General features: G+C 40.5%; 5 protein-coding genes across 7 annotated transcripts in view; all 5 read left to right on the top strand.

The window, feature by feature from the left end:
• Positions 1-49,050: 49,050 nt before the first annotated feature.
• AHSG (alpha 2-HS glycoprotein) lies at positions 49,051-55,748 on the top strand. Its single transcript, XM_083868864.1, has 7 exons — positions 49,051-49,337; positions 50,645-50,755; positions 51,921-52,005; positions 52,846-53,009; positions 53,293-53,406; positions 54,182-54,262; positions 55,104-55,748. The coding sequence occupies exons 1-7, from the start codon at positions 49,134-49,136 to the stop codon at positions 55,377-55,379; spliced, it is 1,035 nt and encodes a 344-aa protein (XP_083724990.1). The 5' UTR covers positions 49,051-49,133; the 3' UTR covers positions 55,380-55,748.
• Positions 55,749-59,394: 3,646 nt separating this feature from the next.
• Positions 59,395-69,165, top strand: FETUB (fetuin B). The gene is made up of 7 exons (XM_083868789.1): positions 59,395-59,693; positions 63,987-64,097; positions 65,465-65,552; positions 66,080-66,246; positions 67,074-67,187; positions 68,075-68,158; positions 68,632-69,165. The coding sequence occupies exons 1-7, from the start codon at positions 59,448-59,450 to the stop codon at positions 69,043-69,045; spliced, it is 1,224 nt and encodes a 407-aa protein (XP_083724915.1). The 5' UTR covers positions 59,395-59,447; the 3' UTR covers positions 69,046-69,165.
• Positions 69,166-76,708: 7,543 nt separating this feature from the next.
• HRG (histidine rich glycoprotein) lies at positions 76,709-87,165 on the top strand. The gene is made up of 7 exons (XM_083868421.1): positions 76,709-76,991; positions 79,918-80,025; positions 80,993-81,080; positions 81,568-81,734; positions 83,398-83,514; positions 85,010-85,096; positions 85,718-87,165. Exons 1-7 carry the CDS (start codon positions 76,806-76,808, stop codon positions 86,699-86,701), a joined length of 1,737 nt encoding a protein of 578 aa, XP_083724547.1. The 5' UTR covers positions 76,709-76,805; the 3' UTR covers positions 86,702-87,165.
• A 2,478-nt stretch (positions 87,166-89,643) lies between these two features.
• Positions 89,644-105,621, top strand: KNG1 (kininogen 1). 3 transcript variants are annotated; one of them, XM_083868924.1, is made up of 11 exons: positions 89,646-89,946; positions 92,857-92,967; positions 93,890-93,974; positions 96,227-96,399; positions 98,071-98,178; positions 100,132-100,213; positions 100,734-100,900; positions 102,340-102,447; positions 103,385-103,474; positions 104,488-104,647; positions 104,993-105,621. In XM_083868924.1, the coding sequence occupies exons 1-11, from the start codon at positions 89,752-89,754 to the stop codon at positions 105,178-105,180; spliced, it is 1,467 nt and encodes a 488-aa protein (XP_083725050.1). In that variant the 5' UTR covers positions 89,646-89,751; the 3' UTR covers positions 105,181-105,621. The 3 variants fall into 3 exon arrangements, with proteins under 3 accessions (XP_083725049.1, XP_083725050.1, XP_083725051.1); XM_083868925.1 differs by having other exon boundaries at positions 89,647-89,946; positions 104,488-104,641; XM_083868923.1 differs by having other exon boundaries at positions 89,644-89,946; positions 104,488-105,621.
• Positions 105,622-121,409: 15,788 nt separating this feature from the next.
• The window catches only part of EIF4A2 (eukaryotic translation initiation factor 4A2), a 6,984-nt gene continuing 5,064 nt past the window's right edge, over positions 121,410-123,329 (top strand). The window contains exons 1-4 of the mRNA XM_083868334.1: positions 121,410-121,537; positions 122,393-122,438; positions 122,533-122,665; positions 122,924-123,063. Of these exons, the coding sequence (XP_083724460.1) occupies positions 121,509-121,537; positions 122,393-122,438; positions 122,533-122,665; positions 122,924-123,063 (348 nt within the window). The 5' untranslated portion in view covers positions 121,410-121,508. The remainder of the gene's footprint in view (positions 121,538-122,392; positions 122,439-122,532; positions 122,666-122,923; positions 123,064-123,329) is intronic.

The raw sequence follows: 123,329 nt of genomic DNA, 5'->3' as shown, positions 1-123,329 counted from the left end.
TTGAAAATTATTTTTTCCAAAGGAGAAAAAAAAAGTTAATTGTTTCATTGTATTTTCTATAAAAAGCCATAACCAAACATTTCATTTTAGATTGGGGTCAATCCCAATTAAAAAATTTCCAGTTCCCACACACATCTTCACGAAGCAGTGGAACTCTGTTGGCTGACACATTCTTTTGCTAAACTAAACTGACACACAAGAGCTTGATAATGCCAGGCAAAATATTTTGAACTTTCCAGCCCCATAAAAGAAAAAAAGTCAGCATATCAAGGTTCTTCTCAACCCCCTAATCCTCTAACCCAAACCCAAGTTTGCACAGTACAAATACATATGGTAATACTGCAATTTTTTAAAGATATGTTAGAACTACAATTCACATCACAAATGGCTACCACCTGGCACAACCCTACCAAAGCTGAAAAGGTTCTCTGGAAAACAGAGCATAATTTGGAACAGAATTCAGCCTGAAGAGCTCCATGTCCCAAAGAGCCCAACAAAACTTTCCCCTTGGCTCTGCTCATTCCTGTTCAGGAAGAGCCCAGTGGAAGGGAGGCAGTCAGTGTGACTGCCAGTTTTGCAGAGTCTGTGAAACTCTTTGGAGACATGACCCCTGTTCTGGCTCTTGGATTTCCAACAGAAGACTCTATTAAAAATTATCCTCTCCAGGGCCCCAACATCTTCACCCTTAACCTTTCTGAGTCATTAAAGAGTACTCAGCCCATAATACAACAAACTTCCATCTGGTACATACAAAGCAAAGTTCCATTCGCTACAGCACAGCAACCTCACAAGCTACTGAAACATAAAGTAATAGTCCAGACTTTGTTCTGCAAGGCTGAAGTCCCTGGAACTGAAAAGAACTTCAGCACTTGCTTGAGCTTAAGCACAAACTGAAATGCATGGCTGAATAGGAATGGCCTGAGGAATTATGCAAATGATTAGCTGAATCCGGGTCCAAATATGAATTACTTTAAAAGATAGAGAAGCAAGAAGTGCAATTTAATCATTTTTATCTCCTTACCAAGAATGCACAAGTTCTTACAGCTAATATTACAGCATCTTCTGCTGCTGCCAGAAGCCAAATGACCTATTCTTTAACAGTCAAGCTCTCCTCATTTTCAAACTGAAGATTAGTCCATTTATGCTGAACAGTGGCACAGAATGACAATTTCATAATGCACAGATTGAGAGCTATTCCACTCACATGTTACATTACCTTGCCCTTTATCCACTGCACTACCACTTGCAATTGACTATCATGATAATAAGGTGAAGCTGCTTCTAATCTCCAATTTTGTATGTTCTGGGATGCTGGCAATTCATTATACACTGCCACAGAGTGACCAACTGGATCTGACCTTGAATCTGAACACAGAATCTGAACTCCAGAAAAAATGGAGACATAACTTATTCATATGAACAGACTGCAGTAGTTACAACGTGAGCTGGGCACTTCCTTAAAATGCTGAATAAAATGAACCTCCAGCAATGGCACTGCCAAGGGCAGCCAGCACTTCCCAGCAGACTCTCGGCACTGTCCACAAGTGATCCATCCCATAAACATGAAGGCTGATTGTGAAAATTTTTCTACACATGACTAGTCCTTACTTCTGCAAATATTCTTCCAGACACGAGCATTTTCAGGGTCAGATCTCACAGCTGTACTGCTAACAGGCAGTGCAGTAAGTGTCCAACATAGTTTCCAGTTTGCTCTCCTTGCAGGAATATCAGTGAATCCATAATATAAGCTCTGATTATGTCACCATAGAAAATCAATGTGTTACGGTACGATATCATAACCCTTCCACACACTAAAGAAAGTCTTTATTTCACTGTGATCTAAGAAGAAATGCATTGGAGGAAGTGGAAAGCAATTAATAAATTCTGCACAGAAAGAGGATTGTGGTAATTACAGCACAATTGCCACAGAAGATATGCAAAAGAGCTCACTGAGAAAACATCCCAGTTTAGACTGCACAACTCCAGGGACTGCTTGCTAACAAAATACAGAGTATTTTACTTCTAGGTCACTGATTTCAATCTGGCCTCAAAGGAAAAAATGACTGGAAGTTAATGCCAGCTGACAGTGGTGTGAAAGCTGCAGGGTGGATCTCAGCCCACTTCCTAGGAGATTGGAGGACACAACCCAAGTATTTGTGATTTGTGTAAGTAATACAGCTAAAAATTCAGGCTGTCATTCAATGATACTGCAAATCCAGCTGTAGGACTCTTAGGACAAGGAGCTGATACGACACACGCAATTCTGCTGATTCCAGCTTGTCTGAAACCTTTTGACAAGTTAACAGTGCACAAACAGGTGCTGGGGCAGATCAGATATCATTATGCTTTTTACAGCTGTAAGAAAAATCCAGGTTGTGTGTGCCAACCAGTCCAACAGAAATGTAGGTAAATGCCCACAGCTCACTGAGATCCAGACTGCCTGGTATCAAGGGTCACCAATCCATGGCCTCCAAGCTTCATCCTTCAGTGACAGCAGGTGCAGGCTGTGTAGGAGCAGGCACATCACTGTACTGTTTTAATGCTGCTGGACACTCTCTGAACGAGAGGCAAGTGAAGGTGCTGTCTACACCTCCGTCTGTCCTGTGAAAGGGTGGAGGGTGCCAGATGGTTTGCAAGTCACCCAGGGCACATAAAGCCACACAGGCATTAAATAGCATAAATAGCGAGGCATTAAATGACACCATCCCTGCTGGCACCACATCCCTGCTCATCAGTGCTCCATTCATTTAAACACTTTAAAGAGAGCAGGGAAATAGGAGATTAGAGAGATGTGCTGCTGCCTTTGATAAGCCTGAAAATAGAAGCAATGTTTGTGTTAATCCTGTAGCAGTAATATAGAAAAGGCACGATTAACTGCAGTTGCAGGAACAGTCTAGTGCAATCTATGTGAATTTCTCCACGGAAAGATGGGTCACAGGGCACACCTGCAAAATGTATCCAGGCATTTGTATTTGCATTGTGTCCATGGCCTCTGTTCCAACAGATGGTTGGCCAAAGGATTTCTTCTCCTTTTATTTTATTTTGGTATTTTTCCTGAACACACAGGAGCAGAGCAAGCCCTCCTGCCAAGAGTGCAGTGAATGCAGAGCATTCAGCAATGAAAGGGTGACCTTGATTAGTGTCTAATGTGTAAAAACCAGTTACTTTTCAGCACATAATAAAGTAGAAGAGTTCTGCTATGATCTGCCAGAGTTCTGCAAGCTGCTCTGAGGAATACTGTTGGAGATGCTTTGTATACAGTCTCTGCTTCAGGCACCAGCTAATCCTTGGTCCATCCACCCAGGTGGTTTCTCCTGCTTCACTGCAAGATTGCTCCTAGAGAAGAGTATGTACTGCTTATTACATAACAGGCTATTCCTTAATCAGCAGCAGAAATGCTAGGGCAGCTCTACCTGACTTGTACTTACAGATAAAAAATGCAGACAGCTTTTAGATTCCTTATTTTGTCTTACTTCCTTTTAAAATTATTATATTCTGTAAGCAGTATCTATCCCTCATAGCTGTTAGTAATGGAGAGGAGTGAGCAGCCCTGTAGGTCTAAGAAAAAAAGAAATTCTGGATCCACTGATATTGAATGAAAATATCCTTGCTGAGTGTTCCCCTTAGAACTCTACACCTTTGGGAAAGAAGCCAAAAGAAGTTGGATTAGCTGGTGTGAAGGCTTGCAAGATCAACTGTAGCTTGGAAAGGCAATACCATCATAAAGGTGCTACTGAAAATAGAGAGGGATTTACACGGTGTTTGAATGGATCCACCAAGTCTTGGGATGAGGAAACATGAACAGTGTTGGCATTATGTGATTGCAATAAAATCAGGCTGATGATGGAGAGGGGGAAAAAGTGATACCTCTTCTCTACTAAATAACAAGAAAAGAATGCTGGCTAGAAGGCTGCAGTCCCTGTGCACACAGCTACATTTCACTGGAACTGCAGAGAAAACCCCCTTTTGGGACAGACTCTGCGTTAGCAGAGGCCACAGAGGAACAGGATTCAGGAACTGGAGGTAGCAGTACAGAAACAGAATAAACCAAGGAGTTTCCACATTCTTTAAAAGCCTAGGGCACTCACAGGACAAAACCTTCTGTGGAGGCATGGGACAGGGGTAAAATCTGTGCCTTGAAAAGGAAAAAATTCACAGCTTATAAAAAGGAGGGTGGGAATCACAGATCTGGAAACCAAATGCATACAGAGGCTGCACTCTGCATGCAGGGGGAGGGGTGTTGCAAATGGGAGGAAATATTTTTGTGCTTTTCAGAGATTTCTAAACCCATAAACCTACAGCCTTCACTTCCATAAGGTATGCTGCTCTCTCTCTTCCATTTCAGAGCTTATCTGGAGAGGAAAGTGTTAAGCTGTTAGCATTAAAAAAGAAGGAAAAAAGTTAAGGTGTTTTTAATTTTAAAAAGAAGAAACTTATTTATAGTTGCATAATCAGGTAAAAGTTGCCTGTGGTGTAATGTGCATGTGCTAAGTTTCCTTAGGGATCCACTTACATCTGCATAATCATCTATTTTAAATATATGATACCATAGGGTATATGATACTGTATGGACAAGTAAAGAGACAAGGAGATGACAGTGGGACAGAAAATACAGCAACCATATTTCCATCAGCAAAAATGACTGTTGCATGCAGTCATGAGCATGGGATAGAGGAGCAAAAGTCATGTGAAATGAGTTACTTCAGTTCTTGAAGTCCCTAAAATAAATTCCTTCAATCCCTTGTGAGGCAGATTTTCTCTCTTCTGTTCCACATCTCAAACCCAGTATGATTTCCTGCTCCAGACTGTGGCAATACACTTGAAGCCAAGGCATTCATCTTCTCCAGACTATGATCCCAAGTCTCTGCCATTTCAGAAGCCCCCACCTCACAACAATCCCCCAATCCCAACTCAAAATCCCACCATTTCTCCAACCTCCCTGTTATCACTTATACATATATAAACATTGACATTATCTGTACAAAAAAGATCAGGAACTTCTGGTATCTGAAAAATCCCAGATCACTCCTTCCAACCCTGAAATGTTCCTTTTTCCTAACCTCATTTGCAATGGAGGTGATACAAAGAATGAGACTCGTTCACATCAACCACAGCAGAAGGATCTCCAAGTTGGAGAGAGATCAGGGGAATATGGCCTGTGCACAGCCAGATCTCTGAACAGCACATGCTGTTTATCACACCAAGCCAGAGTCATGACTGCATCTCTTCCTGGCAGATGAATCCTTTCTCTTCTCTTGTTTTTCCCCACCAGTGGCTGTTGTGCTCTCCCAGCACGTCTCCAGAGACCAGCAAAGACAGTGGTAGGTACAGTGGCAGCACACATGCATTAGTCATTTCCCAGTAATCTTTATTAGCTGCTCTGGCCCCCATAAGCTTATGCAGATTTTGTAATGATGGATTCTTAGATCTCTTTTTGAAGGTAAATCCCAGCAAATTACAGCACTGATGAAGGCACCAGGACCAGTGATGAAGTTGTCCCAACTGAGATCCTTAGGGACACCAGGAGGTGAAGGGTCTACCTGAAAAACAGAGCAAGGCACAGGGAGGAGTTTCCAAAGATTAAAAAATTTCTACTGGAAAGACAGACAGTGACACGAGCAGGTTAAAACAGCTGCCAGAACTTGTCTTTCAAATGTTTAGTTCTAACTATCAGCACAGCACATCCTACCACTAAAAGTCAATTCAACAATATCTGGATTAGTAACTTCAGATGTTCTGTTACAGATTGAGAGAGACTTGGGTGGAAAGGAGTTTCCAAACCTGGAACTGCAAGGGCTCAAACTTAGTTACACATTGAGCTTTAACTCCTGAGCACACTTGAACTTTGTTCTAACTATAAGACAAAGAATGCACAGGACAGTACTAAGCAGATTAAAAAAATGCTGTTGACATTCACAATTTCATAAATAATGGTTTCACCTACCAAAGTGAAAAGATGATCATGCAAGTGGGTAAAATATATTAAACCAGGAAAACAGTGCTAGCATTCCTCATAAAGAAAATACTCTGCAATTACCAAGAGACAGGATATGGATAAGCAGTTTTCAAGAGGAAAGCCCCTCTATCTCATTAAACAGCTGCTTCACTCCTGCATTTTTTCCCTGTTCAACTCTTCACCTTTAATCTGCAATCCTCAGCTATGCTGCACACACCAAGAATGCAAAGCTGACAAGCAGAGGAGGGCCTCCCTTATCAGCTTAGGATAAAAGCAAGAGATCGAAAGGATGGATTGTCTGTGATTTTTCATTGCAGACTGGTAGATATTTTATGCTGGTTTCAGACAGGCTAAAGATTTGGAGATCTGAAGATTCATTTATCTTGAAAGTTTTGGAGGAATATTGGTAGAAAATAGCAGGTGAACTTGCACAGGGGAAAGAAAGAAGTGGCATGGTGTGCACACCACCGAGCAGTGTGACCATCAGGGCTGTGTGGCAGGAGCTGGGGACAGCAGGGCACTGCCCTTCCTCCCCCTCACACAGGACTGAGCACTCCCAGCGCCGGCTGATGGTAACAGGAAGATGCAAACCTATGAGTCAGTCCTCTCTCCCCACAGGGATGCAAAAAAAGGGTACATGCAGGTATAAAGTCTGCAGTAATACACCAGCAAAGGAAGTTTCTTCCTAATCCCAGTGACTGCTCTATGGCCTTGAGAAGGAGAATTTCGATTTTTCCTGAGGACAGCAGGTAACCCCAGAACACTGCTGAGCCACTGCGGCAGGCAAGAGGAGCACAGAGGCTCCCAGGCACTCTTCCTTGCTGTCTGAATAAAGCTCCTGAGTACAGAACAGACAGATTGGTCAGGGCCTTCCTTATCCTCCCCTCCCTGCTGTGATCACAGGGAGCTCCCACTCCAGGCCTCTGATGTGTTGGCAGCCTCTATAATTTAGAGTAGCTGTGATTTATGGCTTGGACAGAGCCTGTACTTAGGGAGTACAAAGGTAGGGCTGGCCTGACCAGTATAACTGTGTCGTTGCCGGCCCTTTGTATTGATCCAATGAGTGATGGAAGTGGAGAATTCAATGGCATCTGCTGTCTGTAAGGAGCAGCGAAGGGACAGGGAGCTGAGGTGGAGGCAGGGATTTAATTACCCCTCACACCCAGCACCAGCAGCCAAAAGTGTGATGGTGACACTTTGTATTGATGGGGGGGGAATCACTCAGCGACCTCCTTCTGCACCTCCGCTCACTGAGGAAGGAAACAGGAACAAGAATGAGAAATTTTTTTGAATGCTTCATCCTGCATTAATCACATACCATATCCTTCTCCTCATCTATTCTCAGGGGGAATGTCACAGGCACTGGAACAAGAGAAATGAGAGGAAGTTTACAGTTGCCTAAATCTAAGAGAGAGAGGTGTTTGTGGCACACAGCATGTTGTAGCTCCCACTATAAATTCATGGGCAGATTTCCAACGAGTAATAGGGAGCCAAATCCAAACTATTCAGTGAAAGGCTTGAGCAACCTTTAATCAGACTCCTAATTGGTCTTTTCCTCTGTTTCAACATTTGTTGTTTGAGGAAACCAACAAAAGTTCCCAAATGAGCTTTTTAAAGTGCCATTCAGGATATAATCAGGTCTCTTTGAAAAGGGACAGCTCTAAATTCAGTCATAAATATTTAATACTGTTGTCTGCCAAATTTAGCAAATGGTTTTAGTGGGGACCTGTATTTATCAAATTACCACCTTCAAGACAAATGCTTAGGAGGAATGCTCAGTCTTTCTAGACCTTATTCTGCTAATGAGGGCATGCCCCATCTTTTCCAAAACACCACTTCTAAGACAATGCTCCAATTTTTACATTACGGCCACGTCTGCCTTGTACTGGCTGAGTAGCTGTCATTTGGATTCCTCCTATCAACTCTGAATTCCCTTTCATCTGGGGTCTGTGTTATGTGATGGCAGCCCAGAGCAGTGACCTATGACTATGCTTGACTTCTTATCTCATGACATGTGGACTAACTTACAAATGCAGGTAATTAGTTAAAGACGTTTCATGACAAATTAGACTAATGGAATTGTAATGGTTAAATTAAGTCTTGGGGTCAGTTTTAAGGTCCCTTGTTAGGGGTGATAGTTAAAATGCAAGCTGTCAGACTCTGGGAAGTATCTTGTTTCTTTTACTAAACTGCTTCTTTTGCATGTGAAAAGCCAAGGACATAACTGCTTCGATAGGATCTGATCCAAGGGAAACAATCTGGTTGGCAGTTTTTGGATAAGTCCCCCAGTCCTGCCCCCAGACTGTGTCCTACAGGCAAGACACACGGTGGAGAAGAGCAGTAAGTGTGCAGAAGGATCAAAGCACACAACTTTGCACTGCTCTGAGCACTAATCTCTCACTGTCCCCTTGCACCTTTCAACTGAAAATTTCATCTGACATCTTTCTTCAGGGAGGAAGTTAATTTTGCAAAATCAAACAGTCCAACATAAATTAAACAGATAAATCATGTCCTGTTATCCACATCCTTCCTCCAGAAGGAGTCTGCGAGGCTCTCCCTGTAGGCCCTTCTAACAGCAGAGTGACTTGATAACTCACACACTGCTAAGGACAAATAGGAAAGAAGAGGAAACAAAATGGAAAACATTATTCTGCAATTTTGTCATTCCCTGGTGTGCCCATGTCTTGAGTACTGCCTGCAAGTCTGTTTGTGCAATCTCAAAAAGGTACATTAGAGTGAGGAGAAGCAACAAAAACATCAGAGGTACCAAATGGCTTCTGTAGTTGAAGAGACTTCATACACAAGGACTCGTTTGCTTGACAAACAATAGCTGAACTTGGATGTGATTGAGTTATTTAGCATGGAGTGGGATGGAGAAAACACATGGAGTAATTGCTCTTATAATAAAAAGGAAACACTTTATACAGAGTTGGTAGTTGAATGTGGATGTTCACTGATGTAGAGTGCAAAGGAATAAGTGCATTCAAAAAATAAGATAAATTCATGGGAATCTAACAGCCACTACATACTGCAATTCAGATACAGCCTGGAGCTCAGGAACTGCCTCCACATTGAGCACCAGAAGCTGGAAAAACATCAGAAAAAGGAGTCCTCTCCAGTACCGTTTTATGCTCTTTTCTTACACTTCCATCTCTGCAGTCTGACACAGGACACCAGGCTGGGCAGGGCCTTGTTCTGACTCAACAGGGCCACCATTACCTGGTCTTGGGTCTCTCCTCGCTGCAGACAATGTATTAGTCACAGATAAGGTTAAGCCACTTCCCTTCAAAGGCAGCCCTGACCTCTGATGGCCGTGGCAAGGAACAGCTCGATGCAGAGCCGTCTCCTGCCCCAGGACGCGGCGGTGATGAGGGCAGCAGTATCTCATGTATGTAAGTACATGCACATGCACATGGGACTCGGAACGAGAGGAGCTCCCTAATTACACCGTCTCCATTTTTAACTGCAAGCACATGCTTTGATCTTTCCATTTCCAACATAAACACAGAGCAGAGTACAGATTTAGACAGACATCCCCCGCTGAAACACTGCACTGCTCCCTGCCCAGGCAGAGAACGAGACAGAGAGTGACACAAGGCGGCTGTTTGCTACATCCCTGCATCCACACTCTTTGGATGTGATGGCAAAAAGCACAGTGCAAGGACTCCTAAGGAAGAGAGTAACATAGGTGTCTGTATTCAGATATCATTCCAGAGCCACTCCAGGCAGCTCTGGCAGGCACAGTACCCTTCACTGCTGTTTACATCTTGAAACTAGGATCAGTCTATTGAATTCACCTTAAAAAAAAAAAAAAAAAAATAAAATAAAAACAAAAACAAACAAAAACACAACAAAAACAAACAAACAAAAAAAACCAAAAACAACAACAAAAAACCCACAAACAAACAAAAAAAAAAACAAGCCAGAAGAACAGAGCCCACTCTGATTTGGTGCTTCTGCTTCATGTTCTGCCATTTAGGCAAATGTCCTCTCCAGTCCCACAATGATAGTTGACTATAGGAGGTGGAGACCTCACAATCCAGTCACAGTGTGATCTCCTCCTGCCTTGGGGCACTCACTGCCCACATGTGCCCCTGCCCCTGGCTGCACCTCAGGGGAGCTCTATAACAGACCTTTCTCATGGGTGAGTCTCCCTCCTGGGGAATCTACATCCTCAGAAAAACACTTCCCTTCAGGACAGCAGAGCATGCACCTTCCCCCGTATTCCATGTGTTCTCCTGGTGGAATGGCAAGGTCCCAAGGGCAGTGCATTACCAGCCCGAAGTATGGATGAAATGGATCAACTCCAGTTCACCTTGGGAGCCATGAGGCTGGAGCTCCTGCTGGGGCAGCTTGCACAGCTCATCCCTGGAGCTCCCAAAGTCCCAGCCAAAATAGTGCTGTCATTGCTTCCCTTCCTACCCTTTTCTCCCAGCATACACACACACACACACACACACACACACATAGAATAACAAGCCAGACTTTTGTGCTTAAAATGAACACTTAAATTGTTGATGCTCATCAAAGGAAAAAGAATTATTCTTTAGTACACTTACTACACTTTTTCTCAGGACAAAAACTGCAGGGATGCAGAATTTAGGTATTCAGTATGCATGTAAGATAGCAGTAAGATAACAGGAGGAAATCAAGGCCAACATCTACTCTGTGTCTTGACTTTCTGCATTTCTTATTTCCCTAATTCCTGGCACGTGTCGTTCATACTTTTTTCATATATGCATGGGGACCAAGTGACACTCAAATGCAACAATTCTCCTCCCCCCAAAAAAACAGGATTCAAAAGCCCATTAATAGAACGATGCAGAATTCATTGCATTGTGCATCCTTATAAATATGTATGCATGCTCTTTTTATATCAGTTCATATACATGAAATTGTAATAAGTAGTAAACACAAAAATATAAAATGAGAACCTCGTGTTGTTACTACACTACAGTTCTTCTTCTTTATGTGAGAGCTTTTAGCATTAATAGCGAGAGGAGAGTACACACAAGTCGCTCTGAGTTTTGAGAGAACTCATTAAGTTCTACTGGTTTCTATTACAGAAATGGGACTATTTGGACCTTGAACATAAGACAGAAAGATGTGAATAATGATTTATTTGGAATATAAGAGAGAGAAAATACTTCCCATTAGTGGAATAGCAGCAGCTGTTAACTCTGTAGAGCATACATGTATTAGTTTGAAAAGTCTGTAGGTAGGGAAGATATTTCAGCCTCAAGTATCCTCATAAGACACTGACATACTTAAACTGCAGTTTGCAATATGTTTGTAGAGCTAATGCTTGACAATTTTTTGGTTTAGTATTATTATACAGAAGTGATACCAGGATGGTGTTTTCAAATAAATTGTTATGTAAGATGCGTAACCAATGGATATAATAGAAAAATTAATTTGAAAAATTGATAACATGTCCAATCTAATCTCTGTATTTAGTTTTGCTTTGAGAGCGCCAGAAAGCAGGGCTATTCAAGAGTTTGCCTTTGGTAGAATACTTACTTAATCCTAATAATAAAGGATAATAAACACTTATCTTCTTTGCTTCCACTGTTCCACAAAGATACAGATATTTCCTAAAATAACTTTGATATTTCCATGTAGGATGAAGCTAATTAGATTCACAGAGTCACAGAAATGCTGGTTGGAGGAGACCTCTGGAGAGCTGCAGTCCAGCCTCCCACTCAAAGCAGGAGTGCTGCCAACACCAGATCAGGTCAACCACGGCTTGGCCCCACAGCCTCTTAAAAATATATAAAGACGGAAATTTCACAACCACTTTTGGTGACCTCTTACAGTGCTACACCACCCTCTTGATGAAGAAATCAAGCATGAGAAAGTCTGCTGAGAGTTGTAGTATTTTGTAAAAGACTAATGAAGGTCAACTAAATTTGTTCTTAAGAAAGAGACTGTCTCTAAAAGTCTTGTCTCACTGTTAATTCTCACAGAAAGAGTAAAACCCAGTTAAAGAATTATATTTACTGGCCTATGTCTGTTTTAATCTCTCACCTTTTGATGGTATGGAAATGTTCTCAGTTTTAGCTGATGGAGGGAGAACTGAGGTGAACAGACACTGTGTATTCAATTACACAGCGCATCCAAAACAAGGCCGGGAGCTGAATCCAGATTTCCTACGCGCTGCATAACTGAGTTAACCACAAAATCACTTTAGTGTTACTTAGCTTTCTTTTTCCACCAGCTACTGCAAAGGTAAGTTGCAAAAAGTTGAAATAATTGTCTAAGGGCAGGAAGAATGATGACAACGTTTGTCAGGATCTGAAATTTAGAACTGCTTTTTTTTACTACATAAGAAAAAGTCATTCTTCCTTATCCCTAAAAGTATGGAGCTCACTTGGATCTCAGTCTGCCATTCTTTCACTTCATCTCCACTGAGATGAATCCTGCAGCTCCTCCTGGAGAACGTAAATCGAAGTCATTGACTGGCACACACATCGACTTTAGATTTCTATCAGATTTCAAAGATGCCACTGGAACCTTTGAGAAGGGTTCAGTCTTTAAAGAAACACTTAAAAATGACAAGTGGTGATCGGAATGCAGCAGTAAGGGTGGCAAAAGCAGGGTTCAGTGTCTGTATCTACTCTCTTAAAATGGATCAGTTGGAATGTCATTGAGCGTCTTCCCTGAAGAGCAAAGGAACAGCCAGGTCTCTGAGCTCACTTCCTATCATTTTATTCCCTATCATTGTTGTGCCACAGAGTCAGTTTATCTAACAGTAGGAACTGACTTTGTGGAACAAGGATTTACTCCTGAGAATGGGGCCACTCAAGCCCCCGCAGAGGTGCTATTTTGTACCTGCAAACCTTCTCTGCACTCATCTGCTGATAGCAGAGATGCAGGCTCCCATTACTATCTCTAAACACACAGTCCCCTGTTAGCCGAGATCATGCAGTGCCCCTTTTTACTGCAGCAATGTAAACATTTACCAAGAGAAGACAAGGAAATATGATCTGACACAAGAAGATTAAGCTGTATGGGTTTTTCAGAGGAAGCCAAGTCCTTTAGCTGTCAGGTAGAAGCCACAGAGTGATGCCTATTGTTTCTTAAAGAGTAATTACTTCTGATTGCTTCCGAGTACACTAATTTGTCTTGATAGAGAATGACAGTATAACCCAGAGCAGAGGATAACTGCATTACTTTACCTGTGTACAGATTTTCTGGGGCTGGTTTGAGCAGCACTAGAGCATTGCACTCACACTTTGCAGGGCTGTACCCAGGCAGGAGCAAAGCCTGCTGCCTCTGCCCATGAAGTGCCCTCACTTGGTGCTGAGATGGGATCTCAGAAAATCATGTCTGGTCAGGGATGGGGCTGGCTCATCTCAGCATTATGGAAAGGCAAGGCAGAGGGGACTGGGAACAGCTGGTTTCTAGAAAGGGTCAACTAAACCTGACTGCAATTGCTGATTTTCTGGTCTGCTCTTATTCTCTCATATTCTCATATACATTATATATGCTACCTATACTGCTACCTAAAACCATTAATGCACCTATGAAAAGCCTTTTGCTAATTTCATCCAGATAAATTGTTTTCAGTAGTATTCCTTCCAAAAGGAAGGAATAGAGAGAATAGAGGGAAAACTTGCTACTTCACAAAATTGTTGGAAATCTCAGAATATACTGTGTGTAAAAGTCCTGTTACTCAGGGATGACTTTGCTATGTCACAATTTTATGTGGTTTTTGCAGGGCAGGAGAAACCCCTGCACTAGTTAAAGAATCCTGGTTTGTCAATGCTTTGCTCCTGTGGTGCAGTCAAATCAGGAAAACAGAAAATTTGCAAACTGAAAGCTGAACAAAATGTTCAGGTTAGGTCACTCAGAGTGTTTTGTTGTAATTTTTAAATATTTTGTTTCTATTTTAATTTTTTTCATTTAAATCTTCTGATCTCAATTACCTTAAAACTTCAAAGTAGAAAGTGACTTCAATTGAAATAAAAATATTAATATTTCAGGCAAAAAATGTCAAAAAATACTGTCATACACATTCTGAAAATGCAGTTCCATGCTTTGGCTGAGTTAGAAAGATCCTGGTTCATGAATCATTTCAATTTTGAAAAATTAGGATTTCTGAGAGGGGAAAAATAGTGACAGGAAAAACAAAAATTATAAATGGATCCCTGATTGGTCCTAAATAAAAGTTTACCAAGGCTGTTATTCAGTGATACTGCCTATTTGCAGAAAAGAACAGTTTTATCATTACTGACTGTAGTTTATCATAACTGACTTTAGTCAATCAGAAGCTTCCCAGGACCTGAAAGTCAAACCCACAGAGCTGCAATGAGGGGTCACAAAACTGACCATCAGGCTCCCAAACTTCAGCTGTCATCCAGAAATTCAAAAGCCAGAGAAGAGGCATTGCACTGTTTTTTCCACACTCCTGGCATCCCTCAGATTCTCCTTATGCCACTTTACAAGCCATAGCAGCTCCCTGCTGCTCTTCACATTTTCTGACACTTCTAATAATTCTGGTCTTAAAATTTCTTCTTTGCAGGGAGAACACTGAAGGCATTTCAACACTTATTGCAGATTCATTGCAACCTGAAAAAAAGACAATACTCACCTCACATTACCTCTGTGGTGGTAAAATTGTTATTTTTAAGATCTTAAAGGGCTGGCTAAGAAGTTTATCCTAACTAGAAGAATGCTCCCTTTGGCTTAACAGCCTGTGATTGTTCCCAGCTCCCCACTTCTGAGGTAAGATAATACTGAGTGTGCCACTCCTATGGGCTCCACCAAGAGCCTTCTCTCCTAAGGTCTCATTATCTACTTGGATTAATTCTTAGTATTGTGGCAGTTTAGAAGCTTTCTAAGGAATCCCTCCTCCTAGGGTTGGCTCCTTGCCTTGGTTTGCCTAAATCGTTGTTTTCTTCACCTGTTTTGTTTATTTTTCTGAACTGGTATATAGGCTGGATCTCTGCCACCACTTGGAGGAAGAGGGAGATGCTGTCCAAGTGTTCTTGCACTAATCATAGTTAAAAAGGCTTCTGTCTGATCTATTCCAAACTGTACTTGTGTCACAATGTTCTTGGAGTCCCCAGTGTCTCCAGCCTCTTTCCTGGGGGCACATCCCACTGTGCCACAGACATTGCAAAGGGAGACAAAAGCTCATTGGAAATGCAAGGCCCCAGTAGCACATAAATCTCTGGGGTCATCATGGGAAACACCAGAGCTCCTGAGAGCTGCACAGGGGCTGGATGCCAGTGTGTGTGCAGGCAGAGCAGGACCTGCCACTGGTGATAAGTTCAGGCTGGTAAATAATGAGGACTTAAATAACAAGAGCTGCAGAGGATTTACAGAGCCCATGGACAGAATGAGTGGCCAGAGACCAAGCAGGGATCATAGCCACTTGTCCTCAGACCTGTGGAGCCCCTGCTGCCTGCAGCAGCCAGGAACTCACCCTCTACAGCCAGAGCTGACTTGGGCACCGGCTGGAACAGGGCTGGATCTGATAGCTCAGCACACACCTGATCCTCCATCATCCAGCACCGTGTCACACTTGTGCCCCCAGTCAGGACAGGCCCCAGTGCAGTGAAATGTCAGCTGCCTGCTCTCCCAAAGTGCACAGAAGCAGAGAAAAGATCCCCATGACCCGTGCAGACAGATTTTTGGAAAGTTCTCTCCATGTGTATGGACGCTTGCGGTGTGATCAAGCCAAATTCTAATTACAGTCAATACAGGCACCTGTCCAGTGTCCAGCATCCATGGGATAGCACTCCAAAAGCAAATAGTAGTTCAGAGTGACTTCAGTTATTTACTCTGCAAATTTTGCTGGAGTAGCAAAGAAATTTGGCTCATGAAAGCATAAAGGGAATCTGATGTATAATTTTTAGTTAGAATTTATTGATTTAATTCTGTCTACAACCAGAACATGAGATCTAATTTTCCACTGGACATTAATTTAGAGAGTTTTCTGAATTTAAAAACAATAAAAATTAAGACCAAAATGTGACCAGCTCTTAAAATAACCTATAGAAAATTAAATCACATTAAAGCATTAAAAATGAATGTGTATTTATGTCAGAAATGGCTTTTCCAGATTTGAATTATGCATTGTGAAATAAAAAGAACATAATAAATGCCTCTCCTCATTTATGTGGGCTTCATGATAAAAAGAACTGATAAATAGGTCAAGATAAAAAAAACAAATGGATGCTGCAGTTTGGAAGTCTTGTTTTGTGTTATAGAAGTAATAAAGTAATAAATCAGCATTAACATAAACACATTTACTCCTCCTCTCCAAAGCAGTTAATTGTTTCACGTTATCAATAAATATGTAACATTATTGATGATGCTTTCTTTTCTTAAATCAACCCTGAAGTAATTCTATTGGTTTCCACTGACTTACCAAAGACCAGTTTAGACCCACTATGACCATTTAAATATATAACTCTGGAAAGCACCTTTCCATAAGATCTGTGACATTAGTTGCCATTATTCAGTGTTTCCAAATACAGTTCTTCCATAAAAGTTATTTACCGGCTTCTTACACTGCAGTTTATCACAACCTTCATTATTCCCTCTAGGAGTTGCACTAAATCACCCAGCTGACAGCTCAAGTGATCCAGTTCCCTGACTGCTGGTGCTTCTAAAATAATCAAGGTCCAAACCACCTTCTATAAAGCTTCCATTTAATCAGTGCTGACATGCACCTTAGATTGCACTTCAGGAGGTGCCAGGAGTGCCTCCAGGGCTTTGTGGCTTTATCACCAGGCAGACAGAATGTTCTGCTTGCAGGTCAGGCCAGGAGCCCAGCCCTTCACGTGAAAGTCACTGCCTGGGAGGGAGACTTGCTTTACTACCAAATCTCCCTGCACCTTTACAGTTTTGACCCAAGCCAGGGAGGTGGAGAGTGGTGTTATTTGGTTTTACTCCAAGGAAGCAACTGGAGCAGAAAGCTCCTTGCAGGACGATCCAGGTGACAGTCAGGACCAGGTACAGCCTCTGAGTCCTCTCCTGCACATCTTGGGTCCAGTCAAACAACTGTCTTGATGAGAAGCTGGATGTTTTTCTTCTTCTGACAAAAGCAGTGTCAGCAGAAACAAGTTTTCTTCCAGGCATAGTTCATGCAGTATGGGAAACTAGTTTGAAGCAGATTGGCAAAAGATTACTACTATTCTGCCAATATAAGCCATGTCTGCACTAGGGAGCTTCTGCCCCCAGTGCACAACCAGTCAAGCAGCCCTGTGGATAGACTGACAGATATACAAGGAAACTTCCTTTCTTTCAGTGGCGTTAGCATGGATTTGTCCTGGTAAAACTGTGAAATAGATACTGGCCCTCTGTTCATTCTTTGGCACTTGAACGGTTTTCTGAGGAGCCACCAGAGTCAGTGCTATAACAGTGAGCCATAAAAACAGACAGAAAATATAAACACATCTGTCCCCATCTCCCATAAAAATTAACAACATTGCACTGAAGAAATACTTTGTAAAAGTTCCAGGCAAAAAATATATTCTTTGAATGATTTTTAATAAAAAAAGATGAAAATTTCCCACCAAAGACTAAACTTCAAGCAAAACGATCTTGTCAAGAATCCAATTTTCCACTGAAAAGCATGATAGGCTCTCCCTTAATAACAATAATAACAATCACCACTGCCAGTGTGCTACAGATGGAGCAATGAAGCAAGAAAATAGCATGTTCTTTAACAGAACAAGAAGAATAGGCAGCATTGCCCTGGACACCGTGCTAATAGCAGTTTTTGATCTTGGTACAGCAGCGTTTCCTGCTCGAGCTACAGCTGACATGGAGCACTGCAGGCTGCTTTTCAACACCTTCACACTTGCTGCTCTCACTTGGAAAACTGTCGAGAGGGAAACCACCACATACTGCAGCAGGATGAATTTTAATTCCACTTTTACAAATTTGCATCAGAAAACATTGAAGACTGATGGAAGGAAGCTTATCTGGAGGAATAAGATAAGATCAAGCAGGAAAGTCACTTCTTCCACCCCTTGTGCAGAGGGCTGCTCTTTGCAGCAGAGAAATGCGTCAAAAACAAATACATAAATCAAGATATATCTGTCTTTGGGATATAGAAAGATACTTCCAGAAAAATACACAAGATTTGAAGTAGAAGATGCGACAGAAGAAGGAAATGCTTTTTCAGCAGGCCCATCCTGGTTTAGATGAGGCACCAGCCAAAAGGCAGAGCTGGGAACAGATTTCAGGTCTCAAAAGTTGTAAGATGAACTGCAAAGAAAAACTGATCAACTTACAACTGACCAACTTACAACTGATCAACTTACATTATCTGACTAATGCCCATGGTGGTAAATAAAGATATTTTGTCAGTGGTCTTATTTTATTTTATTTTATTTTATTTTAATTTTTTAAATATATATTCCTCTATTTTTGTGCTGCTAAAACAATAGTGCTTTAAAATTCTGTGCAAAGTAGGTACATTCCGTGCAAGAATATATCCTTGCATGCATAAACTGAAAAGTTCTGAGTATCCTTGTGTCTGAGTCTGGGAAAATCTATGCTCCACTGTGAACAGAGACCTCACACCAGGGCTGAGAACAGACTCTTCAGAGCATACACTTACACCCACAGTGGCTGAAAAGTAAAGCCTCTCTCAGAGCTGCCTAGGAGAGGTTTGAGGAAGGGGAGCTCTGCCAGAGCTTTGCTGCTGTGACAGAAGACTTTGCATATTTTCAGTGCATGAACATTTAAGTAGGCCTGACATACAATGAAACCTTACAGATTATGCCCTGGAAAGACTGCACAAGGATTCAGCAGGTCCCATAGATCTTTGAGTGAAGGCACCAAAGCTGCTGTGGTGGCTTAACTCATCACATGGACATGAAAGACAGAGCATGAGGTGGCTGATGACTTTTTCTCTCTGATTTGAAGACTCAAGCGCAGGAAGTGCTTGGTACAACTGTCAGTTCATTTCCAGGCTTTGTGCATTTTCTATGATGTAACTGATTACTTTGTTGCTTCCTACAAAATTTAGATTTACACTGCCTTTAACCCATTTCACCTGTTGACAACATCAATAAATTGATGACTGTCTCCTTAGATATCCTGAAGTTCAATCCAGCTCTATCTGAAAAGAACAGGTGCTTGTCCAGTGACACCAAGAGGAGCTGGGATGTGCTGAGAGGGGAGGAAAGAGGTAGATCACTTGCTGGATCTACTTTTAAAAATGCCTTCCAATCAAGGGAGAGTCAAAACTGTTATCTCAGCTTTACAGATGGAAACAGTATAATTTAGGAAGAGTCCTGCACTGTGGTGTCTAAAAGTAGGTCTCTGCTGCAAATAGGCTTCTATAGAAAATCTACATACAGTTAAAGACCTAAGTGCTCAGAGGCAGATACTCAGAAGTGGCAAGAAGCCATAATTCCTTCTGAAACCACTGTAGTTTTATGGGTGGAACTGAGGAAGCACTCTCTCCACAAGAGAAGTTGCTGACAATAAATCAGCAGCAAGTGTTGCAATTACTGCCCCACACAGTGTGATGCCTTGCTTGATGCTGCCTCCACAGAAAAGAAATTCTATTGATGGTACTTCTCACAGTGGCACTGGAAAAAAAAAACCAACAACAAACAAAACCAACTTCACAGCAGTTTTGGCACAAGGAAAGATCCAGACAACTGCCAGTCTGCACTTCAATACACAATCCTGACCAGGAGGAAAATGACTCATGCAAAGTCTGGAGCAAGACATGGTATAATGCTTTCATATGGCCCCAGACACAATTATAATTCCTCCCATCAGCTCTTCCTGCTGACATCAGCTTTCTCATTGGTTTGGCCTAATAATTAGAAAAGTTCTTAGAACTTAACCAGAACATCATTGTTCCCATGGAAAACACCCCACTGCTCCTGTGATGGGAAATAGCTTTTTTCCTCTTTCCTTTTGAAAATTTTACTGCTGATCTGGCTAGGCCAGGCTCCAAGTCTAAGCTAGGTTTCAGAGTGCTTTTACAACACTGGCTTCGCATCGGCATCTCCCACTGCTTCTGAAATCAGCCAGAGAAAATGAGCCTTTGTAGGGAGCAAGCAGAAATGTCTCAGAAAAACAGATGAGCAGCCTGGACTATACCCTGAAAGCAGAGCAGGAGAGGAAAAGCTTCTCACAGTGCCCTCCCTGCCCCAGGTCCTTTCCCCTGGCTCCAGGCTGCTGGGGAAGGAGGAACCCTGGTGCCATCACAAACCCATCCAAAGGCAGCAGTGGCCACGGAGAGAGGAAGAAAGAGCAGTTAATGAATGTCACTGGAGAGAGTGTGAGCTGCTCCGGGGCTCAGTGTGTGGTAAGCAGAGAAGTGATCAGAGGTAGCAGCAGCTAACAGATGTCTGGCAACACTGCTCCAAGGGAGCTCTGGTGTGGTGGAGACAAGGGAGGGAGGGAGGAAAGGAGAGATAGCCTCCAAGGACCAGGGTGGATGGTCCCTGTTTGCAGGAGGCTGAAAGAAGATATTCCTGGAATTCCAGCCCACCCTTGGGGGAATAAATTGGGTCAAGCTCCTCTGGTAAATCCAATCTTCCAACTTTCCTGCACTATTTCCATATTTCCTCTTAAAGATTTCAGTCATGGCAGGCGCTGTCACACTGTGACTGCTCAGGCAGACACAAGAGGAAGAGATGTCCTTGGAATACAGAGAAGGTAAGGGCTGGCCTTTAACTGTGTCTGGTGATGTGGACAAAGCTCCACTCAAAGCTGCCCTGGTCACACTGTCTTAGCCTCAGGTGATGATGGGATTTGGTTCTGTGCCTTCACAGGCAGGATTTTAGTGAGCTTCCAGCAAGTAAGTTATGACAGTGTCTGTCAGTTCACTGTCCCATTTACTTTTTCCATGATGTTATAAGGATTTGGAGACTGGAGCTCCCAGCTTTAAGATGGTAATAACCCTTTTGCAGCTTAAAGTAAAAAAAAACAGTAAACCCAGTAGAGGATACAGTCAAGCAGTAAACCAGCTTAAACTCAGTAAACCAGCTTAAACTCAGTATGTTTCATTTGCTTTTCTCACCATCCATCATATCATCTTGGGAGAGCTGAAAGCATCTTATAATAATTTGAAAAGTGAGAATTTTCTGGAAGGATACTTGCTAGAAAATAGCTTTTTGACTCCCGGGCAATAGCAGTTTTACAAAATCATTCATTTTGCACACTGACCCTTTGCCATCACCAAGGAACAGCTGTTAATATTCATTTTAACGGCTCAATTTTATATTCTTTCAGCCACGTAAGCAACACTCTCTACCCCAGCTATTCCACTAGAAGAGATGCTCAGACCATATTATGGATTATATATATATATATGTATATATGTCCACATACATACCCTACTGCTCTACAAAGCTGGAGTGGTGTAAGGAGGAACAACAACCAAACTGAGGAGTAACCCAGCCATGCACCCTTAGCAGGGACTTTCAGGTGTAGTGACATGTTCTGTTTTCTTCAGAGGGGAAATGACCCCTGACCTGACTTTATTATCACCTCTGCACTGGGGTGTGCTGCCAGGAGAGGTGATCACCTGAGGGATCGTACTGTCGCTGGACCAAACCAGGGACGGGAATTCTTCAAGCCGGTATTGCTGAGAAATATTTTATACTGCAGACCAATAGCCTTAGATTCATATGGCATTACAGCACACAGCTTTGTGTGCCTGTCTCTGGGAGGAGAAAAGGTGTTCCTAACTTGTGTTACTGTTGGAAGGGGACTCTTCTCTCCTGCTGTTCTCACTGATGTGTTGGGTGTGCTGCTGTGCACTTCACTGAGTGTTAGTCTCCCTGAGAAGCTGATGTGAGTTTTAATTGAATTCATACACAAATGCACTCACACTAACCTTACCCAACAATACGAAGTTGAACTGGATGTGAGGGGCACCCAGAGAGCAGATTTTAGCCCTCCCTGTGGACAGCTGAGTAATTTCATGCATTGTTCCTGGGAATTGTGTGCTTGTTCTGATGAGGGCTGAGAGGGAGGATTCCTTGCTGGGCCACTTAACATAGCAACATTCCTGATAATAAATTATCAGAATAAACAATGTTCTTCAAAGTGGAGCAGAGTTTCCCATTGTGAACACAAATTTGGCTTTTAATTTACTGAAGACATCAGAGAGAGAAAAAAAAGTTAATTCTTATGAAAGGCAGAAGTAGCAGCAGTCACCTGTAACTCAGCACCAAGGGGATTGAATCACTCTACAATTAACTCTCACAGTGCTCTTGCTGTGAGGATGATTATGCCTTGATGCAGAAACTGAAGCATAAACGGTTGATGTGCTTAAGATTCTGTACTGGGTCAGCACTCAAACAGTAACAGAGCCCAGGAGTCCCAGCACACCACCACCACCAGCTGAGGGGTTACTGGGGGTTGTTGGGCAGATTCACTGACCAAAAATTCATGAGTGGTTACTGTCTCAAGCTACCTGCCCCTGCCCTGCCACCCCATCAGCAGGCAAGCAGGACACAGCAGCCTCTTAAGGGATGATCTTTTAAGCATTCCCAATCCTATCAATCAAAACAAGACAGGTTTACTTAAAATGGTTTAAGTAATAGCTCTTTGCTAACTGAGAGGATTTTGTCAGAAGCAACTTAAGGACTCTCTTCTGAACATTTCTGCAAACAGTCTGAGGATGTGATAACATCTGGCAGGAAGACACCACAGACAGCTGAGAGAGGAGGAAAGACTGAGAGACAATAACCCTTATTTTTTTTAGCAGAATTGGGTTCAGAGATCGATATCTGATCCTGGCTTATCACAATATCACCTGAATCACTTGGTAAGAAAGGTCCCACGGAGGAAAAGAAAGCTTCTTTGAGTACCCACCCAAGAACATCTCCTGTGGCCCACACACCAGGTCAAAATTTTGGCACACTAAACAGAGAAAACACAGTTAATTAATTACGATTTAGTTTTGGTTTGGGGTTTTTTTGAGTTTGGTTTTGTTTGTCATGGTAGAAAAATGCCAAGATATGCTGTCTCTCTGAGCTCCATTTTAAGCTAAACTCTGACAAGCCTCTCATAAACCAGAAGAATTGTCACCCAACCTTAAATTTATGCATCAGTTTAATCCACTCTGTTTTTCCCACATAGACATAGCTTTAGTTATCCTATAAATATCACATACTTTGCAGCAAATTATGGTGTCTTTCACTACAAAAGAGCACTGGTAAGTAGATGCAGACCCATTTCTGGTTTTGATCCTCACCGTGCCATGGAAAAAGTACTGATCAGTTAGTATTAATTAAAAAAGCCAAACAGCAAAGTACCCCACTAAAATAATATTCCATGTAAACATTTCAGAAATCTTTGCTGTGTTTTCCTAATGTTAGTGTCAGTCAGGAATAACTCAATGACTAACTGTGCAAAGGTGCACAGAACCAGGTCTTTTATCAGTATTGCAAAAGGATGTTGTCCTGCTGAGGGGATCAGTGAGGCTTTATCCAAGGTCAGGAGTTGAGTGAGTGTAACTGACCCTGTCATGCTGCTGGGTAAGCTGGTTAACCAAGGTGAGGAATGAATCTGTGAGGTCTCCAGAGGTTGGTCACACTGGCACGAAGCACAGAGCTCATGAAACTCAGCTACTGAAGTGCTCCAAGTCTGGTTTGCCCCTTAGGTGGCTGTGGAGATTAACACATTGTTTTTTCTCAGTTGACAGTGCCCATTTTCAGGATTACTTCTGAAGGACTGGAAGGTGAAAGTGTCACAGAGGCACTGAAAAGATTTGGAGAGCTGCAGCAATTAGAGCTGCCTTTGCTCATGTCTGGGAGAGCAAAAGGCTGGAATGTCTCTGGCAGCACAGCCCAGGGTAGCTCTGAGGTGCTGCTGTTCCCAGTCACTCCAAGGAGGCTCTGTCTGTAGAGCCACTGAGCTGCACTTTCTGCACTGAAGGAAGCCAGTGTTTTGCCTCATGGAGAACACAGCTGGGGAAGCACAAAAGGCAGCACCTTCAGGCTCCTCTTGGGAGCTCAGTCACACTGAGACCTTTGAGTGCCATGTTTATACCATGAAAAGATTGATTTAGAGATGAGTTGTCCATATATCAGAGTTCATACAATGACATCTAAAATCTCTAGTCTGCAGAAAAATCTCCTGTCTTAGGGGACAGCTCCTAACTCTACTGAAAACATTTCAATCACTGAATTCATCACTTGGCTGTGCTAGCCCAGTCCAGGGCCCAGTCCCTCAGGTTGTTACTCAATCAATGCAGCTATTGATTTCATCAGGAGCGCTGTCTGCATCAGATCAAATGCTAAGGAGTTCACAAGTTGCCAGGCTGATAAAGAGTTTCTCCATGACAGAGTGGCTCTCTTTGTTGGAAAATATGGCTCACAGATATTAACTGTTAGTGAGCTAAAAGCAGCAGAGAGCCACATGGTGCATATGGTGTAAAACAAGTGATTTATTAGACCAACATGCTGCAGCAACAGACTGGAAGAGAAAACTCCAAGTGACATCAGGAGGTGATAAGTGGGCAGCAACAAGTGTAGTTTTGCTACCGTCTACAGCCCTGCAGTTAGTCCACTTGTACCAGTTCAGAGCCTAATCTTACATTCTGTTCTGGCCTGAACCCTGCAAATCTTGGCACCCAAGAGTACTCTCACTGAGCACTGAGACATCACAGCCTGCAAACAGCTAATAAAGCAGAAAATGTTTTCAGCAGCAGACCTTGAACTAGAAAGCATCCATTCCACCATCCTTTCAGTATGATGCATGCATTTAAAATAACCACTCTTACACTTATACGAGGAGAATTGAAAAGTCTGACTCAAATTGAGGCTATGTACTCCTCAGGCAAAAAATGTGTCAATGGGGAACTGATTCCTCATCTCAGATTTTGTACCCTCTCAATCTGTTTTGTGTTGCACTCTTAGTTTTTAACAAAATCCTAAAGAATAAGAGAGACATTAGTAGCTTTAACCAATTTCAATTCCAGCATCTGAAAAACACTGAGAGGCTATTATTTTGTTTCAGGGATTTCTCTTTCCCATCTTATATTTTGAATTCTTTGGGGTAGGGACCAGTCCTCTGAAGATTTCAGAAAGCACATACTGATCTTCAGACAGGTTTGCAATGAGTAGCATTGACTCTGGGATATTTCTGAAACTAGATTAATCTTCCTCTGAAATAGTCCTTCCAAATTATTCATAAGACTAAGGTATATTTAATGCTTGCAATATTTAACTGATTTGAAATGCATAGTTATGGCTTTTTTTTTCCTTTTAAATGCATTTTATGCCTAAAAAAATGTTTCTGTAGTATTTATAATAATGAAGGACCCCTCATTTTCACTATATAGAAGTCTTGTCCTTGCACTGATTTATACAGGTTTGAGATTGACCATGAAATGAAATGAAATTCTGGCTCCACACAAGCCAATGGCAAAATTTTCATGAAGCTCAGACTTAAGCCATGCCACACAGGGCATGTCTCTCTGAAATGTGAATGGTGTGTTAGATGGTATTGCATGAAGTAGAACAAGGGTAGATTTAGAATAAATATGTATCGTTATTTAATACTAATACTAGTACTAATAATATTTGGTAATGTAATTGCATTCTGCCCCCAGGAGTTCAGAGCTCCTCCTGCTCACATTCCTAAATTAAATGGCACAGTACAATTACATAGTCTCCCTCCTTTTCAGGTGAGGAAACTGAAGCTTACAGAGAGGTTAAGCAACTTGCCCAAGGCTACAAAAGAAGTCTGGAATATGATCTTCAGACATTTAAATATATTGCCAGTGGCTTAAGGGGTCTAATTTCTAAGAATTATAATTTTGGAGAGGCCCAAAAACGCCAACAGAGATCAGATTGAGGGAATGTTCAAGAACGTCTCTCTAAAGCACGAGGCAGAGCAGCACAGTGATTATAAATCTGTCAAACTGTGCAGAGGTCCGGAGCCAGTGGATACCTTCTGAAAACTCTGGTCTAAGGCATCTAGAAAAGTGAATGATCTGATGAAGAAAGAACAGCCTTTTGTAATTCTAAAAATACCAAGCCTGTACATCATGTGCACTGAGAGAAAAGTTCCCGTGTGAGACATCCTGAAGAGACAGAGCTTCACACACTTTGTGCGATTGCCTCTTTCACGCCTAAAAGTGTTTAACAAAAATGAGTTTCACTTTAGTCACAACTCTACCTACATCCAAAGCCCTAATGTAAAAGTGCTTACATACATTCTTTTATTCTTAACTGAACGAGGCCTGATTTCAGCTCATGAGATAAAGTCTCCACTGAAATCAGCTCATTTCTTGCATTCTACAACAGAGAAAATAATGAGGACAAAGAGAGGCTCTTTTACACATTTTACAGAATGAATTTTCATGACTTTTTTTTGCTTTCTTAAGTGACTTCAATATATTAAAAAATCCAATCTATTCTTTCTTTGATGTTCCACTTCCTTCACTAGAACAGTTTGACTGAAAGATGCTCCTCAAGATTGAAATGAACAGCTCCACCAGACTCCCAAATCCTCTGGGACTCAGAGTGTAAATCTCTGAGTGCTCAGTTGTGCTGCTTGCTGAGTTTACACCCTCTGTCAAGGCTCTCAGCCCGAGCCAGCAGTGCTGTGTTCCACCCATAAATGGCTTTAGAGCCAAAGCTCTCATCTTGAACAGCACCTGGCAAGGAGCTGTGAGATAGTGCAGTGTACAGAGCCTCAGCACAATATCCCTGTGCGGGCAGCTCAGAAAACCAAGTGAACACCTCATTCTGCTTATGCTGACATTTCCACAAGCAGCATTACATACTTTCTTGAGATGGCAGCTCCCAATGAGCATAACAACATCCATATCCAAAAAGCATGGGTTAAATGTGTCCAAGAGCACTGCAAGCTGTGAGTCTTCATCAGAACAGCAGAAATTACCTTGTACTTTTCCTCATTTTGCAGCAATTTTCTGCATTAACAGAATTTTTTTTTTCTTTCTATTGATTTCCTTAGACTGTCCTTAAGGTTCCTTTAGACTTCTAAATTACTCAGGAAATTTGGTGTTGCTAACATTACTCTGTAAGTTAGGAATCTGAGGGAGTTTATTCTTTGTGCTGGCAAGCCTTCAAACTATCTTGATTTTATCAGCTATAATTCATGTTTTGTTCACGGGACAAGCTTTTTCTTTTGTATTATTTTGAGTCATCTCTGGAAAAAATCACCTCGCACTAAGACGTAATAAAATATGAGAAGAGATTATGACTTATTAAATTAAGCCAAAGCATACACTGTATTTTGGTACAGCACCATCCCTGGAGGGAAAGCGAATACATTTTCAAATGAGTTCTGCTTCCAATTAGGCAGGAAAACAAGTACCTAAATTTTCAAAGGAAACCAACACACAAGGTGTACAGTGAACACAGGATACCAAAAACCCCAGCCCATAAGCAGCACAACAGAAACTGCTGGGTGCTGACAGTCTCAGCCAAGACTGGGGGCTGCATGATGTTATTTGTAATTTTTTCCTCCAGTCCTTCCCCTATAAACTCTGCTTGCTCTGCATATATTTTGCTACATGGGTGAATCTGGAAGAAACGGTAAAGCATTTTTCATAGGCATCTTTATTCACACCTATAAACAGCTTAAGAAGAAAATGACCTTCTGCCTGTTGGATGTGTGCCTTCTATCACTATGGGTCACTTATTTCAATTATTTAAGTTTGCAACATTAAATGCGCTACCATTGGAACAAACAGGGACTTTAGTCATTGAATTTAACAGTAGCAGGATCAGGCAGGTATTTACTTTCTGGCTCATGGAAAATGAAATAAAATAAAAACCCCTCTCTGTTAAGCTCTCAGTGCCCCAGTATTGATAACCTTTAAAAATTATGTCAAATACACACGAGATGGGAGATGACTCAGCAGCTCCTAGATTTTCAGAGCAGATGGAACATCGATGTCCCCATAAGAGAGATTTCTGTACGCCTGCTTCTTGCTGAAGACACTGGTTCCAGTCATGGAAGCAAAGATTTTTACTGCAAAGCTGGCTTTGCTAATAATAAGTGTGAAATAAGGATATTTCTCAAGGGGATTTTCTAAATTTAAAATGCATTCTGCTTCTTAACACCTCCTATCCTACGGAGTGCTTTAGCCTACCACAGTCTAAATGCAATAATTAAGTGTAAGTGTAATTGTTACAACTGTCTGTGGCAGGACAAAAATAATTGTCAGGGAACTGTCACATCTCCAGACTGTCCTGCTTCCATAAGTCATGGCTGTGGGACCAAATTATTCGTCCCAATTCCCCTCTAGTTCCACTCAAGTGTATTTAACTTGACTAGTGGTACCAGGACAAATGTTAGTTACACTCCATCTGACTTTCAGTTCAAAAAAAAGCAGGAATATGCCATATTTCTCATTACACAACCACAACAAAATCTCAACCAGCCCCACTGATATTTAACTTCCTTGATCCTTTTAGTCGTCATACTGATTGAGAGGAGGCACAGAGTGATGTCCTGAATGTGAAGTTGGATATTTGATTTCTTTCTGGATTTTGCATCCTCTGTCCACTTATATCCAAAGCAATGGCCACTTCTCCCCTAAGAATAAAATCCAACATTCAGATTCTTTGACACTACTTATGCTCATCTGTTTTGGTTCTGTAACTTTATTTTCTGAATTTTTATGTGGAGACAGTGACTATAGCATATAGCCAGGAATGATTTTCAAGGAGTAAATTGTACGGCTGGGAATTAATCACAGGACATTTGAGAAGGGCCACTAAGCTCTTCTTCTCTGCCATGAAAACAGTCTGCAGGGCTGTTCCCCCACCACACTGGTGGAACCAAGGACCAGAGACAAGGTCAGAATTTCTCTCCTCACCTGGCCAATGTCAGGCCAGTAGCTATTCCCTGTTTCTGCCATGTCACAGGAGCTGGAAGAAGGATGTAGCATTTCCCCTGTTTGGCAGAAACACCAGTGTGAAAGAGAGGAAGCTGGCTGGCTCATCTCGGTGCTCTCACCTTCTTTCCTTCTTCCTTCTTTCCCCATGGGCACCTGGGGAAGCAGGGCTACAGGCAATACTGGCATTTGTGCCCTTCACCTTGTTTCATGAATCTTGAAATGACCCTGCCTAATAAATCTTCGTGGTAAATCCAATCATCCGGCTTTATTTCATTAGTTTTGCTGCACTGAGAATGGCAGGCTAGTTTTTCCTGTAACCCTTCTGAATTTCACACATTCCTTTTACTCTCAGAATTTATTTTCCCTGTGGAGTCTGAAGTAATCTGAGAGAGCAACAAACCACTGCACCATTATAAGCCCCAGTTTCTCTATCAGTGTAGTCCAAATATGCTTCTTACTGTGCTTGCTTCTGTAATAGAGGTTTGTACAAGCTGCCAGGCAGAGACTGATGGGAGACAAGATAGGTTTTTTCTGCCCAGAAAACAAGAAACATTATTAGGCTGTGCACAGTTAAGAGGAAAACTTGCTACGATTTAACTACACTTGGGCAGTTTCCCCATTTAAGGTGAGCAGCAAAGACAAGAAATGCCCTTGCTGCAGCACTTCACCATCACTGCTGAGGCAACCCTGGGTGAGACAAGATAGCACATTAGTGTGGACAAAGAAATATTGGTCAAGGTTGATTTGGTACAAGTTCTTCCCCCATAAATGAACAGAAATTTCTAATGTTCACATAGATTAAATGGACATTGCTTTAAGTCACATTTGGAAACTCCCTACCTACCAAATTGCCTGTCACTAGGGCATTAAAAGCAAAGTTCAAACACATTTTCTGTAAGTCCAGTGAAATATTATTTCAGAGCTTTGGTGCTTTACTCAACAAAAACAATTTTCTCATTTTTAAAGGCCATGCCAAGTATTCTAACAACTGTAGCTACAGATCATGTAACTGAAAACCTTCCTAATGTGAGCTTGAGAATTTTTACTAGCTCTAAAAACAGCTGGTCATGAACATACTAGTCAGAAAAGAATACAAAACAAAGCTAGTAAAACGAGTGTTGATTGCTGGCTCTCTCACGGGTATTTTTAACCATTTCTTAAATATGTTTTGCCTGTCTAGAAGTGAGAATATTCACATTATTTATTTCACATCTATCTGGTAAAAAAAATCCTCTAAATTCCTAATGAAGTGCATTTGTTTTTGACCAATACTTCTAAAGTGAAATCTGGTGTATGTACTCACACAAAAAGTTTATTAATTTTGACTGTTCTAGGATGAAGCAAAACTCCTTGAAGACGAATCCTAACCTCAAAAATGTTTTTGAACAGGTTTCAGGGATCTGTCTTCTGTAGCTCTGTGTAAGCATGGACGTGCTGTGAGTGTAAAGGTGAGGCTGTGTATGAGAGAAGAAAGACCCTGACTCTGCTCATACACTAAACTGGATAAGCATCCTTGCACTGATTTCAGCACTTTTGGTCCCACTATATCAACCTATTTGCTCTTTGATTTTAATTGCTAAAATTCTTAGTAAGATGGATGTAAGTATTGATTAGGAACTAATACTTAACAAGGGCAATACAAAAATATGATGAAAATGTCAGTCAGGCATTGGCAAATGGACTTTTACTACATCTTTGCCAATTACTGTGCGTGTAAGTTGTGCACCTATTCACTGTGCCAAGCTGTATCAGACTACAGTGGTAAACAGGTAAGCAAAACGTGCTTTCTGTTGCTATCACTGCCACAATAGAGAGAAGTGGATTTTTAATTTCCCAGACACTTCAATGAATAGTAGGTTACTCTAAAACTTATAAAACAGGATAAAAGAATGAATCTGATATAAAGCCATTCCTGAAAGGCAGGGACAGTCTTAATCAAACCATCCCTGGTCAAAACTAAACCTGCTCTTTATGATCTTCATCTCTCTCTATTTATGCTGTACATGAACTGCACAAGCTGGCAGCAATACTGCCTTCAAACCAAAACACAGCTCACCTTATCACTAAAGAAGAAGAGGACTCCAGTGGTTCATAATGGTTCACAAGTATTTGATTGACCTTTCCGTGGTTGCTGAAAGGAATTGCCATATTGCAAACCTGATTGTCTCCCTGTAATCAGTCCTCATGGCAATTTCAAGGGGTATGTCTAAGAAGAGTCCCTGAATGCTTGAAATCCAATAAGGATATTGATTAGCACTAGTGACCTCTGCCAAGAAAGGTCAAAGGGAAAATTCTCTTTCAACTTCTCATCAGCTTTTAGCAAATGAGTGCCAGATCCCATGCTTCCAGCTTAGCAGCACCATGGAAACCGGTCCAGGTGAACTGCTTCCCATTACAAAAATCTGTGTTAATCACATGCATAAGGATGATAGAAACGCTCCCTGGGCTCCCCAGTGCAATGAAACAATGTGACTTAATGACATTTGCAGGATCTTATATAGAAAGGGAGGAAAGAATAGGATTTCCTTCAGAGATAATTAAGATAAGGAACAGAGACATCAGTAGGGTTAAAAAAAAAAGGTTAAAATAAGGAGTAAAAATCTAAGTTGCTGATCTCAAGTTTTGCACCTTGGCCTTTCATATCTTTGCAATAATTTTCAGAGTGTTTCCCCAGTACAGGCCAGAGAGAATTTTTTATGAACTCCTGAAAGGAGATTTAAAATTCACAAAGTCTCGTAACAACCGCTATGCTTCCTGCCACTCTCCTCTATGGTGGTTTTTCAGCTGAGAACTCAGCAGAGCTCAGCAGACTGACACAGGGCCGTGACTGGGGTGCAGAACACGCTCTGGAGCGGAGGCGATGCCGTTCCCATCCTTTGGCTGCGGGGATTTTTAGCGGATTCGGGCCGAGCCCCCCCGGCCCCTCCCGGCCCGCGGGAACGGGCTGGACGGAGATGCAGCAGCGCCACCTGCTGTCGGCAGACGGGAACTGCACCCACAGCCACCGCCGCCTCCCTGCGGCTTCGGCTTCTGCTTATTCATCCTTCGAGATCCTTTATTTGTCTTGTAAGGCAAGATGAATAAAAACAGAGGCCACTTAGGCAGGGGTTGTGACATCAACACTCAGGAACTCACAGGTGGATACACATTGCTGAAGCCAAAACACAGTCTGGTGTTAGAGAGCAGGGGAGAGGGAATAAATACATCCCCGTGGCTTGGGAACAATTTTCTCACCTCCCCAGCAAGCGCTCACACAATAAATATATTTCCAGCTCATGAAACGGGGAAAGATTTATCTTTTATCACTAATTTAAGCTCACCGAAAAATCCAACTGGCTCTTTTACATAAGGAAATCGAATGGCTAAGTCAGAACATATTCTGGTAAAAATCAGCATAGCTCCAGGGACCTCCACTCGGGTGGATCAGAGCCAATTAACTCTGCCTTGTGTACAGAGGTCTGATAAGTAAGCCTGTGCTGGGGATTAAGTCACCCAAAAGAGCACAGACAAGGCCAACTTTTATCTGCTGCTGTTTGTGAGCAAAGGTGAAAAGACAGTTGGTCAAGTGAACCAAACTGGGCTGGAAGCCAACTGGTAAAACCTCAGCGACTCGGGCAGAGTCACTCCAGGTTCAGGTCTGCATAATGGGGACTGCAACCCAGCTTCCCCTTCCAACCCCAAGCCATTTGCCTTAAACATGTGTCCTAACTGGCACTCCTAAGTAACACTGCCTTGCCAGAGAGGCTGCATCCACATTCACATGAGTTTACATCCATTTGCTTTATTCACCGTGATGGCAGATCTCAAACAAGCCTTTGCACTACATCTCAAGATTCAGCTATCTTATCAGCATCCTCCAACTCTCCTTTTTAAAGGCTACATAGACAAATGTCTAATAGTTCTGCAGTCAGTGCACACCGACCTCCCACACAGGGGAGATGGAATTATCTCCACATTACCATTCCTCACCTCTGCAATTTCTCCTTTATTTTTGAGATGTACCAGATTAGGCTGTCTCTGCTCTAAGGAGGGCCATTGCTGGGTCTGCAGGGACTGGCGCATGCCTGGGGCTTCCAGATCATTGCACAATGCAGTAAGTGGAAGAAAAATAGCAACTGGAAGCTTGGGTGAACCTCTCTGTTTCAGACAGACAGACTGTTTAATCTGTCCAGGGTTTAGTGACTGATAAGGACTGATAGACTGTACTGTTAAAAACAAACAAAAAAGGCCTTATATGCTCTTAGCTCCCCTTAGTCTTGAATTTCCAAGAATAAAAGAGCTACTCTTCCCTAGTCTGCTCCTGTGTAAGGGACTCTGCTCACCTTAGAAACGTTTTCCTACACATATCTCCACAGAAGGTTGTTCCTGAGCAGGGTGTCAGACAGGGGTATGGCACTGCAGATGTTCTACCAGTTCCCTGGGCAAAGGCATTCACACCTCCATGTCCTGCTGCTCCTCACCATCAGACACTGAAATTCTTTTCCAGATGCTACATGCTAACAGTCCAATCATCCTGAAATCAGGCTAAATGCCCACATTTTCCGGTTCTCTCTTTCATACTGTTGATGAGTTTACAGCACAATGTTCTCAGCTGCATGGCTCTCCTTTTCTCTTCTTTCCTTTGCTATGTTTCATTCCACTTCTATTATTCCACTTCTCGAGGTCACCTGGCCTTTTGTGTAGCTTGTCCTGATCCTCCTTTACTAATGATGTCCTCTAAATGCTACCAGCAATTTGCATAACAGTGTTCCTACCTGTGTGCTGAGGACACGAACCAATATATTAAAGCAGGGGAAGTTTTAAGACTAACCTAAGATATCTGGGAAATGTCACTATCAGTTTTCCTCCAAGCTCATACGTTTCCTATTCATAGTACATATTTTTGGGTCTCCTCTTTCATGAGCAGAATTGTAACATGTAACATTTTTAGTAATTTCTCATATAGAAGCTATCAGATACTGAAGCCTAGGAGATCAACCACATTTATCCTGACTATGAGAATTGATTATTTTAAAAATAGTAGTGTGACATGATCCAATATTAGTAAAAGCTTGCTACATTTTATTCCACTTCCCTCTCTCTGTCCCTCCTATACTTCCTCTCATATTATTCTTCCCTCCAAAGTCTATTCATAAGTCTTACATGCTACAGTTACAAGTTGAGCAACCCTGTTGTTACTGCTTGGAAATACAGGACATTTTTTATTTGCTGTTCTCCAATCACAAGCCTGAGCTTCTGCTTGCTCATTTCTCATGCCCAGTCTGAAAGGGTTCTAGTACAAAAAGTGCCTTGTCCCCCGTGCCCACTTCCCTCCATAAAAGTGTACAAATTTTGCTGCGCAAATACAGATTTTGCTGTGACATTTTCTCTCTTCCATCTCTGCCAATGGCTTTTTAGGGAAGTGGTAAGCAGGCAGCTTGTTGCTAATTCCTGTTATGTTTGGAACAAGGCTACAGATTGCCATAAAATGAAAAGATGCAAAAGGTTTATGTACTATTGTCATCAGGCTTAAATGGACTGGGATTGTCTCTTGGATATGCCACAAACTCCTCATGCATGTCTGCAAAGATGTAGCTCTTTCCAACGCTCTATTTAACTCATACCCTGCCTTGAGTCTGCTCAGCTGCTTAAGCATCCTCACACAGGGCAGCAGTCTCCAGTATTGAACACAAATAGTGGGGGCTTGTTTTAGGGAGATCCTGATTCCCAGACAGGAAATCAAGCTCTGTTTCTTCCCCAACACAGGACTTGCAGGCAAGACCCCTGCCACAGGCCGAGGTCACAACCTTTTGGCATTTCTTACTCCTTCTCCCCTTTCTCTTGTCTTGCCAGCCAGGCAGTATTTTTTTTTTCTTTTAAAGAATCCCACAGTACCTATCACCAGGTGCTTCCTTCCACTAGAGAGGATTTGAAGGCTTTCTCCACTCATTCTCATTTATTTATAATATTTTCATATAATTCTCCCTCAGACTTCTCCAGTGAGATCAGGCTCACTTTAAAGTATATATATGCATTATTTATTTCTGACTGCAGTTAACCCTTTCAAGGCCAGTGCAGAATTTTTGAATAAGGTCCAAAAAATATAATAAAGAGTGAGTTAAAAGAGACTGACCGTGAACTTCTCCTTATTGCATCACAGTGTGATGGTCTGGGTGTTTACTAGAGAAAGTGGTTTGGTGTTGACTTAAATGTTGTTCATTAACTTATTTTCCATCTCCCATGTTTCAAACTATGCTGAAACACAGTATTTGTTCCTTTGGAGAACATGTTATGTAAACTTCTGATGAAAAGTAAATATTTTCTTTGAAGGAAATGTTTATACCTGATCCAATCTGAAACATGGAAGCTACTATAAAGGAGATCTCTCCATTCTGACATCATTCAGTTTAGGTAAACAAATATGACAGCCAGTATCACACGAGGAATAGCTGCCAGGCAGTCGCTGGTTTTAAATCTACTGGGAAACAGATGAATATTTAGGGCTGTATCATTCCCTCTTCAGTGGCCTATGTACCAATATGGTTGTATTTTTTTCCTATAAGCTGTGCTTAGAAATGTTAGTATTTGAACAAATTCAGCATTCTTGTGCCTAAAACATGAATCCATAGCATAAGCCTTATACAAAGGCCAGGAAAAACAGAATTTTTATCCTTGACCACCAGGAGTATTGACTATTCTTGTATGTCCTTCAAGCTAAGGCAGTGCTTGTCACCTGTTGATCTCCAGATGCTTCACCAAACAGGTATTCATCTTCCCCAGTGTGGTGTCACCTCTGTTTCCATGCACAGAAACTGAAGTTGAAACAGCCGGTGCCTCCAACCATCACTGTAACACCGGTGATAGTCTTGCTTTCTGTCGGCAGTTTGTCCAAATGATCTCCAGAGATCCCTTCCAAGACTCTTATGATTCGGTGACTTGACCGGTTAGATTATCCAGGTTCCCCTCTGGCAGCTGTTGTTTCCCATGTGGCGGCACAGCGACTCGCGCAGGATCTGAGTTAACCCAATTCCCAGAGTTAATCTGCCAAAGCACCAACCTCACCACAATGAATGATTCATTTTCTGATGGCAGAACTCCCTGCATCACCGCACTGCATGGTTGGGTGAAGGAAGGAGCAATGCCAGAGGAGGGTGAGAGCCAGTGGCCAGGAGCAGGCGATGGGACCTCCCCTTTCCGGGGCAGTTAGCGGCTACATCAGCAACCCGTAACGTCAACCTGTGCCTTGGGGACAGACATGGGAATTGAGCCTGCTCCATTCTTCACGCCTGCCCTGTTCCCCGGACCTGTCACAGTGCCACAGGTGTGGTTGAGTACCTCTGATGGACATCTGCCAGATTGCCCCAAGTTTGCTGTGGTTGAGAATCATTAGGCATGGATCCTGGCATTTGGACTGCAGGCACGGACCCGTGGCTGAAAACAGTTGGCAGAGGCAGTCCCTGAGCCTCGTGATTAAAACTTGTTAGTAGCACCATCTCATTAATTTTCTCCATCTTGCTGAAGGCAAAAACCCCTGCACCCAGAATATGCCTCTCTGGGACATTCCACTTGTGGACATTTTCCACAGTTTTCTGAACACCAAAAATTTTAGACATTAAGAGAGTTTGGCAGCAGGTAAAATCTTTAAGCTCATGCACAGCTCCTCCTCTAGTTTCTAGCTACTCTGAAGCATTTTTTGTTTGTAGGCTTGGCTTCTTCTGCCCTAATAGCTTATCTTCAAAAACATGCTCTTATTTCAGATTCAGTTTCTTTGACCTTTGTTACACAGCAAACTTGAACTTCTGCTCTCAGAAAGCCTGTTCATCTCTTCCTGTCTTCTTCCATAAGTTTCCCATAGTACTCTGCAAGTCTGCTTAACACCATCTTGTTATCTCTTGTGCTCTTGGTATATTTTCCATTCTGTAGTCCCTTCAAAGTTGGCTAAACTGGTTTCCCAGCTCAAGCTTTCCATTTGAATATTAATCACTCAAAAGGCTGAGTACAAACTTCAGTGTTAAGTATCGCACATTGAACCTAGTCTGAAGGGACAGGCCAGTAATGGTTTTTTAAATATATACAAAACTTTACATGCTGGCCCTTCTAACCTGATTAGTTTCAGTGGAATTTAGTGGGCTTTCCTATCTTTCCCTCCCACAAATCCTTTCACAGTCTTTAGTTGCTGAGAGGTTTCAATTTGTGGCATCCAAGGTCGTAAATATCCAAAGATCTCCACCTCCCTGCTATACCCAAGACACCAACCAGTCTGGCTCATTGCTCTGTGTTTCTCCCATGGGCACTGTTGCACTTTCTCCAGTGTCTCTGGTAAATATAAACTGGATGGGGACAGAGTGGGAACTGGAGATGGAAATAGCTATTTCAGAAATTATTCCTACCCCAAATAAGATGTTTTGTGTTCAGCTCCAGCTGCAAAAGGGCCTTTGGACAGAATAGAGGAATTTACTCCTGAATATAGTGCTAATCTGTTGGAACCATGTGTTTCTTTTCACATGGAATATTTCTTATGGAATTATTACTTTTCTTGGATTTATTAGGGGACATCTTTCAGTTGATTTCAGAACGCAGAAGAAGCAAAGGGTATATATTCCTTACAGAGCAAACTGTCTTTACTGACAAACACATATTTATCCTAGCAGTGGAACCCAATTGTGACCAAGATTTATAATCCCTATTAGTTTATTACTTAGAGATGCAAGGAAAAAGGGTTTTCCTCCTTCATTACTGCCATAATACAGCAGAGAAATTGTTCATTTCTTACTGACTTACATTTTCTTTTCAACGAAACGGAATAGAAATTATTTAATCATTCATCCTCTATTTACCTTTCATATCAAAGCAAAGCTATCATTGGCAGCTTCATGATGCATGGAAAACAAATCCCAACAGGGACCATTCCAGGATTTTAGGGGAAATTATTTGTATCATTATTATTCTACTGGGCTGCCTGCAATTTTCATCTCAAACCCAATACATTTTCCCCCCAGTATCTGCAATGACTTCCAAAATTATGCAGATGATTATTTTATTAGCATGTACCCAGATGGTAGACTGCCAAGCACAGTTACTGTCATTGCATGTAGCTCTCTATAATGCAAGAATTACTAAGAAAACAGTGCATTTGGCCACTGGTTATATAAATTAAGACCAAAGCAACAGTTACAAACTCAATTCAAACAAAATCAATAAAAGGTATGTGAATCATCAGACTAGTAACATTAGACATAATGTTAACTCTAATCTTTTCATGTCAGTCTAGCCCAACACTGAGTTGTGGGAAATGTCTGACAGGCTTCTGCCCCATAATGTAATTTCTCATTGACTTTATTTAAAGTCAGTTCTATTTAAAGCAGTGCATCACGACTTTTGCAATTTACTCTATGGATATACCTCAGACCTCACCTGAAAGGCAAGGACCTAAGAGCAGAGCAGACTACAGTAAACAGGGAAAAAACACACATCCACTTTAAAACATCTTTTTTGTACCATGGCAGTCAGATCTCTCTGTGACGTTTGCCACATTAGACTGATAGTGATGTTTATTCCAATACTGTTTTTTGTATAAATGCAGTGTTTGTCTCTTCCTACCTCCAAGGGATACAGTTTGTAGAATAATTTTGGATATGAAAAGCACTGTGGGGATAAAGTACCCTGTGTGCTGTAAGATCGCCTAGTGCATACAAAGCCCCAGACCTGTGTGGCTGCAGAGAACTGTGCACTGGTGCTGGATTGACTGCCTGCTATCAACAGTGGCTGATGAGCTGCCACCTGCAGCAGGAGCCAACAGAGCCTCGGGTATGTCAGCACCCATCCTCACCCTGAGGGCTTCTCAATTGCTGAATACTCCCCTTCTCCTCTCCTTGCTTTGATTGCTTCCTCTGATATCCATCTCATCTTTGTGGTTCCTCTCAGCAGCTGTGGACTCCTCTTTTCTGGCACTGAATAACAGTGACCAACTAGCCTCAGGTGTGTTTGCCCTTATTTAGCCACCAGACTAAGAAGTATTTTATCCTGTCTGGGCACAATGACCAAATATGGACTGGAGACTCCTTCCCTCACTGAATCCTGGACCTACCTCTCTTCTCTGAGAGCACATTGTGCAATGCACTTCTCTTCCTCCACAGACAGATCACTGTGGGGAAATGTGATGGCAGCAGAAGTCACCTGGCTTCCTCTGTTAGACTGTGATATGTAGGTAGAGAACTGTGGCAGCGTGTGCTGCTTGGAAAACTTCTCTCCATCTTCTTCAGGAAGAGGCAGAAGGCTACCAGCTTAACCACACAGGTTAAGGCATGCCCCAAAAGTGTGAAAGCATAATCCACAAGAGCAGGAGTTAGCATATCAAGGAGACAGCAATCTGAATACACCTTACACTATTTCAGAAATCTGTTCTCTATCTGTTCAGGCACGGGTGGGAAGATTGTACTGCTGGATCTGGAAGAGCTAGAAGGCAAGTGTTATATTAAAATCTGTGCGCCACAGGAGGCTTGTGAACACAGGTCTTTTGTTGAAATATACTATATATACAATATCTGCAGATTGGGTTTAGCTTTACACCTTGATTCTTCTGGCACAGCTGTTCACATTAGGAAAGTCAAACATGATGACAGATCTGATAGCTGGCACTGTCTGATGCAAACATGGGAAGCAGGAAGCAAGAGAAATCAAAGAAGAAAAATGTGTCTCTCCTTTAATGCACAACAGCAAACACTCCAGCCATATTCTTGCTGAAAGGAATTTGATGTCTCGGTCAGTGCTTTGCCTAATGAGCTACCAACATCAATCTGTCATCATCTGTATTATTTGAAATGGCCTCTGCTGACACAAGGTATATTCATGTACTGGCCCTCCTGGGCACTTGAGAGTTCAAGTCCTGGGCAGTTTATACCACACTGAATGATAATGAAGGGTAACAGAATAATCATTGGCTTCTTTCTCTCAAGGGGAGGCAAGAATGTTGTTGCAGGGATCTCCCCCAGCCAAGAATGGCTTTTGATTACAGAGCTGGGAATATGAGTTATTTGTTTCTCTGCGCACAAATAGTCTCCAGCAATTCTTTGCAACAGTGCTTTAGCTCTCCAAAGCACATGTAGTGCATCTGTCCATCTGTCCTGGCATTTCCATGAGCCTGCCCCAAGTATCTGACTCTCAAAAACTTGAAGGGCTGTATCAAAAGCCAAGAAAGTGATGAACACTGACAATAGGTGGGTATTTCAAGCAAAGAAATCCCCTTTTAGTGCCTGTCTTTACCTGTTCCTATAATATACACAAAACATTACACAATCATCTTCAACATCTTCAGCTGAACTCAGAAAATGACTGTTTCTGGAAATATCTTCTGAGTGAGATTTTAGATTGTAAGGTTTCTAACCAACACCCAGCAGTTGTTCCAAAACCCAAATCTTTAACTTGTGTCAATAGACGGAAGCTTCACACAAATGAAGCAAATCAATTGTCACAAAACTTAATACAAATGACAACGACTATATTTTATTGGTCCAAAGCTTGCAAAAGGTTTTGTTTCCTTTCAGAGAATACCTGGGAGTTGCAACACCATTGTCCTACTCACACCTTATGTTCCCATGTTCATGCACACTTAAAACTGCAGTTGAGGTACAGATGAGTTACATAACAAAACAAATAACAATGTTTGACACCAGTATTACCAACCTTTCTCTTAGAATCGCAAAGGTTTCAAAATGTATGAACTAGACCTCACTTCCTCTTCTATAAAAAGTAAATATTATATGTTCCCTTTTGTCAGTGAAAGGCTTTCATCCAGCTACCCCAAGGACAGTCTCATTTGTGAGACTTGTGTATGAACTACAGGATGGTTTCTTTGCTCCTCACATATCCCAAAATGAAGGCAAGAGTTAGGAAGGGGCCAGATAAGATTGTTTTCAAAGAAACATCTCATACCAAACCGCTTTTGGTAAGGAAGAAGATAAGACTCCCTAGAGTGGCATTGCCATGTGGGCTCTTAAAGGCAGATTAAGAAAATGCCTGTCAAAACGGAAATGTGGTAGATAAATTCACCATTTCAGGTGGTCTTCAAACATTTTGCCTTGTAAAGTCCTAAACTTTTTCAGTGTAAGTGCAACCACCCATATAACAAAAATGGGTTTAAAAGTCACGTAACGCTTTACTGCAGATAATGTGAGAAGGGGCAGCTCTTCAGGCCCTGTGAGAGCTCAGAGAGGTGATGGCCTCAAGGATAAGCTCAGAAGTGGGATTCTTTCTGAAGAGAGTGTAAGAGACATTTCTGTCAGTGACAAGGCTGAATGGCTCAAAGAGATGGTGATGGCAGAAGGGACAAGGTGAGATCCAGGTGAAAGTTGAGTGAGAAGGTCTGGTCTTGACCAGGGCCTTGCAGATGTGAGGAGAAAATTGAGCTTGATCTTCTTGTGAATGGGGAGCCACTTGGAGAAGTAACAAACTACAGCCTTGCTTAGGGAGTAGGACCAGTGGTAGAGGAAGTCATCATATGGAGATCATTGTAATATGAACATACTGAGCTACAGTGACAGATAAAACAGAGATTTCAGATACATTTGACAGGAAGAAAATTATGCTGTAGACCCAGAGTAGTTGTGTTAGACAAGAGGACTCAAAAAGATCCAAGATCCTCTTCAAGTGACAGAAAAATGGAAATAACCATTGGAAAAATTAGAAATTTACTGAGACTAATAATGCTCAACAGAACAGCAGAGGTGACGTGCCAGGGGCAAAAGCTGAGATGCCCAGTACAGAACCTTGTAGCCTCACCAAAGCAGTTCTGTGAGTTCTCTTTGCCTGTTTTATTCATAAATCCATGAGTACAATAGCTGTGTTCTACACTAGCCAGTTACAGGTACAATTTCTATCTGACAACACTTAACATCCCTGTTTGGTTAAGAATTTCTGGGCTGGATGTAAACAAAGCTACAACTCTCTTTCCCCTGGCATAACAAAACTTAACAAATTCTCAAATGTACCGGCAAAAGGTGATGACATGCACCTCTTTATAGAAATGTGTCACTGGATGTTGTTTTTAATCAGCCCACGATGCTCACATTCACATCTCCCTTTCTCTGAGACACTGAGGAGGAGGTCACCTGGGCACTGATGTGTCTGTTCACAGAGCCTCGTGTTTATTGCTCTTGACAGCCTGGGGTTCCTGTCTGCTGTGAATCCCAGGCTGTGTAAATTAAGCAAGGAAAGCTGTAAGTGTAGTTACTTTGTTGTCATAAAAGTCATCCGTATTTTATGTCTAACACGCAAAATTTCAACTCCTTAAGCAGGAATGTCTATATAAATTCTTTCAAACTGCACTAACTTGGAAAGACCCACTTCCCCTGTTGCCAATGTGTTATTAATATATCGCCTCCACGCTATTAAATTAAAATGTCCCCCTCATGTTTCCGATCTTACTTCCAGATTTTTGGCCATGTGGCTGGAAGGCAGCAGAGAGTTGAATTAAATGGGTGATTTAGGGACATGTAGCAGTAAAAAAAAACCCCATAGGACTTAATCATCTGCCTCACTAAAAATAAATAACTTTAATTTTTTTAAGACTCTCTTGCTTGTCAGAATTATGCAAATCTCACTGGGATATTGATTGAGTTTGTCATGCCCCTGAAGGAGTGCTCCAAGGTGAGAAAGGATATCAGCTTGCCATCCTCCCACCTGCCATTCCCTAGCCCTGCCTGGAATAGTGTGGACGCTCCTGTCACTCATGCCAATGAGCCTCCACATGGAAACACATGCACTGTTTTCAAAACAGTAGCCAGCATAAGTAGGGAACAATTTCATGTTCTCAGACTGCCACAGCATAAGAATGAATGTGCAGTTTTTTCTACAAAACTCAGTGGAAAAAAAGCACTTACCTACAGTGCCAACAGTGAACTTTGTTTCTCACATCAAAAATATGTCATTGCAGCTGAGCATGTGGGAATCCAGAGAGCACAGCAGGCTTCCCTAACACTTGCTACTAAATTTCAGGATTTAACTCAGCAAGGGAAGATAACATGTGGAGTTATCATGTGGAGTTCTCCATCACAGAGACTAACAGCGTCATAGAACATGACAGCACCCAGACAAATTGTGCACTTACATCTTTAAAGATTCCTGTAAGTAAAAGGAATTAATGTGGCATGTTTCAATTTGCATTTTTAAACTGGAGCCATGTGTCTGTGGATACCCTGGTAATGCCAGGACAGTCACCAGCTCTCCCAGGGAGTGCAGTTGAAATTCCCTTGCTGTTCATGGAGATGAGGAGAGGTCAGTGTGACTGCAGGGTGTTTGTTTACTCAGTGTGAAATACCTTGCTTCTGCTTCTGATCCACTGTTTGCTCCTGTGGTTCAGCCCTGCACTCTTCCCAGGTATCCTGCTCTGTTTGTTCTAGGTTCTGGTATGAAGCAATGATCAGGGGAACACCCATACAAGCTGGAAGAACAAACCATGGCCAAAACCCCCCAAATCCTTCCGCAGCTGCTAATCTCTGATTTCACAGTTGCCACCTATCCATCTCCAACACAACTTTCCCACACCCATCAAATTGCACAGGAATGATACTGAGAGAACCATGACATCCCTGCAGGGCTGAAGCAAAAATATCCCACTGTTTAGAGTTGCATGGCAACATAAATAACTTTGACCTCGATAAAAGGGTAAAAAAGTATAACAAATTTAGGAAGGGTGGGTCTCCCATACCAGGCTAAGTCAATCAGGGGCTTGAAAACCCTCAACTCATAAAACTGCTCTTGTTACTGATTGCAACATCAAAACATAGAGTGGGGAAAATGCGGAAACAGGGAGGAAAATTTAAATAAATCAAAAACTTCACCAAGACAAAACATCTTATATAATCTTCCCACTGGGAAGAGAAGGAGAATAGATTTTCATGTAACAAATGCTAGTTTTGTCAGTTGATGTACTTCTGGAAGGCACTCAAGTATTTCAGTATAGACAATAGAAGAGCAAAATAGAACAAGAGAGAACGGAACAGAAATAGACTCAGTTGGCTTTGTCTGGGAGAGCTGGTCAAAAATTAGAATTTCCATTTCAGTAAAAATTTCAAAATTCTTGACAACTTTTTATGCTCTTTCAAAGGAAAAGAAAAATAAAAGCAATATAGTTTTTTAAAAGAAACTCTAATGAGTGAAAAATGTCTCTGAAATAATAAATACTAAATCTGGAAGACCAAATTTCAACCCTCTCAATCTTTCTACATTTCTGATAAGTCCAGGAAATAGTCTTGTCTAGAGTTTTACTGACTGGCATCTGGTTTTCCTGAGTCTTGGATTCATCTGATGTTTTGAATACATTTTTTACCCAGCGATACCAAACATTTTTACAAAATTCAGTGAGTTATTTCAGATCACAGAATTAAAAGGGAAAATAGTTATTTTCATCCTACAGGTAAAAGAAAATAAAGATTAACAGATTGAGATCAGCAAAGCTGACTGAAAAGGAATCTCTAGCTGGACATCCAGGACTAGAGGCTCCCAAATTAGATGCCATGTCTGCACACTTTATATCTCACAGTAAGAAATTTCTCAACTGCAAATAGCACAGCAAACTAGGGCACATGGTCAGCCTTCCTTCTCTTAAAGACTCTCATATTTAATAAAAATAAATTAATTTACATATAATATTCTACTATTACAATCTGGTAAAACTGTTCAGACTTTGCAGGTTTTCTTCAGCCTGAAATTCCTGTTACAGGGACAATGGGAGATTTGGACTGAAGTGATTCTGAGCCAATTTACATCTGCTGAAGATTTGCCCATGTAGTGGAAAGGGGCCAATAAGACTATGCAAATCAATTAGTCTAATTTGTCTTGAGGTTTTTCTCAGACCTCTATGGGTTTTCACACACTTTACTTTTAAATGGTGATTATACTGTCATTTAAGGGAGCAATATGCTGCCTTGACAAGACTGGTGACTTTAACTTTCTGACATTTTCCCTGCAGACATTTTCTTGCCTTCGCGTGCAGGTTTCTGAGTAGGTGATGGCTATATAGAAGACAGCCCTGATGTTCCAATATCTTGTGAACTCGATGATCCAAAAGTAATGTACTTAATCAAGTGTAAAGCAAAAGGTGATTAAGTTTTGCAGTACTGTACAATGCCTGACTGCTCAGAAATGCATCTTTTGATGTGGTGCAGAGAATTGGACCAGTTCTGTCTGCTTTACCAAAAAATGACATTTTAGTAATCTGAAAAGAGAGCCTCAGAAATCCCCACAAGTGTTTAACTTTGATGTGAAGCTTTAAAAAGATGATATTTATCTGTTTGCTTGGTTAATTTCCTTGAATTTTAAGCTCAGGAAGGTGTCAATTTGACATCAATGGAAGCAGTTCTTTGCTTTTTTTCCAAAAGAGGTTGAGCAGGGGCAGCAACTTTCCAATCATCACTAGTTGTTCCAAGCATCCAACCAAAAAAAAAGAGAGAAAGCAAAAAAAGAAAACCATCAACTCACCTTTCCATTGTGGTTTATATGAATTATTAAGAACTGAGATTCAGTGGAGACTCAGTTTTTGAGCATAGAATCAATACTATATTTTATATAACAAGGGCAGTAAACCCAGCTTGTTCTGCTTCCATTGCAGTGAAGCCTTGTCAAGTCTCTCAGGCAACCTAATTCACCAGGGCCAAAGTCTCACACCACTGATGTGAAAGGTGGATTGAAAACTGGCTCAACAGCTGGGCCTGGAGGTGCTGATCATGGCACAAAGTTGAGATGGAGGCCAGTAAGCAGTGGTGCACCACAGGGCGAAATACTGGAGTCCAGTCCTGTTTAATGTCTTCACCAGTGATCTGGATGTTGAGCAAAACTGGGAGAAGTGACTGATATGCCACAGGGTCGTGCTGTCCTTGAGAGGGACCATGACAGGCTGCAGAAATGAGCTGACAGGAACCTCATGAAGTTCAGTGAGAAGTCTGAAATCCTGCCCCTGGGGGAGCACATGTAGGAAAATATGCTGGGCCCCACCTAGCTGGAAAGCAGCTTGGGAGAAAAGGACCTGGATGGGTCCTGGCAGGCACTGAGCCAAGCCAGTTCCTTTGTTGCACAGAGGATAAACTGTACCCTGAGCTGCACTGGAAAAAGCACTGCCAGGAGCTTTAGGGAGGTGATCCTTCCCCTGCTTCAGCACTGGTGAGGCCACAGCTGGTTTCTGTGCCCAGTTCTGGGCTCCTCAATATGGGAGAGACAGTGTGGCAAAAGGCCACAGAGGTAACTGAAGTACTGGAGCATCTCCCAGCTGAGAGATCTGGGGCTACCTAGCACAGAGAAGAGAAGGCTTGGAAGGGCTTAATGGATATAAATACCAGAAGAGAGGGTCCAAAGGGGTGGAGCAAGACTCCTTTCATTGGTATCCTGGGACAGGACTGGGGCAATGAGCACAACTGAAATAGAAGGTTGTATCTGAACATCAGGAAGCACACCTTACTGTGAGGGTGACAAGCCTGGGCAGAGGTTGCCCAGAGAGGTGATGGAGTCTCCTTTCTTGGAGATAATCAAAAGCCACTTGGACATGTTCTGTTTCGAGGTCACCCTCCCTCCTGGTGCAGTGGGGTTGGACAAGGTGACCTCTAGATGTCCTTTCCAAAGTCAACTATTCTGTGATACTGTGATTCTGTGAAAGACTTGTTCACTTCAGTGGGGTTGAGATGTCACCTTCTGTGTAGGAGCCCATGGGATTCAGCTCCCTTTCTTGTGCTGCAAGAACTATTTGCAGCCACTACTGCAAATACAGGACAATGTGTTACTATGTCTCAGGCATGAAAGAAAGAGAATAGATCTGCCCTGAGTTCAGTGAGAAGTTATTTCTGCAGTTATTGCCTCTTGTGTGAGGGTGCTGTACAAAGGCCAGTCATGATGGGCCACAGGCCTGCAGGGAACTGACACCAGCAATCACATGTTCAGAGGGAATAATTAGGCAGATGCGTGTCAGTCTGTACCCAAAAGGTGAAAGGCTCCTTTGTCATATTACCTGTACCCAAACTACCTGATTGTATTTTTAAACTCCTTTCCCAAACATAAAAATCAAACACAGATTTCCTCACACATATCACAAGTCACCCAAAACCTGCTAACTGCAAACATTCAACATGGCACTGAGCATTAATAATCATGTGGACACATTTCTGATCCTCTGCGTGCCCACAAAGAAAGTTCACAGAGTCACCAAGAGGGGAAGGGCTTGAGTAAGCCTATAGAGAAACCAAGGAGAGGTACACCAGGCTTCAAAGTATTTCCTTTTTGTCCTGCTTGGTAAATGGAATACGGAATGAGAGTGACAATGAAGAGGGAAGAAAGAAGATAATAAATCCTGTTTGCTATTTGAGGTTTTAAGTTGTTCTTTGAAACTGGAACCTGAAGTTGACTGAACTGGGTTATATATTATATTTAGGAATATGTAGTGTTTGACTGCAGAAATGTTATACATCCTACAGTATTTGCAATTACGAAGTAGAAAAGACGTAACCTAAGAAACTGAGTAATGACCACATGAAATTTATAAATAATATTTTAAGTCCTTCACTGGGATAATTATATGTAGCTCAGGTGAAAAACAATTTCAATCTGCACCTGGTGGAAGTTCATCTCAATGTTTCATACTAAAAAAAGGAAAAAGGGAATTAAAAGATTTACAGGTGAGAAACTGAACTGTGCATTAACACTAAAGAGTAAAATAATATCTTTCTAAATAAATTTACTGTGATTCAAAAGATGCCCACAAGGAACACTTAAAATGTGTTTTTGGGACACCAAACCTTCATTGTTTAATTGTTCCAGGCCAAAGTCAGGAAAACAAATGATCATCCAAACAACAGAACAAATGCCAAATAACACCTGCTTCAAGTCGAGGAGAAGAAACAAATCATGCTCAGATCAATTTTTTAATGCAAGAGAGAGAAAAAGCCTTTCTTTTCCCCACAAATCTCTTCAATTTGCAAATCCTAGCATCCAAAACACACCTCATGCCACACAACTGAAGCAAATCATCTAATCTTTTTAGTCTCTTCCCATTCTCCTTCTTTATCATGTAATCTGTCCAGTTGAACCATTTTATTTCTATAGTGTTTTCTGTATTCACAGATTGTAGGAGAGAGAGGCATGACTCAAGACCACTTCTTTTACCAAAACTTTTAGCTTCTCTCATAATATTGTGTAAGCAGAGGAGGAATACTTACTACCTAAAGTTAAAAATCTCCAACTTCTAACTATGTCAAACCCTTCTATTGATCTCAGATCTGCAGATAGTTTCCTCAACTCTAAAACTGACAACAGAGATTCAGACGCGTTAAAGCCAAAAGAGACTTTACTGTTCTGCAGCCTGATCATTTCCCTAACATAGATGGTAGAAACCTGCTCTGAATCCCCTGCAGGAAAACAATTTCTGTTGGTTGAGCCAGACTGGCTAGCTAGAATCTGTTTAGCCAAAGTCATCTCACCTTAAATTAAAGATTGTAGATTCTGGACACATCATAGATGCTTTATTCTGCTACAGAGAATATTTTTTTTTTTTATCCTGTTACTCTTTTGTAAATATGTACACTGTGAATGTAAATATAAGATTGGATCCAGCATTCCTAAGCATTTAAGGAGCTAATTTTCCTCTATATTCTCTTTAAAACACTTTGTGCTCTTTACAATCTTCTGCCAAATCCTCAAATCTGTACAACATATTCCAGAAACATTCCTACAAAATGCCTGCTTTGCAAAATAAAACTCCAAGAATTATTGGACATATTCAGATTACTCAGAGAAAGAATGAGCTGATGCAAAGGATTTAGGAACTATGCCTCATTTCCTATTCCAAATAAATTCAGTAGCAAAAGTTGCTATTCAATTACATTTGGTGTTGAATATGATCCTTAGAACTACTTAAAATTCCATTTTCTAAATTATCATACTACTGATCTCACAATTTAGATTGGTGTCTGGTGAGATTAGGGCCCCAAAAGAATGTGTCCTGTTTACAAGAAAGCTTAATTAGCACTAGCATCTCTACACATTTAACAGAAGGGATCACACTCCTCTTACTTGGACAGTATTTGGTTGGTAGAAGTGTCTAAAAATTGTGTTACATTTCTGCTGACGCTTTCTTCTGAAGCTGCTTTAGCAGACTTCGCAATATCCTACCTGATAAAATTTACTTTGGCCAAAATTAATCAGTCAGCTTGATGTCCTAACATTTACTTTGCTCTTTTGTTGTTTGCAATGCTTCTTGGAACTGGGACAAGTATCAGGCGTGTGCTCATGTAAATCTGAGGTATGTACTATATAAATGAGGCCCCAGTTCTCGCTACCTAGCTACCATCTGAGCTGTATTCTTAGATCTTTATTTCTGAAAGGGATCAGTTTTCCTCAGGTGCCATGAAGGCACTAGTAGCTTTAATACTGCTTGTTCAGCTTCCAATTCACAAAGCTATACCAGCAGCTCCCCCTGCTCCCTTGGGCTGTGATGACCCAGAATCTGAAGCAGCAGCTGAAGTTGCTGTGAATTATATTAATGGCCACAGTCATCATGGATACAAGTTTGCCTTAAACAGAATTGACAATATCCGCGTGGTACCCCAGGTAAGTGAGGAGCTTGCTGCAGAACACTGTGTTCACCTGGGGGTGCTTGGAAATCACCAGTGCAAGGGCTGTATCCTCACATGGGGAAATCAGCATGGCTCTGTTGATTTAAATGAGGCAAGGACACCTGGTAGTGGTGGAGAATCCAGGTCACTGGAATGTATCTCTCAAAGAGCAGAACAGAGGGGGAGACAGAAATGTTCAGATTTTTTTTACAATGCTGGAAATGGTTCGGTTTAGAAATGCAGCACGTTTGCTAGAGCAGATCATTCCAGGTGCTGATTGCAAGCCCAGTAGCTAATCTGGAGAAAACTGAGGGTAATCTTTGAGATGCAGGTAATTACTTATTGGCTAAATACATACCTATCAAAACTCCATGCTATTAGTGATTTTGTAGTAGGCATTAATTTTACGTAATGTCCCATTGAGCTGCCAAGGGTTCTAAATGAAAATAACAGTGGCTTATTTTCCCTAAGATCTATTGCCATCATTGTAGGCGTCTAGAAAGGCCATAGAAATGGTCATGAATGCAATGTATGCGCCAGTTCAGAACCTTTGATTCTCTTAAAACATGGAAAATAGTCCCAAACAATGACACGAGTGAAACTTCATTGCTCTTTTCTACTTGTTATGAAAGAGAAGATACCAAAAGGTAAGTTTAGAAAAGACTACAACAGACATAAATGAGATTACAAATGTGTCTGGAGTTACCCACACAAAAACACTGGTGACACTGCTTTGCTCATATTAATGCTTTTACACTAAAACAATTTGTTTAAATGGAATAACTCATGACTCGAAAATCAGAATCAATCTTGGACCTAGGGCGCCCAAGGAAATGTGTCTTATGTTACAGATGCAAAAGAACTGGTGCAATTCAGTGTAATTCCAATGGACTAAACAAGACAGGTCAATGCTCCCTGGTGTTTGTTGGGTGTCTGGTTATAGAAACATGAAGTTTTTTCATCAAAAAGAAAGCTGTTGATTTTTTAAAACTACCTAACAACATAAAATTAAGTTAACTTAGGAGAACTGACTCACTGCATACAAGCCTGACTTTCCAAACTTTATGAGCCTGTTCCTTATTAGCTGGAATAAAATCAGTGATTATCTTGACTTACTCCAGATTTGAAGTCCTGTTTTTTTATGAAGTTAAAAGTAAGGACCTTTTCAGTTACTCCGGTGTATACCTGGAGCTACCCATATAGTCAGCAACAGAGACCCCAGTGCAGCCCCAGGGAAGAAATCTGGTGATGTTTTGTGAAGAAATTACATCAATTTCAATGGTTTATTTTTTTTTCTTTCAGGGGCCAAATAATGACATCATCTTTCTTGAGCTTGACTTACTGGAGACCACATGCCCTATTCTCAGCCCTACACCTCTTGAAAATTGCACAGTGAGGAGCTTTGCAGAACATGTGAGTACCTGAACGTTACCAGCTGGGTCCAAAGGTGCATGTTCGATATGTTAATGCCAGAGGCCAGGCTATCACCAGATTCCCAAGCAAATGTCATGCCCCTGTAACAGCCTGTAACCACTCAATCACTTGTTACCTCCTTGCTGACTTCACTGCCTTCATGTCATGAAAGACTTCACTCCTGGATTTCTTTCATGTCCTGCTATCTGAAGAGGACAGATCTCTGCCAACATAACATCCCACATATAGTACAGTCCATGAATGCCATGAGGCTTTCTTTAGGGGCTCCAGGTTCAGTCCCTTTGCTCAGCCCAGATGTCACTGCCTCATTGTAAACCACAGACAAGGCAGGTTGTGCATGTGTACAAAAACACCCTTCCCGTGGCTATGTGTGGGTTGTTACCTGGTGCAATTCAACCAAACCATCTCTTCCTAGTTACAACTGCAGATGAGCTATTCCCTTCAGAAAGAGCTCTACCTTTGAAGTAGTGCTCAGCTGGAATTTACTGGCCTCAGATATTTTGTTCTTATGCGAGTATGATTCAGTTGTGAGACGCTTTCCCTGACCAAAGCAGTGGAAATGTTGTCTGAGCCTGCTGTTTCTAGAATGGGGCCTAATTCACAGAGCTCACTAAATATGAATCATGATCTACCCCTGTATTCATCAGGGCTCAGATTCTATTTTCCATCGGGGGGGAGGTAACTCTAACTGTTCCCTCTTCCCAGTGACTCCAGCTTTGCCTTTGACATCTCCTCCCTGCTGGATCAGGTTGCTCACACAAGACAGCACACTCTGCTGTTACCATGGCCACTGACCAGCTGAGATTAGTGAGAATGTTATCAAACAGCTCTGTGGAAGGTCTTAATTCATAAGTATTCATATTCTTTTCTTTATATGAGAGACGAATCTGTACTAAATGTCCACAATCTTGCTACCCTGGTACTTTTGATACTTTTGAGATCCAGATTTGGATCTAAATTCTGTAGCTCTGATCCGCCTTTACAAAATCACAGCCATCAGGACATGCCTAGCAGTGCCTTTGCCATCAGAACGATGTTGCCAGGAATGGTCAGCCAGGATCTGTTCTTTTGAATTTAGTGGCCCTTTATCAGAAAATCCAATTTATCTGAACAATGTAACCCTTTGAATTTTGTCTCTCTCTAGGCAGTTGAGGGTGACTGTGATGTTAAACTGCAGAAGGTGGATGGGACATTATCTGTACTTGCCAGCAAATGCCACTCACATGCAGGTAAAGGCTTTGTTCTGTAGGTTTGAATCTAGAGGCTGGAGTATTTTTATAGCAGTGGTAACAGTTCAGTAGCTTTTCTGATTCTAAACTGCTGGGTATAAATATGGCATAAAGGACAACAGTTAACGGGTTTTCTAAATCCACCCCCCTTTTCTGGTTTCATTCCCTTACAAACCCACTGTTTCTCTTTGCTCCTCTTTACTGTAACAATTAAGATATTGTAAGAGTAACTGGGGAGCAAGTCCCAGATTTGAGTCTTTTCAGTCAGCAGTTTAACCTTAAGAATTTGATTCCTTGCTGGTCTGAGTTTACTTGTGCTTGTTGGTCATCAGAGTCCCATTGGCAGATGCAGCTCCTTTACTAAATCCAGCATTTTCAATTCTGCCATGGGAAAGCAGAATGTCTATTCTGCGTGCTCAGTGTGAGATCTCTTTGCTCTGTACAAGATGTCTTCAGTACCACTGTCAAAACTGATTACTGAAATAACACACACAAACACAATTCAATAAGTTAAAATATCTTCATTTTTCTACCATTCCTTGTGTGAGCTGAAGCACATTTGCACTAGTGTCATAGAGAGGTTTCCAGAAAGAAAATTTACTAAAAACTGAGTAAGAGCATATAAAATGTGCTACTGAAGTCCACTGCACTTTTTCTTGCAGGAAGATTTGAATGGCCAAGTCGTGTGACACACTGCCATCTATAGCCTGCACTGGAAAAATTCCTGCCACTTTAATTTGGGGTAGACTTTTAAACAGTGTTTTGTGTTACTGAATAGGTCTATAATGCCTTTCTAAATAATTTACAATCTGATCAAAACATGATCTATTTCTCCTGCAGACTCCAATGAAGACCTTCTCAAAGTCTGCCCTGATTGTCCAGTGTTGGCAAAAATGAACAACACAGACGTGTTAGAAACGGTGTCAGCTGCACTCAATGACTACAACAGCAAAACCACTGAATCTTACCTCAGACTCCTCGAGATCGGGAGAGCCAAAATCCAGGTAATTTCTAGAACTATGTCTAGCCTTTCGTGTAAACATAATATTTCATTACAGTGATTGTGCGCTGCTACCTAGTTATATTTGCAAACAGACACAATTTACTTGTTCTAATCTGCCCTCCTGATTTGCTTTTAATTTCCCAACTATTATGTGACATTTTAGCCACAGGATTCCCTTTCACTCCAGTGGGAAATGAAGCCACAACATTTGCCTTTTATCTTTTCTCAGCAGCTCTGCAGTTTCCAAGTGCAAAGTCAGTTAAACAATTTTCCTGTTTTATCAGTATCACCCAGGGCACATTATTGTTACCGAGTTTGCTGTGGGTGCCACGAACTGCTCTGCAGAAGAAGCTAAAGCCAACGTGGGGGCTTGTCAGCTGCTGCCCGAGGATCAGTCTGTGAGTATGGCAGCACATCAGCCCCAATCTCCCCAGCTCTGAGGTAGAAAAGCAGCATCATGCTGGGATGTGCTTGCACTGGAGCAAAAATAGACCCCTGTGGGGATCAAAGTGCAAGAGATGTGTACCATCATGATATGTTTTTCAATATATTGTTCTTAAAGCTATATCACACATTTCTCTTTTCTCTGAGGTATCTGGACTGAATTCTAATGGATTTGAATACATTTGAAAAAGGCTTGAGGACCAGAGGCAGAATATTTTTAATCAACAGAATATATATTATTGTTTATTCTTAAAATAAGCACCTGAGAAAATCATGCTCTTTGTACTAGATAGTACACAGTCACATAAAAAAAAAGCAGACTGTTTTGCCCTCCTACAATTCCGGTGCACTCAGATCTGATATATAAGCTCTTGAGAATTATACTGTATACTTTACCATGTTAAAATTCTTGTTTCTGATGAAACTGAGTCCTAAGCAGTTTTAGGAGTGGGAGCTCTTTACCTAGATTCCTATATATTCTTTCCCTCTCTCATATCCACACATACAAATGATCTTACTATAGAAGAATACAGGAATTTCCCTTATTTGTTGCCTATGCATTTAAAGAGCTTGGCTTTTGAGCCCAGCATGCTAAAAAGCAAACACTTTACTGCTCAGATAAAACATGAGAACAAATAGCCATTTCTAAATGTGCTGAAATTTAAAATTCTAATGCAGCCTCCCTCTATTTCCTAACTATTTTCTCTTGACTATGTTCTGTTTTGCCAGAATTTTGGTTTCTGCAGAGCAGTGATGGTAAAACTTCCTTCACAAGACCTTCAGGTGGACTGCCAGCTGTATGGCCATCAGGTACCAACTCGATATTCCCTTGCTTTCCAGGGTATTCTAGCCTACTGGTACTGTTATAAGCCATCACCTTGAGTTTACTTCTTTCAATGTAGACTGCATTAGCCACCTGTGATAACTTAACTTTGTATCCTAAAAGCCAAGGGAAGGTAGCTCCTGATTATCCTATGGATTTCTGTGCTGGGAATTAAGTCATGTCTGCCATCCATGCTTGACACAATTTGCCCTCCTGAGCATCTGGGAGATTCACATGTCTAGCAGGGCAAAGGGAACCAAACTCTTCTCAACTAAAGGGATGGGGCAGATAAATGTAAAACAGAAATCAGCATTGTGAGGCTGGAGGTTTTTAGTCCTTAGACACGATTGAATTCAGGGACCTTGTCCTGCACTGCTGTAGCAAGGGGAAGGAAACATATGCACTTGAGCTGAGTACTCTCCAGGTATTTTAGCCTGCATTTGGTCTCAGGAGGACTCTGTCATGGTTGAATACTTCCTATGGACAACAGCTCTTGGTAACTCAATTGTAATTAACTGTCTAAGAGGTATATGAAAGAGAAAATGAGACAGCTGGTCTTGAATGTCTTGCCAGCTGTGCAGGTGGCCCTAAAAGACCATATAGCACAGAATTTGGTCCTAATGATTCACTGGCTATAAAAAATGTGTTCCTGGGTTCCTGTGCATGTGATCCAATGCAAATCAGACTTCTGTGATAGTCAGGAACATTTGAATCTGGGTTGCAGGCCTATAGCTAGTGAGGAGCAGGGTACTTAGTAAGGTATCAATTACCTGTACGTCACAAGCCCCAAATCACTGAAAACCAACATGATCTGTTTTTCTTTTCCAGCCTGGAGTTACCTACATTCATCCAGGTCAAGACACATCAGCAGGACTGGCACCCAGTGCTGTAGGTGTCACAAACCATAATCTTGGGCTTGCCCACAACAACCCTGTTGCATCTGAATCCAGCTCTTCAGAAATTCTGCGTTCCATGCTCTCAGCAAAATCAGTAACAAAGAGAGCAGTTGCAGCGGCTGCTCAGCATGACAAAGTACCTCGCCCAGTTGGCTTTGTGCCTCCTCCTCCTCCCTGCCCTGGGAGGATTCGCCATTTCGATATCTAGGCTGTGTTTCAGACATGCAATGCAGCCAAACTGAGCGACCAGTGCAACAGCAACAGCAGGAGCAGCAGCAGCAACACACAGACCACAACATCGAGCACAAATAGGTGAGAACACTTGACTCTGAGCCCAAATGAGTTTTACCCTCCTAGAGAGCAGAGTCATGGTCAGGGTCTTGCAAAGGCCTGCTCCAAAATATAGATGATTACAACATATAGCAATAGTTTACTTTACATACAGGGATTCTCTAGTTAAAATACAGAAAATATTGTCTCAGTGAAACTGTTGTAAGAGCTATACAACAGTTGTGGCTTTGTGATAGAAATACCACCTGAAAGGTTAGTTCACAATAAAATGTTCAATGCTTTGCTACCTTCTATCTGTATATATTTTCATTTAGTTGTCAAGTATCTCCTTCACAGCATTATGAGTCATATTCTGGGCTTGATTTCAAAAACACTAAGCTCCTGCACTTCTCATCAGCTTCACTGGGATGTGTGGGTGCTGAGCACTGCGGAAAATCAGGTCAGTCCTCCTTTTTGATCACACACCAATAACACTAAAGAAGTGGCAGGAAGAAAAGGTATTTTTCCCTTCCACCTATAATATTTCCTACCATGTACCTACTTTTGATATCCACCAGAAGTACCTCAAAACTTTTGGACATGGCACAAGAGCATCCATGTCTATGAAAAGAACACTGAGTCAGGACACAATCATTGCTGGCAGGCTGAAAGCATCAATCCCTGCAGCCAAATACATGTGTATTGTCTGTCTTCCAGCAGACACACAGGTGCAGTACAGTCATGGGGTTCTGCATGGTCTGTGTGCATATGAGGAAATGCCAATTCAAGGGAATAAAAAATATATGACTGGCATGTATCTCATATAACAGGACCCAGACAGTGATGGCAATTTACCATTGTCCTGGCAGTCAAATCTTGCCTGAATTTCTGGCACACGTTAGAGGCAGAATCTATTCTAGGTAGAGAATTAATAAGGGGTTGGGACCAGAAGGTTCTTTACTGCCAGCCAGACTGGAATTCTGCAGGCCCCGGGGAGCAGTCTCAAAGACAGTCATGAATGTTTAACCAGGAACAGCACTTGCTACAAGATAATTATCATGCAGGCAGCAAAAAAATTGCAGAACACATGTCATTTCTGAACTGTTTCAAATAACCTGTCCTGTTCTAGTTACAACCATCCAGTGCTCAGTAAGCAACACAACTAACACTTGCTCTTGGTGATAGTGCAACAGCTCACAATACAGAAAGGTTTTGCTCTGCTCTGTCAGTGAGGAAGGGAAAAGGCAGTGCTTCAGCTGGGTGTATAAAGAAAAGGCAAATCAGCTCCGACTCTATAAACCACAGTCTAATGTGATGGCAGCACACTGAGGGCAAGCTCTGCTGTGAAGGTACCTGCTCTCACATTTCAAGCGAATACTGAGTTTTGCAAGAAGTGTGTTGTGGGCAATTGCACCAGCCACAGCCAGTCAGTGGCTCAGGGAGTTTTTGTTTCTCTGTAAAGCAGTGACTTCAGTAAATCCTGCATGCAGCCATTCCTTCAAAAAGTGCTAGTAGTAAGCTGTAGAAATCTCTTAATGCAGTAAGATAGGTGATCTTCCCATCTTGTGGCATGAGACACAGTACAGGATCTAATGAAATGGCAGCTATTCTGTTTTGCATCACTGTGACACCAGATACATGAGCCTTTTCAAAACTTGGAATCACCATAACTAAATGATAGAAATTGTCTTCTGTATAATGAAATAGGAATTAATTTAGAAGAGAGAGCATTTTCCAGGCTTAGAAAATTTTCTGATGGCAGAAACTATGTTTATAGAAAGGAACCCTGCCCCTGGGGATCCCTGAAATCCAGAAATGCTGCATTTTCTTGTTGCCTTTTCAAAACACACAAAACAAAGATATGTAGCAGAAACATCTGCAGGCTCTATACTTCACAGATATTCTCCTATACCTGGGGAAACCATTCCCTTGTTTTCTAAAACAAGAAGAAAAAAAATTCTCTGTGTATTTAACTTTGGTAGCTGCACTTCATCTTTTTTCTCCTTAACATTTGTCCTCTTAAGGATGCATTGTGCCCCCTTACAGATCTGTTTTCTATGAATGTTTTGAAGCAATCACTTTCTCTCCCACCAGTATAGCCCCATTTTCATGCACCTGGGCCTTAGTAACAGATTCAGTATTTAACAATCAATTTTCTGGGCAATGAGACATATGAAATGGTGGTAGATGAAATACAAATGCCTCCTCCCTTGAAATGCAGCATGAAGAGTTTTGCCAGGTCTGCATCGCTGGCTGACAATGTTTTTCAGCTTTTTCAGACCCTGTTTTGCAAAAGCCCATGTACTTCATGTGCTGCTTTGGCTGTACATGCTCGGATTTCCCAGCTATGTCCATGTTTTGAGGTCAGCTACTTCAACAGAGAAATTTTTCCTTTCCAGGCAGAGGAAGAGTACAAAGAACAGAGTCAGGGATATAACAATCCCCTATTATAAGAAGCAGTGACACAGCCAGTACTAACTGGCACCCATCTCCATAGAAATGCCACGCACTGTAAGGATAAAGAAAATGAGTTATTATCCTTTAGCCGCAGGGGAAGCATCCCCAGGCACAAGGAACAATGTGAGTGGGTCTGCATTGCTGCTTCTGCGGTTCCTGTACTATGGCTACAGCAGTGTTTCTCAACATTCAGCCCTTGTATCCCATCCCTCTGGACACAGCCCATGCATTATCCCTCACCCACCACGTGAGGGGCTCACTCGAGCAGCCCTGTGCCCCTTCTGTCCTGCTATCAGAGTTTTGCACCTCTGCCACCAAAGTCTTCTTAGAAGAGTTTCAGCTCCAGTGCTGTTGCAGGTTTTCTGGCTGTATCTATAATCCCAGCTTTCTATGGACATCCCTGGGATACATTCTGCTGTCTCCCAGATGCTTTAAACACTTCTGGGCTAAAATTCTTTACATAGCCAAAGAAAGAGACAATATAGAAATTTTTAACTACTTCAAACATCACAGTAGTATTGAAGAGACAATTATGCCCTTCACTTACACTTTTTCTTCTTCATTCAATAGAACTTCCAAACCTAAAGGTACTTGCTGTCCTCCAGCAGAAAGCTGCAATCACACAGTCCCATGACAAAAAATAAGAGCCAGGGACATGGTAACCCAGCTTCTGGTACCCTTCAAGGTGAAATGCTGCAGAATTGCTCTTTAGTAGAAAACCAGTGACATTTACTGGGATCCTCCCCAAGTAATGGACACTGTCACTTCTCCAGATTTTCAAGATAGAAGCTACTTGTAAAGTTATTCCCCCTTGTCTCCAGCATGGAGTTCCTGACAGGTTATTCACAAGGCACACTGCTATCATTTCAAACCAGTTTCTCTGGGAAGAATTTTCCATGACTCTTAAGGGGTCTCAATGCCTCCCAAGCTAAGAGGTGGCATTCAACTGTAGGTATCCAGATGAGTAGAAATGCTCACAGAATGAATCCAAACTGAGCTTTCTATCACAACCACACTGACTGCATATAATAGAGTCAATATAGGTGTTTAAAACTGGCATTTAACAAATACAAATTGCAAAACCAGTCAAGCTTGTGGCATTTATCCGTTTTCTGTTCAGATTACTGAGACCTTTGTTATTGTTTCATTTGGGGAGAGAACTGGATCACTGACACAACAGAATTGGAGTCAGACCTGTTCTGCACATAGATTTATTCAAGCAAATCTGGTTTCTTCAGGAAGCAGCTTTGTGTGTGCATTCTTATCCCTTGCCATGAGGTCAAAATTGCATGATCTGCCCAGTGAAGTCCAAATTAGAGATAGAAAGCCAGGAGGAAAAAGTGCTTTCTGGTCTCAGAGGAAGCAACAACACTTCTGTAAAACCTTGTAATCATTGACTTAGTGTTTACTGTTCCAGCTGTAGGTTTAAAGGTGATGGTCAGTATACAATAAAAAAGGGACACAAGTTTATAAAGAGACACGGCTCCACTATAGAAGTCTGTGATCTCACTCAGGTCTCAGCCCCTCCATCCTGACTGACAGCCCCGATATGCAGCACAGCTCTCTAAGCAAAATGGTTTGGCTTGTTTGGATGCTCTTTGGCATCCAAGTGCTTTGCTCCTGCACCGCTGCCCCTGCAGCCCAAGGAGCAGGGGCTGCCCTGCTCTCCCTGCGCTGTGATGAGGCTGCAGTGGAGGAGGCTGCAGACCTGGCTCTCCGCCAGGTCAATGCTGACCGACAGGAGGGCTACGTCCTCAGCCTCTACAGAATTGTCAGCGCCCGAGAGCAGCCACAGGTAAGTCACCCTCTTGCTCAATATGTTTCTCCCTGTGTCTATTTCTTAGAAATAGCTATCTGAATGAAGAAATATTTCAAAAGGCAAATGCAAAGCTCTGTTCACAGGACTCCAGAGGCCGTGTCAACTTTATGCACAGACTAGAAACAATTTCATCACACTGCGGGCAATTAGAGAGCCAATATCAGTCATGACTCTCTGCTGCAGGCCCTTGGAGTAGCTCCAGGCATCAGTTCAAATTTGATATGAAACACCACTACTCTGATTTAATTTCATTTTACACCTTCCTCCCACTGCCTTGAGCAGTTGGAGTGCAAAGGCTAGTAAGTCATCGTGCGCTTTGCACAAAAGATATGAGCACTAACAGGTGTAAACACATCCTGCTTGGGACCAAGAAATTCCTTTACAGATCTCTAAAAGATGACTCATTCTCTAGAAGAAATGTGAAACCCAGTTCAAGGGCAAAAAATACACTGGAAATACCTATAGAATATCACTCACATTTCCTCAAGTATTGTATTTCTCTGTGTGTGCTTAATTTATGATGATTTTGTGCTACAATAACTGAATCTACTGGCACTAACTAGGGACAGCCTGAAATGAATTCACCAGGGCCTTCAGCAGATTAGGCACTGCTGCTAGCATTCCCTGCAACGCCTGCTCACTTCCCATAGGCTTACCTGAAAGGCTGAGCTCTGAACTCTAAATAAAATTAGGCTTGTTGCCAGATGCCTAAAGATCTGTGCTGGCAAGGATATGACACTTCTTCCTGCTGCTCTTACAAGGACATGGTTCCTGCAGACACACTGTGGACTCCAGCAACCCGAGATCTCACAGCTAAAGATGCTCTGCTGTGTTTTGCACTGTGTTCTCTATATTGCCTTGCTCAGGTGACAGAATGTGCCTGCTAAGCAACTGGATCAGGTCTCTTCAGAATTTTTCCTCATGATGCATGTGAGCTGGCCCAGAAACCACATCACCAGGCCTGGAGTTAGGTGCTCAGACCCCTTCCTGGGGCTATTTCTTATTGGCAATAATTAGAGATCCCTATGACCACTCTAGAGTGCAGCATGCTGCAAACCATCTCAGTTATCTCCCTACTTCTCCCTTCACCTGTGACAAAGATATCTCAGCACAACAGAATTTTCATCCCTGGTTGTGACTTCTCTGTCACACAATTTCCTAATGATTTAACTTTTTGCTTTAGAGCAAGCATACTTTGTTCATTGGGGGGGTTAATTTACTTATTTATTTTATTTTTTTTTTCATCTATTATTGTACCCAGTAAATAAGGTGTTTCAAGACATTGCAATAACAAACTAGACATTCTAAGCCCTTTGTCCCATTGTTGCTGCTGCTGGGACTTACTACATAAGGAACAGTCAGCAATGTCAAAGGGGTTCACAGACAGTAACAGCCTTAAGCCACCTCCCATTCCTCTCAAAAAATTTAATAAGTTTTTCCTCCCACACCAGTCAGTGGTCGTTCCTCTCACTTTCTTAAGCAGTACTGAGGATAAAAACATTTTCAAAGTTACTTCAAATTCAAATCTGCCCTTAAGCAACCTGTGGTTCAGCTTTGCTCTAATTGAAACTAATGAGCCATCTGCTATTAACTTATATGCAAGTAGGACAGAGCTTGCTTTCATACAAGATACTCATGATTAGCTTCAATGATAGGCACTTAACCAAAATTACAAAACATGCCAAAATATTTTATTTCTTTCCCTTGCACCAGGTCACCCTACTGCCACATGTCCTCTGTCTCCCAGGCTGCCCAGCACACACTGCAGCCTGGCACCAGCAGTGCTGAGGAAGGGATCTTTTTGGCACTGGAAAGATATACAACTTTTTATTCAATACTAAGCAGATATCAAAAGGCCTTTGCATAACGGTCTTTTAATGAAAATTAAAATAAGGATGATTAAACCTTCAGTGATCTGCTGAGCTCTGAATAAGCTTCAAATTATCCTTTCCCCAGTGGAGGGTGATACATACAGAAGCAGGTAGACCATAAGATGTGTAGATTTTGTAATAACCTTATCTGCTTGTTAGAGCTGGTATTATACAAGAGACCTATAGGCAACAAGAAATACTGTTTGGTCTGCCCTGGTTGCATTTAGTGTTTCTAAGATCACTATGCTTTATAATCAATATTCATGATTCAGCTGAGGAAACCCAACTAACACCAAACACATTTCATTATAAGAACATTTCTTTAATGAGGTATTTGTATGCTTTTGCCTCCAGAATACCTTAACAACCAGTCTGAAAGCTCAAGTCACCAATTTCAAATACTAGACTGCTTAAAGATGCACATTTTTCTTGGCTATTTCTTCTTCATAGGGATAGTTTTTGTGATGGCTTTTTTCTTATATAAGTCATATTTAAAGTTACAAAATTGTACCAAATGCTGTGCTACTGAAACCCACATTTTCAGCAAATAGCAATTACTCTTTGACTGGTCTTACTTTGTGTTCACTGATTTAAGCTGTATTAGCTATAATATTAAAGAGAATTATCATCATGGTACTTAGATATCCTGTATGTAAACAGAAAATTATGATCAGTCCTTTCCACAGAAGGATCTCTGCAGCCAGGTGTGGGGATATTGCTGTGCCACTGCACAAACACCACTGCTGCACCTCAGCGTGACTCTTTGTCAAAATAACTTTTGATCTTTTCACAGCCTTCAAAATGAAACTCATAATTAAACCTCAGGATTAGTGTAAGCTATCCTGAGATCTCAGTGCAAGGCATTACCAGATGACTTTATAGAGTACTTAGGAAAAAAAATGAAAATACCAAAAATAGTAGAAAGCATGAGAAGTTGCATATGTAAGAATAGAACTAAGAGACAATTACAGCAAAACAATTTAATCATTCTTTATATTTATTTTCTATTAGTTTTGCCCTTTCATGTTTAAAGGCTTTAGTATTACTAGTATATATGGTAGAGCTCGCATAAAATCAGCATCCCACAAATCCCTACAGGGTGTGATCAGAGTATTTTTTAATCTCTTGATCTGCAGAGAACTCCAGAGCAGATACCACTTAGTGGTTTTCTAGGCAGTATGAAGACAAAAAAGTCAGCAGTACTCCAGCTTTATAGGCCCTGTGGACTGGTATTAAGTCACTGTTAAACAGAAGCCAAAACTAAAGCCAAAATGATATAGATATTGGCCCCAGGCTTCCACAAGACTGTTGCCCCATTTACTGTTTTCTCCACAAACCAATGAAATCAAGCAGGGATGAATGAACACTGCTGTCATTCAGATTTGGTTTTTCTCCCCCTTCAGCAAAGACATAATCTCAGTCTAAACACGCCGCTAACACTCACATCTAAGTTCTTTAGGATGTAGAAATGACAGCCGCCCTCTTTCCAGCTTTCCACTAAGGATATAAATAAAACATGATCCAGCTAAGCTGTATCCTTGATAAATTTGCTGGAAAGGTGCTTACCCGTATCTTCAGTGGAAGCAGAATGAGGAGCTGCATCAAGCAGCATCTCACGTTCCTGCACTACATGATGTAAGCACTGGATACACAGAGCTGTACTTTTAGTCCTTCCTTGTACTTCTTGCCTGGAAAGATGTTTGGCCAAAAGTTGAGCCTGAATTGCTTTGTGCACCTTGTGCTGCAGTGAACTGAATAAAGGTTTCTGGAATTGAGCACAGGTCAGAACTCAAGCACTGGACTGAAGCTTTAAATGAGAGTGAGACATGTGTGTGACTCTGCAAGGTCTCTCACAGCACTCCCTGATAGCTGAGAGGATATTTAAGCTTCTCTATCAATACAGCCTTTGCCTCCTTACAGCAAGTGCAAAGCATCCACACTTGAAGAAGTACTGCCCCCAGAAATAAGATATTTCTCTTTCTAATGCCCACTGGGAATGTTCCATGTTAGCAGTTTTTTATTAGTTGTGGTATTTATAATCTCATTCTTATTTCAGGCAAAATAACCTACCTTTCAAATCTGATAATAAATGCAGTTGACAGTGAAAACATAAACATGTTTAGTCTTTATTCTTGGGTTCTGGTTGGTACCAGAATCAGAAAAATAAAACCGACCAAAGCACTTTTCATTATATAAAGCTGGCTAGATGCATAACCAAGCCTGTTCTAACAGGACCTGAATTTCACCTGATTTGCCATTTTTGTCACAGAGTTTTCAGTTTTCAGGATATCTATGCATTCCACCCGTGTGTTTTCCAATTCTGCATCTCTTCTTTTTATGAGTCCCTACTTTGTTTGATACAAAAATGGGATGTGACCCTTTTGTTTCTTGTTTTCAGGAGATCACTGGTTCTGTCTTCTATCTAATCTTGGATGTAGTAGATACTGAATGCCATGTACGCAGCAAAAAGTTGTGGAAGAACTGTAACACCAGACCTGCTCATTCAACTGTAAGGATTTTATTTTTCTATTTAATCTCACATATGATGAGTTACTCAGGTACTACTGATAACTGCAAAATCCCTACACTTGCATTTTTAGTGGGAAACTTAGGAAAAAATCAAAGCCCATTTTATAATATCCACAATTTTACTCTGTACCTTCTAATCAGTTTACAGACTGATAAGATTTATTTTAAAAAGTGAAAATAAAAAAAAAGTTTTGGACCAGAGCTAATAAAGAGACCACACTAAATAGCCATGCTAAGACACTATTTAGAATAATGATTTACTTTTTATAGCAACTCAATAAGAGTTTATTTTAAAGACAGCCTGTCAAGAGGGAATAAAAGAAACACACTTTTATTTAACATGTGATTTTTGGTTTAGTTTAATACCACTTTTATTCTGACAACTTTGCAAAAATTGTACTGAAATAGGAGAAAAAGGAAAGCTCAGCAATATAAGCTGCAAAGACAGAAAGTGGTCCAAGACTGTTGCTACAGGTGACCAAAACTGTTCTGAACAAGGGAAAAAAAAAGAAAATTAAGGATGATAAGAAACAAGGTTCATTAAAAGAAAAAAAAAAAAAGTTATGATTTAATTGTCCTGGACTGCTTCTAAGGCAAATCAATTTTAAATTTCAATGAAAAACTAGAAAAAAAAAAATAGAAGAATTCTGCTCACTTCTCATTACAGTGTTTTCACCAGAAAAAGGGCACAAAGCCTGTATGATTGATATTGTTTCAGTGAAGCCAAGAAATTCACGTCCAGAGGCCTTGAGCAAACATGTAGAAATATCTAAGCTCTCAGAGAATATACTTTCAACTCTTAAATATAAAAGCATAATGGATATTAACAGGCCAGTATTTTTTTTGGCCATAAAGTCAGAGCTTTTGTGTGCAAGGATGACCCTATTATGCCACAAAACCGATTTATGGTCCTTCCTACCACTCTCCCTATGACTATAGAGAAAAGGGGGAAGGTGGAAGATAGGTGACTGGATCCAGACACTCTGAATTATCTCTGGGTTTAAACTCTCTGGTTCCAGACATGGACCCAGCCCAGGACAGAGAGCCAGGAGCACTCTGTGACCCTGGGGCACTTCTCAGCTGCCAGAAGAGTGGCCCTGGGCAGGCCACCCAGCAGTCAAGCATTGCATCTGTATAGCTCAGAATCACACCAGGGGATGAGCTGGCCTTGTATTTTTAAATGAGATGCTTAGAAATGTGCTTCATTATCATTTGAGCATTAACAGAACTTTTGTCTTGAAAAGAATTCCATGATTGCAAGAAGAAAATGAGCCACTCCTGTCTAGGTACTAGATGATCAGTAAAGGGTGCAATATTAATTGTTTCTAAATGTTTAAATTGTTTCAGGTTTACGGTCAATGCAAAGCAATTATCTATATTAATCAGGCAAGAAATATTGCTCACCTGAATACTTATGAGTGCACGTTACAACCAGGTATGTCTTTAACATACTCTTCATAAAAGAACTGGGAAAGCTCTTTGCCAAATTGCATTATTTTAAACTTTAAATGTAATTATGACACTGCAGTATCTCCATTAGCTTCAGCTGCCCTGATTTTCTCAAGTCAGTGACCATAAGGCCAGGGAGGTGCTGCAGCTCAAAAGAGTTCAGTAATAACTGTTTTAACCTCTGGGACACTCAGCAGAATGTCTATATGGGCTTTTACCCTCTGAACCAAAAAACATTTTTGTGGTTTTGTGAAAGGCAAGGAAAAACAGCAAGCCTACTGTCAATAGGGTGAAATTTTCCTTCACTGTCTGCCTCCACTGCAGCATTTTTATGGGTCTGCAAATACATAAAGATTCAAAATTATTGAGGGATGCAAACCACATATTCTTACTCCAGGGGAATGGAGGACAAGTGGTCAGGGTTGGGGGCATAGATTCATTTACAGTGACCTACACTGTTAACATGCTTTTATGGTTATGCCTTCTCTGACACTGTTGTGTTTGAATAAAAAGTTCCACGCAGATATATTTGGTCAGTATGTCCCGACTGCCCAGCTGATGATTCTCCAGATAAACCTGAATACCTGGGGACTGCTGTTCAAAGTCTTGCCAAGTTCAATGCAGAGAGTGAACAAACTCATTACTTCTCTGTCCTCAATGTCACAAGAGCTTCAATGCAGGTAAGCCAAGGCTCATCTGATTTATCTTAGCCCTCAAGAATCCTTCTATTCAGAATACTCCTGATCTTCTTGATCCAAGACTGATTCCATTTCTCGCAAAAAGAAAGGCTTTATGCAAGTCAAGACACAGACATGCTTCCAAAGTTCAGAAAAACTTCACTGTTAGCTCCTTCTTCTTCCACCATGAATTTGCAACTCCCTAACAGAAAGTATTTACAAAAGCACAGTCATACCTTCCAATACATACCTGTAATTCACTGAATGAGTCTAAGCATAGTTTAGAACTAATTTTACACTAACAGAGAGCTCATGATCTCATGGCTAAGTCCTCTTTGTTTGCCACAGTATTATCTAGTATCTCTAAAATTCAGTATGTGTAGATAGCAAAGTGTTTTTTCTTTTTTGTCTAAACTGTCAGATGTTACTAAAATATACTATTTAATCACTTCCATTTCCTAACTCCAATTTCAGAAATAGTAAAATCATCCTGTTCATTAAAACAACCAGAAATTGTCAACAAGATGTTGAAGAGGGTCTTTGGCTATGTAGTTCTGCATGGATGCTAATTTATGACAAAACCTAAACCCGTTTCCATGATGCCAATTCATGAGCTTTTGAGATTGTGCATATATAAGAAGTAAAAAATGACCAGGCAATAAAGCAGCACTGGTAAAAAAACATTTACTGTAACACAACTAATAGTAATGCCCCAAGTATCACTTGTTCCTTCCAGACTTAGCAGGTTTTCATATATTTCAAAGTCACTAGAATTCTTTGTTCTTCCTGACATGCACAAGTTCTAATTGCCACTGGCCTCTCATTTACAGTGGGTCATTGGTCCTGCATATTTTGTGGAGTTTTTAATTCAGGAGACATCTTGCTCCAAAGATGACACAGTTGCTGACATCTCGATGTGTGAGCCACTTCCACCAGAAATAGCCGTAAGTACTTTTCCTTGTAGAAACACCCGTTTTCCAGATACTATGATTTCTCCATGAAATAGCAAAATTTAGTATTTATCTCTGTGGCTTTTTGCAGATAAGAACCAAAACCCACATCATCTTTTTGTGGATCATAGCTCTATAGTGTCTTGCAACTCTACAGACTGCTTTAGAATAAACATTTCAGCAAAAGTTCTGAATTCATACCAGAAGTCCATAAGCGAAGAAAACAAAAAAATACCACCCAGAAAAAGGTGGAGTAGCCATTGCCTTACAAAACTGAATGAGTGTGAAGGATTTCTTCCAAAGAAACAGACATAGACAATAAATCACAAACAATGCATGAAGAATATATTCATACTACAATCAGGTCAGCTAAGGAAAACATTTAGGAAATAAGGAAAAACTTGTAAGGAAAATGGAACATCTAAACCCCCATCTTAAGTGAGATCCAAGCCATGATACCTACAGCCCAGTACAAACACAACTACTAGAAACAGAATCTTTTTCATGGTTTCTTTCACTAGTATGGTGTGAAATTGATTCTGTGTGGAAAATTATATTCTGTTCCACACACAACTTGCCTGCATAGGGATATTCTGCTGCAGGGGAACCTAAGCAAGCTGTTGTAGTTTGGCCTTAAGTATCCAGCTTATTTTTGCTATTGTGTTACCTAACCCTCCTTTGCAAACACAAGGCCTTTATCAAAACACTGCCTGCCTTTGTGAGGTTGCCAATCACAAAATAAAAGTTTGCCCAAGCTGTTTATCCCTACAAATACACTTAGAAGCTATAACTATTCAGCCTTTCATAATCACTTATTTTACAAGATAGGAGCTTAGTATCAGGGCTCCATGTGAAAAAATGCTTGTATTTTCTTCTTACAGAAAATCGGTTTCTGCAAAGGCTCTGTAGTAAACAGTCGTGTGGAACAGTTTGTCACAATATCCTGTGAAATCTACAGTCAGCAGGTATTTCTAAATCTAATCTTAATATTACAAGAGTAATACTCCTTTACAAAACAAGTATTGAACTTTTGAAAGCCTAGCCATTTTTAAGTTTTCTTATTCACAAAGACATGCTTCAAGAAAGTGATAAGGCCAGATCAGGAAGAAATCTCTCTTGTGATAAAGCAGACTGTTGTTGGGTGGATAAAAACGCAATAGAGTGAGTATAGAGACAATCCTGCAGAGTGTGTTCAGAATGCTCTACAATGAAATTACAAATCACAAAGGGAATGCAAGGGGATATCACTGTAGTTACCCAAGTTTCATGCACCCATCTCCACTGGCACAAGAAGTAGTTACATCCATTTATCCTTTGAACTTGTGTTCTGTAGCTGGTCTTGGAAGTGCAGCAGATCCTTAGTATGAAGGGTAAACTTCATATTTGAAGGAATTTGGAATTGCTTCAATTTAGATAATGCTCATTGCTTGTTATTTAGGATCCTGCCACTGAAGAGGAAAACCAGGAAGCTCATCAGACACCTGGAAAATCCAAGCAGGATCAAGAGGCTTCCCCTTCAGATGCCAATCCTTTCTCCCCACACCTGGAAAAAACAGTGGGCTGGGTTAAAATTCTACCCCCTTCAAATGAGGACATCACTTTCCATAGCCTACGAGAAAGTCAAAATGAACAAAAAGACAGAAAGCCACTTCCTCCTGAGGCTGTAGGATCTGCCCACAGTAGTGATGGAGAAAAGACTCAAACAAACAAACCAGACTTGACCAAACCAGTCACTGGACCAGTTATTCTCCCTTTTCCTGAAGAACCTTCTCTATCAGATTCCTGTCCAGGAGAAGCAAAGCAGGCAGAAGGCATCCTCCATCCTTTGATAACTAGAAAGCCTACCCACTAGAAAGTCTAGCCAGCACCCAAGCCCCTCAACTATCTGCAACAAAATAGCAGCCAAAATGGTAACATGGTTTTCAATTTGTGTAACATCTTCAAATAAATAAACAGTTTAGTACAGTCTTCATCCTTGGCATTCTGTTTTATGAAAGCACAAGAACAGCTCGGGAAAAGAAATTTAACTGGGGTATTTTCCAAGGGAAGTATTTGGCTTTTAATTCTCAAATTCTCCCATCAGGCAGAGCATGAAGGAAAGGTAACTGTGGAAGATAAAAGAACTTGCAGGGCTGAGACAGCCCAAAAACATCAGAAAAAAATATCCTTGGTTGCAAAATCTGTCAGGGCCCAGTGTGGGACAGCTGCTCCTCAAGGGACAGGGAGATGGAGCCAAGTGTGACAACCAGGCTGGTGGGGCAGGGGCCTGTCCTGTGGTGCCTGAGGGAGGTGAGCAGGGCACAGCCAGGGATGAAGTCAGGTAATAGGAAAGACCCTGGTCAGCCAGGTAAGTTCAGGGGAGTTAGCAAGGCATGGTCAGGGGCCGGTGTGGTTATGGTAGCCATAATCAGCCACAGCCCAGTGGTCTCCCAGCAAGTCTGCAGTGACCAGACAGGTGTGAGGGACACAGGCCTGCAGGTCCGGAGCGGGTCCGAACTGGGTCTGCATCTGCAGCGTCTGGGGCCAGGCAGAGGGATACCTGTAATGCAGCAGGAGCTGGAGCTCGGGGAGGGGTCCCAAGCAGCCTCGGCTTAAAGCAGCTCCTGAGGGGAACGGGGCGGGTCAGCCTTGGCTGTGGCCTCCCTCAGCAGTGTCAGGGAGCTTGTCCCCAAGGTCCCCAAGGAACAGCCCCGGTGTGCTGAGCCTGGCACCCCACACCAAACCCTCCTGAGCAGGGACGCTCTCGGGGCCTGAGTGTCACAGCATGTTGACAGGGCATGAACAGGGAGCAGCACTTCAGCACCGGGTAGCATTAAAAGCTAGTGAGGTTCTGCTGTTTTGTGGGTAAACTTCTTAATTATAATGTGAAGACCTTAACCTAATTTTGAATTTCCCATAGAAAAATCTCAAGAAAGATTTTTCTTTTTTCCTTAATTCTTCATACCTCACTTAAAGCACGTGGAAAAGCCTACACACGTGTGGAGCCTCTGCACATAATTCTGGCTGGTGAAGAATCAAATCCAGGCTATTGGATTGTTATGCTCTAGTGAGGCTGCTGTGCAGGAAAAACAATGATTTAAAAAATCAGCCTAATTCTTTCTTGAGATAGGTCATATTAACTGCTTTATAATAAAAGCCACAGGGACACTCAGCAGCCTGCAGCCAAGAAAAATCGATTTCACTGAAGTCAGACATGGTAATTGTACTGACAAAAACAAATATAAATAAATGAGAAGACAAGAAGAAAAAGAATGAATGTAGGAAAGAAATGTCATCTGTGGCCAGAAGTACACTGATATTTGCAATAATAAGGGGTTTGTATGAGACCATAAAGCCTTTTTCCAGTTGCCACCAGATCTGTAAAACCATTTGTTCAAAACAAAATCAATAAAATATTGTCTCTGAAGCTTTTATGATACTGTATCATCCCTAGAGATCCTGGATACTTTTTACATTTAAAGAGTCTTCCAACAAAAAATTATGGTTTTGTTAAAGCGTTCTGGCATTATGCATGTTGATTAAAATGTATTACTTCATTATTATAAATAAAATATAAACTATTATTTTATTTTGAGTGGGGCCAAAATAATACTGAAATATTGTGTGGAATTATATTCACAGAAACTGTGTTTGCATTTTCAGTCTGCAAAACTCTTGCATACATAAATTTGATATAAAGAAGTAATTTAATTGCTTCAAAGATTAAAATAAGCCAAAACTGATGTGTGAAACATATCAACTGAGCCAAAAATAATTCCATTTCAATCCTACATTATGAGAAATGTCAATATATTTCAGTTTCACTCATTTCAGAGCAGAAAAACTTTCAAAATCAGATAGTTCTGAAAAATCCTAAAATGCCAATTCTAACTAATTCTCATTGCAGTAGGAGCTCTAGATTGTTTCAGCATTCCTTTTTTTTATCACGTCATTGAATTACTGCATCTTGTTTTTCCCTCGGGAGGTTTCACCTTTGCCAGCTCAGGTTTCTCCAGCACACCCAGTGTGTTCTCCTGCCCTGGACAGGAATTGCTGATCTGCCATATGCCAACATCTGGATCCCAGGCACTGCTCCATGCCCTCACACACAGCACCCATGGTGCCCTCAGTGAGTCAGGGAACAGAGCACGGGGGCAACAGCCTGTCACACTTGAGGGATTTTCAAAACGCTGGGTTTGTCCGTCTTTGCAGTTAATCACCACACTTCTCACTTCTGCTGCACAGTCCTTTTTATTAACCGTTTGCATGTTGATCCTGTTCTCACTGGGGTCATCAGTTTAATGACACTACTGAGACTTTTATCAACATACACAGCCAGATTCTTCCCCTAAAGGAGCACTGGGGAAGAAATCAGCTTCATTAAGTGCTAGTCACAGCAAAGAATACCCCATTTCATTCAGTTCTTTTTCTTGACTATGGCTCCTTAGAACAGTAAATTGAACAGCTGCAGTGAGTGAAGATAAATGGAGTGGAGTTAGTTTGAACATAAGCAGGGGAAACTGGAAAGTCTGGATACACAGTTTTGAGCATTCCATTTGGATGCTGTGTAGCCTGTTCTGCAGATGAGGCTCAGAAATTACATTTGAATCAATAATTTCCCTAACTCGGATCTGGGATTTGGGTTCAAAGACTTCTCTGATTTAAAAATAAACAGCAGAAGGGCTGTTTATCTGAGCAGTAACTGTACCTCCAGCACAGATCAACAAAGCACCAGTGGTCAGTGCAGAGTCATGAGCATTTCCTTCATTTGCTGTGGCCACTCCAGCACAGAGTCCATACCCAGTTTCAGTGTCACCTGGGCCACCGCCAGTGTTTACCATAATAGAGTCTTAGTACTGATGTCCAAGATTAAATTCTTGCATTGCAATAAGGAGTCTGAGGTTGTACAGTTCCTGTGTTTCCTTTGTCCTCAGGACATACCTGGATACTGCAGCACTCCCATATGGCATTGATATTAATAACAGCTGGTAGCATTTAGTCATCAGGACTTCAAATCCTGCTGCTGATTCAGCACCTTTATGCCAATCTGTGAGTGGGCCAGCACTGCAGCATTCTCCCTCCAGCACACCCACATGGGCAGCCTGTGGGTACTCTCTAAGACAGGACTGCAGGAAATCCTCTTAAAAACATGCCCAGGTCATGCAGAACCTCCATCTTCTGGCCTGATCTCAGCTTCCAGCCAATGTGAGCAAAGCAGCTGGGCAGTAACACACTCTGTGTCACTCCAGCCACACCCCAAAAGCTCCTCACCTCCTGCCAGGACTCTGAACTGTTATGTGCTGCTTGTCCTTGTCCAGCAGAAAACAGGTCAATGACACAAAGAAGCCCTTCAAGCAGTACTGGAGATGAAAAGCAGATGGATTTGGGCAGACAATTCCCAAATCAATTTTCAACTTTGTTTTACGGTTTTTCAACACTTATTGATCTTATGATATAATATCATCCATTAATAACTTGTTATCTGGGCAATGTCCAGCTAAAATGTGGTCTGTTTATTTAAGCAAACATTCCAATTTCACATGAACAACGTTTTTTATTCAGGCACAGATAAATGATGGTCAATGACCTCCAGGACTGTTGACATTTTTATCTGATTCGAGCCTTTACCTCAGAATATAAGTGAAGCACCATGAATGCAAAAATAGAACAGTAATATCCAAATGAAACGAACATTTTAAAAAGCAAGACTCAGACATCAAAGTTCTTAAGATGGGTTTTAAAAACAAGGTTTTTATAAAATAAACTAAATATAAGTTCTATTTGTATGACTTCAGAACCTACCTATTGCACACACTTAATAGTTAAGAATTTTCTTCTGCATCTGAGATTTAGAACTCCCTCTGACTCCATTCTTAACATCAAATTCTTAACCTCACCTTTTCTCCCAACCTCTCAAGCCCCTCTGCAAAAAGGTCAGTCTTTCAACATATCCTTCCAGTCATCAATTTACAATTACTGTTTTTTCCTGAAAAGCATTTTGCAGCCAAAGACACTGAGGATGAGACAAGGAATACCGACACCCTTTTTATTCCCTGTATTAGTCCTTGAGGCCTCTTAAGCAACAAGACTTCTGTAACTACATTGTCAACCTCCTCACTTGACAGTTTGTCTCCTCCAAATGCTTTTGAACTTAAGGTCTCTTTGAATGAAATTTGATAGACAAGGTGATGAAACTTCTACAAGTTTGATAAAAAATTGGTGACTGGTAAAGAAAAAACAAGCTGCAGGCAGAGAGTGGAAGCTGGAGCTGGAGCTGCTGCTCTGAAAACCATAACCAAAGCAAATTTGTCTAACATTGCATTTGCATTGGGGGCATCCTGTTTACACCCAGCGGATAAAAATAAGACATGTCACATTTACATATTTTTCTATCCTACTTGGGGGCAGAGCCACCCCACGAATTGCAAATCTTTTTTGGTTTTTGCATCAAGACCACCAAGGTCCGAAGCTCTGTGGAATTTCAGACTGAAAAAAAAGAGAAGCCAGCCCAGAATTAACCTCTAAGCAACTGGACCCCCAGGTGTCTGTGTTAGCTGGGCTCAGGTTTGGGAGTAGGAACAGGAGTGGCTGCAGAGCAGCACAGTACGAGATGGGAAAGGCCTTGCTGCCTGCACAGGTGACTGAGCTGTGCCATGTGGTGACACCAGCCTGGGCATGAAGTGCTCCTGCAGAAGGCAGAGAACAGTCTGCTCATAGCAGCTGCGCTCCCAAGAAACCAGGGATATCTGTAAATAATTACAGCTGCACTCAGGAAATAAGGGATTGGTTATTGCATATAATTTCCTTTATGTGTCAGTTCTCCTTTTTCTATGCCTCTCTTTTAAAGTTGTATTTATTACGCATTTCATACACTGTTTTTCAAGTGGGGAAGATAAGCTTCTTTTCGATGTGTTCTCCCAGTGCTCTGGAGAGGTTTAGGATGGATGTTTATTACCATATCCTTAAAGTCTGAATGTGGATCACCTCTTACTGTTGTAAGTCAAGCCTTGGTAAAAGTCATAAACGAGGTTTTGATACACTATGCAAGAGAAATGCCATGTTTGGATAAATATTTCTATTCCTTCCAGCAATCTATTTACAGAGATGGCTTCATTAAAGCAATACACAAAACTGAAAAGTAATAAATATAAAACCAAAATAAGTTCTTAAAAAGATATCAAACTGAAGGAGAAGTGATAAAAATACATTATCCTGACTTAAGTATAACCAATATTTAATTAACTGCTCTTACTGTGCCTGGAGTTCTTGTCAATGCTGTACTTTAATAATAGAGTCCAATCTTTCTTTTTCAAAGAAATCAAGGACAAAAGTCTCTAGAGTGGGAACACAATCTTACTTTACTTCCACAGTCAATTTTGCAGGAATTGCACATTTTCCACTGTTTATTCATACTGTTTCAATTTCATACATAAAATATACATAAGCTGTGGTCAAAAAAATGATGAGTGTCACAATGAACAACCCAGAACAGAAGAGGAAAAAAAGAACAATCTGCAAACAACAGACGGCTGAGGGAATTATGTTATAAATCACCTAATCCAATGCCTTTCTTTAGTATCACTGCCCAATTGAAAAAATTAACCAGTATTGTAATAAATGAATTGGAGTGCAATTTGTAACACAGCAATAATGGGAATTTTATTTTTAACTGATGAGATATATTTAAAACGTCTTTGATTATTTACACAACATTTATTTCACTGCTTTTTTTCCATCTTCTGGAGGAGATTCTGAGTCATTAAAATGAAATATTATAAAACCAAACCAAAAGAAATGCCCTATTTCACCAGAACAGTTGTACATCCAGGCCAGTATCCATCTCTCCCCGTGACAAAAGACAATTGTGGTTAGAAGAAGCTTATGACCTGCCCCTCTCTGCAAACCATCCCCTCATACTTTTCCAGCACCCAGGATCATCGTACCAGGGTCTTTAAGGATATTCTTCTGCTGAGTCCTTCTAGTATCAGGTAAAGACCTGCTGCCCATGGACTTTTCTAAGCAATTTCTGCCCCCAAGGACAGCATCTGCACCCAGATCTTTCTGTGGCAAAAAGTTCCACAAGTGGGAGGACTATATTAACCATTTTAAACTTACTCATGGTGGTTTTGGTGTCCCTGGTTCTATATTGTAAGATGCTCTATTTAGCTTATCTATGACCAAAGAACTGTTAAGTATGTCCTGAACTAACTATGAATGAAATCTACTGCTTCACCTCAATTAATTTTAAAACATGATTTCTTAGACAACAGACACGCTAAGAGGTGGATTTTTTTAAAATACAGATTAATGAAATAATTGTTAAGGATGATTATTCACTGTATTTCTGAAGGTTTCTCAAAAAAAAAAAAAAAAAAAAAAAAAAAAAAAAAAAAAAAAAAAAGTCCTTCACAGTCAAACATGTAAATGCTTTGGGTTGGAAAGGACCTTAAAGATCATCTAGTTTCCAGCCCCCAAGTCAATTATACAGCCAGCACCTTTTCTGTGAGAAGTTAATCCAATCTTCACATCAACCTAGATTTGGAAAATTCCTCATCTGAGTCTGACCTTGTCATTTTGGACTCACTTTGCATTTTTGTATTTTCTTACTCATTGTTTGAGTTTTGTATTCCATCTTCAGCCACTCCCTGACAAGCAATTACTGCCTTATAAGAATGTCTTAAAAACTATCCTGAATAAAAGATTTTGAATACAATGAGACAATATCTCATCCTTTCTGCTTAGGAGAGGATATTGGCATATCCTTGAAAGGTATAAATCTTACTAGGTATTGCATTATTTTATTAAATACGAAAAGAAAAATTACCAAAAATTCTCTAAAAAAGTCTATGAAGGCTACCACAGCTAAAAAGCACACAAAACTGCTCAGGCTGAGAATGTGAAGGCAGCTTTATGTAACTTCTTGCCATACCTAGATTACATGGGTATTAGGCCAGTCAGTCCCTTTCTGAGTACCAGTCTGAAAAGATGTAAAGCTGACAGAAATCTACTCTAAATTTTCTTGAGCTGAAGGAGTAGCAGGTACTCACATAGCAGTTACAGACCACCAGACTGCAGTGCACCTTGAGCTATATCCCTTTTCCACATCTGAGTGAATTCCTTATTTCTCTTTCACTAGTTGCCTGGTGGTTAAGGATCTGTAAGAACAGGGATATGGATATAGTCATAAAGTGACCACAAATATTTCAGCATATTTTCAGTTCAACTGTTTTAATAGTAAACAGAAGACCAAGATTGTATAATATCTGCACACATAAAATGGACCTTCTAAGGCTGTGCCAGGCTCAGCCTTACATGGAAAGAGTACTTTCCATGGTAAAGCACCATTGCACAATGCCTGCTTAAAGAATCACAAACAGGCCCTTTGATGGGTAGTCCAGAGAGTGTTAGAAAGCCTACTTTACTCAAAATCTGCTCAATCACTATATAATCATTTACTTGCTGTTTGCAAACATTAAGCCAGGGTCAAGGTAATGGCTGTCTGACATGACACTTAAATATATATAAAACCATGCCCTTTTAGCATTCATTTATAACTTTGGTGGGCTGCTCCAATTTAAAAGCAGGCTGACTTCATCAGGGCATGGGCATAAGTGACCTAACACTGCAAACAAAATGCTGCTTCTAGCTTCAGCTTTTTTTCTAACACTACTGCAGAGCTCTAATGCCCAAATTACACCTGCAGACTGTAACACCATTGAAACAGATGCAGGAGTGGCCCTGGATTTGGTCAACAGACATCGCAGAGATGGTTTTGTTTTTGGTTTATTCCGTGTTGCTGATGCACATGAACTACAATTAGTAAGTATGAACTTAAAGGCTGATTTACACAAGACTGTGATTTTTAAATAATAAGCCAGGTCATTAAGAGCTTATGTTTATTGCTTTTACTGGAACAATGTTGATGTAATCCAATGAATCAGCTGTGATTTACACCACCTCAGTATTCATTTGTGTATGATTTATTGCATGTAAGTTTGATTTCAAACAATGCTGAATGGCCTCTCTTCTCTTGGCCAGCAGGATGTTTGCATAAGAGATGTTCTGAACAGCTTTATACAACTCTGGAAATTCATCTGTCTTGTCTGGTTTCAGATGTTATACTCAAAATTTATATTCAGAAGGTTTCTTTAATCCATGAATGCCTAACATTAATTAGACCAAGGTATCCTGCAAGACTGGTATTTTGTTATTTTCTTAATTTCAGAGAGAGATGAATATACTGGTGGAAAGGGAAAAAAAACAGAGGAAGTCAAAGGAGTTGCTACTCTGCAAAACAGGGGAGGGACTGGATAGAGAATCCCCATCAGTCATTTCCTATTTCCTTCCTATTTCTATTTCTGTTTCCTAGAGAAGATACATAAACCTTTCAAAATGACTGCCGAAATGCCAAAACAAATCAATAGTAGAAAAAGCAATAGAATAAGAATGTCTTTATCTAATACATAAAAGAGACCAAGGGCAGGCAGATTTACTAATCCACCTGGTAGCTTTTAGCTGTTTAACTAAAAAATTGGTATCCAGGCACATGTGCACCATCCCAAAAGTCTCAGAATGGCAACAGAAAAAACAGGCTAGTTTTTGATGGAGCTGCTTACTACAGCCTATAAGGATAAGTATAGACTCAGAAAGTGTCCCATAGCCCAGGTTGTCACAGGTCTTCAGGTACACCTGCAAAAAACCCTGACGGATTATTTTGCTTTTCAAAAACAAAGTTATACCATTGGCTTTTACACAATAGCCAGGCAGTTAAAGAGCTTCATCTAGGAAGGATCTCTTCTGCATTAAGAGATTTAAACCCTGAAGTCTCATGTCCTTGAAGAATTCTGCTGCCATACAGCTATGTGTGTGCTACCCCTCTGAAGTGGTACCACCAGGCAGCAAGACATGCATTGGATGAATGACAAAAAGCAAAGTTTTGTCTAAAAAGAAAAGTGTCATTGTTTCTACATTTTAAGCAACTATTGACTATATAAAGTATAAAGTATAACTTAGAATATGGACTAGTGCTGAGGATTCACACTTCCAGATGAATGTTGTAGGCACTAGACCACCACGTTTATGTTTTGTTTGTACCTTTAATGAATTTTGCCATCTTTGCAGTCCAGGGCTATGGCTTCAGATGTCACACAGTGTCTGCAAGAAGAGAAAAGACACTTCTTATCTGCCTGACTGCTAAGAAATCCTCTCCCTGTAAGGTCTCTGTACCTTCTCAGACCCAAAGACACCAGATGTGACCTCCTGCACACTAATCATGTACACTATTGTGCAAGAACTTTTTTTGGTTCCATTGCCAAGATAACATTAAAAAATATATATATATTTTAAAAACCCAACAAACCAAAAAGAAACCCCTGAAACATCAGAACAATATTTTCATTTCTCCATGCAATAGTGTGCAAGAGGTTTATCACATCAGCCCTCTCAGAAATCTAAGCAGAACAATCCCAGCCAAATCCCTACTGGGTTTACACAGGAGTTCTAGAAGCATAAGATACTCAAGTATTCACTACAAAACAGTTCTTGACTTCTGCAGAACTGTAGTGACTAAAATGCTTTTAAAACAACCAAGAATGATGAGAACCAAGAAGGCACCTTTTATTTCCCCAAGAGCTACTGAGCAGGTGAACAGAGGAATTTTCTACTGTGTATTTGGATGTAGACACTTAATCCCTATTTCAAAATAGAGACAATGCTAAGATATACAAATATTGCAAAACCAGTGTTTAGAATGACGTTGGTAGACTCTTACTAATGAAAACATTACACTAGACTCCAGCAATTCTTTCACAAGGTGTCATCTATACAGAAACTCTGAAAAAGGAACCTGAATGGACGGAACTTGGTAGAATCTGAGGAAGCTTATTCACAGTGAAGGGCTTTGCATGGTTTTACCTAAATGACAAAATAAAATACATATGGCGTTTATTCTGAATGTTCATACAAGAGCTAAATAAAGTTTAAATAATCCACTCCAAAACTGTTTCTGTGGGCCACAGAAAATTCTTAGCACCACATCCCATTACACTGCCACCCAAATTCAAATTTTTATTCTCCTAATCCCATTTGCTCAGGAGACAGAACATACTAGAAGAGTTTCAGAGTTAAGGATTCTGATTGGGATTATTAGAGTTTTGTTGCATCACTCCCTGAATAAACTGAGCAAGAAGCAAAGTTCTGAAAGAGTACCTGGTCACTAAGGTAATTTGAAATGAACATAAACACATAATTGGCTGCCTAGACAACTGATGTCCTAATAGAGCAGTATGTTCTATGGGAAAATCAGAAAGATGGAATGGCAACCTTTTAACAGTGGCATTTTCCCTGCTTGATGAGTGTCAGATTAACAACAGACACTTCTCACAGGTTACCAACAAAAGGATAAGAGGCAACAGTTGTAAGTTGCAGGAAGGGAAATTCTGACTACATATAAGGCTAAAAACAATCATGGGGAAAGAATGGCCCAGAGAGGTTGAGGAATGTCTGTCTTGGTGATACACAGAATGGAGTTGAAACTTTGAAGTTTCAGCTTTGCCTTGAGCAAGTGGCTGGGCAAGATGACCTCCAAAGGTCCCTTCCAGCCTGAACCCTTCCTATGCTCTGAAAAACCTTAATAGAGAACTGGAGAAGCTTCATTAAAAATTAAGCATATTGACCTCAAAAAAAAGTTTATTTCAGACCAAACTTCTTGTCTACAAACTCCTTTTTACTTGCATTTCTTTTCCAGGAAAATTCAACAGTCCTCTACCTAACTTTGGATGTGGTGGAAACTGTATGCCCTATCCTATCCAGAAGACATTGGGAGTCCTGTGAATACAGTGACACCTATCCAATGGCAAGTAATGGCATCTGCACCAACTCATGCACCAATAATGCACTAACTTGATCTTCTGAACTGCCCAGAAATCTGTGTCACAAAATCTCTCAGTGAAGACTGGGCTTTAATATGGCTCATTCTAAACCAAAATCTATCTAATTTTAGAATTGTTGGACATATGCTAAAAGCTTGGGAAAGGATTGACTCTTCAAATAAGCATAGCTTTATTTAACTTGTTGTCTTAAAGGAACTACACTCCACATTCCACTGCTTGTAGCAGAACTTATGTTTTGAGGGTAATTTGCTGACAACTAAAGGGCACTAGAAATTATTTTTTAAGCATATTCCTGGTATACGAGCCAGAAATAGCAGTGGTATATTTTGTCAGTTTTCTGTCATAGCATTTGCAGTATGACAATGTGAAATATTGGTAGTGTCAGTACATGAATGATATACAGCAATACTTGTCCTTTCTTTTGCACTCCAATGATGAGAACTCCCAGTCCAAAACTTTATTTAAATAGGAGAGTTGTGATACTATGACAAAGGATAAAGCAGAAAGGCCAGAAGGAGAGAAGAGAAAGCATTTATTCTTTTCTTTTAATGGAGAAAAAAAAATAATGGATGAAAAGGTCCATCCACTTTTGACAAAGATTTGTGTACCCTGGCATTCTAACTTTCCCTGCCATTTTGTCTTATCCTACTCTAAATAAATATCGGGATGACTAAGAAAGCTGGTTCAGTTTTCCATTGTCTACTCAATTGACCAAACTGAGAATTAAAATAAAGGCTCTTGTAGAGAGAGATCCCATTTTATCTGAAGACAAATTTTGAGTGGTACTTGATCAAACATTCCATTAATGACCACATCTGTTATTCTTAGAGGTACTGCATATTAAAAGCAGGTATAATTTCTATGATTGCCTACATCCAATTAAATCCAGGGAAAATAACATCATAATCATGTATTCTTTTTTCCTCTCAGGACTTTGGGCAATGTAAGATTATCACATATACAAACCATCTGCTGAAGAAACCTCAACTATATGGATTTAATTGTACATTAAGTCCAGGTAAAATAACCACTGCTGTAAGCCAATGCATACCTCAAACCAGCCCTCTTACCAAGCGTATGGAAACCGTAACAGATCCATTCATCTGCTTGTGATTCATACTTTAGATAATTCAAATGGAATGTTAAGAATGAGTAATACAATTAAGGTTACCCTACTCCTCTAAACCAGACTTTATTGATGTCAGATGATATCACCATTCCAGTCCATCGAAATATGATAATGAATATCAGAACAAATGTAGACTTGGGAAGACTGCATATTTGGGGTGGTAAGATTCTAAGGTGATTTATAAGAATACTCATTTTCATGGGTTTGGGGCTTTTTCACATTACATTCCACATTTGTGGAGGTAGAGACAGTTTATTTCACTTCCAAGTAAATGCTGCATTTAAATTTCTCACTATGAATTCACATTAAAGGCATGGGCACATTCCTAACAGTATTAATATCTACTGTAATATTAGTAAATTATCTGTTTTCACAGTTCCACCTGACTTACTAGAGTGCAAAGATTGTCCTGTGAAACTTGAAGCCTTAGAAGTCACTGAGCAACATAAAGACATTGCTGAAAAGGCCCTGAAGAAATTCAATAGTGAAGGTAACCACACAAACAACTTTGCTGTGGATAAAGTTGAAAGAGTTATAAAGAGGGTAAGTGGCATTTTATATCCTAGAATTACTTAGAAATGACATGATTTTGTGAGCAACTCCAAGATCATGGAACCAGAAATCAAACCCTTCTAGGATCAGATCTAAGTTGAAGGTCTTGCTTTAGCAAAGACTTGTTATCAACTTCAATTTAGGTGTGGGAAAGCAAAAGGATTTCTCATTTGCTAAAGAACTATGGCAGTGTGATGACATTCAGAATTCAAGGCCTTCTTTGTGTACATATTTTAATTTTGAATGCCTATTTACCTAACATGACATACATGAGTTTATCTATTACTGAGCAGACTTTGAGATGGACAGTCATGTATTATCAGAGTCACATGTTTTGTCAGTTGCAGACAGATAAAGTTTTACTCTTAGAATATTTAGCACATGGGCACAACAAACAGTGGAACATGCTCAGTGTAATTTTGACTCTTGCTGCAGAGCAAAGCAGCACTCTAAGGACAGGAGGTGAATTTGTGCTATAACTCTTGAAGAACTTCTGGGTCTGGTAAATATCTCCCTATCCACATGATGTCAACATGAAGATGTATCCCTTGGGTGATCTGAAGTATATTAATAACAAAATTTCTTGTTGGTAGATACTGGACTTTGACTTAAACAGCACAGGATCATTCTGCCAACACATGTGTCAGCTTAGGACACCTCTGTAATGAGGTCCCATGGCTCCCACCATGATACAGACTGATCTTGGAAACTGCCTAAATGATAGCATGCCAAGCCCACCTCCCTGCAGCTTTTAATATTGCTCAGAAACCTGACAGTGTCCCACACTGTAACCCTGTGCATGATGTATCCCTACTGCCATTTAGAAAGGGATTGTTTTCACATTGCCTGGGTTTGTGTGTTTCTCCCCAAACACTTTGTTTTCACACTTCACCATCTTCAGCTACAGCAACACTTCACATTGTACCACTGGATTTTAATGCTCAGAAACTATGAATTACAGTAAAAAAACATACCATACCATAAAGCATGTGCATGCACTTTAACCAATTTAGTTAAACTAGTGAAACTCATGTGTGCACACATGCTAAGGACACCTTCAACACAGACTTGAAATAAAAGTACTGCTATAGTTGGAAATTAAAATGAAACACCTCTTTATGGATTTTAATAGGATCACAAAGGCTTTCTCCCATGTTCATATGGAGTAAGGCCTTCTCCATAACTAATGCCCTTAACAACAGAGAAAGCAACATTCTCACAGTAACTGGCAGAATTTCACCTCAAATTAACATCAGCACTGTTATTCTACGCACTCCCATCGCTGGAAAGGGGCTGTTGCCGTCCAATAGATCTCTCCACTTTCACAGGAGCAGCAGTTAAATTTAGGAAGAAGACTCTAAGGACACTACTTCCTAAAAACACAGGCTGTAAAAGTAACAGATTTTATAACACACACATACTAAACGAAGAATTAAAGCAACTGTTCCTGGAAGCTGTAAGGGTGTGAGATAGAAATTATCGAACCTGTTTTCCTTGCTGAATATGTGTATGTGCATGAACATTTGAACAGGACAGGTAAGGAGAGCATGAGGTAGATGGGATTTTGACAATAAGATGATGTATGGTTGCTCTGAAAATCAGAAGACTTTAAATACACCTAGTTACCATTTCTTCTTTGACCTCTTGGTTTCAGACTGGCTCCCGCGAAGGTCACACTTTAGCATTCTCTATAAAAGAGACCAACTGTTCCAAATCTATGCAGGAAACAGATCAGGCATTGGAATGTGATTTTCTGCATGACTGGCACGCTGTAAGTAAAGCCTTAAAATGAGAACTGATATAATGGGTGGTACCAGGAAGATTCTACCAATATATTTTCAAGTGTTTATTATAAGCATGCATCAAAACTCAAAACTAAAAATCCAGTATGTCCAAGCCCAGATCCTAATTTTATAGCTGTTCCTTTATCTTTTATAAGGAAACAGTCTGAACTCTCAAATCTTAATGTAACTGGAATCTGGCATGTTAGAGGCCTAGAGTTTTTCAGGTCGTATCTGGCTTTGCATTCAAATTGTGGCCAATCCCTAGCAAATCACTCATGCTATGTCCATAAAAACTTTTACACCAATGTAAGTTATAGATCCTGAAAAAAATATGTGTCTTATGTCATCCCAGTGAGCTCAGGGTCACTTTTTTCTCTGCTGCAGAGGAATGGAGAGTGGAATAACTCAAGCTTATCTGCAGAACACTATTAAAGTATTCTCTATACCCCATTTTTCCATTACTATAATAGTCTACACCAAAGAAACAGCTAGGCAAGACCTCATAATTTCAGAATAAATTATTCCCCAGAAACTAAATGAAATAATGAAATAAAACATGGAAAAAATAAAATATGCAAAACTTTTGCTTTATATACATCCATCACCTTCTCTGGCTTTTCATACTCCAGAAGACTGGAAAAGGTTGTGAATTAACTGGTAAGAGAGCCACAAGTTCACTAGAACAAAGCACAAGGCAGATGGCTATAGAGAGTCTGAATTCTGTTCTCAGCGCAGCTGTTTGTGTGTAAAATGCCATTACCATTTGTAGTCACAGATCGTAATGAGCTACTAATGGCCCAAACAAATATCAAGGTAAGCACCCAGTACAGAGAGCACACATAGAACCCATCACCTGAGCTCTGTGCTCTTTCACATGAACAATTCCACACACAATGACTGGACAGCAGGAGAAAGTCACAGCTAACAGGATGCTAAGGGAAGTAATGCAAAAAACTTACAACAAATTGCTTTTTAAAAAATAAATGGAAGAAAGCTCTGCCTTAAGCTTTGTCTGAAGCAGCATAGCTACACAGTGCCAGGTTTTGAGAGCTTCGAGCAGAATTACAGAATTGTCCAATCTGAACAGATGTTTGACAAACAAAGACAGAAAAAAAAAAAAAAAAAAAAAAAGGAAGTAAAATCAGGTACCCAAGGGTACTCATTTTGGAGGCATCATTAGCTGGCCAAACTCTTAGACATCAAAAAGGAAGCAAGATGCAGAGTAGTAGCCCTCTAGGTGCACATGGTGAAGTGCATCTAGAGTGCATCACAGTCAAGAACTCTCAAAAATGGAACATATTTTAATCATTATAAATCGCTGGCAAGCATTGGTCAGAAGGCTCAGGATCTGGCTAAGTTATGTGAACACACTTAGGTGTCAAAGGAATAGCCTAACCTGTAAAATGTTGAACTAGTTTGTATTAATTCCATCACAAGAACCTAGATGTGCATTGTGGTTTTTTTCCCTTGTCTTTTACTTAGCACACTGGATTCTGCAAGGCAAGAATCATCAGCGATTCAGATGAAGCTGATGGAACAGATATAAGCTGTGAAATCTACCATCCCTGGGTATGTACTCAATTATGGACGCATCTCTGGCTGTATCCTCATGTAGGTTACGGTAACCTTGCTTAGTCCAGACTGCTAGATGATTGTAACATTTTTGACAATATTCTATTGTCTGAGTGTGATGCAGCATGTCAGGACAGACTGACATGCAAGTCCTAGGTCAGTCAAAGGATGAATCAGAATTGAGCTCTCCCTACTTCTCCTTCCAAGTGTGTTTTCTCTCAGATCAATCACTCAACTAAGTGTAAGTGAGTAGAGATTGGCAAACAAGTTCAAAGGCATTTTAGAAAGCAAGAGGAAGGGAGATGATCATATTTGGTATTCCAGTTTATATCACAACAGCTACTCCAGTGTGAAATTATTTTGTTTTGATCTATCACAAATATTTTTCAGCTGGTTATATAATTTTGACATGGTGTAGTGTTTCCAGCAGATTTTCACTAACTTGGCATTTTATTATCTACTCCTTCTCCTCCATTGTGAAAAAAATGCAGATTTTTGTCCTTAAAGATCATCAGAGCTATGAACACAAACCTAACTCCCACCTCTCTCTTTCTCACCAATTTCTTCTGTGCTATCAACCCCTGATTAATACCTCCTTCCTGGTGTTTTTATAAACAGCACCATGGCTGTGGGCGAAGAGGGAAATATTCACCTCTGGGACATCCTCACAGACATCCCCATCGTCATCATCATTTTGGTCCCAAACATCGCCATAAGCATCAACACAGACATGAATATCCTCCCTCTTCTGAGTCCAGACCTGAAGACCCTGAGCATAACCCCAAATCCAGCAAGCAGGATCAAGACAGCAACGAAGGACCTTCTCCCCATCCTCCCCATGATGGACCAGATCACGACCACCCTCCCCACCACCATGGACCACCCTGTCCTCCTCCTCATGACCAACCAGATCATGACCACCCTCCTCACCACCATGGACCACCCTGTCCCCCTCCTCATGGACCAGACCATGACCATCCTCCTCACCACCATGGACCACCGTGTCCTCCTCCCCACCACCATGGACCAGACCATGACCATCCTCCTCACCACCATGGACCACCGTGTCCTCCTCCCCACCACCATGGACCAGATCATGACCATCCTCCTCACCACCATGGACCACCCTGTCCTCCTCCCCACCATCATGGACCAGATCATGACCATCCTCCTCACCACCATGGACCACCCTGTCCTCCTCCTCATGGACCAGACCATGACCATCCTCCTCACCACCATGGACCACCTTGTCCCCCTCCTCCAGGACACCCTCCTCATCACCATCATCACTATCACAGATATCATCACAACAAGACAAGCAAATCAGGAAAACATTTTCCATGCCATGTAGCAGGAGCTCTCTATCGTATCCCAGTTCTAAATCAGCAGGACTCTCTCACACCTCCCACAGCAAACTTTCCTAAACTATCCCAATGCAACCTTCACTTTTCCAGTACTGCCTCAAAGGCAATGGCAGAAGCTCCAGGCTTTCCAGATCACCCTACACAATCAAAATCATGCCCTGGAAAACCCAAACTTGAGCTTCCAAAAATTTTGCCTTTATTTCCTCATAGCTTTGTAACAGAAAAATCTCCTATATGACCTCAGAGGAAGATGTTCTTGGCTTGACAATTTCAGGGGCAATCACAGTCCTACAGTCAATGAAAATAGCACATGGAGAAGTGGAAAATGTATTCATTTCTAGGAAGGAGAATCACTGAAAATAATCATTAAGTATTTCAACCTGCTTCTTCATCCTGGCTATCTCAAACTCCACTGTAACTGAAAGGCTCAAAATTCTGAGTGTCTCAGATAATGTGAATGGGTAAAAATCTCCCCAGAAAACAATGTTTCTTCAGTTCTAACAAAAAGGAAAATTCCCTATTAGTGCAAATTACCATCTAAAATCTTTAATTTTTTCATCATTCATAATTATAATGTACTTCTCCAAAGAATCTGACCTAGAAGAAATTTGACTGCTTTCCATAAAGAGTAGTCCATGACTCTTCATCCATGCTTTATAGAGATTTAAAGAGAATAAAATCATGCAAGCATTTTTTTTCTTAACACAATTGCCTGTTTTGGTTTTTTGGTTTGTTTTTTTACTATATGTAATTAGCTATTAGATATTGAACTAGAAATTATACCAAACTATTAAGCATTAAACATCCACAAAGCAAACTCTAACATAAATTGACTAATGGTGTTTAGGTTAGCACTGTTATCTAGAAGAGGTCTGAGAACAGTTAATGACTTGCTGTCTCACTGCAGGGTGGCCTGCACAGGTGCTTCCATCGCTACAGCTGCTGGTGGTGATACATAGATATATTGCAGTCAAGGACAGCCCTTCTCAAATAGTTCATAATTGCTCTCAGGGGAACAGAAAAGCAGATGCATGTAATAACTCTTTCATGTAAATGTTTTCTTTACTGCTGAACCTTCCTCACTAGAAACTGAGTGGAGAGGAGCAGGAAGAAAGAATAGTGGTGCCTCTTTATACTCCAGCCCCCATCAAGGTCGAGTCCATTCAGACTGTCCGAGGACCAGCAAGCTGGTTCAGAACAGCTATGTCATAAGCAAAAATATGGGATTAACCTCAAAAAAGTTAGTAATTTGTTCATCCAAATAGCTTTTTAATGGCATAAAGTGAAACACAGTGCAAAGGCTACATTGAAGAAAAAGAAACAAAATGAGGACTCAGTGTGACTGAGTGAAGATTGACTAATTTTTAAAACTCTTTTATCATGTATGAACACTTATTTCTGGTGTAGCTTATCCACAGTCTCTAAAGTGCACTTTCTTTAATCAAAACTTGTAGCAAGTCTGGTGAGTTGGCTCTGGCTGGGTGCCAGGCACTCACTAAAGCTGCTCTGTCACTGCCCTCCTCAGCCAGACAGGAGTGAGAAAATATACCAGAAGGCTCATGGGTCAAGGTAAGGACAGAGAGATCATTCACCAAATATCATCACAAAACTGACTGGACTTGGGGAATTGGTTTATTACTAACCAAACCAGAGTAAGAGAATGAGAAATAAAGTCAAATTTTCAAAACACCTTCCTTCCACCCCTCCCTTCTTCTTAGGCTTAAATTTACTCCTGATTTTCTCTACCTTCTCCCCCAGTTGGTGCAGGGGGATAGGAATAGGAGGTGCAGTCGGCTCATCACATGTTGCTTCTGCCCCTCCTTTTTCCTCAGGATAAGGACTCCTTACACTCCTCCCTTGCTCCAGCCAGGGATCCCTCCCATTGGAGGCACTGCTCCAGTGTAGGTATTTTCCGTGATGTGCAGTCCTTCAGGAAAAAACTTCTCCAGCATGGGTGCCCTCACAAGTCCTGCCAGCACACCTGCTCCAGCACAGCATTCCACAGTGTCATAGCCTCCACTGGGCATCCACTTGCTGTGGCGTGGGTCTTCCCTCCTCCACCACTGACCTCCAGGGGCTGTAGGGGCACAGCTCCCTCACCATGGCCTGCTCCATAGGCTGCAGGAAAATCTCTGCTCTGTACCCACAGCAGCTCTTCCCACACCTTCTTCATGGGCCACGGGGTTTGCATAGCCATTTTTCTTACATATTCCACTCTTCTCTCTCCTGTTCTTTCCCAGTTCCATTTTTTTTTCCATTCTCTATGTTATCCCAGAGGCACTACCAGCAGCACTAATGGACTCTCTTGGCCAGAACTGGATCTATCTTGAAGCTGACTGGCATTGGCTCTGTCAGACATAGGAGAAACTTCCAGCAGCTTCTCAAAGAAGCCACCCCTGTAATCCTCTGCTATCAAAACCCTGCCACACAAACCCAATACAGCAAGACACAGCTGGAACACAGGGACCAAGGCAATCCCAAGGTGTTCACAGATCCAAAGCAAAGCTATTTGGAGCCAAACACAGGAGACAAGCAGCAGTTGTTCTCAGCCAGCTCTAATCCTGGCTTGGCCAGACTTGGACCACAGGGTTTAATCCTTTGTTCTTGGGTGTCACATATCTGTAACGATAACAAAGCACTGTGATCACTGATTAATCCATAGTCCAGCAGTCTCCACGTGGCAGCAGAGATGGACTTTCCAACAGGACCATGAAGGACAAGGTTTATCAAGTGCTATTGAAGGGTTACGTGACATTCAAACATATGCATCTGTTCAAAGACTTTTCAAACATGTTCTGAGTACTATGGTTCCCAGAACTGTTGGAGCCTGAACACTAAACAGATCTATAAAATTTACAAGGTTGTTGTCCAAAACACCATTGCCACTGTGACCTTCTTGGGTGGTTTTTTTAAAGCCTTGTAAAATTCATTCTCAGTAGCCATTTAGGTGTTCCAAAGTCAGAAAGCTACAGGCACTTCTCTTTTGTTTTGCTTTGCCTAAACTTCTCCAGCCATTCTCCAGCTCTAGCCATTTATCCTGTTATCTTGATGACAGGTGGATAACCTTAGTGTCATTCTGGTGAACAAACAAAGTTTATTTAGATAAACTCAAAAGTTTATTTGCAGTATAAACAGGTATGATGAGAACCAACCAACCCCAGCAACCCACTCTGTTTACTTAACTATTGCTCCTGAAAAACAGAAGAGGTGACTAAAATCCTGTCAGACACTCCTTTTCCATTTGGTTTTAAGGAGCCTTCTAATTCAGAGGGCCTTTTTCATCCAATTATGAAGGCCTTCATTGTATTAGCACTCTGCTGTAGTTTTTTCTCTAGCAGTGCCGTTCCTCTTGCATTGGAGTTTTCGGACTGTGATGACCCTGATGTCTTCAAAGCTGTTGACACAGCACTGAAGAAATACAATGAAGACAGAGCAACTGGTAACCAATTTGCTCTATACGTGGTGATGGAAGCCAAGAGAACTGTAAGTAGACTTTGCAAAAAAAAAAAAAAAAAAAAGAAAAAAAAAGTTGGAATTGTTTATGCACTCTGAATCAGCTTATCTCCATCTCGTTTATAAGGGGGAAAGCATGACAGCACTGTGTCTTCCAAAAACGTTTTAAAAAAATTAAAGTGACTTGCACAGTAAGATACTTGTTCTTGTGACAAGCAGGGATGTATATTATGTTTTTATCAGCAGAACTCTGTGTGCTGGTGAATTGCTTACTAATGCAAGGACTAAAGAATAGAAAATTTCTACCACCAGCACAACTTGTCTTACTGTTCCACTCTGTTCTCTTTTTTCCTTATTGGGAATTCTACCCCTTTCCATCATCTGTAAGGTTTTCAGACCAACAGCAAAACCACACTTATTAAAAAATATGAATATAATCTTGACTTGGAAAGAGCTGGTGCTGCACATAAAAAAGAGTCACCTGATAAAGTTTGGCAATATTCTGAATTGTTTGTGAATATCATTTGATTGACACCAGTCCCAAGTTACAGATCTATCTAGAAGCACTAGGTGGTATTTTAGTCAAATAGGATGACAGCTAAAATTACAGAAGAAAGAAGAATGCAACATGATCCTTTGCCTGGAGTCCTTCTGTATAGCTTTAATGTAACAAAAGAGTATTTACCTCGGAGAGGCATACAAAGATGGTATTACCATAATAATGAAAAGCATTATTTTACTTGAAAATAACATTAGCATTTTTTTCTACTGCATTGGATTTTCAGATGTAAACCACAAGAAATCCGGTGTTAGAGAGACTATTTTGCACTCCAAAATCACAAGACACTTTTACCCAGATAGAAATTGACCTCAGAAAGGAGCCATGCATTGCTAAACACTTACAGCAAACTACCCACATCTCCTGGCACCTGCATTCTCGTGTTCCTGTTTACACACTGGGGAGATTTTAGCATCTGGAGACTAAAAGGAAAATCAGAAACCCCTTTATATAATTAATATTAAGTAAATGAATAGTCTCACTGTTCTCACTGAACTGTATACATCCTTAACAACAGCCAAATGCAAATATCTCTATATCAGAGCTGTAGTACCACCTACCTTCCTTTTGCTGGTGTTCCCAAAGGAGAGATAGGAGTTTCAGAATTTTATCTTAAACAATGTTCTATTTTTCAGAATACATATTTATTGCAATTATTACTCATCTTTCCTTCTCTAGATATCCATCTTTCCTTTTCTTAAAAGATATGAAGTGGAAATCAATTATTACTTTGAATCATTGATCTGATTATGATGCTAAGTAAAAAACAGAGAAAAGAATTCTGCAATTGAAATTTCCTCATATTTGAGATTCTTTTTCTAAAAAGAGTATAGATTTTACTCCTCACTAGTCTCACAATGTTGAATGCATTAATTAAATAGCTGGTTATTACATATTCATGTACATTCATTATTGATAGAGTAATAAAACATAAAAGCTGACTAGTGAAAGACTAAACCTGCCCCAGTTAAAGGCATAGATGTTCATAATAATAATGAAACAAACTAATAGCACATAATACTGAAACAGTATCTTTTCTTACTTTGTTTACTTAGTGAGCTGATTTGTTGCAGATTTAGAACACTGTAACAGAGAACAGAATTTGGCTCTTTTTAAGTCCCAAATAGTATAATCTGATGTAGTTCCATAAAAGTCAAAATTTACCTATTGAGGATTAAGTCTATTATATTTTTAGAGCCCCTTTCATCCTTTTTTACAGCCATTTTATGAGGTACCTCTACATTTCTTCATACCTGTAGCAATACACAACAGGAATTGAGAGAAGGCAGAATATAATTCTGTGTCTGCATCAGTGTAAATCCAGTATATGCTAACCACATCAGCTCAGCCTCACTTTTTTGGTAGCACTAAAGCAAAAATTATCATTTAATTCTCCCAGCAGAGACAGAGAACAATAACTGGCTATTTTAGAATAATCAGTTTAGAGTATCAATGCTGCTAAACTACAGCAGCATTGATACTCTAATTGATACATGTCTTTGAAAAGTCACACTGGCAGAGCATTTTTAGTGGCTGTAAAAGGTTAGTAACTTCTGACATTATGTCTTCTCTAAAGGATGAACCACAAACCTCACAGTGCTGTCACTGTCACCTGTAGGCACAGACCCACTACCTCGTTTATGGCAAGGAGAAAATGCCCCATTATTGATTTACCAACTTCTGAACTACTTATACTGGCTGGGGCAAACTTTGCTTAATGCTTTTTATTTCATCTTATGGGATTCCTGAGGCTGTCCTGCCCTGCAGCCCAGCCTTCAATGCCGTGGAAAACCGCAGGCACTGCCCAAGGCTGTCTCCAGAGCACATCCCTGCTCAGCCCTTCCCGTGCAGGCTGGGCAGCTGCAGTTCCCCGGTACCGAGGAGCAGAGGCTGCCCGAGGGCTGCTGGCTGCTGGTTCTGGGCTGCCAGGGGAGCTGTACAGAAGGAAAGTGGACAGATCTGGGAGGAGGCTAAGAGTGTCATCAAGGGAGTCAGACAGGAGCACAGTCCAAGCTGGTAATTATGTTAACTATCCAAGCAGCCACCCAAAATGGCTTTTTTGGAGTACATTTGAATGAGAGTATAAAACCTAACCACTTATTTTTGGTTCTAAACCCATTGGTACTACAAGCTAAAATGAAGGTAGTTGAGCATATTGTATCTATTATATAAACATATTGCCATTGTAGGTAAGGGCTAAATAATATAATTAGGTACTTTAATATTTGAACTACCAAGATCTGAGAGACCAGCAGCTAATGGAAAACCACACTATAAAATCTAAGGTAACAAAAGAAAAGTATTTACTTTTTTGAAACTCTTATCTTATCTTTTCACTTTATTACCATGCAAATGATGACATGTATATTGTTTCAATCCAGGCAGGTCCTGACCCACAGTTCTATGTGAAATACAGAATACTTGAAAGCACTTGTTCAGCTGAGGAAAACAAACACTGGCAACACTGTCATTATAAAGTATCTGCAGAGGCTGTAAGTATCTGTTCTCTTTACAAGTTCTCTGTGCAGAGAAATCAGCATAATGACCAGGACTGCAATTACCTGGGGATAAACACAGTAGAAGAATTAACTTTTTTAGCTGCATTGCTTTTGAGAGCTTATATGACTAGAGTACAGAAATGTTTACAACTACAAAGTTAACCATTATAATTCTGAGTTTTCCATTACAATCCTGAATATATGCAGAAAGGAACATTTCAGTGCTTCAAATATGAAGGTTCACAATAAACCCAACATAAGATTTGTGCACCGTGAGAGTGTTAAGGACTGTAAAACTTGGTATTAATTATGTATAATGGAAACTTGCAGAACCAAATACTACCGTGGAAAGCACTATAGCAGAAATTTTGGCAGAGGGCTTTCAGCAGTGCCAAGCATGTCTGGCTCATGCTGGCAGAGAGCACCCAGGGGAGGTACATCAGGGACACAAACTGAAAGGACACTGCACATCCCCAGGGGATGGCACTGCTCTTTCACACAGTACACAGGAAGGGATGATGGCGACAATATAATTTGAATCTATGTGAAATGCCATGACCATTGCTGCACATCTTGTACTAGCAGAGAGGAAAATGGACAAATACATAGTTTATAGAGTCTTTATTCATGGGCACGTGTTCATTTCCATTGTTCTGACTGTAAAGTCTTTAGTTAATCAGTACACATCATACAAAGCAATCCTTCAAGTTATCTGCTCAATTTGTCCTCTACTTTCCCCACCATCAACAAAACTGATCCTTTTTCAGTAACAAAACAGCAAGTTAGACATTACAACAAATACATACATGAACCCCTTCCCCAGAATCAGTCTGCAGCTGTCAGCTGTGTTCAATAGCTAAAGCACTGTGTTTTTCTTTAGCAAGTTTCAGACAATTGTTGCCATATGTTTTTGCAGAAAACAGGAGAATGCACAGCTCGAGTTCATATGAATGATGCTGATAAAACAACTAATGTTTCACAAGAGTGCAAAATTTTCTCAGGTATGTAACTATTTAGGACAGCATTCAACAAATACATTGACAAATAAGAATGGCATGAATATAATACTGAGACTTCCAGGTAATTTTAAACATAGCAGCTCCTTATCATTCTAGTCAGACATTCATAAATAACTTTTTGTAAGCAACTACATGTTAAAGATAAAATTTCACTTCATTGTTATACACACATAGACTAAGTTAGTGAAGCACAGGCAGTTTCTGCCCAGGGTAATAAAAACCAGCACATGTGTGTGTAGGAAGTTTCTTCAAGCACTAGAATTATGCCAAGTTAAAACTTAGTTTGCTTAAGACCAAAAACATACCAATAACTTAAGAGACTACATACAACTTCTCACAATTCAACTTTCTGTCCTTACTTATTTAGGTATAAAATTGTCCCAGAAATTATTAGAAAAAACTTTTTATGACAAAATTGCACCTTGATTTTCTCCAATCTAAGAATGTCTGAATTATTTCTGCTAAAGTTTACCAAAACAAATATTTACCCTGAACAAGAAAACAACAAAAAAAAATTCATTTACAAAATAAAAATCTGGCAGTGATGTAATGATGTAAGAGACTGATCTTTCAAACCTTAACAATAAGCAGTAACACATTTTTCACCTATAATGCATTCATATCTGACTGTTACATTCACATAGGAATTTCTGTTATTAAAAAGTTATCACATTGTTTTAAAGCTTTCCAACTGAGATCTCCATGCCTGGTGTTCTGAAAGACATACCCAAGCTCGCTTCAATATATCCGTCTAACTATTAAATACAGAAATATTCACCCCAGTTTCTGAGATGTTTGGCAGCTGATATCTGTTTTTTGTTCCTAGCTATCTTGTTTAAAGCTGAAATGGTTTTACTTACAGACAGTGTCCTTCTAGGAACTGCAGTACACAAACTCCATGTTCTGCACTGAACAAATGCTGCATTTGTAGGGCAATGGTGACACCTAGTTGCCAGCAAAAGTTGTGTGAATCCCACAGAGAACACACAGTAAATTTGCATTTGAATCTTTGCTTAGGAAACAAAAAATCCCCATATATAAATTAAATGAATCAGGTATTCAGCCTAAGGAACTCATCTCTTCTTATCAAAGTGTAGCAATTCTGAAAAAAGAATACATGTTTGTTCAGCATAGACCTTATGAAAGTGCTGAGACCACAGTTGGTGTAGAAGTCAGTGTGCTGTTGGTTCATTATCTCCTTTGTGACTACTTACTGAAAATGTACTCACGCTCTTCTGTAAGACATCCATTTGTCATTACTGAAAAACAAAAACATACTAGAAATATGAAGAGCCAGACTTTGGTCACACCTGACAGGTGAGGGATTTCCCCACTGTATTGGAACCACACTGTTCAGCCTCTTTGGTGGAACAGTTTGATCTAACTGACCCTGGACTGGTTTCCTGGTTGGTGCAAACTGGCATAACTCCATTTAAGCCAGTTTATGCCAGCTGAAGATCAGGCACACAAATTTTACTTCAATTCCACAGAGACCACATATTGCCCCACTTCCATTCTCAAGCTCAGTGACTCGTGAAATTAATTTATGTACTGAACTATAAAATTAATTTATGAAAATCCAATCCATGATTACTAGAAAGGAAAGAGAGTTAATAGGATTAGTAGTAGGAAACAGGAGTTTGAGCATGCCTGTCAAGCTTGTCTATCCACAGCCAATCCAGCTGGTTAAACCTGAAGGTAGCACCAAGTGGTAATTGGCAGGGACAGCAGAATAGTCCAACTGCAGTCCCTGGGGCACTCAGAGTCACAGCAGCTCACACTGGTGAGCCCAAACACTTCTGCTGAAGTGCCCATCCTGAAATGTGGTGAGGACAGCAAGCAGCTGCACACTGTGGGTGAGCTTTGAAGAATCTGAAAATCATGCCCTTAGTCGTAGTCTCCACTGGCTCTACCCGGGCTGAATAAGTAATGTACCTTCCTTAATGGTGTCAAAACTACAATGCAAGATTTTTCTGAAATTCAATAACTGCTGGATTTGGGTTCACTGCCAAAACCATGCCTGGACCCCAAGGTCATGGATGGTCCTTGCCACCACAACCAGAGGATGTTCCTAAATATAAAAATGTCTTTGCAGGCTGAAACTGGAATATAGGGTTTGCTTATCACACCAGTTAAAAGTAGGACATGTTCTTGCTCACTACCAGATAGGAAAAATGAAAACCTAAGGCTGTTTTGCATGAAGCCCTATGTTTTTTGGTTTGTTTCTTTTCCAGATGTGTCAAAGATAAAACTTACAGAGGCTCCATGTCTTGGATGCTTTCATCATATATCAAGTGATGGTTCAGAAGTGTCAGAAATTCTGAAAAAAGCCGTCCAAAAGTTTAACAAGCACAGTGATGAACTTGCTCTTTTTAAGCTTGTGGAAATAAAAGAAGCTAAGAGACAGGTTTGTGCATGAATTTTCTCTAAATTTTACTAAAATAATCCAACCCAAAGCAGGTACTTTGTGTATGTTTCTGACATTAAAGGGCTTATATTTAATAATAAAGCATACAAAATGCATATAGAGAGTAAACTCAATGAATAGTTATCTTCATTTATAAGGAATCATTAACAGTTACCCACGGGATTTTCAGAGCTCTCAACTGATAATATACACATTTTTTCTTTATCTGCAGTTGCTTCTAAGCACTGTTTAGCACCAGTTTATTTGCATTCTGTGCTGGCACATGAATCCTCCTGGGTACTTCCTTTGGCCTTGGCCTGAGGCTCCAGCAGGAGCAGATCCCTCCTAGGGGCTGAGCCAAAGCTGCCAGCCTGCACAGATGTCTCACACACTCCCCAGCCTCTCAAACAGCAGCAGGCATCTCTGTTTCTGCAGGCAATAGGGCCCATTTGTCAGCAGCTGCTATGTGCTGTAGGACAGCTAAACCCCACATAGGAAAAATGGGTGAGACAACCCAAAAACCCAACATGCCACTTGCTGCAAGATTTCTGCTAATGAATGTATCTGTTTTGAAAGAAATGACTACTCAGGTTGCAGAAATTCTGTGTCATCTGATATTCTATGCAAGAATTCCCTTCCTTTGGAAGACTCTCCTATAGATTGGTGTGACATTGCTAGAAAGTAAAGTTTCTTATTTGGTTTTTAACTAGTGTACAATGCAACAGCAAACACAAACACTTTTCTTTGAACCTGTATGTATTTACTTAGCCAAAAAGCAACTTCTGGTCATGTCAGTTTGACTCATGATTTAAACCACACTGTCCTCTTTATATTTACTGATGGCAGCAATCCTCTTTGCTGAAAGACAAACTTGCATAACATTGAAGCCGCATGACAAAATGATGCAGACAGACTGCAATCCAGCAGCTGGAAAGAGAACCATCATGTCACCTCTGGCAAACAGAGAAAAGTCAGAAAAGTCAATTCAATTGATCTGGGATAAAAAGTTCTTATATTTTATTGTTTTTCCTTTTTAATCCAATGTTATCTGGCCCAAGACTATGATTTGGAGAGGTTTTGTGAGTGAGAAGTAGCCACTCTTAGGAAAATGGAAGAGCTTCCCGGAGAGAAAATTTTAAAAAAGGGTTATGAACCTGGACAAAAGTGTGCGTGGGAAGGTAAAGCCCAGGATAGACACAATTATGGGTAGATGATAAATGCAGAACACTCAACAAAAAATGATGCCAGCAGTATAAAGTTACATGATTAAGATACTGTTTTACTGTGTCCCATGCTCAGGAATGCAGGACTTGCCAGGCTCTGTTACTGGAGTCATCTATCTAGACCAGCTTCCTGTCAAGGGGAGTAATAAGTAACAGATCTTTGGAGGAAAGTGCAAGAACTCCAGCAGCATGAGGCTGCAGGCTTGCCAGAAATGGACACCAAATGCAAAGTGCACAACAAAAGCAGGACTTGGTTTACATTTTGTACTGCAAGGACAAGGGGTTTTTTGCTGTCCATGAACACTCGATGGCTTAATAAGTGCAAAGCGATTTGACAGATAGAAGACACTAGATGAGTAGTTTTGCTTTCTTTGCTAATCTCATTTAATAGTTTAACTTTCAAGTTTGTATTGTTTTACATAATGTAAAACCTAAATATCTCTTCCAGGTGGTAGCTGGATGGAATTACATAATTAAATATGAAATTGAGGAGACTAATTGCTCCAAAGACCAATTTCAAGATTTAACTCCAGAATGCAAAATCACTTCTAGAGGTGTAAGTAATCTTCAAAATATCTTTATCAAAAAAAATCACATTAACAAATAATCATTGAGATATGACTCAAGAAAATATTTATAGTCTTGCTTCATTTCATGAACAAAGTTTAAATCCAGTCTTACACATAACTATCTGTTCATGCAATGAGGACATCCATGTCTTCTGAATCAGTAACTAAGAGGACTACTGAAAGGTTTACAGATTACACTACAGAATCTAACCAGTCTTACCCAAATAACAAATCCCTTGGTAAGTTTCTATCCAGATATTCAAGGAGTTACTCATGTATAACCCAAAAAGTGATGAGTAAAATTAGCATGATTTCCAGCCTAAGACATATTTTCTCAGAAAAGTCAGTAGCTGAGTTATTACTTAACCTTTACCACAGTCCAAATAATAGCCTCAAAAGAAATTTATTAACAAATATACATAATGCAGCTAAACAGTGCTGCAAACCCAGGTACCCCCTTGGCTTCACTGACCTGGAACTGAAACAGCTGTACCAAAAATAGAGGCTTTCTCTCCAAACTGACCTCCCTGAACCAGCTCATGAGGGGATCAGAAAAACGATTTTGCAAACACAAGGCAAAGGGCAGGAATGCAGAGTCACTATGAACAGTGGTGGTAAACAGGAAAGGACAAACTGGCATCTGTTCTAGCAGTTGAGGAAATGCACCATTGAGTGTTACATTCAAGAGCCTCTCCTGTTCAAAATTACTCCTTGTACATCTCAAGAATCTTTCAGAAGTATTGATAAAAAAAGGAAAGAACGACAACACTGGTAAATAACAGAAGCATGAGAGTCAGACTAGCTGAAGCAAATCCCTCCATTACCCATGTGCCCTTAAACCTTAAGCAAGTTACTTAATCTGCTTGAGTCTGAGTTTCCCCAGCTGTCACCTAGAGGTGATGACTTCTGTCACCTCACCTACTGCAGCAGCATTGCCTCACCCACATACTGCTTTGGTCACACAGGGCTTCTGGAATTAGATTATAAGTACTTATCCCCTGAACTTGCTAGTAGATCACTGACAGATATTATTAGGATACCATATTCCAAGAATATTCCATACTTTGGAATGACCAAATTCCATGAAAGCTTTCTCATACCTTTACTTAGCTCTGTACTATTAATTTTTAAATGGGAGGGCCTGAATTGCACCCTCTATTCAACACACATATGAACCATTGTGCTATAGTGGGACATTATGTCAGTCCCTTTAACCTGGATAATAAGCCTTGATATTATTCTTAATTAGTTTTTCTAGAATACTACTAAGTAGATTTTTATGATTACACTTTCAAGTAACTGTCATAGCCCTAACACCTTGATGCTGAATTTTAAGCCTTCCTTCTTATTCTACAGTTAACTGCATTTCTTTAATCTTTAATAAAGGATTTCACCAAAACCTTTCTTAAAATCTCTGTATATCAAGAAGTCTCTTTACCCACCTTTGCTGATGCTTTGTAGAACTTTGACAAATTTGCAAAATATGACTTCTGTTTACCACAAAACCTCAGTCTCTCCTGGATGTATTCATTGCCCCTAGTTCTTTCCTTATCACCATTTTTAATCATTGGAATAGTGGAATTCATTTTAGACTCTATAATCTTTAAAAAACCCCAGAATCAGTATCTTCCAGCTTCATGATATCAAGGCAGTTTTAAGCAAGTTATCTACCACAGTTCCTTTAGAAGACCTGAGAAAATACAAGAAACTCATTAATGTTTGATTTGATAATTGTGTAATTTTCGTTTTGGTCTTTACAGTTTGAGACAGAAATTCCATGGAGTTCTCCATAAAATATGATTCTGGCTTGTAGACATCCTTATCTTTTCTGTAATGCAGACATACAAATAGTTCATCTGGATTCTGTTTTAGGGTGTTATTAGGATGTAAGCTTGCTCAGTATTTCTAAATAACGAGCTGTTTTGCATTTTTGACTCCAGCGTGTAGCTAAATGCGAGGCCAAAGCATTTCAGAATCTTCAGGCAGAGATTGTGGATACCGTCAGCGACTGCAAGCTTCCAGGTATATCTTAGGCACTATCAGTTTTGAAAGTTCCAAAGTTTTCAGTGTCTTATTGTTATCCATTGTTACATTTTCCTCCATCATATCTGGACACAGATACTGTTCCATGTAATAACTGCTGCATTCTCACCCATTCAGACTAGGTTTTCTTCAACACACAAATTCACTGCCAGTTACATGCACCTCTTGTTTCACCCAAATCAGGTCTTTCCATGCATGTAGCTGCTCCCTCTCTATATCTTCTGTCTGCCTACAACCGGCACACGCAATTCTTGTTTCTACAAGAAAACTGTTGTTAAGTGTCCTATGTGACAGTAGGTGCTGATGTTCTTTTAGACAACCAAGATACGATATTGCTGATCATACAAAACTCAAATATATTTTTGTTTTCATTTTGTTTTCATTTCATAGACCCAAATATGAAGAGTTCCAGAAAGCAGGGTTTATAACTGTTTTTCCCAGCCTTTATCTACATTGAATCTTTTGTTTCTTAGATCTGAAACCTGTTGTTCTCTTTCAGTTCAAGAAACGGTACTTGCTGCCATTTGCCCAGGTTGTCCAAGGACTATCCCAAATGACAGTCCAGAACTGAAAGAAGTACTGAAGGTTTCTATAGAGAAGTATAATTCGGAGAGCAATGATGATTTCTACTATAAAGGTGGAGAAATAGAATCGGCGACAGTTCAGGTTGGGATATATCACAGATTTGAGGAACAGACATGACATTAATTATTGGCCTGAGCTAAATGTTACCTTAAGTTTGTATTTAGATTTGAAATAATGTCTTTGTCTAAGTGCTGATACATGTGGTAACTGAAATATCCATACAATTTTCCCTGTAAAATCTAATCCACATTGGCTTGCATTCAAAAATGATTCAAAAGTTTCCCATCTCTTGAATTTTATTTTTTTCTTAAAACAAAATGATTTCAGAGGGATGTGAAGAAGGTTGGCTCAGGGCATTTGATTTCTGTGTGTCTACCCTACTTTTTACCATCATAACATACCTTTGACTTTCAACATATAAAAGTTTTATTAGACAGGACTACTCCCTTGATCCATCACACCAATACTCTCCTTATTTTAGGCAGTGTCCACTCTACAGTTCTTGTATGGTCCAAGAAAAGAGGCATCTTAATTTCCCTTACAAATCTGTTATTTTATATACTGATTGTGCTATTAGTAATACTCTAGCTAGATTCAGAAAAGGACGTTAGTGCATAACTTAATACATACAGATAAATAGAGCTTGATAAAGGACAAGGAATCAGGAGGATAATATTGGTCTGCATTTGCATAAGCCTTGTTTACTATCCTAACACATCAAAACAGAAGTTTAGGATAGAATTGAAATTTTGACAATAGAGTAGTTCAGAAAATACTTGGTCATAACTATACCTGAGCATGAGGTGTCACTGGAGAAGGCACTAAAAGCACACCAGAATTTTTCCAAATAGTTCATATTATCTTACTGATACTATCTATGCCTTTTCTTCTTTCAAACTTTTTTTTTTTCCTTCTGACTTCCCTATCATGATTGATATTAGCATGCATATACCTTTAAAACAGATTTCAGGGAAATAAAATTTCATGTCTTGCCTGATGTTCCCAAAGGAAGAAATATTATTTCAAGCTCTGTGAAAAATACTAACAGAACTCATAGCAGGCACATTCTTGAACCTCTGCAGTTTCTCTCTTTAATTCGTTTGGCAAATAGGTTCATTTTCAACTGAGCCCGTTCATCACACACTTTGTTTTACTCACATTCCAATTTTCTGACATCATATTTGGCTCTCTACAGTGCTATCACTAATTGTTTCATCTGTTACTAATGAAATTACTACAGACATTTAATAACTGTGGGCCTGATATTATTCTGACTTTTTCTGTTTCTTCCAGTTTCAATGCTAGGATTTTTGAGACTAGGATCTGGAGTAAGTAAGTTACTTGATTAGAAGCAGATAAATTTACTGCCAAACATTTCAATATTGTTCTTCACATATGTGAGCCCAGTGGTTAGGACTTGTAGAATATAAATAGTATAAGCTTGTAGAAAATCATCTTTCCTGCGAAACCTTTTCAATAAAACGCCTTTAGCACAGAAAGCCTTCTTGCTAATTTTTCAGGTGGTTGCAGGAAAAAAGTACCAGGTAAAATTTACAGTCTGGAAGACAAACTGCTCTAAAAGTGAGTTTGAAAAACTTAATGAAGACTGTACAGCCACATCAAACAGTGTAAGTAATGATAATCTTGCCAACTGTAATGTTTATAATGGACAAATTAATTTCCATCAGTAAATAAGTAAAATCACATCGTGGGCCCTGTTACCTCTCCCACTAAACTTTTGTTCCCAGAAGAAGGACAGCTTTTACTGTTTGTAACCCAAGTTAAGAAACCCTGAAACTTAAACTGCAGCTGCAGGATCAGTGCTCACTGCAAAACCAAAGGAATTTCCTTTTGATAATAATCAGTCTAAGAAGGGAGAGGAGAAGACTGCTGCCAAATGAAATTGCTGCAATACTCCTGACTCTGTGAATTTGCAGCAAAGGAAAACATGAGACTGTTACTTGGGTGCAAAGGAATGACATTTCTGGAGTGCGTGTCATGCTGTTTATAGCGGGAAAATGTGTTGTGGACACTGGAAAGGAATGCTGATAGGGCCAGAAACCACTGGCAAGGGAGTTGTTTGGGGAGAGGACTTTTATCTCCCATCCCTTTTCCCACCATATGAACAGTGCTTACCTGTGAGATTTTAACATTTGTTAGTGCAGCAGGCACTAAAAATAAAAAATAGGGCTTTATTTCAATTTCCCAATTTTTAGTAGGACAAACACCATAAACAAAAAATATTTCTTAGGAATATAATGAAGATTATGCAGTTAGTGCTTCAAATGTGATGGAGATGAAAAATCCAATTTTCAAGATCCAAACTGAAATCCAAAGTTGAATTAAAGTGCTCACACAGGCATACTATAACCTTGAAAAGCTAAGCCATGATGTGTCCCAATACAGAAGTATTCATCACTAAGATAGATTTCATAAATATTTGATTAAAGTTGCTAGGATTTTAAAGTATTATTTTAAAAAAAAGTTTCTTTTTCAGGCCCAAGTCTCTTCCTTTGTATCTGAAGTTTTGGTGCCTTAATGTGTTGGTTTTTGTTTTGTTCACAGGCATCACTGTCCTGCGAGGCACAAATTTATGTGATCCCATGGCAGAATAAAATGTATCCCCAGGTGAACTGCACTGAAGAGCAGCAATTGGTAAGATTCCTCCAATTTCTTCCTATTCAGACCCACTATGAACCAGTCCTGAATGCGAGTCACTTTGGAAATCTCACAATGGAATACAAATATTTTTTATTATCAGATATTTCTGAGGACTGCAGAGACTCCAGTGTGACACTGAATAAAGACAGATTACCCTGCCCTTATAACTAATAACTTCACTGTGCTCAGGACCTTCATAACTACAAATTCATTTGTTATGTATCAACTAATGTCTCTCCTCTCTATTTTCACTACAACACTTTATCCATATCAACTTTCAAATTTAGCTTCAACCCAAATAACTCTGATTTGAAGTTAGATAATGATCAGAGACTTTGGTGGAGAGAAATGAAACTTGTGTTGGACCGTGACTGTACACGATGTATTCAGCCTTTGTCTTCTGGTTGAATACTGATGAGGGAGTAGAGATGACTCAATAACAACAGAATGTTTGATATTATCAGCTTTAATCTCTGTGTGTTATTTCCAGGCAGCATTCTGAAATGCTTATGTCAAATCTAGAAGTAAAAAATTGAATAGTTAATTTTCTATAACAAAATGACACAGATCTTCTGGATATTTTGCCATTTATGCTACTCAGAGATGTCTTCACCTTCATCATAAATTGGTTCTATACATGGGAATGTAACTCACTCTAACAAGTGCCAGGACATTTAGCCCTAGAATCTAACTATATTGTTCATAAATTAAAACCAGTACATGTGTTTTGCTGTCTGTAATATAATTCCTCTCTTACACTGACAAAATTTCAGTGATACAGAAATTTTTCTTTTACTCATACAGCTGCTAAGATACTCCAGAAGTATTTGGGAGGGTGTTTATATCTGTGTGCTTATCACAGAAGAGAGAATTATTTAGTTTAGATTTTATTTAAAAATCTGCTAAATGATTCATGTACTGCATGAGCCAGCTTCTGGATTTCTGGCATCTAAAGCAATTGTTCTGTTTCATGTAACAAATGCGGCTACTGTTGCAATGTCTTTTAGCTGTTCTTTGCAAGAAGACCTCCTGGATTCACACCTTTCCGGGCTGCTTCTATGCTAACCCAGGGACATGGAGCTTCAAATGCTGATAAAAATGAAGGAGAAGGCCAAAGCCCTAGCACAGAAACGAAGAAAGACGATGGACAGGAACCAGAAGGTGAAGGTGAACCTGAGCATGAACAAAGGCACAAACACAGGCATAAGAACAGGCATGGAGGTAGAAAGGATCGTGACAATGACAAAAGGCACAGGCATGACATTGGTTGTGGGCACAGAAGTGGCCATGGGTGTGGGCATAAAAAACACAGTAAAAAGAATAAACATAAACATCCAAACTCCAGATCTTCTGAGGAGTCAGATGAAAGGGGTTTTAGTCAAAATGAAACACCCCCATCATCCAGTCCTGAAACTGCATTGGAGCTGGTAGGTACAGGGGGTGCAAGGGAGGAAACCAGTACACCTGCAGGGCCACTAATTCTTCCTGATACTTCTTTATTTAATGGGTTAGATCGCCCAGAATCTCCTCGCCCCAGATGTCCTGGAAAACCGTGGAAACAACTTACGGGCTTTACAGCCCCTCCTAGTTTTCCCAGAGAATTCACAAATGAGGATCTCTTGCCTTCTGCAGCAGAAAACATCGATCCAGCTACAGGAAACAACAAGGAAGACTTTGATCTCACAGATGCTTTAGCATAATTCAAACATTGTAGGATCCTTTTCAGAAATGTTACATAGAAAATAAGAATACTGCCTTTTGAAATGCATAAAACACGAAGAGGCAAAAGCTCATAGTCTGTTAACTGAAATACTCAAGTAGGTCACCAGCACTTCTGGGGACCTAAGACCATATGGCAGTACTGTGCATTTGCATATATTTGCAAATATGTAAATCAGTGTAACTCATCTGCCTCAATTTTCTATAAGTACAAACTGAATCACTGCGACAAATCTTTCCGTATTATATTTAAAACAATGACAGAAAAAAATTTGCAGATTACATGAAGAATCTCAACCAAATACAGGTAAAAGAGAAGACAATATAGAACAAGGGAGCCTCTCTTAGATATGTGAAAAAAATTTTCTCTAATTTACTGGAGTGGACCATTTAAATAATGAAATAAAACAAAGTAACCTTTTTACTTGTTAATTTCTTTAAACAAATAAATATTGCCACCAGTCTATCACTAGAGGTTGTTCTGTTGGACAACAGGGACAGCTGAGAGAATCCTAAATAAAGAAGGTTTATTATTCCCTACACATATTAACTACCTAGAGATGCACATTGATTGGCAGATTTTCATTCAGCAGAGATGCACAAATACTACAGATCAGATGACAAAATTACAAACTCTTGAGACATCTAAAATTTGTGTGCCTTCTTCCATTATTAGGTTGTGCATAATTTTGAGACTGGACTCATTTTTCTATTCTGGGTATCTTCCAAAGGTTGAGTTTTTGGTGCAATGCATTAGCTAAAAAGCACCTAATATTTCTTGCAAAATAAAATATGTTCTCCCTCTGTATGCATGCAATAACTTATTCAACTGAAAAAAAATAACACACTGCAATAAATAAATAAATAAATATTTTAATGCCAGATCAGTTCACCAGTTTGAAATGCTACTCCAGCCAACCCAGTAAAGGGTTATTGACAGGGTTAGGTCCTACAAATGGTAACACTTCATTGATTTTGTTATAAAAGACCACATTACTTGAAACCACAGTGGAAGTACTTCCACCACAGCTGCAATTCTGCTCATTCCAGCTGCTAAGGTTGCTATGGCCTCAAGACTTTATACTCAACAGCTGGGGAATGCATCCTTTGGTGCGCTTCTACAGCCATCACCTCCCTGGTGAGGAGGAACTAGACAGGGAAAGTCAACTCAGAGAACACAAAAGAGATGGGAACAGGATCAGGAGGTCTTGGCATAAGAGGCAAAGGATGATCTGCAAAGAGGAGATAGCTACCAAGAAAGGTCAGAAGATACAGAAGCAGGAAGAACAGAGGCAGGGGGCATGATACAGGTGGGGTGAAAAGAACAAAAGAAAACAGCAAATTAGTGGCAAAAATTGAAACAGAGTGGATGGGATGGAAAAGTGGGTGGAGGTGAATCATCAAGGACCTATAAAAGACTGGAATTCAAGAAGTGGGGAAAGAACCAAAATAAAAAGCAAGAAAGGGATCTCTCTGATTGTGGCAGGAGAGTCTCCAACACATCACAGAACAGAACTCGTACTGCCTGGATCTAACCATTCCCTGACAGTGTAGGCACACCTCCCATTTTCAATGCCTGGTTCTTTCTTTTTTTTTTTTTCTAATTACATTAGGAAAATCATTAGAATGTATTGAAAAAGTAAGGAAATCTAAAATTAGAAACAGTGCCTGTGAGTACAAATTCAGCATGGTTGTGTGCATCTGAACTTTTTTTACACATCCCTATTGGCTGCCATATAGGGATGAATGGAGACAGACACACAGATATCTGTCCTGACTGATGATATCAGAACCATTATACTTCCTTTCTTCCTGAAAATAATCATTCAGAAGTCATACAAATTAGCTGGAGCCCAATTTTAAAGAAAGATACAATAATAATAACCCCTGGATTCATCTAATCAAATCCAGCCTTTTTAATTAATTCCTTTCCTTGCAGCATAATATGCAAAGGCTATCTTCCTTGTTTTGACAAAAACTAAACTTACAAAGCTACGCAAATGAAATCCTTGAGAGTTATCTTTAGTTCTCTGCTTCTTTTCTTCTGAATATTTGATTGGTATGATTTTGGCTGTGACCAGAAACTCTTTCTGTATACTGAATTATTAACAAGAGTATAAGCTCAAAACAGTTTTTCTTTAAATTACAGTAGCAATTTAATGTAAAATTACAATAAAGACATAAAGATGCAAATATAAGAAAAACAAAGTTTTCTTCCCATTTCCAGTTTCCCTGATCTGAATGAAAAGACAGTCACACTCTTCATGTATTCCCCCCATAGAGGACACATACACAACCATGAGTAGTGAGACACAGGACCGAGTGGTCGTTTACCATGTGCTATAATGATGACGTGAGGTTTCACTACTCTTTTACACAAAGATGACAATTTCAATTTGTTAATATAATTTACAAAAAGTAATTACTTAAAAAAAAAATCATTCTGGAACAAAAATCAGTGTTCCATGTCTAAAAATTCTGAAACAGATTGTTTGGATATTTTTAGAACGGAACATTTCCACTTCTCATTGACGCATTCCCACAGAAAGTTTCAATTATCACAAAACAGCACTTTCAGATGGAAGAATCTGCTGTGAGAAAACTCCTGACCAGGCCTGTTGCAGCTCAGCTTCCAGCTTCTCCTCCTGCTGGAATCCAGGGCTTTATCCAGGGCCCGCAGCTCCTAACGAGCACTTTCCTCCTTGGCCAGCAGATGGCCCATTTTTTGTCACAGGGCTTATGATCGCCAAATTTTGTCCGGTTTGTCATTGCCAGGAATGGTTTAGCAGGCTTAATACTCAGTGTTTCTTCTGGGTGAGTAACACTGTAGCTAAAAACACCCCATCTGTGTAATCTGTTTTAAATATTAAGCTCTAGCAATAGAGCTTCTACATTTGCCAGTTACTTACTTTAAGCAAAGTGTATAAATAACATTCTAAATGTAATTTCATGAATATGAAAAATAAGGGCTACTCCCACAGCAGAAAAATTGCATTCTTACTGATACAGATAATCGGAACTAGGAGTCTGGGGTAGGAAAATATGTCTGAATTAAACCTCTGTTTACTCATACTGCTGACATCCACAGCCACATGATGGCCATTCTGCAGCTATCTGAATTTAACGTGCTCCCTCCCCTGTTCATTTCATCTGTGAAAATGGGACAAAATATATATTTTAACTGACCAGATGAAAAATTCCTCAGCTTTACTGTGGATGGATTATTGGATTTTTGCCATAATTCAGACATGACCTTTTCATCATACTCAGCAGTTCCAATCACCCTCTAGTGCTATGTTCACACAGTGTAAGACACAGGAGAGAGCTGTGCAAACACCTGACATCAGAACATGTGGAGTGTTAATGATGAACACTGCTATTTGATAGGATGTAAGAACCCATTTCTTTCCTTGTTTTCTCAGGTCTCTCAGCCAGCAAGGTAATTGCTCCCAATTTAAGAATAACAGCTCTGAAGATAAATTAGTAAAAGCAGCTACAGAATTAAAAATGACAATACTACATGGCCGTTGTCATGTAGACAGAGCTGTACCAAATCCAGTGTACAAATTCCTCAAATATTCTTTAAAAATAACAATGGGGATAGATACTTTCAATTCTGTAACCAGCTACTCACCCACAACTCCTAATTCTGCTATGTTTACAAGACCACATCAGTGTAATGCAGCTCCTACAGTTTTAATTAGGCTTTATGTGCAAGTTCATCCGAGAGAATGTAATTAATAACACAATGTTTCTACTGCATTCTAAAATAAGAGGAAGGGTATGTTAAGGAGTAAAGAGTAAAGGTTTTTCTAGCTAGGTAAGGCATATTGCTACAATGAATCCCGTAATACTGCAGCTCCTGCAATGGTTTCAATCTGCTGCCCATGGAAAACCCAACCATAACCTGCAAAGGAGTAACTCCGACCAGTATGGAGTAATAGGGATTAGAAACCTCATAGTGATGCTCTTCTCTTCTGCCATGACTACTGATAGTGCTGATCTGTGGGTTGAAGACCAGGCATTAAAATACTTACCTTACTCAAACTGAGGGACAGAATATCAGAATTCCTTGCAGATCCAGAGTCATGCCAAAGGAGCATATTTATTTTAAAAATGCAAAGACAAAATATATTTATGAGAGGCCCAGTATGAATTTGGTGGATGCCTCTCCACCTTCCACTGGATGCACTTATCACAGGATCCAACAGACCACTTGGCTTGAAACAGAAGAAATACTATAGTTTGAGTGAAAAACAACTGAACAGAACAAATCTGACTAAGGCAGAGAATGAACAAGGATGTATTTTTAACTGAAACTTAGATTACTATAAGAAAACTCAAACAGTTGGGGTAGACAAAAATTGAGGATTATTGATTTCAAGCTGGAGAACATAATGCTTATCAACGGAATATCAACAGGAGCTATTGCATGTTTAAAGAAAGACTTTGACCTACATGCCCAAAACACTATTGTGCAGTGAGTGCCCTTGAAAAATCCACCAGACACATGTAAAGGAACATTGTTTTATTTCTTATTCTAACCCTTAAGCATGTCAGCAGAAGTTAATTTCCTGCCATTTAATCCAATAGAAAAAAAAAAGGCTAATGTCATAAAACATTATGAAGAAGTAAATCTACTATAACTGAATTCTCTTCCTTTTATGTGCCAGTTGTTCTACAAGCTGTAAAGTGCCTGAAAAGTAGTAACGCTCACAAAATTAATTCAAACAAAGGGGTAAAATGGGACCTTTTCTGCAAAAGAAAAAAAAAAAAATCAGTTCCAGAAGGAATCCAGAATTCAAACTGATCATTTAAGCAGTCTTGTGACTGCTAAACTAAAATCTCCTGTTTGAGTGCAGAAGTCTGATTTTAATTTTTTTGCTGAGAAGTCTGCGCTCCCATTAACCTTAAATAGCATTATGGGTACTCAGCATTTCAAAAATCAGGCCTTGGACCTCTCAGCCAAAGCCTATTGTGTGGAAAGCTGATATTACTTAGAGTGGCTGAGATGGAAATTGAACAGCGCAACACCTCAAAAAGGTAATTATGGGCAGCATTAGCCACCAAAGTAGCTTTTATATTTTACAATGTTTTGGGAATTGGTGCAAGTCCTGGCATTAACCACAGCAGGACTATTGGCTTAACAGCTTTTTTTCCTGGCCCAAATACAGAGATTAGAGTGTTCTGGGCAATATTTGCCATACTTCCTTTTTCTCTTGATCACTCCCACAACATAAACCAGGTGGAAGAAGCAGGCAAACCAAGCATAAACTACCAGACCACATCTTTCTTCAAAATTCAGTACAAATGTGTGGACAGATTAGTAGATTTACAAACAACTCCGCTGTGTTGTTCAGCTTCATTAAATTGCTTTTTTATCGTAAGAAAACCAAGATGCCTCTGAAACCTTTACTCAAGTTGATAGATCTGTGGGTTGTAGCTGACAGATTGGCATAGGAACAGCAGCAATATGAAGGTTATAAAGTGAGTGCACTCCACTCAAGACATTTCTGTATCAGCACTACTGTGGCTCTGCTCTTTTTCACTGTAAACACATACTAGCCACCATCAATCCATCAACTGGAACCAATAAATATTCATACTATCTGGAAATTTATGAGAATAGCTTGTCATTTAGCAACATTGTGCTTCTGCCCACCCCTTTGCCAATGAAAAACTACTACATTGATCTTAGACTGCAACACTAACCGTCCACTAAACATTTACATAAAGCAACTAAATTTTTGTCTGGATGGGGCCCATCCAGTCCTTGTTTAGCACTTACTCTACAAAGAGGTGTTTATTATACAGTCATGCTTGTTTGAATAATTACCTCATGTCTCTGAAGAACCCAAACTGGTTTGACTCAGAAGTTCAGTGATCTCTTCTGAAATGCAGCACCTAATGCTCTGTGAAACAAGCCCTAACACAATTATTCACTCAGAAAGGCACTATCAATTGTTCAGAAAGGGAGAATAAACCTCTTGCTGACATTGAACTTCCAGGGGATGCCTCAGTCATGGATTACGACTTGAACTTCACGTGCACTGGCTTGGAGCACACCCACAAACCTTAACAGGATGTTATCAACCCCAAGTGCACTGGGGAACAAAATAAATCAAAAGAATGGTTCTAAAGAATGCAGAAGAACTTTCTGTAGCTTAAAAATTTGACAAAATTAACCTAAATCAAAAATTAGTCTGGCTAGTAAAAATACACTTGAACGTCCAATTCCACATGACAAACTTTGGAAATAGAAACTCATGTATTTATGATTGATAGATCTTGCCCAATGCCATTCACGACTAGGAAATGTATGAGCTGAACTCTATACACTCAAAGCATAACAATTTCCCAGTGAGAAATGGTAATATTAAAAATAAAAATCTGAATCCCTAACATTTTCAGCCTGAATTACTCAGTCTTACTACCAGGCTGCTAGAGAAAAAAATTCACTCTGACCCAAACTGCAAACAGACTCCAGGAGAACAGTCAAACACTATTCGATAAATGGTAATAAAGTGCAAAACAAGGGATTGTGAGAAAGGGCTGATCTATCCAAGCACACTCAATAACACAGCAAACAGATGGTTAAGCAATATCAACACAGGAGTATCAAAATGGCTAAGACAGTGTTATCGCTGCCTCCACAGTTTGTTTTATTCTCCTCAAGGCCCCACCGTGCAAACATGGCAGGTGTGCTGGGTTTGCTGTGCAGGGCACACGGGTTCAGCTGCCTCAGAAACATCCTCATGACAGGGAGAAGGAGCAGGTGAAGGATACCAAAAATATCTAACATGATAGATGTAGAAATGGCAGCTTTTGCATGAGTGTGTTGCAGATAATTCTGCAATGATATTGAAGCCTTAAACAAAAACCTCACCCCATTAAAGAGATCCCACAGAAAGCATGTGTGATGTTGATTCTATAGTCAGTATGCTTGAGTATCTAATATTATTTTTTATTTATTTATTATACATTTCCACTCAAAAGACATCTACTTAGATAACAGAAGACAAAAGATCATTGATAAAAGGCTGATAACACATCAACATATCACAACAATCTTACCACAAAAAAATAATTTCACTTGCATTTTGAAAGGTTTTACAGCACTGCACAGCTGAATGTAATGACTGAGACATTTTAATACATACAAACCACATTAATCAGCTCAAGATTATCTGAATTTTTTTACCACCACTTTTTCTTCTTGTTTATCTCATTACTGAGTTTTTTCATGGCTGTCTTTACCCAAGGTAATAACATTAATGCCAAAGTAGTATCAAAAAGCAGCTACCTTGAAGCAGCAGTGAGTATTTTCTAAAGGAAAAACTCACTCTTCTCCCTCCTTTCTTTGCAGCATTTCCTCCTGAAAGCATGGGAGTGTGCTTGCTTGCTCATCACTCCTGCTACCCTAAACAACTGAGATAGCTTTGTTCTTCTGCACCAGCAGTTCTGCTCATGAACACTGACACTGAATTTCCTTTTTTAGACAGCAAGGACGCAGACTTTCTTCCTCCTCTCCCTCCCTCTGCCTCGCCTCCCCTCCCCCTCCTACAGTCTTTGCTGTGCCCTCATCTTACCTTCAACAGCACAAGAAATCCATGCTGCAGTTTTTTTCCTCGTTAGCAGCTCTATGGCAACAGCAGTTCTGAGGCAGCAGTCCTTTACAGTTCTCACTTCATTCTCCTTCCTTCTGCAGGAAGATACACAGCCTGTTAGCCCAGGAAATCAGCACTGACAATTCTGATGTGATGCAAATTAGTAAACACAAATCCACAATTATTTCAGGAAAAAAGTGTGTTCCTGAGGGTACAAAGTTGTATTCCCAGAAGAAATTAATATTAGCAATGCAAATGAATATTAAATGAAATCAGAAAACTCCTTTTGGGTAATTAATGCAAAATCATCTTTGTGGTTACTCAGCTTTATTGGACAGAAAGGTGAAAAAAGAGAATTCGGAGCTTAAGATAAACACAGTATTACATCCAAATAAAGTCCTTTCAGAATTTGTCATTGACTGAGTCTTTATTTGTTATTAGTATATAAATTAAATCAGTGCTTTGTTTGTTATAATCCCACTGAAATAAAGGCAATAATGGCATACAAAATCTTGTAGTCTTGTTACCCATCAAAAAGTATATATCAGAATACATTTAGAAATGGTAACACAAACCTCAGAGAAAAAAAAGCAACAAACGAAAAACTACCAGTAATTGGGTAGTTACTGAGTACTAAAGTATCTGCCTGCTTCAAAATTAGGATTTTCCTGATTTCTTACTTTGTTACTTTTAAATTAATCAGAACAATAAACTACACATACAGCAAATAAATGCTGAATATGAGAGTAAAGACCCCAACTACTTAAGACTCAGAAACAATTATCATCAGAAGCTCTTAAATTAAAGCACGAGATAAAAATACTTTGAATAGAGGCATGTACATACTGCAAAAAACCGCCAGTAATTTATAATCTAATCACTTTTATCACATGCACAAAATAAATGAATCGATATATTCCTGCAATTCAGCATGAACTCGCATTTCTCTCTCCTGCTGTGTAAAGAACAAAGGTTCCTGGCCACTGCCAATTGCTGTGACATGACGTGTTAAAGTGCATGTCCTCGATTGGCATGAGCAACACCACAGTTACCCCTGGCTGAAGCAAAGGGATCACCTGCATCCTGTCTGTGCTTGCAGCAGTCCATGGCCACGCTTGCTGCAAAAGGTGGAAAACAGGGGCAGGTGTTCCTGGGTACAACCTGAGAGGAAAACACTGAATTCCTTACTAATCCAGCACCTCACATGTTCATTTTTGTCTCATCTGGCAATACTCAGTTGGCATTCAGAATAATACAGAATAGTGTTCTGGGATGGGTTGGAGCACAAACAGCTGGGGCTAAGGACTGGCCCACAGAGGCTTCCTAGCACTAAACAGAAGCCCCAAAAACCAAAGCAGTTACATTTAGCAGCTCACTTGACACTTCGGCCCCATGGGCACACAATTCAGATGCAGCCACAAGAAGAACATGCATCTCTAACACTGTTAAAAGAGGAAAGCCTTGGAATAATTATATTTTCCATCCAAAAAAATCTCAGAAGAATTAAGAAAACAAACAAATAAAATGATTAAACAAGTCACCATGTTGATCTTCATTAATTTTTTAAACTTTTTTTTTAACTTTTCCCCACCCTGTGCTGGCTGCTTTGCAGGCTGAAGCACAGCTCACAAAGCAATCAGTCCCAGCTTTAGTCAGTTTACAATTGAAGAGATTCTTCAAAGAGAGATAATCATTTCCATTTTACAAAGAGGTAAAAGAAGGACAGAAATCTGAAATCACCTATCTATAGTTTCACAGTGTGCCAGTATCAGTGACAGAAACAAAACTTGGAGAATCCTGAAGAAACGAACAATCTCAACTTTCTTATGAGAAGTAAAGCTCAGTAGGAAACTTTCAGTTTGTAGAAATTAAGATTTACCTTGAGGCCAATACCTCTGATCACACACCTCATTTCATTATTGACAATAAAAAATAAGCTTTATTGTTAACTTTTATAACAAGCCCTATAAACTGCAAAATACTGCTGTGAAGGTTAAAATGCTCAGACACAGAAGAAACAAGAGAATGCAGTTAATATGCAACGCTGGACATGGACAGAAAGAGTTTCTCTTACGGAAAAATGAAATTATTTCCGTGATGTCTTACTGCTTAGGGACATACACATTTGAAATATTCTGACAATAAATACAGAGTGTACTACTGCCTGTAACAGAGTCAAAGCAAAGCTCTGTGCAATGCTGTATCAGCTGATAACCCCAGACATTTTGTTGTCACTAATTTGAGATAGGCCCTCATAATTCACAGCCTGCACAGCCTCTGGAAATCACAATGTGTTTGTTCTGACGTCCCAAAGTGTGACTGGGATGGGGACAGATGGAGTCACATGGCTCACTGCTGTCACCAGTCAGGACACAGGGCATCTATCAAGGTACACATATCTACAGTATACATTAGAGATTAGGATTATTTTAACCACAAATGGTCCCGTGACTTTACCCCTGTAAAAGTCAAAGACCTGCTTGGCCTTTTTGCTGTTTTCATCTTGGGTTTGGTTCCCATGCATTACTTCCTCATACTACGCACATAACACTCAAGGTTTTTACCAATAAGGAAAGGTACTCAAATTAAATACAGACATAGGTCTGCCTGTCATGGCTGTAACAAAACTTAACCAACTGAAATCAGCAATTAAAGAACTCAAGCAATCTCAGCAGATTGCAAATTTGTATAATAATGAGAATAAATAATGTGTAGAGAAGGTTAACCAATAGCAGAAGGAAAATTGTTTTCTTCAAAATAATGCACAGGGTTACATTTACCTTTCTTTCAGAGCTGGGAAAAATGTTTTTTGCAGATTGTCTCACAGATCTATATGACATGCAGTATTTCATGACTAAATAAATGTAACCACAACTGTGTCAGGATGTTATCATCTGCTACCTGGTTCATCTCTCAGCTTTATTTACTTTTGTAATAAAAAGAACAAACTCTACCCTGAAAGTAGCCTACAACTTCTATCAAAGGTTTCTAGGCCTCCTTCCATTACTGATCCCCACATTCTTCCAGGATTCGTCCACACATAACCTCTGAGTCAAATAACATCACCCTCACATTACAGAGAAGAGAACTGGAGTGCAAAAAGAACTCTCATTCCAATAAAAGTCAATGGCAAGTCTAACAGATATCATCTGCTCCATTTTATTGCTACAAATCCAGGCTGTGGTCACACTAGGAGTCCTCAACACAATGGAGGAACAGAGCTGAGCTGATTTCATGTCCTGGGCTTGACTACAAACCTTGAAAACTTGGAAACAAAGAATCTAAATGCTCAATCAAGAAGAACATTCAAGACATAAAACTGTAATTATTGAGTTTTATAGCATGCAGAGGACTGGATGACTACAAAAATCATAGACAGAAAAGCATATTTCTGATTCAAGTACTTGGGTTAAGATTTTATTGTGCCAACATTCTTCTTATTACCAGAATTGTTACTAAAATTACAAAAAAATTACAAGACCACCATAAGTGATTCCATATGACAGTTTTCTTATGTTACACTCATTTAAAGAATTAACAGTAATTTACATACTTCCACTAAGAAATTAAATACTGACTTGGCTAGAATTAACCCTGTTTTTAATTAGAAGACCAACCAAATGCTAACCAAAGTAAAAGGGAAATTTTTCACAAATTTAAAGTTTTGACTGAAACTATACCCACTATAAAAATAAGTAGTAATTAACTTCCCTTAGTTCTTTAGACTTTTTGACCCCCTGGGAGAGGGCTGAGAAACCAAGGTTCCTCTGAGGGCTCAGAGCACTTCTGCTGCTTCCTTTTCAGCAGCAGTTTACAAGAATTGTCCCACTGTATAAAAAGAAACACCATTTTTCTTAAAAATTTAGCAAGAACTTCATTATTCCAGAGTAAGAAATAAGAAACAAATAACTCCAAACCTCTGAAGGCAGGAGAGTCACTATGAGTCTGAATTTCAAACTCTAAGAGATGAATTAATGGATGAATAACCTGAAAGATTAAATTCACACAACTTTGCTGTCTCTTTAAAAAAAACAAACAAACAAACCCCAAAGAAGTAAATTAGTCTTAAATAGTTTAACGAATTATTATAATAAAGAAAAAAATCTAACTGTGAATGAGAGAAGTTAAGCAAAGAAAGAAAATTATTCACGAGTGAAGCAGGAACACTCTTTGGAGACGTGTGCTCCAGGCAATTAGGAAGCACAAGCCACAAACCACCCCGCATACATTTCAGACAAGTGACTCAGCTGGCCAGCAAAAGGCCCTGTCCACCCCACATCCTCTGCACAAGCCTCAGTATCTTCAACAGACTGAGCATGTGGGACAATTAAATCAACCAGAGCAGTTTAAATCTCACTGCCTTTCTATAGGGCTTGGCACACCTAAATAATTTAAGCATCTTTGAACACGTTCCTTATGGGCCTAGTGCACAACTATTCAGTGAGACAGAACTTGGACAGGGAGAGGAAATTCTGGATGTACTTTCAATTCACTCAACAGGGACATCATTGAGATTTCACAACACAAATCTGACTACAAAGACTGGAAATATCTGTCAAAACATAACAAAGTTGTAAAATAACTTAAAAAAAACATGACAAAGCAAGCCTAACAACCCAATGTACTGAAGTCATCATAATGTGCATTTCAGATTACACTGAAGTACTACAGAATACAAAGCCAGCATTCTTAATCCATTAAAAACATTGTATCTTCTAAATTCTTATTATTCAGCTTTTTTAGATTGTAATTTTGACTGAGTGACCAAAAATGCTTGCTAGCATTAATGACACCCTGACTGCATTTAAATAACAAACATGGGACTCCAGGAATTTGGACTTTCTTTCTCCCCTGGACGTTTTCCAGAACCTTTTCTATCCATTCCATCTGAGGAAGCAAGCTTTAGGGAACCTTTGGGACTAATGAATTGAAAACATTACTTCTTGCTACCAACACCCTGACAAATCATCTTGATCCTTAACATGACCCACGGTGAGCAAACTCTGTCTGTTTACCATCACCTTCCTTGCCCTGCCAGTCATGGCAATCAAATAACACACATCTTGAACTATGGCACCAGAACTAGCAAATGCAGGAAAAGAAGTCTGGGATCTTGCAGGTTTCCTGTGAAGTACCTGGCAGTTTCATGGCAAATTCAGACCATGCCATGAGATTATTAAAAGGAGATTTCTGAGATTTCCCAATGCAAACTGTACCATCACCTTTGCCAGAATATTGGTGAGCGGGGATTGCTCAACTGGTGCTCAGTTTCAGGAGGTGTCAGCTCCTACTGCTTTCTTTAGATACGTCATTCCTTACTTCAATCTGCATGAATAATCACTGGAAACCCAGCTGCTAAACCAGCTAGTCCATCTGTTACCCCTGTTAATAAATGTATTATTATGTTCACTCTCACTAAAGAGCTCATGATTCACTGGGATTGTCTTTTTGGGAAACATCTACAGAAGTATGTTAGGTGCACATATATATGTGGCTGTGGATCTTACTTTTAGCAGCACAGACATGTAATTTAGTGTCTTCTTGGTATCTCTTCTGCCTGATGATAACTTGAACCTGGTCCTTGGGGAGCAAGTTTTCAGTTGAGGCTGCTTTAAAAATCTTAATCAGATTTAAAGCCAGGAGACCACAAGAAATCCCAGTGTCAGTACGAGATTTTTGTCAGTGACAAAATCTGACCTTTTGGTACCTCTGAGTTTGATGTTTCCTGTTCAGAACACAAATAATTCCAGGCAGAGTGTGGCTAGCACTGAGCCAAAAATACACAAAGTAGATATGAAATCACATGAAAAGGCTGTTTGCACTACAATAACCAGAGAGATTTCTCAAACACTGTACATGGGTTTTAAAGGGTATAAAATGTAGGATTTTTTTCTTCTAGTATGGTCAGGGGTCATTGGCAGTTCAAGAAGCCTGGATATCTTGTTTCACAAAAAGAGAAGACTGATTCTGTGTTTCCAACCATTGGCTTGAAGTTTACGAAACAAATTTTTTTTCATCTTTTCATTTGGCAAAAGAAGTCAATGACTTCCACTGGAGGAAACACTGCGTTCCTTTTCTCATGTACCTTAATGTGCAACATCCATGTCAATTAGATGCTCTTCACGTGGGACCGGATGATTTGTTTCTTAAATTATAATTTCGTTGTTCCAGCTGTACAACACTTAAGGCAAATAGAGCATCTGCCAAGGGGCCACTGGATCAAGGAGTATCACTGCACTAAAACAACCACAAACCTGAGCAAATAATGTGACCAAATAATTCAGTCAAACTCTGCCAAACTCTGCCACGACCACATGACAGCAGACACCAGTCTGCTCACAGGCTTTTCTTTATTGATCAGAAATTAACAAAATCTTCAGAGACAGAGAAATTTCAAGCTCCTCAATAAAGGCCAGTTATCAGGAGTTTGGGGGGAACCTGTTTGGCTCTGTAGTTGCCTAAGGCCAAGAAATCTTGACATCTAATCAAGAGACTCCCCATTATTTTAGCCATGAAATAACAATATAGATTTTAAAAATTGTTCCTGTTGATTGAATAATTTAAATTTTTTTCCTAAGGTTTTTCACTTTTTTTTAACAGAATGAAGTTTGGTGAAGCAGAGTAGAACAAGATTTGCAGAAAGTGAGAGCAATGAGAACAATTTCTCCTTAAAGAAAACCAGAAAAGCCTTGTTACTGGAAAACTTTTGTCAAATCTGATCTGAATGCATGGGTAATCTGAAATGACACTGATTTCTCTATTGGAAAAGACAGATACTTGTTTCTGAGATGCCATTTCAGGTCTGTGAAGACTGATGGCTTGCCATCCTGAAATTCCCACGTCTGGAAATCTTTTCCTCTCAGATTTGCAAATGTACTAAATGCAGTACTTGAATAAAAATATTCATCAAATCAAATTCAACAGCTTTCTTAATAAATATTCAAGATCCTTAACAAATATTCAGCAGTGTTATTTCTCCATTTAGACTCAAATCAGTTTTAATGCAGAGGGAAATCTAACTGTGCCAGCCCAAACCTGGGTTCACATTCTTTCTTCAGCCCATCCTATTTTTTTTTCAACGAGAGGTTAACAGTCCACCCAAACTGGCATCATTCATTTAAAAGGTCTCTGGCTATTGTTGTGTGTCTATTTGAACTGCAAACACAAGAAATATTCTCAATATCTTCTACCCAGTGGAGGTGGAAAGAAGAGAGCATTAGGATGGGCTGACAGTGGAGCTGCATTTATGTAATTTTGCTGGGGTAGTGGTAGGTTGTACTATTTCTACAGATAATACTGCCCCAGTAATAATGCTACCATAGGAAGATTTAAGGTATATACAGTCTTTGAGAGGTTCCCTTTATGGATATTCTAGATGGTTCTAGACAATTTACAATATTCTAGACAAGTAAAGGGTTGAGTTTTTCAAGCACTGCCTCCATTTCTTCATATATAATCACTATGGAAACAGATTGCAAAGTGATACACATAAACCACACAAAGTTGGCACTAAATTATTGCTTATAATTGATATTACTTGCCTCCATAATACTGATGAATAGACTATTGTGAAACCTGAAAAGAGTATTAAAATGATTGATTTTTTTTTTCTACCACAGTATGAAAGCGCTGGGCATAATCATGAAATCGGTTTGCACAGTAACAGTTTTCTTAGCGCCTTATTGTGGACCGCACTAACCTTTAAATCATTCCTGACAGGTTTTTTTCGCGGACACCGCTGTACTGAGATCTGCAGCACACCACAGCCCTGTGCTTTCGGCAGCACCCCGAGGACCACCGAACCTGTGTCCTACAAATACCCCCGCATCCCCTTCAGGAATGACCCACCCCGGGCGCCTCGGGACAATCTGCGGGGTGCAGGCTCGGGCCCGCCGGCCTGCGCTGGGTGTGAGCCCGGGGAGCCCTCAGAGCCGCCTCCATCTGCCCCCCTCGCCTCAAGGCCTCCCCCAGCGCTGCCCCCTCATGACCAACACTGCCCCGGCTCCGAGAGCACAGGGGAAGAGCTCGGGGTGTGTTTCGCCTGTCAGGGAGGAGGAAGAGGAGGAGGTGGAGGAGGCGGGAGCCATTTCTGTGTGCGGATGAGGCGGATGCACAGCCACCGGCCCCCGCCCCAAGAAGCCTCTTTCTCTCTCCTGTCAACCCCAGACTCCAGGGCTTTAAAAACAACCAAGGCTGTGGGGAAAAGGCGGAAAAGGCGGCCAAGAAAAGGGGCCGCGGGGCCGCCCCGGCCGCAGGGCCGCTCACTGTCTCCCCCGGCCCGGCCAAGGCGACGCCATTGCCCCCGCCCGCCCCGCGCTGCAGCAGGGCCCGGCCGGGAAACCCCGTGCGCGCGGGGGGGGAAGGGGAGGCAGAGGGAGGAAGGAGTGGGGCGCTGTGACGCACTCAATGCTGCAATATCCTTCCGCGATCTGGCAAAAAAAAAGTAGTTCCGTGTTCCACGTAACCTCGTAGACCCCAGAGGTTCACACACAACCTTCGGATTAACTCGAAAAGTCGCGTGACGGGAATCTCTTGGGACAGAGGGCTTAATCCGGAGGGATTCGAGCTTTTTTGCGTGCGGCATGAGGGATATATCCATGCGCAGAGCAGAGCGCAACGAGTCCGGCAGCAGGGCGGGTATATAAGGCGGGCGCCGCGGAGGGCTTGCCTTTTCAGTTGAGGACAGAGCTGGTGATCGGAACATGTCAGGGGGCTCCGCGGATTATAACAGGTATGGCGGGGGCCTGGGCTTTTTCCTCATGCAGGGGCTTCGTGGGTTATGCGGGGGCAGCCGGGGAGAGAGGAAATGTCGAAAGCGGTGGAGGGGTGGGAGCCGGAGAGCCCTGAGGGAGGCAGGGTGCTCTGGTCAATCAGCCCTGCGCTCTGGCCCCTCCCGTTCTAGATGTTTCTGTCCCTGCGCTCCCCTTGCTCGCGGTTCGGCAACGGTTTAGCGCTCGTCCTCGGGGCTCGATTTTCGTTACTGGCTTTCTTAGCAATCCAGTCAGCCCTGAAAAGGACTTTCTCGAAATTTAATCGTATGCAACTGTGTTGTAATTTAAATGTTTAAATGCCTTTTTGGGGATTTGTTTTTCTGGACATTTTCGTCTCCCTCGCGCCCTTGGTCCGGCCCGGGTTTTCGGGCCGCGCTGAGGGCGAGACCACTACATTTTTCGCGGGGGGAGGGGGAGGCCCCCCCCACCCCGGGCGATCGCCCGGCGCCGTCCGCCCGCAGCGCCCGGTTTGCGCAATCCCAGGGGTGGAGCTCTCGCGAGAGTTCCCCGGTGGGGCGGGGCGGGGGGATCCGCTGCAGCGCCGGGAGCGCGCCCGCCCCCCCTCCCCCCCCTCCGCGCGCCGCCGCGGGAGCGCGCGCTCGGTACGCCACTCGGCCCCGGGAGCGGATCCCGGGCACGGGCTGATGGAGCGCCCGGACCACTGAGGAAGGGGTAGGGGTTGGTCCATTGGCAGAAGCTCAGAGCACCTGCTGGAATGATCTGTCACGGGTTCCGCCGCTTTCTCGGCCGAGGGGTCAGTTCGCTTCTGCGTGGTGGCTCTTGTGCTAACAGCGTGTTCTCTTCTTTCATGGCAGAGACCATGGCGGCCCAGAGGGAATGGAGCCCGATGGTGTCATCGAGGTGAGCACTTAGGAACTGACCTGATAATTTAATCACTGGTGGACAGGGATATTTGATTTATTTATTTTTTTAAATTATTCTTCCTTTATTACAGAGCAATTGGAATGAGATTGTTGACAATTTCGATGATATGAATTTAAAAGAATCTCTTCTAAGGGGCATTTACGCTTATGGTTTTGAGAAGCCTTCAGCTATTCAGCAGAGAGCTATTATTCCATGCATCAAAGGTATGCAGTAGATTCATTAATATCAACATTGGATTATTAGGAAAGCATTGTAAAATGCATATATTGTTTCATTAGTGGCAGTAATAACTATTTTTTTAATCTTCATTGAACAAGTGATATGATGGTACACCATCTTTCGGGACTGACCTGAAATGGAGAGAAATCTTTAGTACTGATCACTTACTTCAAGGGGAATTGAGTAAAACTGACATGATTGACCCGTGTGGGAACAGTAAATGTGTATCCTACTTTTTTTAGGGTATGATGTGATTGCTCAAGCTCAGTCAGGTACTGGCAAGACAGCCACATTTGCTATTTCCATCCTGCAGCAGTTGGAGATTGATCTCAAGGAGTCCCAGGCACTAGTATTGGCCCCTACCAGAGAACTGGCTCAACAGGTATTGATAGTGTAGTTTAAAAAAAAAAAAAAACAAAAAACAAAAAACAAAAAACTGTGTGTTGCATAGGTTTCAGGTTTCACAACTGTGAGACATAACCAGACTTCTTAAGGGGCTGTAATTAATATCCATTCAGAACCCTTTTTGTGTGAAATAATGGGAGCTACAAACTGGCTTCTGTCCCACACATTGTCTGCCTCCTTGAATAGCTGAGTTGATGCACATGGAGGGTGTGCTGGGGCAGGGGTGCAGAAGGGAGCATCTTC

Source organism: Zosterops lateralis (genome assembly GCF_965231275.1).
Source record: "Zosterops lateralis genome assembly, chromosome: 10".
NCBI classification, from domain to species: Eukaryota; Metazoa; Chordata; class Aves; order Passeriformes; family Zosteropidae; genus Zosterops; species Zosterops lateralis.
The sequence above is the reverse complement of the archived record's forward strand: the minus strand, read 5'-3'. Positions and strand labels throughout refer to the sequence as shown.

What these genes read in the sequence shown, in the direction of transcription:
- KNG1 (XM_083868923.1), top strand. Translation starts at nt 89,752, where the DNA reads ATGAAGGCCTTCATTGTATTAGCACTCTGCTGTAGTTTTTTCTCTAGC. An exon ending in TGATGGAAGCCAAGAGAACT is followed by an intron (nt 89,947 to 92,856) that starts GTAAGTAGACTT and finishes GTTTCAATCCAG; the next exon opens with GCAGGTCCTGACCCACAGTT. An exon ending in TAAAAGAAGCTAAGAGACAG is followed by an intron (nt 96,400 to 98,070) that starts GTTTGTGCATGA and finishes TATCTCTTCCAG; the next exon opens with GTGGTAGCTGGATGGAATTA.
- FETUB (XM_083868789.1), top strand. Translation starts at nt 59,448, where the DNA reads ATGCAGCACAGCTCTCTAAGCAAAATGGTTTGGCTTGTTTGGATGCTC. An exon ending in TCACAAGAGCTTCAATGCAG is followed by an intron (nt 66,247 to 67,073) that starts GTAAGCCAAGGC and finishes TCTCATTTACAG; the next exon opens with TGGGTCATTGGTCCTGCATA. An exon ending in CACTTCCACCAGAAATAGCC is followed by an intron (nt 67,188 to 68,074) that starts GTAAGTACTTTT and finishes TTCTTCTTACAG; the next exon opens with AAAATCGGTTTCTGCAAAGG.
- AHSG (XM_083868864.1), top strand. Translation starts at nt 49,134, where the DNA reads ATGAAGGCACTAGTAGCTTTAATACTGCTTGTTCAGCTTCCAATTCAC. An exon ending in ATATCCGCGTGGTACCCCAG is followed by an intron (nt 49,338 to 50,644) that starts GTAAGTGAGGAG and finishes TTTTTCTTTCAG; the next exon opens with GGGCCAAATAATGACATCAT. An exon ending in TCGGGAGAGCCAAAATCCAG is followed by an intron (nt 53,010 to 53,292) that starts GTAATTTCTAGA and finishes CTGTTTTATCAG; the next exon opens with TATCACCCAGGGCACATTAT.
- HRG (XM_083868421.1), top strand. Translation starts at nt 76,806, where the DNA reads ATGCTGCTTCTAGCTTCAGCTTTTTTTCTAACACTACTGCAGAGCTCT. An exon ending in ATGCACATGAACTACAATTA is followed by an intron (nt 76,992 to 79,917) that starts GTAAGTATGAAC and finishes TTTCTTTTCCAG; the next exon opens with GAAAATTCAACAGTCCTCTA. An exon ending in GTGAAATCTACCATCCCTGG is followed by an intron (nt 85,097 to 85,717) that starts GTATGTACTCAA and finishes TTTTATAAACAG; the next exon opens with CACCATGGCTGTGGGCGAAG.